Below are 144,179 nucleotides of genomic sequence, written 5' to 3'. Positions count from 1 at the left end.
TATCTTGTATTGTTTAAATATAGATAAAGCCTCAGACTTATGTCGAAGAAGATAGACATGTGTGTACCGTGAGAAATCATCAATGAAAGTTATAAAATATCGATATTGAGACTTTGAGGCAGGAAAAGGACCGCAAATATCGGTATGAACCAAATCCAAGAGAGCACAGGAATGTGACGAAGTAGAAGTGTGGAAAGGCGAACGATGGTGTTTTCCAAGTGCACAGTACTCACATATTCCCATACGTGGATGAGATTTAAGATCCATACCTTGCACAAGACCATGACGATGAAGATCAAGAATTTTGGCAAAATCGGAGTGTGCTAATCGTTGATGCCATAATTTGCAATCTGCATCTCCAGGGGCAGTAACAACATTTGCAACTGTATCATTCAATGATGGCTCAAATAGATTACCATGTCGAGGAGCCACTGCTATAGTATGCCCGTCTTTCTCTATACGACATTGATTATGATCAAATCCAACAAACAAACCAAGATCAACTAGACGAGCAACAGAAAGAAGATTTCTTTGCAAATCTGGAACATGAAGAACTCCTCTTAATATTCTAGTGGATGAAACAGTCCCCAGATATAAATCACCCACTCCTTTGACTTGACAAGTCGTATCATCCGCAAGATAAACAAACTTCTTGACAGGAAGAGAATGATAATTGTGAAGCCACTGTGATTGGTATGTCATGTTTCCAGTGGCACCTGAATCAACGATGAATAGAGAACCATCATGAACATGAAGTACCTTTTCTGGAGAGATATCATAATGGACAAAATTGAGCTCCTGATGAGTATGATCATCATCAGTTGTAGTTTGTTGAACAATATAAGCTCGAGAACGTTCTTCATCATATCTGCGTTTGTAACAACGACGAGATGGATGATCTGTGTGTGCACAATAATCACAAGGAGGAAAACTTTTGGACGAGCGAGGTTGCTTTGTAGTAACTCCATGCTTCTCATCATATTGACGTGCCCAGCAATCAGAAGCCACATGACCTTTCTTATCACAATAAGAACAATGTTTGTTAGGATAAGCAAGACGAGAAGATTTACTACCTGGATTAGGGCGTCCACCCTGCTGAAAACGTGAAGCAGGACGCTTGCGAGCAACAAAAGCAGCATCAAAATCCCTTTGTTCTCGAGTGACCAAAACAGCATCAGATTTTTCCAAATGATGCTCATGACGTTGAGAATATTCAATAAGAGATATACATGCTTTGTCAAAGTGGATATCATCCTTGTTAGACAAAATAGTGATGATATTGTCATATAAAGGATCTTTGATGGTATGAAGAAGTTGAGTAACAATCTGATTTTTAGCAATAGGAGCGCCAGCAGCACCAAGCTGATTGATAATGTCTTTAAAAGCCTCGATATGAGAGTGCATAGAGGTACCAACCTTATATTGAAGATTCTTCAAACAAGTTTGGAGATATAAAATTTCGGTGACCGATTTCTTCTCAAACGTTGAGATAAGATACTCTCAAATAGCATGAGAGGTTTCCAGATGAAAGACATCCAACATAAGTGAGTCAGGAAGTGCAGACAATATATAACGACGAGCCGCTTTGTCACGACGAATCCAATCAGTATGATCAATTTTCCATTGTTCAAATAATGGACCATCAGTAATCAGAGAATTGTTATTCATCACATCAATAGGTTGAACTGGGCAAGACAGGTCGCCCAAAACAATATCAAATAATTCGTCACCTTCAAGAATTAGCATCATCTTTGCTTTCCACCTAGGAAAGCCTTGTCCTTGGAAGAAGGGAACCGAACGTTGACCAGACGGATATCCATTAACAATTACGCAATTGGCCATGCCTGTATGTCGAGAGAAAACAAATAAGATGAGATCACAGAATCTGCAAACCATGATCAAGACGAGCGTAGTTGAGACGCATGACAATCAAAATAGGGATATGCACGTAAGAACGACGAAAAGTATTGAGTGACTAAAAAGAAAGCCCGAAATAGAGAGGCGTAACGTGCAAGACGAAACGACGCATATAAGAAAAGTGCTATTTCGGTCGGGAGCAAAGAACGTGAACGATAATAAAACATCGCTAAAAATAGCAAGATGTTTGCTTGTCGTAATCAACATCATTAACGAAGACGAGCGATTAATAAACTGTAATTGGGGATTAACGAACTGTAATTAGAAATACAGTTTTAAATAAAGAATCGTAGATTTGAGCAGAATTCCTGTCTTGAATCCTGAACTGTCATAACTTTTGATCCAGAACTCCGATTGACAAGCGGTTTTGACAGGATCCAGAACTCCGATTGACAAGCGGTTTTGTTTTTAAAGAAAAATTAACTAATACTTCTAATTTGAACAAGTTCATGTATCAAATCATCACTTGTGCAAAGAATTCAATCAAGTATAAACAATGAAACAACTTATCTTCCTTGTTGTTGCTATGCATCCATAGCTCTGATACCATGTTGAGAGAGAGAGAGAGTACGAGAGAGATACACAAGACATGCTCCCAAAGAATGATTCATATTGATGTAGAGTTAGTATATATATAGGTGAGACCCAAGTCAAGTGAGAGATGATATATATAGTTGTAACACAACATGCAATCTTTTCCTAACTACTACGTACTTAAATGAGATTATAGGTTTTTTTTCCTATGTTAAGAGAAAAATCCTAGATATGTAATATTTTCTATATAAGCTTTTTTTCTATGTGGAGAAATATTTTTAATGTAGATAATTTTATTTTTAAAAAATATTTAAGTAATTTATATGATGCCATAATATGGTGGCACTATATCCTTACTCTAGTTGATTCCTAATGGCTAATGAAATGATAAACAGAGACATTGCATTGTAAATTACTTGGACATAGAATTGAAAATCTCTATCACTTGTGTCGATGCCAATGCTAATGGGTTGCTTGGGAATTGCTGGAAAAGGAGAGCTTGCTCATCATTGTCAAGTAGTTCCATGTAGCTATTGATGGTTATGGCATGTATGTCCCTCTACAATACACAGAGATGTATCGGCACAATGGGAAGCTTAGCTAAATCAATCACAGAATGCAAAAAACTTGAGCAACCCACAACGATAACCTGCCACACTGACACTACAAGGGACTGGGGCAATAGCGACGCCGATTAGCGACGGCGTTTATCGGCGTCGCTATTGGCGTCGCTATTAGCGTCGCTATATGCGTCGCTATTTGCGACGCAAATAGCGACGCATATAGCGACGCCGCAGGGAAAAAAAGCGCGGCCGAAACCAGAGCGCCGTTTTCATTTTGTTTTCTTCGCCTTTTGAGAGCGAGAGCGAGGGAGAGAGCCAAGGCTTTGTAAAAGAAGAGGAGGAAGAGACTTGTTGCCGCCGCCGCCGCCACCGCCACCGCCACCGTCGTTGTTCGCGAAGGAGAGGAGGAGCCCTCGTTGCAAAGAGAAGCCGCCCACGCTCGCCATATCTCATTGGTGAGTCTCCCTCTCTCTTTCTTTTACTTGTTGAAGGTTTAAATCGTTCTCTTTTGTTTATTTAGGAGAGGAAAAGAAAGAGAAGGAGAGGGAGAGGGAGAGAGAGGGAGAGAAAGAGAGGGAGAGGGAGAGAAAGAGAGTGAGAGTGCATTCTCTCTCTCTCTCTCCCTTTTGCTTGTTTAATGTTTAAATTACTTTCTTCTTTGCTTGTTTAGGAGAGGAAACGAGAGAGTAAGAGAGAAAGAGAGGGAGAGGGAGAGGGAAAGGGAAAGAAAGAGAAAGAGAAATAGAGGGAGAGGGAGAGGGAGGGGGAGGAAATAGGAGAGGGAGAGAAAGAGAAAGAGAGGGAGAAGGAGGGAGAGTGCATTCTCTCTCTCCCTCCCTCTCCCTTTTGCTTGTTTAATGTCACTACAAGATATAGACCTTATAGCGACGTTTAAAGCGACGAAAATACAAACAACAAAATTTGCCCCCGTCGTCGCAAAAAGCGTCGTTATTGACGACGCCATGGAATCGTCGCTATTTGCGTCGCTATATGCGTCGCTATATGCGTCGCTATATACGTCGCAAATGCGACGCATATAGCGACGCATTTGCGATGCATATAGCGACGCAAATAGCGACGCATATAGCGACGGTTACAGATAATTTGCGACGCTGATAGCGACGACAATAGCGACGCCTGCAGTAAATTTGCGACGCAAATAGCGACGGTAACAGAGGAAAAAAAATTTTTGTGGCAGGGCAGCTAGCACTGTGTACTGTATGAGAGCCATACAAAATAGTTTCTGCACTGCTGCATACAAAGCGTTTGCAAACAAAAAGAATCTATACTGAAATCATAAAACTGATAGATGAAATAAATACATGATATCGCATAAAATGCGATTGGTACAATCATAAAACAATATCACTAATACATAGAAAATGTCTACATAGATCGGGCGACTAAAAACTAAAGGTATGTGAGCGCTAAGGATCCGAGGGCGAGCTACAAATCGTCGTCCCCCGAAAGCTCGTCCCTCTGCAAAGGAGCATCAAACGGATTCTGCAGAAAAAGAAACAACATATCAATCCACCATACAATAATGCATTCAAATATCTCATGGTAACTACGGACATGAAAGATGAGAGACTTACTGGGCCGCCGCGTCTGTACAATCGGTCGATCAATGACCTGAGACCGTGCCTCTCTGCATATTGAGTCTCAAGGCCTTGCGGATCACGATTTGTAATGGAGTGCTGCAAAGAAAACAAAATGCTAACTGTTAGAAACATGATTGTCAGTACAAATAATATCTCAAAAAAACAAATAAGCAAAACAAAAGAGAAACTTACAAAGTCCTCCAAATATGTCCTGTGGCCGCCACTCCCAAGATGATGTACCGATCCGGCCTCGATTCGTGCCCTCGCCGCCTCCCGCTGCTGACTCCAACGTCCTGGCGAATTTGTAGCCTCCTCCCTCAGTCGGCGCCAGTCCTCTGCATCTAACCACTCGGGCTTTGGAGCCCCACTCTTGATTGCCTTGCGTGCGTCGGATCGTCTATGTGATATGTATGCACGCATGCAATCGATCATCCAGCCCGTAGAGAATCTATCCACTGCGGCTGGCACCGGGAACTCCTCGTGCAAGGATGCTACTATGTACTCCTTGCTCCCCTCCGGTATGTTCCTCCAATGATCCAGGACGTTGTGCCGAAAAACTTGTTGGCACAACTCCCTCATGCGAGCTATCACCCTCCTCCCCTCATCATTCATGATGATAGCTCCTGACCTGCCATCCACTAGGTATCCATAATCCCTAGGAGTGTGCCTCGTATGGGCCCTCTCCCATCTCCGTCCACGCTCCTGGGCATATCCAGGAGACCCCTGAACATCCGGTGTACCGACGGGGGTACCCTCTCCCGGAGTGCCACTGAAAGGGGTGCCACCAGAGGGGGTGCCACCAAAAGGAGTGCCACCAGAGGGGGTGCCACCAAAAGGAGTGCCACCAGAGGGGGTGCCACCAAAAGGAGTGCCACCAGAGGGGGTGCCACCAAAAGGAGTGCCACCAAAAGGCGTGACATCTGCCGACGGCTGCGCAAAAGCCGGAGTAACTGGAGTGGACGTCCCCACAGGTGTGACAAATCCTGGAGGTGACCGAGCTCTAGCTGAACGACGAGACGGAGACACCGCGTCCGTGTCTCCACAGCAGCACCCCCCTGATCCTCCTGCAGTCGCAGTCCCTCCCTCTGGCCCAAGTCGCGAGCGTCGAGATCGTCTGCTCGAAGCTGAAGCATCTGATCGCACTGAAGTTGATCTAGCAGAGCGCCCTGACGAAGAACGAGACAGCTCCTGATCTGCTATCTCTCTGAATCTCGCGAGCTGATCTGGAGACATACGTGCCATCATCTCCTGAAACTCCTCATCGCTCATCCCTCGACTCATCCTGAAAATAAAGATACCTGCAGAGATAAAAAATAATGTTAGAATAATCAATTGAAACTATACAAAGCGCATTAATATAAATCATTTTTGAAAAATCCATCTTAAAATGCATATCTTATCTACCTTTATGGAAGATCTAAACAACGAATTGAGTAATACAATTCTCCAAGAATGAAGTATTCTATGGTCCCATGTTAATCTCCTGACATAACTCTGCATACACTGGAAGGTCGATAGACATGTCACCACAAAAGAACGAGTCTGCCTCGTTCTCAAAAAATTCTACGACTTCTGTATTTCCATCATTGTTAGCCGATGCGGGCTCCAAGCTTGCGGTGGCCTCCACCCCTTGTAATTTCGATCCCTCTATTTGCATATATTCTTCATCTATGCCTGGAACATCGCTTTGATCGTATACTCTCGCACCTCTAGGAGTTGAAGGTATAACATACCACCATCGAGGTTGTCGGGGATTTGGATAGAAGATTACATGTTCACAAACACTTACAAACCGTCTTCAAACCATTGTGACATAAAGCATGTCGTATTACAATTAGCAAGCAAATGACTAGAAGATTACCTGTTCACAATGTGCCGGCAACACAAAGGTGTCGCGCAAATCCATCCATTTTTTTTCGGAATCTATTTTGAGAAATCCAGATGGACCTCGTCGAACCGTTGCGCCAGCTCCTCCAAGTACCACTTTGAACCACTGCACATCGAATATTATCATGGAGAAGCTACGGTAATCCACCGTAATAATACTTTGCAAATTCCCAAAATACTCCATCTCATCCACAACCGTGTTCGGATCCGTTGCTCGTCGCCGGCTCTCTTGCTCAAACCTTGCCATGACACCACAGTCCATTGTGGAGCGCATTTTGTCAATACGCTCCACCCGAAAATGCCGTCCGCGCGACCACGCTGCACTATATATTTTGTACTGCACATTGAAACACTCAAATTAGATGTAGCAAACAAATTCAGATACGACACATTCTAAACCCCTCATTACCTTTGGACTACATCCCCTCGAGAACTCCCACTCCTCCATTGAGACCTCTGCCCCTTCGCTGGATGCTGCGATCAAGGCTCCATGCAACCATCGTGTTGACATAAACCACGGCATCTCCTCCATGCCTTCGGGATATCGAATCGGTCGGTGACGCGTACTGCGTCGGAATTCAGCTCGCGCTTCCTCTCGATCTTGCCTTGCAATCTGGTACTTGGCGAGCCACGTCTCCATGGAGGCATGGTGCAATATACAAAAGCGATTCACTTTCTCTTCCATTGAGGCATCCATTCTTTTTTCTACCCCATTTCCAACCACCACATCTCCAGTCAGCCTGTCATCGTCCTTGAGCGTCCATAGCATTTCATTGTTTGGTTCCACCGTTGGTAGCCATTATGAGATATGCACTAATGCCTCTGACACCAACCAACCCTCCGCCATGCTACCTTCCGGACGAGCTCGTTGTCGCACAAAGCCTTTCAGGGTTTTCATGAAGCGCTCCAGGAAGAACATCCATCGCGTATGGACAGGTCCGGCAATCTCCACTTCGTCCACAAGATGCACAAGAAGGTGAACTTGTATCGTGAGCATGCTAGTGGGCAGGTATTTCTCAAAGAGACAGACCGTCTCAACTGCTCCCCGCCTTGCGGATTCAATAGAGGACGTCTTAATCTCTTTCTGTGAGATCCATTGCACCAAAGTCGACAGCTTGTAAATGGCCCCGCGAATTTCTGGAGTTAGGCATCCCGCGATCGCGATCGGTAGGACAAACTGCCACAAATGAGAAAGCATTAAGAATAATGGTCACTTTTCAAATTTCAAAATGTCCACGCTAATTAAAATCCATTCTGTTCACAAACCTGACATATCTTATGCCAATCATGGGATTTTAGCCCAGACATTTGGTCATCTTTAGAAAATGCGGACCTGAGAGAACGCATCATACCCGTCGGAGTGCGGATAGACTTGATTACTTGCTTCACAATGCGCTCTTCTTTGGTAGACAAAACCCAGGGAGCGCGAGGAAGCTGCACTCCCCCTTCAGCACTCGACTGCGGCCAAAGCGCCTCCATCTTACCTACCTCCTGAGGACTTTTTGAGGGATGGTCTGCCCTTGCAAGTCCTGTCGATACCTGTGAGCACCACACTTTGGACATGTCTCCATAGTCTCGTATTCATCTCGAAACAATATGCAGTCGTTGATACATGCATGGATGTTATTGTAGTCCATGCCAAGCTTCCGTAAAACATGTCGTGCATCATCACGAGACTCAGGCATGGTGTTTGCAGGTGGCAATATATGATATTTCAATAACCTGAAAACATCATAAAACACCTTGAAAAATCCATCCATATTTACAATAATACTGTTTTAAAAAAAAACAATGAAGTCTGTATGCAAGGTACATGAATAACTCAGTCACACTCGTATCGCTCCAACCGTATTTCGCTTGCACACTTAAGAGTGCAAGCAATGTCTTCAACCGAGATACTCGGCACCCATCATATAATGGTATGGATGCTTCCTCTCTAAGCGGGTCAGATGTCTCAACATCCATGGGAATTAATGCATCGATCATTGCCTCCATCTCAGGCTCCAAGATTGTAGGCAAGTCGGGAAGGTTGTCTGTCTCCTCTGGCATTGACGATATAGATGGGCCTTGCGAGTGGTCTATTGGCTCCTACCATCCATCCATCTCACGTCCACGAACTCTTCTAATTGGCCGCAAAGGGTGCACTCCCCCTTGGGTCGAGACATCACCCCCCTGGACACAAAATTTGCCAACAAGACCCAATCTTATTGTGTATGGTTTTCAATTAGCTTGAGAGTACAATGCATGAAAAATGCTAACTTGAAAATACCGTTTGCTGAAAATCTGCAATCGCCTGATCAATAATCTCAGGTTGAAACTCGCCAAATCGTCGTACGTGTTCTATAGACAATCGGCGTTTTCGTCTAATTGCCAACTTGCATTGAGAGCAAGGACATGGGACACGCTGATTAAGATACGACTCGCGGTCTTGAACAATAGGATCTTCTTCGTTTGCCATCTTATCTACATTATAGCAAACGAGGCTTAAATGGATAGCTTTTTGGAGATGTACGTCAACTTGCAAGTTGACCATAAACCTTGCATTGTATATAGTAGTCGAGAGATTTTCCGATGTTATATCTCGGCCTTGTATCATGCTCAACGATTTGTTTGTCCCGGTAGATAATTTTTTGTTATATCTCGGCTTTGAGTATAAGTAATCCATTTTAAAATTAATGCGCGCCATCTATGAAATTTTACAACTATAGTAATAAAATTTATTTCAATCAATTCTACTCATAGTCATAAGACCTGAGAGAAATTATCCTATACTCAATTTAAGGGATCTCCACTTCTATAACAATAATTTTGGGTTAATTTTGATGAAGTACGTGGCCGTATGCAAAGCACATTGCATACCATTATCGATACGTATATTATCTTAAATTTCATTCCCTTCCCTCTCCCTCTCCCTCTCCCTCTCTTCCTCTCTTTCTCTCACCCTCACCCTCACCCTCTCGTTCTCTTTCTCTCCCTCTCTCATTTCCTCCCTCCTCCTCCCTCTCCCTCTCCCTCCCTCTTTCTCTCTCTTCTCCCTCTCCCTCTCCCTCGCTCCCTCGCTCCCTCTCCCTCCCCCTCCCTCTTTCTCTCCCTCTCTCATTTCCTTCCCCTCCCCCTCCCTCTCCCTCTCCCTCTCCCTCTCTTTTCTCCCTCTCCCTCTCTATCTCTCTTTCTCTCTCATTTCCTAAACAAGCAAAAAAAAAGTGATTTAAACATCCTCCAAGCAAAAGGGAGAGGGAGAGATACAATGCACTCTCCCTCTCTTTCTCTTTCTATCCCTCTCTCATTTCCTTCCCCTTCCTATCCCTCTCACTCTCTTTCTCTCTCATTTCCTCTCCTAAACAAGCAAAAAATAAAGTGATTCAAACATTAAACAAGCAAAAGGGAGAGGGAGGGAGAGAAAAATGCACTCTCCCTCCTTCTCCCTCTCTTTTTCTTCCTCTCCCTCTCCCTATTTCCTCCCCCTCCCTCTCCCTCTCCCTCTATTTCTCTTTCTCTTTCTTTCCCTTTCCCTCTCCCTCTCCCTCTCTTTCTCTCTTACTCTCTCGTTTCCTCTCCTAAACAAGCAAAGAAGAAAGTAATTTAAACATTAAACAAGCAAAAGGGAGAGAGAGAGAGAGAGAATGCACTCTCACTCTCTTTCTCTCCCTCTCTCTCCCTCTCCCTCTCCTTCTCTTTCTTTTCCTCTCCTAAATAAACAAAAGAGAACGATTTAAACCTTTAACAAGTAAAAGAAAGAGAGAGGGAGACTCACCAATGAGATATGGCGAGCGTGGGCGGCTTCTCTTTGCAACGAGGGCTCCTCCTCTCCTTCGCGAACAACGACGGTGGCGGTGGCGGTGGCGGCGGCGGCGGCAACAAGTCTCTTCCTCCTCTTCTTTCACAAAGCCTTGGCTCTCTCCCTCGCTCTCGCTCTCAAAAGGCGAAGAAAACAAAATGAAAACGGCGCTCTGGTTTCGGCCGCGCAAATAGCGACGCCAATAGCGACGCCGATAAATGCCGTCGCTAATCGGCGTTCTATTGCCCCAGTCCCTTGTAGTGTGTTTGAATCACTTTATTTTTTGCTTGTTTAGGAGAGGAAATGAGAGAGGGATAGAAAGAGAAAGAGAGGGCATTGTATCTCTCCCTCTCCCTTTTGCTTGGAGGATGTTTAAATCACTTTATTTTTTGCTTGTTTAGGAAATGAGAGAGAGAAAGAGAGATAGAGAGGGAGAGGGAGAGAAAAAGAGAGGGAGAGGGAGAGGGAGAGGGAGAGGGAGAGGGAGGGGGAGGGGAAGGAAATGAGAGAGGGAGAGAAAGAGGGAGGGGGAGGGAGAGGGAGCGAGGGAGCGAGGGAGAGGGAGAGGGAGAAAGAGGGAGAAAGAGGGAGGGAGAGGGAGAGGGAGGAGGGAGGGAGGAAATGAGAGAGGGAGAGAAAGAGAACGAGAGGGTGAGGGTGAGGGTGAGAGGAAGAGAGGGAGAGGGAGAGGGAGAGGAAAGGGAATGAAATTTAAGATAATATACGTATCGATAATGGTATGCAATGTGCTTTGCATACGGCCACGTACTTCATCAAAATTAACCCAAAATTATTGTTATAGAAGTGGAGATCCCTTAAATTGAGTATTGGGATAATTTCTCTCAGGTCTTATGACTATGAGTAGAATTGATTGAAATAAATTTTATTACTATAGTTGTAAAATTTCATAGATGGCGCGCATTAATTTTAAAATGGATTACTTATACTCAAAGCCGAGATATAACAAAAAATTATCTACCGGGACAAACAAATCGTTGAGCATGATACAAGGCCGAGATATAACATCGGAAAATCTCTCGACTACTATATACAATGCAAGGTTTATGGTCAACTTGCAAGTTGACGTACATCTCCAAAAAGCTATCCATTTAAGCCTCGTTTGCTGTAATGTAGATAAGATGGCAAACGAAGAAGATCCTATTGTTCAAGACCGCGAGTCGTATCTTAATCAGCGTGTCCCATGTCCTTGCTCTCAATGCAAGTTGGCAATTAGACGAAAACGCCGATTGTCTATAGAACACGTACGACGATTTGGCGAGTTTCAACCTGAGATTATTGATCAGGCGATTGCAGATTTTCAGCAAACGGTATTTTCAAGTTAGCATTTTTCATGCATTGTACTCTCAAGCTAATTGAAAACCATACACAATAAGATTGGGTCTTGTTGGCAAATTTTGTGTCCAGGGGGGTGATGTCTCGACCCAAGGGGGAGTGCACCCTTTGCGGCCAATTAGAAGAGTTCGTGGACGTGAGATGGATGGATGGCAGGAGCCAATAGACCACTCGCAAGGCCCATCTATATCGTCAATGCCAGAGGAGACAGACAACCTTCCCGACTTGCCTACAATCTTGGAGCCTGAGATGGAGGCAATGATCGATGCATTGATTCCCATGGATGTTGAGACATCTGACCCGCTTAGAGAGGAAGCATCCATACCATTATATGATGGGTGCCGAGTATCTCGTTGAAGACATTGCTTGCACTCTTAAGTGTGCAAGCGAAATACGGTTGGAGCGATACGAGTGTGACTGAGTTATTCAGGTACCTTGCATACAGACTTCATTGTTTTTTTTAAAAACAGTATTATTGTAAATATGGATGGATTTTTCAAGGTGTTTTATGATGTTTTCAGGTTATTGAAATATCATATATTGCCACCTGCAAACACCATGCCTGAGTCTCGTGATGATGCACGACATGTTTTACGGAAGCTTGGCATGGACTACAATAACATCCATGCATGTATCAACGACTGCATATTGTTTCGAGATGAATACGAGACTATGGAGACATGTCCAAAGTGTGGTGCTCACAGGTATCGACAGGACTTGCAAGGGCAGACCATCCCTCAAAAAGTCCTCAGACACTTTCCGCTCATCCCCCGCATAAACCACATGTTTCGCACGTCTGCCATGGCAAGCTTGACAACGTGGCATGTGCAGAATAGGTCTACGGATGGAGTGCAACGAATATCAGCAGATTCGCGCGCATGGAGCCACATTGACTCTACCTTCCCAGGCTTTGCGCGAGAGCCAAGGAATCTTCGGCTCGGTCTCGCCATGGATGGTGTGAACCCATTCGGTCTGCGCTCGACTTCTTACAGTGTGTGGCCTATAGTGCTTGTCAGCTACAACATTCCTCCATGGCTTTCTACGAAGAAAGGACATCTCATCCTTAGCTTGCTCGTCCCGGGCCGCTACAAAGTAAAAAATATGGACGTGTATCTTCGTCCATTAGTCGATGAGCTTAAGATTTTGTGGGAGGAGGGGGTCACGGTGCAAGATATGAGCAGGCGCGATGGTCGGCGGTCAGCAAACATTCGAGCCATTCTCATGTGGACGATGCATGACTTTCCGGGATTGGGAGAGTGCTCAGGTGAGCAGACCTTTGTTCACGCCGGTAATATCTATATTTTATTTCATTCAATCAAGTATTCACTAGGTCGTGGATCGCCTTGCAGGTCTCGTTACCTCAGGTTATCATGCATGTCCATTGTGTGGGCCACAGTTAGACTCCCGAAGGTCACGAACCATGAAGAAGATGGTATATCAAGGACACGCCACTTTCTTGCCGGAGGATCATGAACTCAGGGAAGGTTTTCTTGGACGACCTCCAGCACGTATGAACGCTGCAAGCTGGTACGAGCTGAAAATTGTAAACCCGGAATCACATCCAAATGGAATGCGACGGTTCTCAGTTTTCTACGAGTTGCCATATCGGACCCACTTACAGGTCAACCACTTGTTGGATCCCATGCATATTTTCAAAAATGTGGGCAGCTTGCTATGGGACCACATCACAGGAAAGAGAGACACTATAGGGTCACGAATGGATTTAAAGGAGGTAGGTAAGATGGAGGCGCTTTGGCCGCAGTCGAGTGCTGAAGGGGGAGTGCAGCTTCCTCGCGCTCCCTGGGTTTTGTCTACCAAAGAAGAGCGCATTGTGAAGCAAGTAATCAAGTCTATCCGTACTCCGACGGGTATGATGCGTTCTCTCAGGTCCGCATTTTCTAAAGATGACCAAATGTCTGGGCTAAAATCCCATGATTGGCATAAGATATGTCAGGTTTGTGAACAGAATGGATTTTAATTAGCGTGGACATTTTGAAATTTGAAAAGTGACCATTATTCTTAATGCTTTCTCATTTGTGGCAGTTTGTCCTACCGATCGCGATCGCGGGATGCCTAACTCCAGAAATTCGCGGGGCCATTTACAAGCTGTCGACTTTGGTGCAATGGATCTCACAGAAAGAGATTAAGACGTCCTCTATTGAATCCGCAAGGCGGGGAGCAGTTGAGACGGTCTGTCTCTTTGAGAAATACCTGCCCACTAGCATGCTCACGATACAAGTTCACCTTCTTGTGCATCTTGTGGACGAAGTGGAGATTGCCGGACCTGTCCATACGCGATGGATGTTCTTCCTGGAGCGCTTCATGAAAACCCTGAAAGGCTTTGTGCGACAACGAGCTCGTCCGGAAGGTAGCATGGCGGAGGGTTGGTTGGTGTCAGAGGCATTAGTGCATATCTCACAATGGCTACCAACGGTGGAACCAGACAATGAAATGCTATGGACGCTCAAGGACGATGACAGGCTGACTGGAGATGTGGTGGTTGGAAATGGGGTAGAAAAAAGAATGGATGCCTCAATGGAAGAGAAAGTGAATCGCTTTTGTATGTTGCACCATGCCTCCATGGAGACGTGGCTCGCCAAGTACCAGATTGCAAGGCAAGATCGAGAGGAAGCGCGAGCTGAATTCCGACGCAGTACGCGTCACCGACTGATTCGATATCCCGAAGGCATGGAGGAGATGCCGCGGTTTATGTCAACACGATGGTTGCATGGAGCCTTGATCGCAGCATCCAGCGAAGGGGCAGAGGTCTCAATGGAGGAGTGGGAGTTCTCGAGGGGATGTAGTCCAAAGGTAATGAGGGGTTTAGAATGTGTCGTATCTGAATTTGTTTGCTACATCTAATTTGAGTGTTTCAATGTGCAGTACAAAATATATAGTGCAGCGTGGTCGCGTGGACGGCATTTTCGGGTGGAGCGTATTGACAAAATGCGCTCCACAATGGACTGTGGTGTCATGGCAAGGTTTGAGCAAGAGAGCCGGCGACGAGCAACGGATCCGAACACGGTTGTGGATGAGATGGAGTATTTTGGGAATTTGCAAAGTATTATTACGGTGGATTACCGTAGCTTCTCCATGATAATATTCGATGTGCAGTGGTTCAAAGTGGTACTTGGAGGAGCTGGCGCAACGGTTCGACGAGGTCCATCTGGATTTCTCGAAATAGATTCCGAAAAAAAATGGATGGATTTGCGCGACACCTTTGTGTTGCCGGCACATTGTGAACAGGTAATCTTCTAGTCATTTGCTTGCTAATTGTAATACGACATGCTTTATGTCACAATGGTTTGAAAAGTGTTTGTGAACAGGTAATCTTCTATCCAAATCCCCGACAACCTCGATGGTGGTATGTTATACCTTCAACTCCTAGAGGTGCGAGAGTATACGATCAAAGCGATGTTCCAGGCATAGAAGAAGAATATATGCAAATAGAGGGATCGAAATTACAAGGGGTGGAGGCCACCGCAAGCTTGGAGCCCGCATCGGCTAACAATGATGGAAATACAGAAGTCGTAGAATTTTTTGAGAACGAGGCAGACTCGTTCTTTTGTGGTGACATGTCTATCGACCTTCCAGTGTATGCAGAGTTATGTCAGGAGATTAACATGGGACCATAGAATACTTCATTCTTGGAGAATTGTATTACTCAATTCGTTGTTTAGATCTTCCATAAAGGTAGATAAGATATGCATTTTAAGATGGATTTTTCAAAAATGATTTATATTAATGCGCTTTGTATAGTTTCAATTGATTATTCTAACATTATTTTTTATCTCTGCAGGTATCTTTATTTTCAGGATGAGTCGAGGGATGAGCGATGAGGAGTTTCAGGAGATGATGGCACGTATGTCTCCAGATCAGCTCGCGAGATTCAGAGAGATAGCAGATCAGGAGCTGTCTCGTTCTTCGTCAGGGCGCTCTGCTAGATCAGCTTCAGTGAGATCAGATGCTTCAGCTTCGAGCAGACGATCTCGACGCTTGCGACTTGGGCCAGAGGGAGGGACTGCGACTGCAGGAGGATCAGGGGGGTGCTGCTGTGGAGACACGGACGCGGTGTCTCCGTCTCGTCGTTCAGCTAGAGATCGGTCACCTCCAGGATTTGTCACACCTGTGGGGACGTCCACTCCAGTTACTCCGGCTTTTGCGCAGCCGTCGGCAGATGTCACGCCTTTTGGTGGCACTCCTTTTGGTGGCACCCCCTCTGGTGGCACTCCTTTTGGTGGCACCCCCTCTGGTGGCACCCCTTTCAGTGGCACTCCGGGAGAGGGTACCCCCGTCGGTACACCGGATGTTCAGGGGTCTCCTGGATATGCCCAGGAGCGTGGACGGAGATGGGAGAGGGCCCATACGAGGCACACTCCTAGGGATTATGGATACCTAGTGGATGGCAGGTCAGGAGCTATCATCATGAATGATGAGGGGAGGAGGGTGATAGCTCGCATGAGGGAGTTGTGCCAACAAGTTTTTCGGCACAACGTCCTGGATCATTGGAGGAACATACCGGAGGGGAGCAAGGAGTACATAGTAGCATCCTTGCACGAGGAGTTCCCGGTGCCAGCCGCAGTGGATAGATTCTCTACGGGCTGGATGATGGATTGCATGCGTGCATACATGTCACATAGACGATCCGACGCACGCAAGGCAATCAAGAGTGGGGCTCCAAAGCCCGAGTGGTTAGATGCAGAGGACTGGCGCCGACTGAGGGAGGAGGCTACAAATTCGCCAGGACGTTGGAGTCAGCAGCGGGAGGCGGCGAGGGCACGAATCGAGGCCGGATCGGTACATCATCTTGGGAGTGGCGGCCACAGGACATATTTGGAGGACTTTGTAAGTTTCTCTTTTGTTTTGCTTATTTGTTTTTTTGAGATATTATTTGTACTGACAATCATGTTTCTAACAGTTAGCATTTTGTTTTCTTTGCAGCACTCCATTACAAATCGTGATCCGCAAGGCCTTGAGACTCAATATGCAGAGAGGCACGGTCTCAGATCATTGATCGATCGATTGTACAGACGCGGCGGCCCAGTAAGTCTCTCATCTTTCATGTCCGTAGTTACCATGAGATATTTGAATGCATTATTGTATGGTGGATTGATATGTTGTTTCTTTTTCTGCAGAATCCGTTTGATGCTCCTTTGCAGAGGGACGAGCTTTCGGGGGACGACGATTTGTAGCTCGCCCTCGGATCCTTAGCGCTCACATACCTTTAGTTTTTAGTCGCCCGATCTATGTAGACATTTTCTATGTATTAGTGATATTGTTTTATGATTGTACCAATCGCATTTTATGCGATATCATGTATTTATTTCATCTATCAGTTTTATGATTTCAGTATAGATTCTTTTTGTTTGCAAACGCTTTGTATGCAGCAGTGCAGAAACTATTTTGTATGGCTCTCATACAGCACACAGTGCTATATGTGGCAGGGCAGCTTGCTGCCCTGCCACAAAAATTTTTTTTTCTCTGTTACCGTCGCTATTTGCGTCGCAAATTTACTGCAGGCGTCGCTATTGTCGTCGCTATCGACGCAAATAGCGACGCATATAGCGACGCAAATAGCGACGATTCCATGGCGTCGTCAATAACGACGCTTTTTGCGACGACGGGGGCAAATTTTGTTGTTTGTATTTTCGTCGCTTTAAACGTCGCTATAAGGTCTATATCTTGTAGTGTGAAAGTGAAGAAAGAAATAAAAATAGAACTTGCTCATCAAGAACAAATAAGCAAGCCAAACTCAAAATGGGGACACTATTAACAAAAACCAGAGTCAACAATAGTAGCCAACTCACATAGATATACTGAAAAACCTGTAGCAACCAAAACAAATACGACATGCTGCTAGAAAATGGGCCGCATAGAAGGCTAAAAAAAAATCACATTGCTGTCAACTTCGGCTGCAAAGAAGACTTACAACAAGGTGCATCAAATGTATAGAAATACCTAAAAAGAGACTCAACCAAGTAGGACAATATTGTAGTATCACACTATATGCAATGCACACAACAAGAAGTAGCACTCTCTCAACAACCAAGTTCACATGCTCTAGCAATATCAATCCATAGGAGACAATTGCAGAGGAGACAACCATCAACACACAGGAAGGTCATGTAAGAAAACTCGAACCACTAATCCACATAGGAATTTTTTCCCTCAATAGCTACTTTGAAATAAGAGTCCCTAAAGTAGTGGAAACTATGGGATTGAAGGCAAGTTTTTACTTGAGCATATGCATAGGTTTAGGTTTTGGAATAACCCAGTACCACTTCCATTAGCAATCAAGTAGCACTTGCATCACATTTGCTTCCATAAATGTAGCAGTTTCTGTGAAAACCATGTCATCAAGGAAAGAAAGCAGCTTCTTCTTTGAAGACCATCTCACTCAATGCATTTTAAATTTCTTCAACTTGTACAACTTATTCTCACTATTTCTTCACAAATCTTTCTTGGTGAACGTACAACCACAAAAAACACTGGAGTTGTGTGCCTTTCTTGGTGGAAATCATCCGTAGGTACAAAGCATTTCTTTAGCTCACCCTAGCAATGTTCATCCTACTTGCAGCTTGACACAAGCCAAAATTCTGTATTCTCTTCTCAAATCTGCTCTTACTTTTAGCTTTTAAGGTTCTATGACCTACTTCAATAGTCTCTTCTTCTACTATTATTTCACCCAAGAAAGCAGCCATAGCCAGATATTGCAACTCTTGATTTCTCTCCCTTTGTGTCCATCTTTCTAAATAAGAAGCCATAATCTGCATCTATTTCAAGCCCCAAGGGTCTCCACTTGAAGCAGCAAAGCTTGCAAGATTGTGAAGATCAATCCCACATATCACAACTAGTCAAAGATGGAGCTACAGGTAAGCTATAGCCCAATGCCATCAGCAAAATTGAAAATGGGCTCCAAAAAATGGTCCGCTCACATATTCCTCCTTGAAAAATAGCATGAGGAGAGGGCACAATAGTTTGATAACATTAGTGATGATGATGATTATTGTTAGCTCACAAATAACCTTTCCAACACATAGCGGTTCAGTAAGCCCACTCACAAGCTCGATCGCATGTGAGGTTGCCTTTGTTTAGTATGGCAAGAGCCTTTGGTTCCATAAAACATGAAAAGAGAGGGCAATTATAGCAATGATCTCATGCTCTACAAGCGTAAGATGCATGTGATGCTAAATTTAATGTTGTTATTGTATAGGGTATCCATCAAGCTACAAGCTCCACAAAAGTAGCTCCAAGGACCTAAATCTATCGATGAATTGTTGTAGTGACATCTAGCCTTACAAAATTAAAATATTAAAGAAAATCCATATACATGTCAACTCATCATGTGGTTGACGGAAAAGATAATTGTTCCAACTCCTTTTACTTATGGGGATCAATGTTACTTTTTGTCCTATCGTAACTTGCAAGCCTAGGATGTTGAACATGGAGATGCTTCTTTTTGTATAGCTGATATACAGCTAGTATTAAAACTTCACAGCCAAGTTTGTGATTATTGGCAATAGCCAGCACTGAACAACCACCTACATAAAGACATTTGACATTTGACTGTTGCAAACAATCCTGCAAATAGTCCTCGGGGAAGTTACTATATGTGTATTCTCTACATCACGTGCGTTCAAGGCCTATTTATAGATATCCTTATCTATGAATTTTTCTTGAATAAAACATAACCATTTTCTATTCAATCTGTAAATAACCCCTTTATATTATATCCCTATGTATGTAAAAATAAAATAAAAATGGTATTTTAAAACTACATTATTTTAAACCCACGTGATGCACACATATATTCATGAGTAACTTACTTGAGGCATTTGACTGCAAAAACTTTTAAGAATTAACTTAGATCTACATATTTACAAATCTAATCCACTACTTAAGAAATGATGGTGAGATAGGTCACCATTTTCCATAGTCCATACAATGCTCCATGAATTTTTTTATGAGCAGGTTTAGTGTGGAATCTAGGCTGCAAAATCTCCTTCTCCATGTAGCATTCCATCTTTTTAATCAACAATCCAACCATCATGTCTCATGTAGAAGCTTTCAAGGCTTTATAGATGTCTCCCATTTTTTGTTTGGAATAACAATCCATTCTTCCTATGATTTTGTCGGTCTTCACACTAGTATCTTCCCCACAAAATTAAGTTGACAACAAGATATGAGGAACGTGAAAAATACCTGAGATAAATAAGTATATATACTAGCATACATCACACATGATGTATTAAGTTCTTGTCCTCTCAACTAGGAGGATATGAAGTTGAATTTTTCTGAAAGAGATGTAGGCTTACATATTCAATTTTTCCTAAAACACCTTCATCCAATTTTAAAGCTTATCCATGCCTTGAATCTAGTGACATCTTGGCAAAAATTTATAATAGTTATAAAACCTTATGCATAATCCATCAACATGAGCACAAGGATATAGAATGAATAGACTAATGCATGTTTTCACACATGCATAAAACGAAAGCTACTAGTTGCAAATGCTCCTTATGTTTACACACAGTCTTGTGAAACACACTACACATCACTCTAAAAATACACATGAAATATGGAGGCATAGATGTAATAAGGTATGTATCGTACACACAAGACAATAAACCTTTTCAAATTGTTAATCTTCGTGTTTATTCACTCTTCATGTTTGAGTTATACCACTTTAGAAGAAAATAAAAACACCAATGCTACAAGGATAAAGATTACAAGGATAATTTAGCAAGTAAAAAAAAAGTCTCAATAAAGTCACAAACTATCTGGTAGCTTCCTGAATCTTTTCCATGTATTAATTAGAACCAATTGTATCTTGGAGATTCTCCACAAAACCTTCATTATGAGTACTTGAGATTTAGGCTTCTTCAAAGAGATTTTCTCTACTTCACCTGACATAACATTAATAAGTTACATCTGAATAAAAGCATACAAATGGAGGACATATTGCAAAGAACATCTACATGGCATCTTCCATACATATCATGAATATTTAAGTAAGCTTCAAATGTGAGTAATTGTTTTGACACTCTCCATTGCATTCAATGACCACCAACAAAGGGCATCAATCAAGGCCTTCATCATCACAATAATCTTCATTGTGGTCAAAACCTATTACAAGAGACATATGAAAAAAATTGTGGGTACCTTAATGATCAACTTGACCTTACAACAATTCACACATCCCTCACAAGGCATGGCAATAGGAGATGATGTCTAGTGTTTTATTAGAAAATAAAAGTGCCTACTACTTTCACTATTACTAGTACATAAGATCAAAGATCCACAAAATTCCAGTCCATAAAGCTTAATTCTTGTGTAGCATAAAGATAACTCCAAAGAAAACTGTGCCATGTGTCAAAATATGGAAGATGAAATTTACCACAAAAACACTGAGGTTGCACATTGCACTTGTCAAAATGAAATGTGCATGTGACCTCAGAGACACTAGCACTTTGGGTCAGTTTGTTACTCCAAAATGTGCCTATGCCATAGTCCATTAGCACCCATTTCATAGGTGTCCTGTAAGCTCCATAGTAGTAGCTGACTTAGCACTCAAACCTATAAAGCTCAAAACATTAGAGATACAATCATGGTCTAACTCAGAAGGTCAAGAAGTGGTAAAAGATAATAAAGAAGTACAAAGCTTATAATAGGAGACATAAGAACAAACTTATGGGTATCATAATGATGAGCTTGTCCTTATTACACAATGTCAGAGATATGCAAAATTCCATGATCAGCCTGTCCTTGTTACACAACATCAGAGATATTCTAAATTCCAACCCATGAGTTTTTCTTTTGCATGATAAAGATAAATCTGAGACACCATGATCTTATCAAAATGAGAGATGTGATTTACCATAGAAATAGTGGTTGCACATTCCACTTGTCAACATGAAATGTGCAAATAACCTCAAAATATTGAAACTCTAGGTTAGTGTCCTTCTCAAAAATGTGCCTATGAGAGAGACCCTAAACTAATCTTTATTTCAATTGGGAGGGTAGCATACTTTGATTGCAACTTTGGTATCTCCTTCAATTGGTAAGCAATTTTGGAATGACTGAACATCAGGCCATTAACAGCACTCATAACAATAGTATGATTGGTTGGGCCCAATTACATTCTTCTCTTGCAACTTCATCAAGGCAGATACTGCCATGCAAGTGTCTGGGCAGTAAACACTTCTATCGTATTAGCCAAAGAACCAGCATCCATTATTTCTTCTTTTATAACCTCTTACAATCTCCTCAAAATTTCAAAGGGTAGAAACTGCATGATCAATGGATACTAAATCACTAGTTTGAATAGCAGATGCAAAAAAGGGTTGGCCTTCATAGGTGTATAATTATTCCACCTGGTCTTATAATATAGATGCACTGGATTGGCATTTGTTGTTGCGGATTGTGCACCAACTAGCTTGGGAATTCGATTAGTCAAGCCAAGTTCTTTGCACTTAACAAACCCCTAACAGAATGCATAGATGTTCCCATGATTGCTTTGATGTATAATAACCCAGTGAGGAATGTCCCACTTAAAATCTCTATGGCTATAGTTTTCTGGCCTTCCAAGTGAAGGCTTTATAAAGAATTAGCCAAGTATATGGGCATTGCTTCTATCACCTCTCAAATTAGATGCATGCACCTATCAAAATTGGTGTCCAGGCTCAATAAGACTACCCCATTGGCAATTTGTTGCACCAAGTGGGCAATTTAGATTTTGTTTGCTGGAAAAAACACAATAGGAGGAATGCCAAGTGCATCAAAATAAGTTGAAAGTGTTACAGATATATCAATAGTTGATGCATAGTTGACATCAATGAGAAGATTATTCATTTTCCTTAACCTCTTCTCTTGACTCAACAAGACCATCATTCCAAGATCCTTAAAGCTCCCCGTGTGAGTGATACCACACTACTTCACCCACAAGTCATTCAAATTCAACATCTCATTGTCCAATTGCTATGCATGGAACAAATTCAAATTCCCTTGAAAAGCATTTACAATATCATCTGTCCATCTCAGGAAGTACACAATTTTCCTTACTCCAAGCACTTGATCCAAAATGGCCAAGTAGTTTTACTAACATAGAAATCAAACAAAGTTCAAATACTTCACATGATATTCCTTAGGGCCTCCATATCATGCTCAACATCAAGAACCAAACCATCCTTGATTTTTTAAATGACCTCCTCCAACAAATACCCCTAGTCGAGAGGGTCATATGGGATGAAAGGAACTTACTTGGCAGAGAAGGTAGTAGGCGGCTCAAACAAACCATGGTGGCATGCATTGTCAAAGATGTTGTCAGTTGCCTTCTTTTTCCTAGAGGCCAAAGTGGAAGAGGTGAGCCTCCATGGGTTAGCAGATCTCACGAATAGTGTTGTGTTAAGACTCCACCTCTTTTTACTAGTTTAGCTAAAAAAAATTGTCAAAAAATGCTATTCGCTAACTCTTCTTACTAGTTCTTCTTACTAGCTGAAAAAATTTGTCAAAAAATACTATTTGCTAACTCTTCTTACTAGTTCAGCTTTGAATGGCAAAAAAGTTTCATGCGAACAAAAGCATAATACTTTAGTTGTGATTTACCATTGCACACCCTAGTAAAGAAAGTGAATGACCTTTGAATGGAGTTTGTAGTAGCTACAAACTTGCATTGGAAATTCTTCTGAGCACTTCCAAAGCTATGCTAAATGCAAGTACATCCTACACATGCATTGAAACATGAGCAAGGGAAAATTTTATTTTAGTGGCCCTAATGCATGAAATTATTTCAAGAGTGTATCAACCATCAATGCACCCATCAGAATGGGGAAAAAATAGACCATCCCACATAACTCATTATTGTGATAAAAGAAGCCTTTACACTAAAAACTTGTTGCATTTCTAGCTATTTGTTTTGCTTTACAAGTTTCACATCTCTCGAGTGTTGAGATATCGAGCTCCACTCATGATATGCCAGGGTGACCGTTGTGCATTTATGTCACCGACTTGTTAGCTACAGATGCGGTTGGTACACCGCCCATGAATAATAGCTAGATGACAGCTATCCTTATCTACTCTAGTTCTGGCTCAGTTAATATGCCACCTTAGTTAGTTGAGTTTGGTTTTGATGCCAGGAGGCATATTCCACGGTGGATTCCGTGAGGTTTTACGGTGGATTCCGTAAACTTAGATGATCGGGGCTCATACACAAAGAGGATTCTTTGTGCGAGAAGTTGATGGGGACGCCTGTCCTTTTCGGGCGTTTCATTAATTTAGTGTGTACATGGGTGATTCCATAGCGGGTGATTCCGCAAAATGCATATTAAATTAATAAACGTTTATGAGTTTAGAGTGTGCACTCGTAATAAATTAAGGTTAGGATTTATTTCTAACCAGTTGATTTATTTATGTAGCTGAAGACTGCTAGGTATTCACTTTTGTCGGTTTAATTGTATTATTTTACTAACGATTGTGAATGCTTTAGTTGATGTGTAGAGATAGCAGCAGTGGCGGAGGAAAGCATTGGAGTCTAGCGGGTATTCGACTTTTGGACTATATTTTGATAGGCGCCACGCCTATATTTTGTTATGTCTATTGAGACATCGATTATTTATTATTATTTTGTATACGCTTATGCGCCTGGATATGTTATTTCTATTTGGACATTGAGATTGGGCGTGCCAGACTCTATGGGCACCGTCCATTAGCTTTATTTTCCTATTTTTGGTAGAAAGCAAACTCAAAAGCTTAAAAGCTTGTCATATTTTTGTAATTGGGCTATTATTGAGCATGAAGATTGGAAATATACATTAAATACATGCTTTGTGAAGCGCTCACACAAGGCATGGGGGAGATTGAACCCAATTTGTCTCTTGCCTCTTGTCGTGCATGCTTTTACATGGGTTTTTGTGCTAAAAAGTAGAGTACTTTGTTCTTGGGGACCTTCCGGGATTCACCACGTGAGCTATCTGCGACCGATCTGCGCACCAGTGGTATCAGAGCGGAGCAGAGATCAAGAGCTTCCAATCGCTACCAATATCGGGCGAAGGCGGAGCTCCAGGAACAAACGGCCTCTACAGTCAATCTCGTCGCGAACCGTCGATACAGGCAGACTTCTGGCGATCAAGAATCCCTGTTTCCACTGTCAGATCGCGAAGGACCAGGCTCTGCAGGCGGAGGACCACTCCTACATCCTCACATACAAGTCGTCAAAAACCAGAGCTAAGTTTCATGACTATAAGCCTAAAAGCTTAAAAAAAATCAAAAGTTATAAAGCTTAGTTTTAAGCTTTAATAAGCTTAGCCTCACAAATTCAATTTCGGGCGGCATCAGTATCTTCTCGCCGGATTCAATCGCGACGTCAACATACCGCGATACCTCAAATCCACATTGGGCTTACTAAGCCATAAGTTCCATAATCAAACTAAGTCACAAGCTACACTGGTCACACACATTCAGTCAGATTTGGCAAGTTTATCAAGTTGAAGTACTGCAAGTTCCATAAGTTGGCCCAAGTTCTACAAGTTCCCTAAGTCCAGCAAGTCAACAACTCTGCAAGTCTGTTAAGTCTGCAACTCTGCAAGTCAGACTAAATCAGAACTGACTAGTGCTTAAAACTCATAGAAGACTTGTTCGTATGCAAAAACTCTGAACTGGAAAGTTGTTCGCAGCAAGCTGTTCTACCTATCTACAAGTTCGTTGAAGTACTTTCAGCAAACGGAGACAGAAATATTGCAGAATTTCTGAAAATTGAAGAAGAAATATCCAAAAAAATACATAGCCTTGTAACCCCAAATTTGAGCTACTCTCATCCCGCTAACTGATTTTGAGTGAGAAAGGTTTGTTGAGTTTTACAGGATGACTACCCCACATATGGATGATCCTATGGCTGAAGACGACCTACCCGAGCCTACCATGGAACAAAAGCTAGATCTTATCATGTTACAATTGGAAGAAGAGCGAAGAGCTAGGCAAGCCTTGCAAGCGCAATTGACAAAGCTACAAGGAGCGTCCACTGATAAAGAAGAACCTCAAGCTGAAGAATTGATTCACCGTACCATCGACGCCACTCTTGAAGCACAAACCATTCGCAAGGAATCCAAGATAAGTAAACGAAGTTTCAAGTTTCGCACTTTCAATGGCATAAGAGAAGGAAAGACTGTTTTATCATTCATTAGCCAGTTTGATGACTATTTCCATGAGGAAACTTATCCCGAAAAAGATAAAATCAAGTGTGTTACTAATCATCTGATAGACAGAGCATCACTTTGGTGGACTGTAGTCCGCAAGAGTATAGAATGTCCTGCTACATGGGAAGATTTCAAGAAGAAGTTCATGCAAAATTTCCTACCACCGCAATTTCATGAGAAGGCTATCAAGCAATGGGATTTACTTCAACAGCGCGATCGTGAGCCTATTCCACAGTATACAGAGCGTTTTTGGAATGCACTCTTACAGTTACGCATGCTTGAAGACGTACCAGAGAGGACACATAAGCGGAAGTATATGTCTGGACTTCTTGGACATTACTACACTGAAGTGAACATGTTCAAGCCTGCTACCCTTGAAGACGCCATCTCCTTAGCTCACGACACTGAAGATAAGTTACGCGGAAGAGATCGACGACCACAGCCATTCCAAGCAAACGGTAATTATGGATCTAAACAATTCAATTCCAATTTCAGAAGGTTTAATCCAGGTCGTTTCTCATCACCATCTTTCCGCAAGAATTGGCCTAAACCACCTGCATTACCATCCACTGTCAATCCAAATTCTAAACCTATTCCACAAGCAAATCCAAATATACCCAGACTTCCAGCCATTGCAAATAATGTGACCAAAGCCAAGCCCATCGTATGCTACAAGTGTCACCAGCCAGGGCATCTCGCAGCAAATTGTCATTCAAAGAAGCCATCAGCACATATCAACTACCTTGGAGCTATGGACGAAGACGAGCATGAGGATATGCCAGATTTCACTGAAGATGAGGATGATCCTACTACTACTTTCGACACTTTACCAGGTATGCCTACCTCACATTCATTGTTGACTATAAAATGTATGATGCATGGAAAAGAAAGAACTATATTGCATGATGACGGTAGTACCCATGACTTTATTTCAGCAAAATTGGTAAAGGAATTAAAATTGCATACTGTACCTACGCATTATCGCATAAAAGCTGCATTTTTAGGCACTAGGTACAATGGCACACAAGAAGTTCAAGATTTAGAAATTCAAATTGGTCCATATATTGAAAGAAGAAATTTCTTAGTTGTCCCATTACAGTCAAGCGACATTATTCTAGGAATGCCATGGAGACATCAACATAATCCCAATATAGATTATTCCACACACACAATGAATATAAATTTTCAAGGAAAATCTATTACATTATTTGGTATGCATGCATCTCATATTTTTCCACTGCTTTCGCATACTCAAGCAAAACGTGCACTACGTAAGAATACTAAATCATATCTCATTTGGGTGAATTAATTGCACACAAAGGAAAATCATATGCACCCTAGGCATAAGGAATTTCTCGCATATTTTAAGGACTGTTTTGCAGAAGACCTACCACCAGGTTTACCTCCATCCCGTCCAGAAGACCATAAGATTGACCTAATACCTGGCACACAACCACCTTGCAAAGCCCCATATAGGCACAATCAAATAGAGCAAAAAGAAATCCAGAGTCAAGTTGAAGAATTACTAAATAGAGGCTTAATTCGACCTAGCAGTTCTCCATTCGGTGCACCTGTGCTCTTAGTCAAGAAAAAGAATAATACTTATCGTATGTGTATTGACTACCGAGCATTAAACAAGATCACTGTAAAGAATAGGTATCCTATACCTAGAGTTGATGACCTTATGGACAAACTGCAAGGATCTTCTATATTTAGTAAAATTGACCTTAAGTCTGGATATCATCAGGTGAGACTAGATAGATCCGACATATTTAAGACTGCATTCAGAACACAGTTTGGCCATTACGAATTCTTAGTCATGCCATTCGGATTAACTAATGCACCTGCTACTTTCAGTAGAATGATAAACCGTATTTTTCTAAAATATCAATATTGTGTGATTGTTTTCTTTGATGATATTTTAGTGTTCAGTCAAAGTGAAAAAGAGTATTATGAGCATTTATCATTAGTTTTTCAATTACTGAAAGAAAATCAATTGTTTGCAAATCCTGACAAGAGTGAATTCTTTAAGACAGAAATAGAATATCTAGGTCATAATTGTATCAAAAGAAGGAATTAAAGTTGATCCTAAGAAAATTGATGCAATATTGCATTGGCCTGTTCCTAAAAATGTACATGAATTACGCTCATTCCTTGGTCTTGCTAGTTTCTATAGGAAGTTTGTACGTAATTTCTCATTACTTGCTTTACCATTGACCAAACTTCTTAAGAAAGGAATTGTTTATCAATGGACTGAAAACCAACAGAAATCCTTTGACTTACTCAAACGTGCATTAACCAATGCCCCTGTTCTACAATTGCCTGACTTTAACAGACCATTCTTTTTAGTTGTGACCGATGCTAGCGGATCAGGAATAGGAGCCGTATTAATGCAAGACAACCATCCAATAGCATATTCTAGTTCTAAGCTGAAACCCTCTGAGCTTAAATATTCCACTTATGACAAGGAACTCTTAGCAGTTGTCCAAGCATTAAAACAATGGAAGCATTATTTAATGGGTTCAGAATTCATGATAAAGACCGACCAGCAAAGCATTAGACATCTACTTAGCCAACCCCAAATTTCTGACCGTCATATTAAATGGGCTTCATTCATTCAAAGTTTCCATCCTATCATTCAATACCAACCTGGAAAAGAAAATGTAGTTGCTGATGCATTGAGTAGAAGACCTGCAATTCATAATATATCTATCATATCTTTTGATTCTTTGATTGCCATGAAAGACACATATCACCAGGATATTACTTTTCATTCTGATTGGCAAAAATTAGTTCAAAATAATTTCATTCCTGTTGATTCATTGTCATATAATGATGGATTCATGTTCTTTGAAAAGAGACTGTGTGTTACTATTCCATTCCGATCTTTTGTTTTGAATGAAATTCATTGTCCCCCATATCAAGGTCATAGAGGTATCATTTCTACATTACGCATGTTAACTGAAGATTTTTATTGGCCGCATATGGATGCAGATGTATCTAATTTTGTTTCTGAATGTTTGATTTGTCAAAGATTAAAGAGACATCATGGTAAACAGTATGGATTATTAATGCCTTTGTCTATTCCATCTAAACCTTAGGAACATATATCTATGGATTTCATTACTGGTTTACCAAATACTAAATCTAACCATGACATGATTTGGACAATTGTAGATAGATTTAGTAAGCAAGCATATTTCATTGCATGTAAGAAAACTTTAACAGCATCACAAGCAGCACAGTTATTTTTGAAAACTGTTTTTACTAACCATGGATTGCCGAAAGTGATTATTTCAGATAGAGATTCTAGATTTTGTAATAATTTTTGGATTACACTGTTTGCAAATCTAGGCACAAAGATTGATTTCTCATCTGCATTTCATCCAGAAACGAATGGACAAACAGAAGCCACAAATAGCACCATTTTAGATCTTTTACGTGCATACACTATCTCTAAACCTCAGACATGGGATACTCATTTACATTTATTACAGTTTGCTTACAATAATACACCGCACACATCTACAAAGAAAGCACCTTTTGAAGTTATTTATGGATATAGATTATCTACACCTGTTGCATCTTTGTCTAATAAAATACAAAGTGCCGATGATATTGCTGTTATGCATAATAGTATTTTTGATGAGGTCAAGGATATGATTGCTAAAGCCCAACAATCATATACCAAACAAGCCAACAAGAAAAGACAAGCCATGAATTTCAAAGTTGATGATTATGTTTGGCTTAGAATAGAAAAGCGCAGACTGCAAAGTGTAGATAGACATCCAGTTGTCAAATTAGCTCCTAGATTCTACGGACCATTTAGAATCATTCATAAGATTAATGACAATGCATTCAAGTTAGAACTACCATCTCATTGGAAAATTCATAATACATTTCATATTAGTTTATTGAGACCATTTAGAGGCCAATTACCTATCCACCCTGTCTATGAAAACCTACCTTTACTAGAAGAAGAGACTGAAATACTTGAACCAGAAGCCATTATAGACACTGACTACATGACCACTAGAACTGGCCGAAGGTATTCTAGATATCTAGTAAAATTTAAGAACCATCCTGTAGAGGAAGCACAATGGATGCACGCTAGAGACTTAAATGCTTTCCCCACTCTGTTAGCTCCACATTGAGCTAATAGCAATTGAGGTCAATTGCTATCCCACCCCGGGGGTATGATGCCAGGAGGCATATTCCACGGTGGATTCCGTGAGGTTTTACGGTGGATTCCGTAAACTTAGATGACCGGGGCTCATACACAAAGAGGATTCTTTGTGCGAGAAGTTGATGGGGACGCCTGTCCTTTTCGGGCGTTTCATTAATTTAGTGTGTACATGGGTGATTCCATAGCGGGTGATTCCGCAAAATGCATATTAAATTAATAAACGTTTATGAGTTTAGAGTGCGCACTCGTAATAAATTAAGGTTAGGATTTATTTTTAACCAGTTGATTTATTTATGTAGCTGAAGACTGCTAGGTATTCACTTTTGTCGGTTTAATTATATTATTTTACTAACGATTGTGAATGCTTCAGTTGATGTGTAGAGATAGCAGCAGTGGCGGAGGAAAGCATTGGAGTCTAGCGGGTATTCGACTTTTGGACTATATTTTGATAGGCGCCACGCCTATATTTTGTTATGTCTATTGAGACATCGATTATTTATTATTATTTTGTATGCGCTTATGCGCCTGGATATGTTATTTCTATTTGGACATTGAGATTGGGCGTGCCAGACTCTATGGGCACCGTCCATTAGCTTTATTTTCCTATTTTTGGTAGAAAGCAAACTCAAAAGCTTAAAAGCTTGTCATATTTTTGTAATTGGGCTATTATTGAGCATGAAGATTGGAAATATACATTAAATACATGCTTTGTGAAGCGCTCACACAAGGCATGGGGGAGATTGAACCCAATTTGTCTCTTGCCTCTTGTCGTGCATGCTTTTACATGGGTTTTTGTGCTAAAAAGTAGAGTACTTTGTTCTTGGGGACCTTCCGGGATTCACCACGTGAGCTATCTGCGACCGATCTGCGCACCAGGTTTGAGACCCATATATAGGGTTCTTCTATTTCTTTGTACTAGAGTTCTTTTGGCTTACACAACTAAGAAGAGGAAAACTGTTTTCAGCCTCCACCTTTATGTGTATTCCCCCATTGTGTAAGTGAGAAAGCTACAAGTGAGACTTCTTCCTTCTCTCCCACAATCTTGACATGGTATTAAAGCCTAATTCGTGGTAAGGAGCTCAAGAAAGCAACCAAGTTCGTGGTGTTCTGGTAAGAGGACCAGTGTTGCTTTTATTTTTTGAGTTTGGGAGCAAGTCTCTACAGGTAGCACAGCCGGAGAGTGCAAGAGTGCATTGTCTTAGATTGAGAGACCCTTCGCGGTGTAGCAAGAGGGCAGTATATGCTGCGGGCGGAAGTTTCGGTGCGTGTTTTGGAGGCGGAAGTTATCCACACGCACTCAGGAAAAGGCCCTGTTTTTTGCTGTGCGACCACTGTTCTACAAGTCGGTGAAAAGTTACTGTAGAAATTGCATCGTATACCTATGCGCAAAGACATTGGGAGTTACAGAATCATCCTTGTTGCCTGTTGATGCAAAATCGTCACTAGGAAGTGACTGTGTGGTCAAATACCACTTTCGTCACTTTTGCAGATTTGCCCTTGTGAGGCTAAAGCTGTGTTTTTTGCAATGATAGAATTTTTTGCAGTGTTCTGTAATGGCGTCTGATTCTCTTTCACAGATTGTCACTGAAAAGCTTGACAAGAACAACTTCCAAGCATGGAAGTTTAGAATGACGAATTTTCTTATGGGAAAAGGATATTGGAAATTCGTTGCAAGAAATGAAGAAGAACCAGTTCTTCCTTATGTTCCCAATCAACAGCAAATGCAGGCATTTAAAGGATGGCATGAGAGAGCTAGGAAAGTTATGTACTGGCTATCTATCAGCATTTCAGGCTTTATGATTGTGCATATTCAGGATGCAAGTACGCCAAAGGAGGCATGGGATACTTTGTCAAAAATGTATAGCACAAATACGCAAGCCAGGAAAATGCAGCTCAAGCAAGAGTTGCACAATGTGCAAAGAGAAAGTATGAGCATCAATGACTACCACATGAAGGTGAAGAAGATTGCAGATGCACTTGCTTCCATTGGGTCGCCAGTGAAAGATGATTTAGTTTCTGTGACCTTGAATGGTCTAGGAAAGGATTATGCATGGTTCCGAACATCGATTTCTGTCCGTGAAAGATTTCCTGATTTTGAGGAGTTGATTGCTCTTCTAATTTCTGAGGAGCAGAGAAATGGTGGTGCATCTTCTTCAGGAGGAACTTTAAAAGAAGCTGTTTTCTACTCAAATGCTGGAAGAGGTAGAGGCAGAGGTAGAGGAGGCCGATTTGGAGGCCGTGGTAGAAATCAGAATATGTAACAAACTCAAGAAAACCAGTCCTATGGAGGAGGACGTGGTAACTCTAGAGGCAGGGGGAGCCAAAGAGGTCGTGGTGGATAGCAAAGAGGCCAAAATGCAAACAACAATGTTGAATGCTACTACTGTGGTAAAATGGGTAATATGGCTAAAGACTGCTATAAAAAGCTGAATGGAAAATTGCAACAAGGGAATTATGCATCTTCTAGTAGACAGGGTGATGACAGAAATGAGCATTTGTTTATGGTGCAGCACATGACCAATTCTTTGACAAGTGCAGAAGAAAGAAACGATGTGTGGTATGTTGACTCGGGTGCATCAAACCACATGACAGGTTATGCAGAATGGATGCAGGATGTAAGGAAAATGGAAAAACCAGGATTTGTGGAGACTGATGATGATACTGCACATCCTACTGTGCAGATTGGAAAAATTCCTTTGTCTATGCAGGATGGGAAAAAGAAATACCTGTCGGATGTATTTCATGTCCCGAATATCACCAAGAACCTGGTTTTTGTTGGTCAAATGGTTGAGCAGGGTTTGCAGGTCAGATTTAATTCTTATGGATGCTTTGTTGAGGATATGAAAAATAAAGGTCGCTTGATAGCAAAAGCAAAGAAGAAGGGCAGAATGTTTACGTTGGATGCAGACATGCCTGAATTGAGTGCAGCAATGTTTGCACATGGGATCGGTGTAGTTGCAGATATTGATATCTGGCATAAACACATTGGTCATGTTAATGTACAACGACTTAAATCAATGCAAGCCCAAAATATTGTTGCAGGATTGCCTAAATTCAAGGTTGCAGAAATGCATAAGGTATGTGAAGCCTGTCAATATGGAAAACAGGCAAGGAAACCATTTGCTAGACATGTTCAAGAGAGTAAGAAGCCATTGGAATTAATCCACTCTAATGTGTGGACTACTAAAGCTACATCTATTGGAGGCTGTCATTATTTTGTCACTTTCATTGATGACTATAGCAGAAAAGTTTGGGTGTATTTTATAAAAAAGAAAAGTGAAGTGTTTGGGCATTTCAAAACTCTTAAAGCTATGGTTGAAAAAGAAGCAGGCCTGCAAATAAAATGTCTAAGGTCAGATGGAGAGGGAGAGTACCTCTCAAATGAGTTTGGAAGGTTCCTGCAAGAGCATAGCATAAAGCAGCAATATTCATGCAGTCATACCCCACAACAAAATGGAATTGCAAAAAGGAGAAACATGCATATTGGATAGGTATCTTGTGCCATGCTCAACGAAAAAGACTTGCCAGATTTTTACTGGGTTGAAGCACTTGCTACAGCAGTCTACATAATGAAGAGGACTCCCATTGCAGCAATACATGGGATGACTCCAGAGGAGAGGTATACTGGTAGGAAACCAGATATTTCTCATTTGAATATTTTTGGTTGCATTGCCTATGTTCATGTGCCAGATGAGTTGAGATCCAAAATCTGAGAAGTGCATCTTTATTGGTTACTCTTTGCAGCAAAAGGGTATAGATGCTATAACCCTTCCACTCGAAAGTTTATAGTGAGCAGAGATGTTATTTTTGATGAGATGAGTAGCTGGTATAAACCAGTAAATGTGATTGATGATGTAGATGCACAAAATGGTAATGCTGCATAGAATTCACAGCAGCAGTCACAAAATATTAGTGGACCTAGAGTGTCCTCTAGTAGTGGTTCACATTCTTGCCATGGACAGACAGATTGAGATCAGGATCATCTCCTCAAAACAATGTAGATAGTGGTATGCACGTTTCACGAAAAGGAAAAGAGAAGGTAGATCAGCCCATGCTTGATGTGAATGCAGGTCACTCTTATGTGGATGGTGAATCGAGTGTCTCAAAACACAGCATTGATGATGAGTTGGGTATTCCTTCTATTGTTACACCTAGAGTAAGGAAGACCAGGGATGTTTTGAGAGCACCTGGGAGTGAACGTACTTTGCGCAGGTCTACCAGAGCTAGGTATCCTGTGGATAGGCTGAAATATGATGGATTTACAGCCATTCACTATGCCTATATGGTCAAACTGATACAGGAATCAGAACCCACTTCTTTTGAGCAAGCCATGGGAAAAGAAAAATGGGAAAAAGCCATGGATGAAGAAATGGATGCCTTGGAAGCAAATGCTACATGGAAATTGGTACCTTTGCCTAAAGATAAGAATGCAATTGGTTGTAAGTGGGTTTATAAGGTGAAACACAATGCAGATGGTTCTCTGAATAGATACAAGGCAAGATTAGTAGTCAAGGGGTATGCACAAACATATGGCTTTGATTATGAAGAAACATTCAGTCTGGTTGCAAGGATGGAAATTGTAAGAGCAGTCATTGCTATGGCTGCATTAAAAGGATGGTCTTTACATCAAATGGATGTAAAGAATGCCTTCTTGCATGGTGATTTGCAAGAAGAGGTCTATATGGAGCAGCCACCAGGTAATGTGCATGCTGTTGATCCTGAGTTTGTTTGCAAGTTGAAGAAAGCCTTGTATGGCTTGAAGCAAGTACCTAGAGCATGGTCTGAAAAGATAGGACAGTATCTTGTCACTATTGGCTTTCAAATTTCCAAGGCAGATTTCTCACTTTATGTGAGAAAACAGAGAAAGCTATTATGCTACTTGTCATTTATGTTGATGATTTGATTATGACAGGTGATAGTGATGAAGATATCCTTCATATGAAAATGCTATTGAAGCAGAAGTTTGAGATGAAGGATTTGGGAGAGCTGCATTATTTCTTGGGCATTGAGGTGATTAGATCACCAAGTGGGATACGGCTCTTGCAGAGGCAGTATGGATTGGACATGCTATCCAAATATGGGATGACAGGCTGTAAGCCTATTTCATTTCCTTTGGAGCAGAATGTGAAGCTGAGCACAGATGCAGGTGAGCTTCTGGAAAACCGTACTATGTACAGATGCATAGTAGGAAGTTTGATTTATATGACTATTACCATGCCAGATTTGAGCTATGTTGTTGGATTGGTAAGTCAGTTTATGCAGGCTCCAAGGAAACCGCATTTGGATGCGGCTAGACGCATACTCAGGTATGTGAAGTCCACATTGCAATATGGACTACTTTATGAGACTGGGGTTCAGATACAGTTGCATGGATAGACTGATGCTGATTGGGCTAGTAGTATTCTTAATAGACGATCTATCAGTGGATATGTGTTCTCTTTTGGGAGTGCTGCAGTCACTTGGAGCAGCAAGAAACAGCCTACAGTTGCCTTGTCGAGCACAGAGGCTGAGTATAGGGGTGCAGCAATGGCTGCATGTGAGGTAGCTTGGTTGCATAAGCTACTTTATGATATGCATCAGCCTACACATGGGCAAGTAGTCATTTATCGTGACAACATGAGCAGAACACACTTGGCAAATAACCTGATCTATCATGCTAGAACAAAGCACATTGAGGTGCATTATCACTATGTGCGGGCGACGCTTTTACTAGGTCTTATTGATCTAGTTTATGTCAGCACAGAGGATCAGGTAGCTGACATATTCACAAAGGCATTGGGCGCAGAGAAGATGCGCAAGTTCAGAGACCTGCTTGGTGTGCAGGAATTGGGATTGAGCTCGAGGGGGAGTGTTGAGATATCGAGATCCACTCGTGATATGCCAGGGTGACCGTTGTGCATTTATGTCACCGACTTGTTAGCTCCAGATGCGGTTGGTACACCGCCCATGAATAATAGCTAGATGACAGCTACCCTTATCTACTCTAGTTCGTGGCTCAGTTAGTATGCCACCTTAGTTAGTTGAGTTTTGTTTGAGACCCATGTATAGGGTTCTTCTATTTCTTTGTACTAGAGTTCTTTTTGGCTTATACAACTAAGAAGAGGAAAACTGTTTTCAGCCTCCACCTTTGTGTGTATTCCCCCGTTGTGTAAGTGAGAAAGCTACAATTGAGACTCCTTCCTTCTCTCCAACAATCTTGACATCGAGTCCATCTTACATTCATTTTCTTCCTATTTCAAATCACTACATACAATGATACAACATCTAACAAAAGGCATAGGAATTGACGAGCTAGAATCTCATAGATGTGAGAGAGGCACAAAAAATAACATGATACATGTGTTGCAAAGATTCCTAGTGGCATGCCTAGTACATTTCATGGTAAACCGTAGGTGTAGTCTCAATAAGAACCCCTCTTGATTAGGATGTTCTTATCAATCACAGTGACTGCCACTATCCTCAATGAGAAAAAATCATACATGTGCAATTACTAGGCCAATTAGGACTAAAAAATTTAATTGAATATTTCTTAGAAACATAAAAAAAGTAGTCACCATACTAAGGTGTTTTGGTCCTGCAAAAGGTTATGTGCAAGGACCATCAAGATGGTTGTGTTTATTCTTCACATGTTGAGATTTAGGGTGATGTGGATGTATTCTAATCTTGGGCCCTCTAGATGAAATAGGCCCCACTCTAGAAATCACAGAGGATCTAATTTCTTTTGTTTTATTTCTTTATATATTTTTAGTTTAATCTGTGGTGGCAAATTAATGATGCAACACTATTCATTGGCTTTGGATTTTTGAGAATGAAGGTATTGTAACAAGCTAAATATATTTGATAGCAATAGCCTATGGTCATACTTTCCATGATAATATATATCTAGCTTCACAATTTGTTTGTTTAATAAAAAGGTACCACCAAATATAAAAAATCTTACTATTTATGATGTGAATTGAATGATTCTATGTAGATGGTTGAAATAAACAAAGCCATTGCTAGTCCCTTCCTCGAAACTAGGCAAATAGTGGCTTATCATATGACTATTGATTCTGAAGTTCCTTGGATATAGTCATTATTTTTTCAATATTAATATCTAGAGGTTGGTTATGGACATAAACTTAAGGAAGTGACTTTGACTTCTAGAGAGTGAGTACAGAAAATGTCATGACTGAGGCACTAGTGTTATTCTTTGAAAGTCGATAAAGAAGCCCTTAGCTTGGCTTTAGACACAAGATATACTAGAATATTAAGAAGTAAAGCTATTACAAGAATACAAGGCCTATTTAAGATCATTTTCTAGTTTATCAAATTCTCATCCATTAAGTCACCTAGTTTGGAAGACATCCATTGGAGGATTTGTTTGCTCATCATTAGTTATCTAGTGGAGTGGTTAATGTGACCACTAAAGTGAAGCTTAAGATACAAAATTTCCATATTTCCTAGACTATGAGCACCAAGTATCTTATTTTTTATTCATAAGGAATATCATTTCCTTTATCTCCTCCTCAAATGATGGCCTATTAAGGAAGGCATTCACTCAAGAAAGTGATTGTGAGAGCTCTCGCTTGACGGCCAAGACCCATGGACTACTTATTGTTTAAGCATTCCAAGAAAGCTCTAGTGGCTACTTCTCACCTAGCTGACATGCCTCCAAACCTATGAATGTAGTGAGCTTTCCTTGATGCAAAAATGAGTTGCGTCCTCCTTCACACACACTGGTAGCTCCATGATCCTAGATGCTAGCTCAAGCATCCTCAAGCCTCCTCCTTCAAGCTTCACCCTCTTGATTCCTCACTCCCACATGCTCACTCCCTCACCCTCTCAATCTCCCTCTCTCTATACCTATCTCTATATCACACACACACACACACACAAATAAGAGAAGAGAAGAAGACAAGGAGAGAGGTCTCTTGTTAGCCACACACCAAAGAATGACCTTCCATTCACTTTTTGAATTTTATATACAAGCCCTAAAATCCCATGGGCACCCATTCCTTTTTACATGGCTGGACTTTGTGGCAAGGTCATTTTTCCTATTTCCCTTTTCTTGCCTCATGCCTTAAGCTACACCCGTCTATTCTTTTACAAATGGCACAAAAGGGAGATTGGTGCTCTTTTACAAGAGTTTTTTGAGTTTTTTGAGGCACCTTCTATTTAAAATTGTGTTTTTTCCGTAGCTTAGATTTTATTGGCCACCTCTATACCTTTTCTATTTTTCTTTTCTTTTTGTCATTTTTGCTTCATATTTCTACCATTCGAACTGAGGTTAACATTACCCCCCTTCGAGATGGGTGCAAGTCCCATGGCAGTTTGCGGTCTTTGTTGTGGAAGGGTGGGTTCTGGGCCAGGCTGGGGGGGTGATGGGGCCGCATGTGGACTCATTTGATTGGGATGATTTGGTAATGATTTGGATAGAGAACCCAAGATGTGTCAACTGGATGATAAGGGCCTCCGAAGTTGGTGGTTTGTAGCATCCTGTTGTACCTGGAAGGAGAAAGTGCTCGACCTAAGGGAAGTGTCTACCTTGCCGTGCGGTGCTCTGGGCTCATGTTGGTGGAACAGGGAGTTGGGTCTAACCCTAGGTAAGCCTAGGTGATGTCCCACACTTGAGGACCCATTTTGTACAAAGGGAGGTGCGGTGCATGTAGCTTAGGTTGACAGACCTAACCATAGGCGAGTCTTATCTCCTTAGGTATATCCTTCCCTTGGGGTGCCCTAAGCATGAAGTGGGGAGGCAAAAGGGTTAGGGAGTTAGGACCAGAGCCGACCGATCGAGGCCATCAGATGTGCCAAACTTGAGGATCCTTAGGTGCAGTGACTAGGCGCTATGTGCCGCGACTTGCGTTTGGACATGTCACGGGCTCCTTACATTTTTATTTGTTTACTTTTATTTTTAAAAAAACTTGTTGAGGTATAGGATTCGAGCAGTAGCTAATTGCTACTTCTTGTCATCAGAAGGCGGTGGAGTCACTCTAAAAATTTCAACTCTACATGAAACCCTTAAGATTCAACCGGACCTAGAGAGGGGTGGTGGAGAGGAATGGATGGTTACAGTGAGTGAATTTGCTGTTACTCATATCCTCAAGAATAGGGAGGTAGAAGGAAGGTAGAAGGCTAACTTGCATTATTAGGCGGGTCATCGCGCAGCTATCAATGGCGTTAAGGTCAAAAAAGAGTGGGGGGAGACCATGTTCTACCAGGGTGGGGTCCTGCCTAAGTAAGATTTTTAATATCCTAAGATAGTTGCATGTGGTAAGGAAGGCAAGAACAGGATAGGAGGACAAGTCAGCAATAAATTGGGTCGTGGTAGCATCTAGGCTATCGGAGGTGAAAGTGAGGGCTTGGGCTCAAGTAGTAGTACATGGATTATTATGACGGGAAAGTTGTAACGGCCATGGGTGTTTGCATCAAAGTCTAATCCTACCCTATGAGGATATGCCATGAATGTGGTTTTGTTTCTCTCAAAAGGGAGGGTATTACAAAAAGCCATCCATGGCAGCACATTGTCGTCGCAAATACGTCTCCACCACAATAGTTGGCACTCGTATCTAGACACAGACCAAGGCACTTCAAAAACCTTATTTTTCCAGTACTCGGCATCCTCAGTGCCTTAGAAGGTGGGATTCTTCTCTCTGTCTTCCAACCATTGTTGGCTTAGTTGGCTTCTGATGTCGATCACCTTGTCCACTATTCTAGGAGAAAGGACTCTGCGCAAGGCATTGGGGATGAGGAAGCTGAAGTTGAAAGGATGTTTCTCTTTGTCACATCTCTCCCAGACTATGAGCTCCGCATGAAAATTGGTCGGTAGGTCATTTGGGCATGTGGAAGGGGTACAGATAGTTGTGCCATAGGGTTAGCCCTCAATCTTTGTTTGGCTTCTTCCACCATTTTTCTTCTCTTCTCCCTCAGGGTGGTTTTTCTTTCCACGGATTTATCTGTTGGCTGCCACTGCTCTTCAGCATGGGGTGAAGGGGGTTGTGGGGTAGTTTTAAAATACAATTTTTATTTTATTTTTACATACACAGGGATATAATATAAAGGGGTTATTTATAGATTGAATAGAAAATGGTTATGTTTTATTCAAGAAAAATTCATAGATAAGGATATTTATAAATAGGCCTTGAACGCACTTGATGTAGAGAATATAGATATAGTAACTTCCCCGAGGACTATTTGCAGGATTGTTTGCAGTAGTCAAATGTCAAATGTCTTTATGTAGGTGGTTGTTCAGTGCTGGCTATTGCCAATAATCACAAACTTGGCTATGAAGTTTTAATGCTAGCTGTATATCAGCTATACAAAAAGAAGCATCTCCATGTTCAACATCCTAGGCTTGCAAGTTACGATAGGACAAAAAGTAACATTGATCCCCATAAGCAAAAGGAGTTGGAACAATTATCTTTTCCGTCAACCACATGATGAGTTGACATGTATATGGATTTTCTTTAATATTTTAATTTTGTAAGGCTAGATGTTCTAAACATGTCATCAATAGATTTAGGTCCTTGGAGGTACTTTTGTGGAGCTTGTAGCTTGATGGATACCCTATACAATAACAACATTAATTTTAGCATCATATGCATCTTACATTTGTAGAGCATGAGATCATTGCTATAATTGCCCTCTCTTTTCATGTTTTATGGAACAAAAGGCTCTTTCCATACTAAAAAAAGGCAACCTCACATGCGAGCGAGCTTGTGAGTGGGCTTACTGAACCGCTATGCATTGGAAAGTTTATTTGTGAGCTAACAATAATCATCATCATCACTAATGTTATCAAACTATTGTGCCCTCTCCTCATGCTATTTTTCAAGGAGGAATATGTGAGCGGACCATTGTTTGGAGCCCATTTTCAATTTTGTTGATGGCATTGGGCTATAGCTTACCTGTAGCTACATCTTTGACTAGTTGTGACATGTGGGATTGATCTTCACAATCTTGCAAGCTTTGCTGCTTCAAGTGGAGACCCTTGGGGCTTGAAATAGATGCAGATTATGGCTTCTTATTTAGAAACATGGACACAAAGGGAGAGAAATCAAGAGTTGCAATATCTGGCTATGGCTGCTTTCTTGGGTGAAATAATAGTAGAAGAAGAGACTATTGAAGTAGGTCATAGAACCTTAAAAGCTAAAAGTAAGAGCAGATTTGAGAAGAGAATACAGAATTTTGGCTTCTGTCAAGCTGCAATTAGGATGAACATTGCTAGGGTGAGCTAAAGAAATGCTTTGTACCTACACATGATTTCCACCAAGAAAGGCACACAACTCCAGTGTTTTTTGTGGTTGTACGTTCACCAAGAAAGATTTGTGAAGAAATAGTGAGAATAAGTTGTACAAGTTGAAGAAATTTAAAATGCATTGAGTGAGATGGTCTTCAGAGAAGAAGCTGCTTTCTTTCCTTGATGACATGGTTTTCACAGAAACTGCTACATTTATGGGAGCAAATGTGATGCAAGTGCTACTTGATTGCTAATGGAAGTGGTACTGGGTTATTCCAAAATCTAAATCTATGCATATGCTCAAGTAAGAACTTGCCTTCAATCCCCTAGTTTCCACTACTTTAGGGACTCTTATTTCAAAGTAGCTATATAGATGAATACTTATAGATAAACCCTCTGAGCTACTTCACACTCTAGAACCAACCCTAAGAAAATGGAGATAAGAACACAAGAGTTAAAGAAAGTAAAAGACTTGATTGTGTTCATTGTTGTACAAGGAATGCTTGTATATAAGGATGCCTCTTAAAGAGGTCAATGTGAAAGGTGGATGATTAGTGAAAGATGCCACTTTTGAAGGCTTACACTAAAAGATATTTGAATATTATTCCAACATACCTTCTTAAATCGAGAAAAGACAAATTAAAAATGATTTCAAGAAAATGAGTTACTACTTTCTATCCCCTTATAGAAAGGAATGGGTTGCAAGTACAAAAAATGATGTCAATAGAAATCAGGAGCATTAGAGGTGAGACGAAATTTTTCATGAGTGACAAGTTTTGTGAAAATGTCTATCTAGTAAGAACTAGGCACATGCTCAATGTGAAGATAGCTCTCCTAATATAAATATTTTACAAAATGGAAACATAAACTAATGTGTTTGAGTTTGTCAGAATTGACATCACCTAAAGTGATGAGTGTGATATAAGATTGATTATCAAAATAAGTGGTAAATTCAGCAACTTTGTAGTAGAAGTTTGATTCCTAGATCATAATGTGATATAATTTTACTTGTTGGCACTCCAGATAGAAGAACCACCCATGAGAAGCAGGTAGCCATCGGTAGTCAATCTATGAGTGAAAATATCACCTCCCCAATCAGCATTACAACAGGCGCAGAGGGTATCTTGGGATCAAAGGTGATACTTGAGGCTCAAGCATAAGGAACTTTTAATCATTTCCTACATAGGAAAAACTAGGGAATCCCCTATCAAATCTATAGATAAAAATGCACATAAATAGGGAAAGTATTTAGGGAAAATGGAATATTTCCTAATTAGAGAAACTAGGAAATCACATAGGAAGTTTCCTACATAGAAAGGGAAAATTCCCTTCAAAGAAAACTTTTCTATATAGGGAAAATTTTCTATATAGCGAAATGTTCCATTTTTTTAATATTTACTTTTCCTACCTACATTTATTTTTGATCAGAGAAATGATAAGAAAAACCCTTTTCTTCTTTCATATGTAGGAAAAATTTCCTATGTGCAGAAATTTTCATACATAGGGAATTTTCCTATGTTTCCCCACATAGGGAAATTTCCCTACATTTGATAGTTTTCCTACATAATAAATTTTTTATGTTACTCTAGTTTCTCTCTAATTGGAAATGTTACATTTTTCCTAGTTTGCACATTCCTACTTCTATGAATTTATAAGTAGAAATTATACACTAAATTTAAAACTAGGATATACATAGATTGTTTAGTTAATTTCAAACAGGCCATAATGTACATCTAATAGTTTAGATAGTTTTTCCCTAAATACAACTCTTGATGCATGAAATTCTTGCGTACGACGAATGTGCAACATGCAACCTTTTCCTAACTACTACGTACTTAAATGAGATTATAGGTTTTTTTTCCTATGTTGAGAGAAAAATCCTAGATATGTAATATTTTCTATATAAGCTTTTTTTCTATGTGGAGAAATTTTTTTAATGTAGATAATTTTATTTTTAAAAAATATTTAAGTAATTTATATGATGCCATAATATGGTGGTACTATATCCTTACTCTAGTTGATTCCTAATGGCTAATGAAATGATAAATAGAGACATTGCATTGTAAATGACTTGGACATAGAATTGAAAATCTCTATCACTTGTGTCGATGCCAATGCTAATGGGTTGCTTGGGAATTGCTGGAAAAGGAGAGCTTGCTCATCATTGTCAAGTAGTTCCATGTAGCTATCGATGGTTATGGCATGTATGTCCCTCTACAATACATAGAGATGTATCGGCACAATGGGAAGCTTAGCTAAATCAATCACAGAATGCAAAAAACTTGAGCAACCCACAAATAGAAGAACCCTATATCCACCTTTGTGTGTATTCCCCCATTGTGTAAGTGAGAAAGCTACAAGTGAGACTCCTTCCTTCTCTCCCACAATCTTGACATGGTATCAGAGCCTGGTTCGTGGTAAGGAGCTCAAGAAAGCAAACCAAGTTCGTGGTGTTCTGGTAAAAGGACCAGTATTGCTTTCATTTTTTGAGTTTGGGAGCAAGTCTCTGCAGGTAGCATAGCCGGAAAGTGCAAGAGTGCATTGCCTCAAATTGAGAGACCCTTTGCGGTGTAGCAAGAGGGCAGTATATGCTACGGCCCTTGGTTGCCCTGTTTTTTTGATTTGAGGCCATTTCGGTGCCTGTTTTGGAGGGGGAAGTTTTCCGCACGCACTCAAGAAAAGGCCCTGTTTTTTATTGTGCGACCACTATTCTACAGATCGGTGAAAAGTTATTGTAGAAATTACATCGTATGCATGTGCGCAGAGACATTGGGAGTTACAGAATCATCCTTGTTGCCTATTGATGCAAAATCGTCACTAGGAAGTGACTGTGTGGTCAAATACCACTTTCGTCAATTTTGCAGATTTGCCCTTGTGAGGCTGAAGCTGTGTTTTTTGCAGTGACAGGATTTTTTGCAGTGTTCTGTAATAGAGTCTGATTCTCTTTCATAGATTGTCACTGAAAAGCTTGACAAGAACAACTTCCAAGCATGGAAGTTTAGAATGAAGAATTTCCTTATGGGAAAAGGATATTGGAAATTCGTTGCAGGAAATGAAGAAGAACCAGCTCTTCCCAATGTTCCCAATCAACAGCAAATGCAGGCATTTAAAGGATGGCATGAGAGAGCCAAGAATGTTATGTACTGGCTGTCTATCAGCATTTCAGGCTCTATGATTGTGCATATTCAAGATGAAAGTACGCCAAAGGAGGCATGGGATACTTTGTCAAAAATGTATAGCATAAATACGCAAGCCAGGAAAATGCAGCTCAAGCAAGAGTTACACAATGTGCAAAGAGAAAGTATGAGCATCAATGACTATCACATGAAGGTGAAGAAGATTGCGGATGCACTTGCTTCCATTGGGTCGCCAGTAAAAGATGATGATTTAGTTTCTATGACCTTGAATGGTCTAGAAAAGGATTATGCATAGTTCCGAACATCAATTTTCGTCCATGAAAGATTTCCTGATTTTGAGGAGTTGATTGCTCTTCTAATTTTTGAGGATCAGAGAAATGGTGGTGCATCTTCTTTAGGAGGAACTTCAAAAGAAGCTGTCTTCTACTCAAATGTTGAAAGAGGTAGAGGCAGAGGTAGAGGAGGCCAATCTGGAGGCCATGGTAGAAATCAAATTATGTAGCAGACTCAAGAAAACCAGTCCTATGAAGGAGGACGTGGTAACTCTAGAGGCACGGGGAGCCAAAGACGTCGTGGTGGATGGCAAAGAGGCCAAAATGCAAACAACAATGTTGAATGCCACTACTGTGGTAAAATGGGTCATATGGCTAAAGAATGCTATAAAAAACAGAATGACATCATGAATGAAAAATTGCAACAAGGGAATTATGCATCTTCTAGTAGACAGGGTGATGACAGAAATGAGCATTTGTTTATGGTGCAGCACATGACCAATTCTGTGATAAGTGCAGAAGAAAGAAACGATGTGTGGTATGTTGACTCAGGTGCATCAAACCACATGACAGGTCATGCAGAATGGATGCAGGATGCAAGGAAAATGGAAAAACCAGGATTTGTGGAGACTGGTGATGATACTGCACATCCTATTGTGCAGATTGAAAAATTTCCTTTGTCTATGAAGGATGGGAAAAAGAAATACCTGTCGGATGTATTTCATGTCCCAAATATCACCAAGAACCTGGTTTTTGTTGGTCAAATGGTTGAGCAAGGTTTGTAGGTCAGATTTAATTCTCATGGATGCTTTGTTGAGGATATGAAAAATAAAGATCGCTTGATAGCAAAAGGAAAGAAGAAGAGTATAATTTTTGTGTTGCATACAGACATGCCTGAATTGAGTGCAACAATGTTTGCACATGGGACCAGTGTAGTTGCAGATATTGATATCTGGCATAAACGCATTGGTCATGTTAATGTACAGGGACTTAAATCAATGCAAGCCCAAAATATTGTTGCAGGATTTCCTAAATTCAAGGTTGCAGAAATGCATAAGGTATGTGAAGCCTGTCAATTTGGAAAACAGGCAAGGAAACCGTTTCCTAGACATGTTCAAGAGAGTAAGAAGCCATTGGAATTAATCCACTTTGATGTGTGGACTACTAAAGCTGCATCTATTGGAGGCTGTCATTATTTTGTCACTTTTATTGATGACTCTTAAAGCTATGGTTGAAAAAGAAGCAGGCCTACAAATAAAATGCCTAGGTCAGATGGAGGTGGAGAGTACCTCTCAAATGAGTTTGCAAGGTTCTTGCAAGAGCATGGCATAAAGCAGAAATATTCATGCAGTCATACCCCATAACAAAATGGAATTGCAGAAAGGAAAAACAGGCATATTGGAGAGGTATCTCGTGCCATGCTCAATGAAAAAGACTTGCCAGATTTTTACTGGGCTGAAGCAGTTGCTACAACAGTCTACATAATGAACAGTACTCCCACTGCAACAATACATGGGATGACTCCAGAGGAGAGGTATACTGGCAGGAAACCAGATATTTCTCATTTAAAGATTTTTGGTTGCATTGCCTATGTTCATGTGCCAGATGAGTTGAGATCCAAAAGCTGAGAAGTGCATCTTTATTGGTTACTCTTTGCAGCAGAAAGAGTATAGATGCTATAACCCTTCCACTCGAAAGTTTATAGTGAGCAGAGATGTTATTTTTGATGAGATGAGTAGCTGGTATAAACCAATAAATGTGATTGATGATGTAGATGCACAAAATGGTAATGCTGCACAGAATTCACAGCAGCAGTCACAAAATATTAGTGGACCTAGAGTGTCCTCTAGTAGTGGTTCACATTCTTTGCTATGGATAGGCAGATTGAGATCAGGAGAATCTCCTCAAAACAATGCAGATAGTGGTATGCAGGTTTCACGAAAAGGAGAAGAGAAGGTAGATCAGCCCGTGCTTGATGTGAATGCATGTCACTCTTATGTGGATGGTGAATCCAGTGGCTCAGAACAGAGCATTGCTGATGAGTTGGGTATTCCTTCTATTGTTACACCTGGAGTAAGGAAGACCAGGGATGTTTTGAGAGCACCTGGGAGTGAACGTACTTTGCGCAGGTCTACCAGAGCTAGGTATCCTGTGGATAGGCTGAAATATGATGGATTTACAGCCATTCACTATGCCTATATGGTCAAAGTGATACAGAAACCAGAACCCACTTCTTTTGAGCAAGCCATGGGAAAAGAAAAATGGGAGAAAGCCATGGATGAAGAAATGGATGCCTTGGAAGAAAATGCTACATGGAAATTGGTACCTTTGCCTAAAGATAAGAATGCAATTGGTTGTAAGTGGGTTTATAAGGTGAAACACAATGCAGATGGTTCTCTGAATAGATACAAGGCAAGATTAGTAGTCAAGGGGTATGCACAAACATATGGCATTGATTATGAAGAAACATTCAGTCTGGTTGCAAGGATGGAAACCGTAAGAGTAGTCATTGCTATGGCTGCATCAAAGGGATGGTCTTTACATCAGATGGATGTAAAGAATGCCTTCTTGCATCGTGATTTGCAAGAAGAGGTCTATATGAAGCAGCCACCAAGTTATGTGCATGTTGTTCATCCTGAGTTTGTTTGCAGGTTGAAGAAAGCCTTGTATGGCTTGAAGGAAGCACCTAGAGCATGGTTTGACAAGATAGGACAGTATCTTGTCACTATTGGCTTTCGGATTTCCAGGGCAGATTTCTCACTTTTTGTGAGAAAAACAAAGAAAGGTATTATGCTACTTGTCATTTATGTTGATGGTTTGATTATGACAGGTGATAGTGATGAAGATATCCTTCATGTGAAAATGCTATTGAAGCAGAAGTTTGAGATGAAGGATTTGGGAGAGCTGCGTTATTTCTTGGGCATTGAGGTGATTAGATCACCAAGTGGGATACGGCTCTTGTAGAGACAATATGGATTGGATATGCTTTCCAAATATGGGATGATAGGCTCTAAGCCTATTTTAGTTCCTTTGGAGCAGAATGTGAAGCTAAGTGCAGATGCAGGTGAGCTTCTGGAAGACCCTACTATGTACAGATGCATAGTAGGAAGTTTGATCTATATGACTATTACCAAGCCAGATTTGAGCTATGTTGTTGGATTGGTAAGTCAGTTTATGCAGGCTCCAAGGAAACCGCATTTGGATGCCGCTAGACGCATATTCAGGTATGTGAAGTCCACATTGCAGTATGGACTACTTTATGAGACTGGGATTCAGATACAGTTGCATGGATACACTGATGCTGATTGGGCTAGTAGTATTTCTGATAGACGATCTACCAGTGGATATGTGTTCTCTTTTGGGAGTGCTGCAGTCACTTGGAGCAGCAAGAAACAGCCTACAGTTACCTTGTCGAGCACGGAGGCTGAGTACAGGGGTGCAACAATGGCTACATTTGAGGTAGCTTAGTTGCATAAGCTACTTTATGATATGCATCAGCCTAGAGATGGGCAAGTTGTCATTTATTGTGACAACATGAGCAGAACACACTTGGCAAATAACCCGATCTATCATGCTAGAACAAAGCATATTGAGGTGCATTATCACTATGTGCGGGAGAGGGTTTTACTAGGTCTTATTGATCTAGTTTATGTCAGCACAGAGGATCAGGTAGCTGACATATTCACGAAGGCATTGGGTGCAAAGAAGCTGCGCCAGTTTAGAGACGTGCTTGGTGTGCAGGAATTGGGATTGAGCTCAAGGGGGAGTGTTGAGATATCGAGCTCCACTTGTGATATGCCAGGGTGACCGTTGTGCATTTATGTCACCGACTTGTTAGCTGCAGATGCAGTTGGTACACCACCCATGAATAATAGCTAGATGAAAGCTATCCTTATCTACTCTAGTTCGTGGCTCAGTTAGTATGCCACCTTAGTTAGTTGAGTTTGGTTTGAGACCCATATATAGGGTTCTTCTATTTCTTTGTACTAGAGTTCTTTTTGGCTTTCACAACTAAGAAGAGAAAAACTGTTTTCAGCCTCCACCTTTGTGTGTATTCCCCCATGTGTAAGTGAGAAAGCTACGAGTGAGACTCCTTCCTTCTCTCCCACAATCTTGACATCGAGTCCATCTTACATTCATTTTCTTCTTATTTCAAATCACTATATACAATGATACAACATCTAACAAAAGGCATAGGAATTGACGAGCTAGAATCTCATAGATGTGAGAGAGGCACAAAAAATAACATGATACATGTGTTGCAAAGATTCCTAGTGGCATGCCTAGTACATTTCATGGTAAACCGTAGGTGTAGTCTCAATAAGAACCCCTCTTGATTAGGATGTTCTTATCAATCACAGTGACTGCCACTATCCTCAATGAGAAAAAATCATACATGTGCAATTACTAGGCCAATTAGGACTAAAAAATTTAATTGAATATTTCTTACAAACATAAAAAAAGTAGTCACCATACTAAGGTGTTTTGGTCCTGCAAAAGGTTATGTGCAAGGACCATCGAGGTGGTTGTGTTTATTCTTCACATGTTGAGATTTAGGGTGATGTGGATGTATTCTAATCTTGGGCCCTTTAGATGAAATAGGCCCCACTCTAGCAATCACAGAGGATATAATTTCTTTTGTTTTATTTCTTTATATATTTTTAGTTTAATCTATGGTGGCAAGTTAATGATGCAACACTATTCATTGGCTTTGGATTTTTGAGAATGAAGGTATTGTAACAAGCTAAATATATTTGATAGCAATAGCCTATGGTCATACTTTCCATGATAATATATATCTAGCTTCACAATTTATTTGTTTAATAAATAGGTACCATCAAATATGAAAAAGCTTACTATTTATGATGTGAATTGAACGATTCTATGTAGGTGGTTGAAATAAACAAAGCCATTGCTAGTCCCTTCCTTGAAACTAGGCAAATAGTGGCTTATCGTATGACTTTTGATTCTAAAGTTCCTTGGATATAGTCATTATTTTTTCAATATTAATATCTAGAGATTGGTTATGGACATAAACTTAAGGAAGCGACTTTGACTTCTAGAGAGTGAGTACAGAAAATGTCATGACTGAGGCACTAGTGTTATTCTTTGAATGTCGATAAAGAAACCCTTCGCTTGGCTTTAGACATCAGATATACTAGAATATTAAGAAGTAAAGCTATTACAAGAATAAAATGCATATTTAAGATCATTTTCTAGTTTATCAAATTCTCATCCATTAAGTCACCTAGTTTGGAAGACATCCATTAGAGGATTTGTTTGCTCATCATTAGTTATCTAGTGGAGTGGTTAATGTGACCACTAAAGTGAAGCTTAAGATACAAAATTTCCATATTTCCTAGACTATGAGCACCAAGTATCTTATTTTTTATTCATAAGGAATACCATTTCCATTATCTCCTCCTCAAATGATGGCCTATTAAGGAAGGCATTCAATCAAGAAAGTGATTGTGAGAGCTCTCGCTTGACCGTCAAGACCCACGGACTACTTATTGTTTAAGAATTCCAAGCAAGCTCTAGTGGTTACCTCTCACCTAGCTGACATGCCTCCAAACCTATGAATGTAGTGAGCTTTCCTTGATGCAAAAATGAGTTGCCTCCTCCTTCACACACACCGGTAGCTCCATGATCCTAGATGCTAGCTCAAGCATCCTCAAGCCTCCTCCTTCAAGCTCCATCAACCATAGCCGTGCGCGAGCAAGAAAAGAGAAGAGAAGAGAAGAAGAGAAGGGGGAATGGTGAAGAGCTTCAACCTCTTGATTCCTCACTCCCACATGCTCACTCCCTCACCCTCTCAATCTGCCTCTCTCTATACCTATCTCTATATCACACACACACACACACACACACAAATAAGAGAGAAGAAGATAAGGAGAGAGGTCTCTTGTTAGCCACACACCAAAGAATGACCTTCCATTCACTTTTTGAATTTTATATACAAGCCCTAAAATCCCATGGGCACCCATTCCTTTTTACATGGCTGGACTTTGTGGCAAGGTCATTTTTCCTATCTCCCTTTTCTTGCCTCATGCCTTAAGCTACACCCGTCTATTCTTTTACAAATGGCACAAAAGGGAGCTTGGTGCTCTTTTACAAGAGTTTTTTGAGTTTTTTGAGGCACCTTCTATTTAAAATTGTGCTTTTCCCTTAGCTTAGATTTTATTGGCCGCCTCTGTACCTTTTCTATTTTCCTTTTCTTTTTGTCCTTTTTGCTTCATATTTCTACCATTCGAACTGAGGTTAACATTACCCCCCTTCCAGATGGGTGCAAGTCCCATGGCAGTTCACGGTCTTTGTTGTGGAAGGGTGGGGTCTGGGCCAGTGGCTCGGGAGGTGATGGAGCCGCATGTGGACTCATTTGATTGGATGATTTGGTGATGATTTGGATAGAGAACCCAAGGTGTGTCAACTGGATGATAAGGGCCTCCGAAGTTGGTGGTTTGTAGCATCCTGTTGTACCTGGAAGGAGAAAGTGCTTGACCTAAGGGAAGTGTCTACCTTGCCCTGCGGTGCTCTGTGCTCATGTTGGTGGAACAGGGAGTTGGGTCTAACCCTAGGTAAGCCTAGGTGATGTCCCACACTTGAGGACCCATTTTGTGCAAAGGAAGGTGCGGTGTATGTAGGTTAGGTTGACAGGCCTAACCATAGGCGACGAGTCTTATCTCCTTAGGTATGTCCTACCCTTGGGGTGCCCTAAGCATGAAGTGGGGAGGCAAAAGGGTTAGGGGGTTAGGACCAGAGCCGATCGATCGAGGCCATCGGACGTGCCAAACTTGAGGATCCTTAGGTGCAGTGATTGGGAGCTATGTGCCGCGACTTGCGTTTGGACATGTCACGGGCTCCTTTCATTTTTATTTGTTTACTTTTATTTTTTAAAAAAACTTGTTGAGGTATAGGATTCGGGCAGTCGCTAATTGCTAGTTCTTATCATCAGAAGGTGCAACCGTGATGCTCGCCTCAAGAACCACACAGGAGCCGGTGTTCTGCCCTACGAGCTTCTCCGGCCGACTTCTGCTCCAGGCGTGACTGGACATGGGGTGTAATAGCATCTCCATTTGAAGATGTATGGATCGGTGGAGTGACTCTAAAAATTTCAACTCTGCATGAAACCCTTAAGATTCAACAGGACCTAGAGAGGGGTGCTGGAGAGGAATGGATGGTTACAGTGAGTGAATTGGCTATCACTCATATCCTCAAGAATAGCGAGGCAGAAGGAAGGTAGAAGGCTGACTTGCATTATTAGGCGGGTCATCGCACAGCTATCAGTGGCGTTAGGGTCAAAAAAGAGTGGGGGGAGACCATGTTCTACCAGGGTGGGGTCCTGCCTAAGTAAGATTTTTAATAGCCTAAGATAGTTGCATGTGGTAAGGAAGGCAAGATCAGGATAGGATGACAAGTCAGCAATAAATTGGGTCATTGTGGCATCTAGGCTATCGGAGGTGAAAGTGAGGGCTTGGGCTAAGGTGGTAGTACATGGGTTATTATGACGTGAAAGTTGTAACGGCCATGGGTGTTTGCATCAAATTCTAATCCTACCCTACGAGGATATGCCATGAATGTGGGTTTGTTTCTCTCAAAAGGGAGGGTATTACAAAAATCCATCCATGGCAGCACATAGTCATTGCAAATATGTCTCCACCACAGTAGTTGGCACTCGTATCCAGACATGGACCAAGGCACTTCAAAAGCCTTATTTTTCCAGTACTCGGCATCCTCGGTGCCTTAGAGGGTGGGATTATTCTCTCTGTCTTCCAACCATTGTTGGCTTAGTTGGCTTCCGATGTCAATCACCTCGTCCACTATTTTAGGGGAAGGGACTCTGCGCAAGGCATTGAGGATGAGAAAGCTGAAGTTGAAAGGATGTTTCTCTTTGTCACATCTCTCCCAGACTATGAGCTCCGCATGAAAATTGGTCGGCAGGTCATTTGGGCATGTGGAAGGGGTACAAACAGTTGTGCCATAGGGTTAGCCCTCAATCTTTGTTTGGCTTCTTCCACCATTTTTCTTCTCTTCTCCCTCAGGGTGGTTTTTCTTTCCACAGATTTGTCTGTTGGCTGCCACTGCTCTTCAGAATGGGGTGAAGGGGGTTGTGGGATCACTTCTTCTTCGAATCTGCCCATGTCAAATTGCAATTCAGCTTCACTTCCTGGGCAATCTTCATGTTTTACCTCCTCTACAAACCCTAGAGCATCAATCTCCTGGGTGGTTAGGCCCGCCAATAACAAGTACCTATGTTGTTCATCAAGGCTTAGCCCTCCAACAAGTTAGGGCGGCATGTGTAGCCCTACTTGAAGAACTCTGCGTGCTACGCTCAGCTTCTTCTTTACCACCTCCAAGGACTCCCCTTCCTCCGTGTGAGTGACATTCATCACGGTATTCAGAAAAACTTAGTGTTAAGTATTGAAACCCACTTGGGCTGCCTCTACTCTACTTTCTACTAGGAATTTATCTTTTTCCACGAGAGCTAGGCGATGCACCAAGGTCTTCACTCTTTGTTCATTTTTCCCTGCCCACTCTTTGGCTCTCCTTTTCATTTCCTCCATACCTTCTACTTGTCTTTGTACCAGGGCCATGAGTCTTTGCTCGTGATCTTCCAACTCCCTGCTCATTCTCTCATGCTTCTCTCTTTCAAGACTCAGCTTTTCAATCATGGTTTCCATTTCTCTGTGGTATTGTTCCTCTTCTTGCTTCCTTCCTTCTTTCCTTGCGGAAAACTCTTTCATGCCTCATTCGATCTAACCTATTTTTGCTACCAGATCATCATGTTGTATGATTCAAAGCTTATAATCTCTTTGCATTTTCACTAGCTCTTGATTTTCATCTACAAGCTGTTGCCGCTAGCTTTGCTCCTTTTCATCTTTGGCCTTTAGTTCCCATTTCAAATCAAGGATTTCCTTTTGTTGCATAACCATTTGCCTTGTCTTTTGGAGCTGGAAGGCTGCCACCAACTCCTTTTTCGCTTTCAACTTAGCCACCGCTATCTTTCTTTCCTCCCTTGCCTTCTCTAACTGAGAGAGCAATTCAGCAACATATTCATCATAATTTGCTAGTGGCGTCATAGTAGTAGGGATTGGGATGGTCAAAGCTTCCATCTTTTAGCATTTTGGATCTTTCCTAGACTCGATATCTCTGGCCGGCCTTTTCTTCCCAGTGGCCATAGTCTCCATCCTTGCCTTTGATGACCACAGGCGGCATGACTTCAGGTACGTGAGCACTTGAGCTGGGTATGTTAGCGCTTGAGGAGGAAGTCATCCGTGGGCGGACTTAAACCCCCTGCGCCATCGAGTCAGCTTTGTTGTTCTATGGACCGGCGAGTTGCTTCGGCCATGTCACCCTCCTCCTTTATCCTCAGTTCCGCCTCCGTTTCCACAGCTCTTCCTTCTCTCTGTTTCTCTTTTTTCCTTGATTCTTTTGGCAGCTTTTCAGCTTCTTCCTTCTCCTTCTTCTTCCTCTCCGCAGCCTCTCTTAGGGATTTCCTTTTGGATCTCTCTAGATCTTATTTTTTTTCTTCTTGCCCTCATTCTGTTACTTCTTTTGAGCTGCCTTTTTACTAGGCTTCTTTGTTTTTTCCCTTCTGGATTGAGCCTCCTAATCCTCCTTCTCTGTCTCAGTTTTTGTCCTGTCGCTCGATGGCTCTTTTCCTTGGTGGGTCGGCCATCTATCTGGAGTCTCATCTGCTCCTTCATTTTCTTGTTGGGCTTCTTTTACAACCTCTTGGATGATGGCCGTCAGCACACTTCCATACTCGATGAAGGAGGATTCTGAGGAAGGTTTCTTCCTCTCCATATTTTTAGAGGTTGGGGATTCTCCACCTGCCTGTCTATTGCCCAGGGCTAGTGCTTTGGCTACTTGGTCTATAGTCTTGCGCATGTAGCTGTTCCAATCCACCTCATCCAAGGTGTGGGCTACCACATTCTCTAGCATAGGCACACTGATTTGGTGCATGATGGAGTTATAGTGCTGACTGGAGAAAAGTAAGTGCATCAATTTGCTGAAAAGAAAGGCTTCGTGTTTGTTGAATTAAATTATTTAAGCTCCAACATAAAATTTTCTTTCAAACTTTTGATCCTTTATTTCAAGATTTTTGTGATATTTTTTCTCAATTGCAAATTAACGTGTTTCTTTCCTTCTTGCAATTAAATGTTGACTAAGGTTTTCACAACAGTGTGTGTTTTTTTTAATGTGTTTATGCGTTTGCTTGATTTTGATTACTTTCGATTTGACTCACTCACCTTATCCCCTCCCCTTTCGGATTTGGGTAAAATCCTTCCTAGGATTGAAGGCTAGCGGGCCCAGGGCATTGAGTGTACGGGTTGAGTGTTTACTTTTGCATGAGCCAAGCATAGAAGTCTGGATTGTACAACTGAGCGTCATGGTCCAAATCGAAGGGTCGGCTACCTACGTGTGTGATGTAAGTAAGGACACCTGTCAAGACGTCACCGAAATCGATACGGCTAGCAATATGTAACTCTTTCTCTATCTGGAGGCAATCAAGGTAAGGGTGTCCTTTGATGTGCTCTTCTAGGGGGTTGGTCACGAATACTTGTTAACACCCTATACAAATTTGGGGCGACATAAGTTGGGTCATATTCTGATGTCTTGATCATGTGTCGCTGCTCAGCATTGGTCATTATTTGGCATCCTTTGAGTTCCCATCGCAATCGAAGAGCATACCAGTTTTGTAAGAATGGGGATTCGGTTTTAGCAAGCTCTTTAAACTCCTCGACTTCTCGATCAGTGAGAGCGGAAGAGGCTCGCTTATCGTATGATGTAATGAGACGTTTAATGGTTGGCTCTGTAGATATCTCAATGTAGAGTAACTCTGCAGCAGTTGAGTGGGGTGCTTTGATGAATGAAAATCTGAGTGTGTCCCATGAACAAGGCATTGTACGAACTTCTCTCGCAAAGGGCTCTTGCAACAGGTCCAAGTCCAAGCGGTCATAGCTCAGAGCTAGTGATATGAATGTGGCATCTAAGAGTCTGAGGCAAGCAATGACGTCATCCCTTGTATCTTCCGCTAGATCTGCAGTGAGTGTCAAGAATGATTTTTGCTCATAGGAGGGTCTAAGGCCTGCAGGGTGGTTGAGGTTTGACAGAACTAGAGAGTTTGACAGCAAATAGTTGCAGGCTCGGTTGTTCCTGAGATTGCAGTTGGGTTCCTTGCCTAGTGGGATGGGACAACTAGATTGCGAATGGGGCACCACTACTTGCGGATGTGGCCTCTTGAGTCTTGCTTGAGTTGCATGGGACTAGTTTCGGAGTAGCAAGCTGAGATTTGGGATGGTTGACTTGGTCAGTCTTCATGGGCATAATCAGTTGTGAGTCAATGGGCTTGGTGTCTCGAGGCTTCTGCGGTGTTAGGCCTTGACACATTATATGGTTGGGTACGGTTACACGTGAGGTGGAATTTGATTACTGCTCTTGGCTGTTTTAGACTTAGGGATCTACATCTAGGCATTACCCTCATAATAACCTTGCGCCTGCAATAGGGTCTTAGGAACCCATCACCGCTTGACCACACATCACTGTTTGTAGCTCTTTTTTGGCCTCCTAGGTTTTGAGGTTGTGTTGTTAGCCTTATGAAAGCAAGGTTGATTGCATTTCAGTGGCACGCTCTGACATTTAGGTACCCACCTTAACTGGGGTTGATGGGCATTGACCTTGGCTTCAGCAGAATGCTGGCAAAGAGGCTTGAGAGGGTGTAACAAATTAGAACCCTCCTCCTCGGACTTGACTGAATGCGTGTCTATTGTGGCATTGCAGGTCGTCTAGTGGGAGTCACGTAGCCCTTACTGAAAGCCGCCACTATGCGGACATTGCAAATGGCTAAGTGGATATGCTACAACTCTTAATCGACATTGTAGTGAGCTTTCTTTTTAAAGGTTTGATGACCCAATATCAATTTGGTGCCTGCATTTTCAGCATTCGTCAACACATAAAATGTCTATGGTATGCTCTCACACTTGATAGAAACTGTGGCCCTGCTTTTTCCTAGGAGTGTGTATGATCGACCCCCATATGGGTCTAGTTTGGTGGTAGTGGGCTGTAGTTGTGGTTTGCCAATATGGGTTCAATGATCATGGGTTAAGACATTGAAGTCTGCTCCCTCATCAATCAAGGCATTGACAGTGCGTGCTTGCTTGGTAATGATCGTGATGCGGAGGTAGGCAGGTTCTAATATGGTTTCCTCATCTTCATCATCAATCTTCGTGATTGTGGCTAATGGTACTTTGACCGGCGGTTCTAACATTGGTTATTAATGCAAAGGATGTGTAGAGGATAATACTTCTTGATGTGACTACCATTGAAAAAGCCTACGCCCTCACCTTCGAAAGTCTTGAGTTCAACATTACCGATTCGGCTGATGGCATGAACCTTGAAGGGCCCTAAACCTTTAGACTTCATTTTGTGCCATAGGACTAATATGTCCTACAAAGTCAATTTCCCACTTGTCTAAGGGTTGTCGTGCAATTATCAGGGTTAGTTCCATTTGATCCTTGCGAATTACGACCTTTTTCCATTGGTACTTGTCACAGTGCTTAACAAACCGTGCCACATTGTGAAAAAGCATGGGCCACCACAGTTGAGACTGTAGCACCTTGTGGGCTGTTGTTTCTCCACTAAAGCGTCCTCCAGTGATTCCACTGTATGCTTCTAAGATCACCTCATTCATCTTGTACTCGCATATGCATCTGCGCAACAACCTCTCTTGTCATAGCCTATACAACTGACTTGCCATCAACTGATAGGGTTGGATCTTGAGGATGAGCCATCTAAGTCCACGGCTTTCTCTATTGGGTGTTTAGGTAGTCCATGCTCAAGCACTTGGACTATGTCGTCTGCCCAATATGGTGTCAAGTCCGTTCAAAATAGATCTCTCTCGCTGGACACGCTAAACAACTGTGCGTTTGGCAAACCATCTATGATGCCTCCTCCAGTGGCCTCTCCTATGGGGATGTGTGATATGTGGTCGGCCATGTGGTGATGTTTCCCTTTTTGTACAACCATGGAGAAGTCAAATTCTAAAAGCAGAAGGAGCCATCAAGCTATTCGGCCTTTAGCACAAGGTTTTTTTACTAAATATAGCAAGGATTGATGATCCACAAAGAAGGTGAAAGGAGTGGCTAACAAATAATGTCGAAATTTCTTCACAGAAAATACAATGGCTAGACCTTCTCTTTCTATTGTCAAGTGTTTTATCTTGGTCTCGGTGAGTTGTTTGCTAGCAAAGCTCACTAGGTAGTCGAGATTGTGTTTTCGAGGTTGGCACAACACTACCCCCATAGCATATTTTGAAGCATCAATATGCATGTGGAAGGTAATGGTCCAATCTGGGGCTCCTAAAATTAGTGATGTGGTTAGAGATTTTTCTAGTTTCTCATATGCGTGTTGGCATTCTTCAATTCATTCAAATATAATCAATAGTTTGTAAAAAAGTTCTAGCCGTCGATAATACCCCATATGGCCTAAGAATCATTGCACTCCCTTATAGTTGGTTGTTTGGGGGTGGAAGGTCAACAATGACCCTAACTTTTGAAAAGTCTATGGCAATGCCGTTTTTCAACTCCACATGCCCTAGGATGCATCCGTGCTTTACCCAGAACCAACACATTAAGGGATATAGGGAGAGGTGATATAGGCGACACCGTTCAAAGACTTCTTAGAGTCTATCTAAGTGTTCTCTCCAGGTCAAGTGAACACACAAGTCATCTACGAATACTTCTAACTCTTTCTTAAGCATGTCTTTAAATATAGTGCACATAAGGTGCTGAAAGGTGGCTAAAGCGTTGGTCAACCTGAAGGGCATGACTATGTAGGCAAAGACACCTCACTCAGTGGTGGCGAATAAAGTCTTATGTCTATCGTCACAATGCACCTCCACCTCATTTTATCCAGAGAAGCCATCCAAAAAATTGTAGGTCTCTTTGCCCGCCACTCTCTCGAGCATGTGTTGGATGTACGGCAATGGGTAGTTGTCCCTCTTAGTGGCAGCATTCACCTTCTTGTAATTGACGCACACCCTAATCTTTTCATTTTTCTTCATTACAATGACTATGGGTGATATCCATTCTGTGTGCTCAATTTTGTAGATGAATCCTGCTCTCATTAGCTTGTCGATGTCTTCCTTGACCGCATGCATGTGTTTTGGATTCATAGGGTACGGTCGCTACTTGGTCGGTGTTGCATCTGGTATCCAGCATGATCACTACCCTATCACCCTTCTTAAACTTTGTAAATCTCTTAGGGAGGTCATGTGGTTTTCGTTGTTTGTTTGCTCTTGTGTCCTTAGCCTGTTCTGTCCTTTCTTCTTTCAAGCGTCTGCATCTTAGGTGGACAGGTAGGTCCCCCTTGGTAGGTCTAGTCTTCTTCGAATGCCTTGGTATTTCTAGGTCACTCTATGAACTCACTTCCAACTCGGAATTGAACTCCTCCTCTTCGTTGGGACAAGATAGTCTCCCCCGGTGGTCGCGGCTTAGAGGCTAACTCTTTTCTAAGAACTAGCGTGCTACTTGGTTGGGTTAGGCCTACTTGCTACTTGGTTGGGTTAGGCCTACTTGCTCAAGATCTATGGCTCTTATACATTCCAACCAAGCGTGGTCACAATCCACACGCATGACCCTTTGCTCTATCCTAAAGGTGTTCTCTCTTTGTGTCCTGGAGTCTACCCGTATAGGTTTGATCACTCGTCCTTCAGTGTCGTATTCTACGGTATCTATCTCATCCTCACTGTCGTCTCACTGAAGAAGCTACAGTCCTTGTATTCGTCATCGGAAGCATCTTCATCTGATCGTTCCTCGTCTCCTAGGTCTTTGTATGTCTCGTGTGTTTGATCGGGGACTAGGGCCCAATTATACCTAAGGTTTAGGTCATGCACCCTTGTCCATTGCCAGGTTGGTTTATTTAAGAGATATTGGAGTGGCTTGAAGTTTGCGATTGGATTGTCTGCTAGCTTGCCAGTCAAATACTCTAAAACCCCCTAGAGCTCTCTCCTGTTGGTTGGCACTTGGATAGTGGCAGGGTTGGTTCTTCTGCTGCGATGGTTTCTTACCATCATGCAGATTGGTACTGAGGGTGTACCCTTGGGCTCATCAATCAATTTAATGCCCTATTCCTACTCCTCGTTTTCTGAGAATGGAAAGTCAATGGTAGCAAGGATATGCATCCAGTCTCACTTGTCTTCATGACATGGGATATACTTAGTTAGGGGCCCATAGGATTCCTTAATTTGGGTATCACCCTTGAGCATAGCAGAGATGGCGTCAAGGTCGATTGGTGCGATTTTCTAGGAGTCCATTTCTACCCTTATGACTGCTTTTCTATTGCCTAGGAAGATGAGATCATTCCCCCAATCTTTGATCTCTTTGGCATTGCGCATCCAAGGTCGGCCCAATAGGATATCATAGTCCACTATCTTCAAGACTATAAAGTCAATTGAGAATTTGACTTCGGAGATTTTCACAAGCTAGTTTCTTAGCACCTCAATGGCTTCACTCTCATTCCATTAGCTAATGTGACATTGAACCTAATAGTCTCGACAGGTGGGTCTCCCCAAGTTTGGAGCATTGCATGGCTCAGTACACTAACTCCCGCCCCTGTGTCTACAATCCCTTTCCTTGTTGTGTCGCCTAGGGCTAAGATTGGTAAGACTGCATGCATCTCTATGCCTTCCCAAAAAGCATTAATGTGCAAGGATTTAGACATGAAGTGCAACATCAAACTCAGTATCTATGTCTGTGTATCATGTTCTTGTAGGCATGTAGCAGCTTGCTCTTGTGACCCTTCAACCCACTGCTTCAAGTCCCGCCATAGGATGGATGCTGCCTAAGAAAATCTCCCACATTTAACGTCACCAAGCCCGTCACTAGAGTGGTAAGGAGGTCGTTGGCTGCTCATCTTTCTCCTGTTCCGGATTATCTCGGCCAATGGCCCTGATTGGGTTGCTGGCCCATAGAGTTAAGGCTTTGCCTAAGTGGTACTGCTTGTGGCATAGTTTCCTCTCTTGATTTCCGTGGAGGGGGTGAGAGTGACATACTGATGCTGAAGAGGTCCTCGATCTTGTTCTCCAAGATCGGGTCCACATCTTTCAGGTGTTCTTGAGTCTCCTTTACCCACTCCTTCACCTTCTCAATGGCCTCTAGTTGTACTTTAGGTTGGGGTACTCCCCTATCTTAGCACTTCCCTTTTCAACAGTCTTTGAGGCTGAGTGCAACTTTAGCTTCGAGTCTCTTCTTCCTTCGCCTATGGCTCTTCTTCCCTTTTGAGGCTGCATCAAGATTGCTAGGACCTGGCAGTGAAATATTGGCCTGCTTCGTTTATGCATGGGTCATGACATGCGATAGGATAAATGTAGCCTCCCCATCAACATTCTCGACACCAAACATCCCCAATGGGATGAATGGTACGTTAGCTGAATTTAAGGATGGCTTTTGCTTTGGACAACCAATGAAGAGATAAGTGATAACACCTTCATGACACCTTATGTCAACCTTGTCTCTATTTTTTTGCTCCCTTTTAGAACAATGTGATGAGATATGTCCCAGGTGACCGCAAGTCCAACACATGATTGGATCTTGGGTCTGCCCTCCTAGGCCTCTACCTTGTCCCCTACCTAACGCCATCACCGATACTAGTTGATAGTCCATAAGGACTCTCTTGCCCTCATTGTCGTGCGAGATGTAAGGGTATATGTAAGGCTCTTCCTCATTTGGCTCTTCCACATAATGGATTGGATCGTCGCTCGGTGGATGTGTCACATAGGGGCCAGGTAGTCTAGGTATTCCAATCAGATTTATATCCATTCTAGGAACAATTGGCTTAACATCGTTTGACATGGGAAGGACCAATGGTGCTCCCCTTCCGAAGAATTGTTGTGGCCTATTCGCTAGGTAAGGATGACCGTATGGTTGTGAGTAGGAAAGCCGTCTAGGAAATCTATAATGTGCACTATCGTGATCAAACCTACCGCAATTAGCACAAGGTCGTACACGCATTATAGATTCGCTAGGTAAGGGTACACGCATTGGACATGTGGGTCACATTGGTCATCTTAGCATTTCCTACATCTTGGCTATTTCCATTTTCATGTCAGCTAATTCCTAGTTGATATCCACAGCCTTTCCCTTATCTTGGGTACTTGCACCTAAGTGCTCGCTAGATGTTGAAGCTCTCTCTGAGCTTCTAGAGTTGGTCTCTTCTTGGTTTGAGTTTCTAGAGATCCTCTCCTTCAATTGGTCGTTTCCTAGTTGATATCCACAGCCTTTCCCTTATCTTGGGTACTTACACCTAAGTGCTCGCTAGATGTTGAAGCTCTCTCTGAGCTTCTAGAGTTGGTCTCTTCTTGGTTTGAGTTTCTAGAGATCCTCTCCTTCAATTGATCGTCTACCCGAATGGCCTCTTTGAACACCCTTGTTAGCACATCTCAATGCAAGCTCAAGTTACCTAGCAAGGCTTTATAAAGCTCCTCATTTTGTCTTCCATTGATGAATACCGTCGACACCAATGCAAGCTCGAGTTACCTGGCAAGGCTTTATAAAGCTCCTCATTTTGTATTCCATTGATGAATACCGTCAACACTGCTCTTTTGGTCGGTCATTCACCCATTGGGATCCTCTTCAAGAGACTCCTTACATGGGACACATAGTCACGGATATCCTCTTTTTCCTTCTTCTTGGTGTTCATAAGTTATACTAGCAAGTTGTTCGAGTATCCAGGATCGAAAACCTCTTAATAAAGAGGTTTTTGAGTCCATTGAAGTTTGCTCGCTCTGCGACATCTAGACTTGTGTACCAAGTCTGACCCTTGTTGCCTAAGCAAAGCTCGAATGCTTGAGAGCATTGAGTCAAGTCGATGAGACCGTTGGTCTCGCATACCTGCTCAAACTGCTCTATAAACTTGTATGGATCGTCTTGGGGCTGGTACTTATTGAGCTGCTTTGTGACAACTAGTATCTTGGGCTAGCTCTTGGAGCCTTGGTTCACCCCTAACCCTGCTAGTAGTGATGTGGCTAATGCTGCAACTCTCTGCTCTGCTGCTATGTTGTCTAGCCATCGCTTCATGAGAAGCTCACTTAGCATCAAGTCTCCTTCTAGCACTCTCTCATGGTTATTTCAATTCCTACTTGCTAGGTTTAGCTCACTGTATCTCTCTCATCTTTGCGTTCTACCTCAAGCTTCTAATCTGCTGGTCTTGGTTGTATTCCACTATGCCTTGCACTGCTTTGTGGGCTAGTTTCCTTTCCTCCTCTAGGTCAGTTATGATGGCGTCTACCATTCTACTGCGGTGCTCATATCAAGTGTGAGAATCATAGCTACTCACCAACTGTTGGATCACTTTTGGAAAAATCCCTAAGTCAAATTCCTTGTTATGCGTGCAGTTTGAGCTTTCTTCTGACATGATATTGTTCTCGTGCTCCACCAAGCTATCGATAAGGTTAAGTATGTCAGGTAGATCCAAGTCTCTGTTGTTATTCGCTTAGTCCAACGCTGGGCTGTGATTGCCCATCTATGTCTTGGGATATTCTCTTATTGGTGGATTCCTTCACGTTCTTTTATCTGAATGAGTTCCTTAATTGTTACACACAATCCTCAAGTTAGCTCCACTTTTAGCGAGCGCATTCTTTTCTGTGCACTTGTGCGCTCAATCAGGCTTTCGGCTGGCTTTCGGCTATTCTTAGGTATACTTCAAGTGTTGGAAGTCAAGGTGACTGGGGAGACCAAGTGTCTAAGTGGCCTGCGCACTCTCGTCTTGTCTTAGGCCTGATAGAATCGTTCGATCAATTTCTGGTCGTCTTGGTAGGTTTAGGGTTTGTTTTGTGCCATCTTACTCAGTTTAGGTTCGTTTGGGATCTATGCCTCCAGTAGCTGCCATCAAGGTGTTGACTTTCTCAACAACCTACTCAAGTTGCTAAGCAGTCGCATCTTGCAAATTTTCATATTTCTTGCACTAGAATCGAGCTATGGGCATTGGGATGGCTCATAAAGGTTGGCACCGTTGAGATCTAGCTAGTTCTTGTGCAACCTTCCACAAAGTTTGCAAAAATCTGACTCGACCCCACTCGTCCAAATTGTAGGGGCCGAGTGGTGAATTCGGACAGGGGCTCAGGGCCGAATAGGAACACTAGCAGAACTTGCAACTCGGATGGCCGAATAGATTTGGCCGAGGACTAAGTGGTCCAAGGGCCGAGTCACATTAGTGGATCAAGTCAATTGTTTGGATGGGCCAAGTCAAGTAGGCCGAGAGCCGAATATCAGTTTTGTCCAAATGGTTGACTGGGACAAAGTGAGCGATATGTGTCCCGAATCGAGTGGGCCGAGTGATCCAACTGGTCGGAGGGCCGAATGGTCCAATTCTGCGACTTAGCCCAAATCCAAGCCACTCGGACGGGCCGAGTCATGCACGACGATGGCCACGCTAAGAATGATCCCATTGAATACGATGATACATGCGATCACCATGCACACCGACTTCGAGATCACAAAAAATACCTAGCAGGAAGGTTTTGATATACCTGAATCGTGCGAAGAACTCCTCGATGGTAAGATCAAACCGAATCACTGATGAAAAATCTCTCCCTCTCTCACTCCCTCTCTCTCACTGCTAGGGTGAAAGATGATGTCTTCTATGGTCTCTTGGTCCTTAAAACCCTTCCCGAGCAAGGTCTTGCTATCCCCAATCACTCCCTTTCCGGCATTAATTATTCCAACTACTCTTTTTTTCCATTTATCTCGATTTCACTACAACAAAAAGGCTCCATAGACGCGCTTGTAGACGCAATATTTGAATTGTGTTTAAAAATGTCGGGCGCATTTATTACCGCGTCTACTAGCACATCTAAAATTTCGCATCTACAAGCACGCTTATAGTGAAAACTACACATGCATATAGACACGCATATACACCCAAACATAGATGCTCCTATAGACGCACTTATAGATGCGCATATACATGCGCACATATACGCGCATATACACGTGCATATACATGCGCATATACATGCGCACATAGATGCGATTTCACTTGCAAATTAGACGCAAATATAGACGCGGAAAATAGTGTATGAAAAAAAACCTCAAAGGAGATGTGGTTGTTTAATGCGAGCGCGTCTATAGGCGTGTCTACTCTGTGGATCAGACGTGCTCTTACACGCGCGAGGTCCACAAAACTAAAAAAAACCTAGAAGGTTTTATGGATCTTCAACACTTACGCGTCTACGAGAGCGTCTACTCTGTATATCAGACGTGCTTGTAGACGCGAATTAGTAGTGAAGCACAAAATAAAACTAGGAAAAGCAAGCAACAACTAACATATCCAAAGCTAAGAAGGAACCAAAATACAACTCAGAGTAAACAGAGAGAGAGAGAGAGAGGGAGAGAGAGAGAGAGAGAAGAGAAGAAGGACTCACCTTGAATATTTGTTGTGATGGGCAGCGACACAACTACAAACTCCTTCTTCTCCTCCATCTCCTTGCTCTTTGGCTGTTCTCCTCGTCTCACAACAAACATACCAAAAGCTAAGAAGGTAGCAAATTACAACTCAAAGCAAACATTGAGAGAGAAAGAGAGAGAGAGGGAGGGGGGAGGGAGGGAGGGAGGGAGGGAGGGAGGGAGAGGGAGAGAGAGAGAGAGAGAGAGAGAGAGTGAGTGAGTAAGAGAGACAAGAAGAAGGACTCACCTTGAATCGGTGTTGTGATGGGCGGCGACAGGGATACAAACTCCTTCTCCTCTCTCTCCTTTCTCTTTGCCTTTTGCTTCCTCCTCTCTTTACCCTTTCTTCTTTGCCTCTTCCTTTCTCCTCTCTTTGTGTCGTGCGCCTGTCAAAAAACCCAAAAGAAACGCAAGACAGGACTACTTTGAAAAGAATGACACACCGGCAATATTTTTTACTTTTTTTTAAACTTTTAGTGCGTGTCTGTGTGCGCATCTATAAGCGCGTGTATATAGAGCACAAATTTCTTATAGACATGCTTATATACGCATAGTTAAACGCACTTATAGATGCACATATACACGCGCTTATAGATGCGCATATACATGCACACATAGATGCGATTTCACCTGCAAATTAGATGCAAATATGGATGCGCAATTACATCTATATTTTTCAATTTTTAAAAAAATTTTAGTGCACGTCTGTGTGCGCATCTATAACTGCTGCTTGTTGTAGTGACGCATCTGAAAACGCGTCTATATTCGCGTCTATTTGCGCAGATATATAGACGTAAAATTCGCGTCTATTTACATGCTCTTTTACATGCACATACAAACGTGATGATAGACGCGCCTGACTTTGCACGTCTATGTCTCGTTTGTGTTGTAGTGTTTGTGCTTGTTTTACCCTATTTTATAGCAGTAAATCCTATGCCTCTTCAATCTGATTTCTTAATCCTAACCTACGCTGATTGCAACAAGAATCAAAAGCAAATAACTGAAATGATCTCCCCTTATTTCCCAATAATTAAACAACCAAAATAACCAAAATACTTATATCAAAGATCAAAAGCCCCAACTTCCTACCCATTCCTTTTTACATGGCCGACCTTTGTGGCAAGTCCTTTTTCCTATTTCCCTTTTCTTGCCTCATGCCTTAAGCCTACACCCATCTATTCTTTTACAAATGGCAAAGGAGAGGGCCTGGCGCTCTTTTACAAGAGTTTTTAGAGTTTTTTGAGGTGCCTTCTATTTAAAATTGTGCTTTTGCCTCAACTTAGCTTTTAGGGGCCGCCTCTATGCTTTTGCTCTTTTTGTGTTCTTTTTCCACTTTTTGCTTCATATTTCTCCCATCTCGAACTGAGATTAATAGTAATATAACATCATAGTTACGACTTTCTTCTTATTGTGTTGCAACCTATGTATATGAGATTGAACTCTAGCACACTATATGAGATTAAACTCTAGCATGTGAACTTCTATCATCTTTTTCTTTTGTAAGAAATTTTCAATGTATTACAATCACTTGCTTTCAATGCTCTCATTTAGGAACAATTACAAATACCACATGCTCTCTCATTGAAATAAATGTGATCAAGCCTAGTTTTCCCTCCATGACTAATTAGAGTGTAGGTTTTTCCATGTGAGTTTTGCCAAATAATATTACTTGTGTCCACATCTCATGCGTTAGTTCAAACACTACAAGATATAAGCCTTATACCGACGTTAAAAGAAACGAAAATGTAAATAAAGAAATTTGTCCTCGTCCTCGTTAAAAGCGTCATTATTGGCGATGCCATAGAATAGTCGATATTAGCGTCGGTAAATGCGATGCTGATACCGACACAAATAGTGACGCTAATAACGACACCACTAACGATGCGTGTATGTAAATTTGTGACGCTAATACAAAATAGTTTCTACATTGTGTACAATGCTAGTGTAAATAAAGACAAAGTGTACTTAAGTCATAATACTGATACATAAAATAAATACACGATCGTATAATGAAAGCGACCGGTACAATCATGGCAAGATATCACTACTACATAGAAAATGTCTACACAGATCACGTGACCAAAAAGGAAGGGTGTGTGAGCTCCAGGGATCGAAGGGCGAGCTATAGATCATCGCCATCTGAAAGCTCATCCCGCCGCAAAGGAGCATCGAACGGACTCTGAAAAAAAAAAACTACACATTAGTCCGCCATATAATAATGCATTCTAATTAAAAATGGTAACTACGTACAAGAAAGATGAGTGACTTATAGGGCCGCCGCATCCATACAATCGATCGATCAATGCAGTGAGACCGTGCCTCTCTACATATCAAGTCTCACGGCTGGTCGGATCGTAATTTGTAATGGAGTGTTGCAAAGGAAACAAAATACTAACTGTTAGAAACACGATTGTCAGTACAATGGATATTGCAAAAAAATAAGCAAGCAAAACAAAAGAAAAACTTACAAAGTCCTCTAGATATGTCATGTGGCCGCTACTCCCAAGATAATGGACCACTCCAGCCTCTAGTCATGCCTTCGCGGCCTTGCGCTATTGTCTCCAACATCATGGAGAATCTATAGCCTCCTCCCTCAGTCGGGGCCATTCGTCCGCGTCTAGCCACTCGGGCTTTGCAGCCCCACTCTTGAGTGCCTTGCGTGCGTTGAATCATCTGTGTGACATATATGTATGCATGCACTCCATCATCCAGCCCGTAGAAAACCTATCTGCTACGGTTGGTACCGAAAACTCCTCATGCAAGGATGCTACTATGTAGTTCTTGCTCCCCTCTGATATGTTTTTCCAATGATCCAAGACGTTGTGCCGAAAAACTTTTTGGCATAACTCTCTCATGCAAGCCATCACCCTTCTCCCCTCATCATTCATGATGATGTCTCCTGATCTATCATCTACAAGGTAGGTATATCCCTTTGGGATATGCCTAAGATGGGTCCTCTCCCACCTGCGACCACGCTCCTGGGCATATCCAGGAGACCCTTGTACATCTGGTGTACTGACCGGGGTAGTATCTATCAGAGTAGCACCCATAAGGATGCCACTTGCGAACGGTTGAGCAAAAGTCAGAGTGATTGGAGTAGACATCCCCACACGTGTGACAAATCCCAGACGTGATGCAACTCCAGTAGAACGATGAGACAAAGACACCGCGTCCGTGCCTCCACAGCAATCACCTGAGCCACGCTCTCTGAAACCGCCACGAGAACAAGGAGTAGCACCTGTATCTCGAGCCAACAATGGGCTCACTGCATCCGTATCTCTGCAACATCCCCCTAACCCTGAAGCACTCCCTTCGTCTAGCCCAAGTCTAGAGCGTTGACCTTGTCTGCTCGAAACTGCAGCATTTGATCACACCGAAGTAGATCTAATAGAGCGGCCCAACGATATCCAAGACAGCTCCTGGTCCGCCATGTCTCTGAATCTCACCATCTAATCTGAAGACATGCGTGTGAGGATATCATTTGAAGCTTCAAGATTGGTCTCAACCATCAGATAAGCAAGCCTTATGGATTATTTTGCTAACATTGGACAACCGGGAGCCCTATCAAGCATTTGGCAAGTTATTTTCAGCCATGTCAAGGTATTTCTCTTCAATTTTTAATCTCTCTCATTAATCCAATTGCTGAGCTTAAGCCATTTGACTGAGAGATTAAAAAATTGAATATTTTCATCAAATTCTCAGCCAACCTTTGCTTGAATTCATCTATTCATGAATGCAATGCTTGCCTAATGCATATTAGCTTCAATCAGTGAATTAAAGGCCTCAATCTGAGATTTCAGCATAACACTTGAATCTTATTGACTGAATATATTGATTGCTGCCTTTGTTTACTCTAATCCAATTGATTGGTTGATTCTCTTTTGCCTAAATTGGAAAATTGTAAAAGGGTAAGTACTAGCAATCAGTGAGTCACTGAATTGCATAGGTAAAACCCTCCTCCCATCTCAAGTTTTCTTATCTCAATCAATTGCATCTCATGAAAGGCTGAATGGATATTTTTGAATTGCATATCATGCTGATTGCTTAGCACACTAGCCTCTGCCATGTTGATATTCCCACCGAGGAAAAAGGTGGATGCCGGGGGAGATAGTGGGACAGAAGAGAGGTGACCCTCCCTCACTATCGAAGATCCCGAAGGGGTGCAACCAACCGACCCGGGGGGAACTTTGCCCACCTCCCGGTGATTCGGAGCCCGTGTAGGGAGCCTGTCCTGCCGTTTTATCCCTCACACAGGTACAACGAGTGGAGGATTGAAGATTGAAGACTTTCCAATGACTCAAGTACCTACTGGACTAAAACAGGGTAAAACAGGGAATTTACAGGTCACCCACAGGGTATTTACAGGTGGATACAGGTACATCCTTCATTGCTGAAGTACAGGTGCAGGTACTACAGGGTACCCACAAGTCCTATATACCCCTTTGCAGGGTTTGGTAGCCATTTGAGGTTACTCTCTTGCATTACAGGGTCAAAACAGGGCACTTACAGGTCTAAACAGGGTGCAAGACTGGACAGTTTAGACTCTAAAATTCAGTTACAGAATTTTCTATCCTAAACTTGTTATAGCGTGCTATAGCTCATCTCGAAGAGGGCATTGTTAGCTTCGATTCGCATAAAAAAGTTCTGCAATCGGAGTTTTCTAGCCAAAGTTATAGCCGTTTTACTGACAGGGGGTACTGCAGGACTGCACTAGTATAGCAGGACATAAAGGCAAAAATAAGGTCCAGGAGGATTATGCACAGCAAATCAGGGATTCCATGATGGAAAGTACACTTCAAGAGAACCCTAAAGAGTTTCAACAACAAGGAGAAATTAGTATACTCAATGATACTTTGTGTGCTCATGAACTAAGGCATAGAGAGCGACATGAGGCCATGTTGTCAAGAATGGATCAGATGGTTCAATCTACTGATCAAACCAAGGCTCTTATGGAAAATTTAGTATTATCCAATGACCAACTTTCGGCACAAATCTCTAAACTCATACAATTGCAAGTGGCATCAAAAGAAGTTAATGAGAAGGCTTGTTCAAACAGTGATCCTTCAGTCCCACTTCAGCCATCCAACCAAAATGGTCATGGAGATGGGATCATTGGAAGAGGAGGCATACCAAATAGTCAGTATGAAGTAGGAGAAGCTTCACAAAGGTATGATGACTATTTGGGCAATTTGAATGGAGCCAATACTCAAACTTTTGGACTGCATACTCAGAATTCCAGGGGTGCCTTACCAATAGGAAGATTACATGGTAATTCTCAGCCACCTGTTGGAAGATTTCAGTCTCAATTTGGGGGTTCTGTACTTAGAAATCCCGATCAGCCAGTTTTGGGACAGCAACCCTTTCATGATAGAGAATTCAAGGACAAAATTGTTTTATCCAAATTCAATGGCCAGTCATCTTCACCATCAGAATTAGAGGAATGGACCTCTAAGATGGAGTCCTATTTTGACATATTTCCTAAAACTGATGATATGAAGATACATTTTGCCTCCTTGCACTTAGAAGGATTTTCCCACGCTTGGTGGAGGTATATCAAAAAAGAGAATGTACTTATTGAGAATTGGGAAGCTTTCAAGGCACTTATGGCTAAAGTCTTTGTTTCACCTCTTGAAAAAGAGAAGTTAGAACGAAGATGGTATGGTTTGGAACAAAGGGGCCTAAGTGTAAGAGAATATACAAACCAATTCCTCAACTTGACCATGTATGTGGAAAACATCAGTGATGAGGCCAAGTTACACAAGTTTATGTATGGTTTAGAACCATTCTTGTCAGCTGATGTTATGGCGCAGAATCCTACTTCACTTTTCAAGGCTATTGAGCTTGCAGAGCGTTATGGAAGGAAGTATAGGAAAGAGTCTTCATTTCAGCCAAGTTATGGACAGCCAAGGACTGTTTTAAAGCAAGGGCAAGTTGGTAACAATTATGGCAGCAATCATATGCCTAGTGGGAGCTTACGGATACCAACTTATCCTCCATTTAATGCTTCTAGGCTTCAAAGCAATTTCAGGACAGCAAACAGTCCAAAGGTTGAATTTAGGCAAGGTGACAATAAGCCTAAGTCCACTTCAGCCAATACAAATTCCAAAAATATTCCCATGGATCTTTACAAGGAAAGAAAGGACAAAGGCTTATGCTTCAAGTGTGGAGAAAAGTATACTCCTGACCATGCTTCAAAGTTTGTATACAAAAATGCCAAGCCAAAGTTTCAGAGTATGCTAGTTCTTGAGGACTTTGAAAATGATATAGATGAAGTTAATGCAGTCACAATCAATGCTGAAAATGAAGATTTCGAGGATGATGGTGGACAGGAGTACTTTTATGATCCATCAGACTCTTTTCCTTTTGATCTACGCGGTGATATTCCATTTGATCCTGGTGAATTTTGTAATGAGTTGCTTGCTGCCACTAATTGTTCTATCTCTATGGATGCTTGGACGGGATCTAAGAGCCCTAATACACTTCGTATGAAGGGAAGCATATGTGGAAAGCCAGTGTTCATCTTGATAGATAGTGGCAGTACTCACAGTTTTGTCAATAAATCTATTATGTACAAGTTGAATTGTGTTCCCACCGACTTACAGCAGCCCATTCGAGTACAAGTGGCTAATGGTGAAGAGGAAACCAGCACACAGATTTGCCCACAGGTTTCTTTGCAGATGGCTGAAAATTTTGAAGTCAAAGTAAACCTGATCACTTTGGAAATGGGGCCCATAGATATTATACTTGGTTGTGATTGGTTGATGACCTTAGGCAGGATTACTATGGATTTCTCACAGTTATATATGGAGTTTTTCTCCAATGGACAGCTCATCCGTTTACAGGGAATCCCTAGTAGATCTGATTTTCAGCTTATCACCATTCAACAACTCAAGAAAGAGTACAAGAAGCGCTCACAGATATTTGTATTGCATTTGAACAAAGAAACACATGATCAGCCCAATAATTCAGTAAAGCATCCAGCCTTGACAGCTCTTCTTGAGGAGTATAGTGATTTATTTGAAGTATCTACTTCATTGCCTCCTAAGAGAGCGGTGGATCACCCCATTGATTTGGAACCCAACTCAAAGACAATCAATAAGCCACCTTACAGACTATCAAAATGTGAACGAGAGGAAGTAGCCAAGAAAATCAAAGAGCTTCTTGAAATGGGATTCATTGAGCCAAGTTCTTCACCTTATGCATCTCCAGTCCTGTTAGTCAAAAAGAAAGATGGATCTTTTAGAATGTGCATTGACTACAGGGATCTCAATAAGATAACAGTGAAGAACAGGTATCCTATACCCAGGATAGATGATTTGCTTGATGAGCTTAAGGGGGCTCGATTCTTCACGAAGATTGATTTGAGATCAAGGTATCATCAGATTCGCATGAGAGAGGGTGATGAGGTCAAGACTGCTTTTAGGACTGATCGTGGGCTCTACCATTTCTTGGTGATGCCATTCGGCCTTACAAACGCTCCAGCTACCTTTCAAAGCCTGATGAATAAGATTCTGCAACCTTTCCTCTTTCAGTTTGTCCTGGTGTTCTTTGACGACATTTTGATCTACAGCAAGACTTTACAGGATCATTTGTCGCATATGAGGAGGGTTTTTGCTGTGTTGAGACATCATAGGCTTTTTGCTAAGGAGAAGAAGTGTTCTTTCATGTAGACTGAAGTGGAATACTTGGGACATATAGTTAGTGAAAAAGGAATACAGGCTGATCCCAAGAAGGTGCAATGCATAAAAGATTGGCCAATGCCTACTACTACTACCTCTCTTAGAGGATTTCTTGGTCTATCTTCATTCTATCGCAGATTTATAAAGCATTATGCGGCAATTGCAGCCCCTTTAACTAACAGGTTGAAGAAAGAGGATTTCTTTTGGGATGCTCTTGCAGATAGCAACTTCAACTAGTTAAAGGAATTACTTACCTCTGCTCCTATTCTTGTATGCCCAGATTTCTCTAAAGAGTTTACTATACAGTGTGATGCTAGTGGCCGTGGCATTGGGGCTGTTTTGCTTCAGGAGCATGGAGTAATTGCATTTGAAAGCCGTAAGCTTACTGATAAGGAGATGGCCATGAATGTTTATGACCAGGAAATGTTGGCTATTCTGCATGCAATCAAGAAATGGCACCATTACTTATATGGCAGCCGATTCAAAGTACATAGTGATCATCGGGTACTCAAGTATTTCCTTACTCAGTCAAATCTCACTCCAAAGCAACGACGATGGGTAGCAACATTACAAAATTATGACTTTGACATCACTCATACAAGGGGCAAAGATAACATAGTGGCTGATTCTCTCTCTCGTATGTGGGCCTGCAAAGTATCAGCCATGACAGAATTACATAGTGATTGGATTGAAGAGCTACAAGAGGCATATCTCTTAGATGAGGAATTCAGCCAAATCTTTCAGAAATTACAGCAAGGTCTTATGGAAGAAAACTCGCATTACCAGCTTAAAAATGGTCTTATTTGGTGGAAGGGCAAGATTGTTATTCCCTCTACTTCTTCTTTCAAGCGGAAAATTATGGAGGAGTTACATTCTTCCCCTTTAGCTAGACATTTGGGAGTTTTCAAGACTTATGACAGGATCAGCAAGAGCTTCTATTGGAAATGACTGTGGAAAGATGTCAAGGACTTCGTTATGAAGTGTATGCCTTGTCAGCAAAATAAGGATAGCACCCATAAGCCAGGAGGTTTGTTGCAGCCATTGCCTATTCATATGGGTAAATGGACTCATATTACTATGGACTTTATCACTGGCTTACCTACTACCAAGAAGGGGTGGAATAGTATTTATGTGGTGGTTGACAGACTCACCAAAGCAGCTCATTTTATCCCAACAAAAATTCAGTTTACTGCTTCTCAAGTGGTCAACTAGTTTATGGAGCATATTTTCAGATTACATGGATTACCGCAGGTGATTGTCCATGATAGGGACTCAAAGTTTATGAGTAATTTTTGGCAAGAGGTATTTACATCTATGGGTACTAAGTTGGCTCCATCTATGGCTTATCATCCCCAAACTGATGGACAGACAGAGAGAGTTAATAAATGGTTGGAGACTTATCTTCGCCATTTTTGCTATGATGTCCAAACTTCATGGGATTCTTGGTTACACTTGGCTGAGTTTGCTTATAACAATTCCACTCATGCGAGCATAGGAGTTTCACCCTTTGAGGCTTCGTATGGTTACAAGGTGCCCTTACCCACAATCATTTTTAATGAAAAGATCAACCCTCATGGGAAGGAAGAGTTGGAAAGAATGCAGACTCTTCTTCAGCAATGCAAGGTGAATCTAAGGAAGGCTCAAGATCAGATGAAGATGTATGCTGATGAGAAGAGGAGGCCTTTAGAGTTCCAGGAAGGAGAGCTGGTTTTGTTGAAGGTGCCCAAATCTAAGTACTCTACATTGAAAGATGGATCCAGTAATAAGCTTGCTCACAGATTTTATGGCCCTTACAGGATCCTTAAGCGGATTGGAGATTTGGCATACAGACTAGAGTTTCCCTCTTCTACAAAGATTCATAACGTCTTCCATGTTAGTCAGCTCAAGCCTTATTATGGTGATCCAGTGGATATAGTTGATGAGCTGCCACCTATTGATGAAGATGGTCTTGTTCAGAACATCCCAGAGGCTGTTATAGGTCAGCGTGAAAAGAAGCTTCGATCACATTCTATTGTGGAATATTTGATTAAATGGAGAGGTTTACCCTCTGAAGAGGCTTCTTGGAGACCTGATTCAATATTGGATGAGTATCCATACTTGAGGGATACATTGGTGGCTGAAGCCTATTGCTTATGGAGCTAGTATTGATGCAGACTGGTTCAGGACAGCACGCTGTTTTAGAATAGTTTTTGTCGTACTTAATTTTCAGAATTGAGCTACTACATGAGCTTAAAGTACTCTTCAAGAACTTCGTTTTGATATGTGGTACATCTCATTTGGACACTTCTATCAAAAGTTATGGCAGATTTGGTCCAGCAGGGACTGTTATTTTAGCAAGCTGTCTAATTTCTTCTGGAACTATTTGTTGAAGATTCTATGGCTCCATTTTCTTTTTAAGTTCTTCAAATCATGTATATAGTTGGGTCCTCTTTCCGTTCTTCAAATTCAGCCCTTGTAATGATAATTCTTCATTCATTTCCCATTTGTAAAGCTGTAAAACAGAGTAGTACTCTGTTCTATCCATCTCTTCTTTAGTTCTTTCTAGGTTTGTTTTTGAGGACAAAAACTTTTGGGAAGGGATGGATTGTAAGAAGCTGGGAATAGTTAGAATGCTGATAATATGCCATGTCACATAGACACTGGTATATAAGGAGAGAAGTTGTAATTTTTCATATCTTTTGACAAATCAATACATTTACAATCTTTCTCTCCCATCTTGCTCTAAGCTTCCATGGCTTCCCCATCTTTCCTGTCTTTCTCTCTCCAATTCTAGTCTTTCTCTCTCCTTGTCACTCTTATTCTTTCTCTCCCTGCAGTCTTTCTCTCTCCTCTGCAATCTTTCTCTCTCCTCTTTCTCTCTCCCTGGTTCAATGCTAATAATATGCCATGTCATATAGACACTGGTATATAAGGAGAGAAGTTGTAATTTTTCATATCTTCTGACAAATCAATACATTTACAATCTTTCTCTCCCATCTTGCTCTAAGCTTCCATGGCTTTCCCATCTTTCCTGTCTTTCTCTCTCCAATTCTAGTCTTTCTCTCTCCTCGTCACTCTTATTCTCTCTCTCCCTGCACTCTTTCTCTCTCCTCTGCAGTCTTTCTCTCTCCTCTTTCTCTCTCCCTGGTTCTCTCTCTGACAAGAGGTAGGAGGTCCCACAGTGTTTCTACATTCCCCAAGAGGAGATCTCACTCTCCATCTCCTAACCATCGAAGAGAGAGAAACGATTCTCCAAAGCAGGAAAGGGATCAAAATAAAAGGCATATGGCAATCAGACGATCAGCATCCAGAGAGGGAGCAAGAAGTCCTTCACAAAGTAGTGCAAGTATTAGTCTTGGGAAAATGGAAAGTGGTAGTCCTGGCATTACAAAAGCACGGCAGAGCAACGATTATATTGATAATTTCTCAGATTTGTAAGGCAGAGCAATGATTATATTGATAATTTCTCAGAAGAGGGAAAAATAAGACCATCTATGGAGCACAGTAATCAGGGTAGGAATCATAGCAATCCATCAAAAGGAGGTAAAAGATTGTCTGAAGGAACTCCGCAAGAATAATAGCAGTCCATCAAAAGGAGGTAAAAGATTGTCTGAAGGAGCTCCTGCAAAGGTTAATTCTCCCACCACATCTCTCTTTGTATCACTAGATAAAGATTCTGAATTACAAATGAAAAATTCAATCAAAGAACCGGTTTCAAAGCCCACTAAAGTATGCGATGGCCAGAAGAAGAATGATTACCCCATGTTCAAACGCGAAATACGGTTTTCTCTCAAGCAAAAAAAGGCTAGAAAGCCGGTTGTTCTTCTAATGCCTTTTTGGATGAGGAATGTGAAACTAATACAGTTTTGGATGACTGGCGAAATGATTTGAGACGTAGTCCAAGGGAAAAAGGAGTCTCTGCCCATAGAAGCAGTGAGCTTGACAAGAAAGAAGACAAGCTTGATAGGAAAGGAGACAAAGTGGAAGATTCAGTGATTAATGTACATATGACTGATTTGCAAGGTACCGATTACAACTTAGGTGATTCTGCTACAAGGCACAATTTGAAACAGGGAATTACAATTGTGGTATCAAATTCCAACATGTAGCACCAGGTTACATGAACTCAATCAGTTTCGATACTAAGAAGGCCATTCTGTATTTGCCCAAAATATGAGTGGGAGATGATACAGAGAGGTTGTTTAGAAACATGGTAGCTTACGAGAGCCACTTAGCAGATAAGCTTCCTGTCAATAAGCTTTCTCTCTCTCTCTCTCTCTCTCTCTCTTTACATTTTAACATCAACATTACTTTTGGATGTTGATATTGCCATGCTTCATGATGATCGTCCTCCTTTGTTATTCCATTGATGAGCATCTATATTCTAGCTGATGAGTATCATTAATTTGTTTATATTCTTTCCAGCTCAGGAGCATCTATATTCCAGCTGATGACAAATTGTTTTATTTATATTCTGTTCATGGGGCCCCACATGTGTTATGTTGTCTATAGAGCGGCATCGCGAACCGTCTCTATAGACCTTGTGTTGTTCTAATGTCACTGTAACGTTTTTCTTTAAGTTTTGATGTGACAGATATACTGCTTACATCTCAAGTTCAGTTGAAGGAATTTCTTGGAGATTTTATCTTTTGCAGTGATGTCACTTATTGAAGGAATTTCTTGGAGATTTTATCTTTTGCAGTGATGTCACTTATTGAAGGAATTTCTTGGAGATTTTATCTTTTGATGTGATGTCGCTTATTGAAGGAATTTCTTGGAGATTTTATCTTTTGTAGTGATGTCGCTTATCCTTATTTTACATGTTGTATATTTAGGAGTGATAAAGCTCTTTTGATGCCTCTAAGTAGGTTGTTGTAATTCAAGAGTGATGTACCTCCTTCTCCGTTGATGTTGTAATTCACGAGTGATGTAGCTCCTTTGATGCCTATGAATAGGCTCTTGTAAGTTCAACTTTGTAATTTTATATTTTGAATATTAATATAACGATAGGCCTATATAGAGCTGTGGGTTTTTCCCTTGAGCCTCCAAGGGTTTTTTCATCCATAGTAAGGGACTTTTATTTGAGCGAGGGTGTTAGCTATATATAGTCTGTCTATATATAGCGCCCCAAGTCCCCTCTATATATTCCTATCACGTGTGCTCAGTAGACACACTTCTGGGGTTCCACTTCCAGTGTCTCATATCTCTCTTCTCTCCTCTCTTCCTTTCGTCTCTCTCGTCTTTCTCGCAGTTTCCAACAACAACAACAACTGCTACTGCTACTGCTACAATAACAAATAAGAAAAGAAAAGAAAAACTACTATTACTACCACTACTACAACAATAATAACAAATAAGAAAACTAGACAACAATAAACAAGAAAACAAAAAAAACTATTACTACTACTACTACAACAACAACAAACAAGAAAACCACTACTACTACTACAACCACGACTATGACTACGACTACAACCACGACCATGACCACGACTACAACTACGACTCTGACTACGACTACAACTACGACTACGACCACGACCATGACCACGATCACGACCATTGCCACTGCCATTGCCACTATAATAAATAAGAAAAGAAGAAAAAACTACTACTACTACCACTACTACAACAACAAAACCAAATAAGAAAACTAGACAACAATAAACAAGAAAACAAAAAAAACTATTACTACTACTACTACAACAACAACAACAAACAAGAAAAACACCACTACTACTACAACCAAGACTATGACGACTACGACTATGACCATGACTATGACTACGACTACGACCAGGTCCATGACTATGACTACGACTACGACCAGGTCCATGACTATGACTACGACCACGACTACCACTACCACTACCACTATCACTATAATAAACAAGAAAAGAAAAAACAACAACAACAATAACTACTACTACTACTACTACAATAAACAAGAAAATAAGAAAAAACTACCACTACTACTACTACAAAAAAAAAACAAGAAAAGAAAAAAACTACTACTACTACTATAAACAAGAAAACAACAACCTCTCCCTCCTTCTCTCTCTCCCTCCCTCTCCCTCTCCCTCTCTTTCTCTCTTTCCCTATTATGTGTTCTCTCTTTCCCTATTATGTTTTCTCCCTCTCTCTCTCGTTCTTTCTTTCCTTTTCTCTCTTCCTCTCCCTCTCTCATCTCCTTTCTCTCCCTCTCTTTCTCTCTTTCCCTATTATGTTTAATGTTTTTTCTCTTGTCTCCTCTCCTTCTCGCATTTCTTTTTCTCTCTTCCTCTCCCTCTCTCATTTCCTCTCCCTCCCTCTCCCTCTTCCTCTCTTTCTCTCTTTCCCTATTATGTTTAATGCTTTTTCCCTCTTTCTCTCGTTCCTTCTTTCTTTTTCTCTCTTCCTCTCCCTCTCTCATTTCCTTTTCTCTCTTCCTCTCCCCCCCTCATTTCCTCTTCCTCCCTCTCCCTCTCCCTATTTTTCTTCCTTTCCCTATTATGTTTAATGTTTTTTCCCTCTTTCTCTTCCTCTCTCATTTCCTCTTCCTCCCTCTCCCTCTCTTTCTCTCTTTCCCTATTATGTTTAATGTTTCCCTCTCTTTCCTCACCCTCCCTCTCTCTCTCCCTCCCTCTCCCTCTCTTTCTCTCTTTCCCTATTATGTTTAATGTTTCCCTCTCTTCCTCTCTCTCTCCCTCTCTTTCCTCTCCCTCCCTCCCTCTCCCTCCTCCTCTCCCTCTCTTATTTCCTCTCCCTCCCTCTCCCTCTCTTTCTCTCTCATTTCCTCTCCCTCTCTCAATACACATGAATTTTAACAAAAACAAGTGAAAGAGAAAGAGAAAACACAAAAACAAAGTAAGAAGGAACAATGCACTCACTGTAAAGGCTCGAAGAAGGGTTCGGTGGCTCCTCTTTGCCCTCCGTATGCTTCCTTCTCTTCTTTGCGATAGCGGCTTCTCTTCGCCCTCCATATGCTTCCTCCTCTTCTTCACGAACGGCGGCGGCAGTGGTGAAAATATTTCCTTCTCCCTCTTTCTCTCTTTCTCTCCCTCTCCCTCTCAAATGCAAGATGTTCACTCTCTCTTTCGCTCTCCCTCTCGCTCTCTTTTTCGTGTATGCGCGCAAAATAACATGCTCGGGTTTTGGCTCGCGTTTTTTTCCTTTGAGTACCGTCGCTATTTGCATCGCATTTGCGACGCTAATAGTGACGCAAATAGCGACTCCACTATTTTTTGTCACAAAATGGCATCGCTATACCTCCATATCCTTGTAGTAAAAATGTCAAGCAAAGTTACCATATTGAAATCACCTTTACAAATATGACTTCCATATCAAGTTTGAACTAAAACATCTTAAGCCAATACCAATCCTAATATAAGTTGGCTAAAAGTAAGCAAAAGCCCAATATAATCCAATATAGCCAAATGAGAGTGTCTAAAGAGGAAACATGATTTCTTGGGAACCAGTTAAGCCAAAACACAAAGACCATGAATATGCATGGACCACGATGGGATGTATAATGCTAACACTGCCTCTCAAATTAGGGGTGGAAAGTACAAAACTGTATGCAATGAAATGGAAAATATTCTTAGATGTCCACCATCTCCCATCTGCCCTAACACCCTGGAAGAACCTCAAGATGACCACAATGTACCCTTGCCACCATAGCCACCCAATAAACTTTATCATCACCATATTACCAACATCTTAGAAGAGCCTCTAGAAAGCTACTTGAGATAGCTACTTCCACTCTAGACACCATCTTCAAAGAAGCATTAATGTCAATGTAGCTCATAGGCATACCTTAGAGGTCCACCATTCGCTAGCAACCCTAGAATAACCTCAAGATGACCACAATGTGACCTTAGCACCATAGCCACCAAAGAATCTTTATCATTACCATATTGCCAACATCTCAAAAGAACCTCTAGAAATCTAGTTGGGATAGCCACTTTCACTCTAGATACCATCTCCAAAGAAGCACAAATGTCAATGTATCTCATAGACATACCTTGATCGTAGAAAAGGAACATAGAATCATCTCTATCTCACATGCAATTTGCTCTAATCGAAGCACATCATGCCATGGAATCCTTGGTAGTGGAAGCTTGCTTTCGTGGCTATTTACCCACAATTGGATTGACATATACAACTATCTTTATTTCAACATTACTATAATCACAGTTCTCAACATTGACTTGGAGAGTAAACATTGTACTTTGAAAGTCTATTGCTTGTAGTCTGTCAATAGCTCTACACTTTAGTATTCCCTCCTATTTTGCCCTTGTTTTGGTTGAGTTTTTGGGGACTGATTTCACTACAACAAAAGGCCTCATAGACGCACTTTTAGACGCGATTTTTGAATATAGAGAAAATCTTACGGGCGCGTCTATCCGCCCGTCTATTTGCACGTCTACCGTTTTGCGTCTATAATCGCATGTATGAACGAATTTACACGCAAAAATAGACGCGCAATAGATGCACATATATACACATGAATACATGCGCATAATAAACCAAAATTGCTATTTATTTAATTCATTTTATGCGTCTATTAGCGCGTCTATTTGGCAGTTAGACGGGCATATAGACATGCTTATAGACGCGCTTTTACAAGCACCGGTAGACGCGAAGGGAAAACAAAAAATCTCCTTTTTTTAAAAAAGATATTTAATTTCTTGTTTAAATTTGAATTATGGAGCGCGTGTATAAGCGTGTGTACTCTACACTGTAGACGCGCATATAAACGCGCATTTTCTGCAATTTAGACGTGTGGATAGACATGCAAAACAGAACCGAAAAAAAAAACCAGAGAGCACGTGGTTCCAACCACATGCTCTCTGGTTTTTTTTCCCCCTCCCATACATCAGATTGAGCATTTGGGAAAAAGACAATGTATCTTACGGGCACGAGAATTGAAAATAAAAGTCCATGTATTCATTATAGATCAAAAGCATTTACATGGAAAGTTTAAGCGCTTGCGACCTAAAGCGTGGCCGCAAGCAGTAGGCTCAAAGATGGATCATACATATACAAGAAAACAAGGCCTCATGAGGAGGTATGGTGCTCCTCTACGAATCTGAAGAAGAAACATCTTCGCTAGTACCACCATGGCTACTACCGTCGCTATCCCCCTCCTCGCTATGCTCCACATCTGGGTTCGCCTACACACACAAAAGATCAAGGTTGCTTACATAGACATGGTGGAGAAAAAGTTATAATTAGCTATACTTTTAATAGGAAAGTAAGAAAAACATACCTCCTATGGCTGTCGAATCCTCATGGCCCGGTTGTATTGGTCCTCAGTGATGAGACTCTCCTCATAGAAGTGAAGCCATGTGGCTACGTGGTTATGGCCTCGATGGTAACCTACCTCTCTAGGAGTAGGTATCCTACCAACGATAGTAGTCTGCAAAACAATAATGATATATACAAATAATTATGAGTCACAATATATTAGAATAAATTATATAAAGAATTGAAAGAAATATAAATGTTAAAAAACTAGAAATCAAAATATACTTACAAACTCTGCCTCCCACGACTCTCTTCCGTCTGATCCGTAATGCGACAATCCCATGGTTTCCATTTGGATCCGTCACGCCTCTGCGTGCTGGCGACTCTTCACTTTCTCTGCTACTTTCTTCTTGGCTTTTTTCCACTCTATGCGATGGCACATAGGTGGTTGGCTATAGGCTCCACGCCCCTCCTCCTGCCTCTGCAGTGAGTCCCTGGTGCGTGTCATGAGGTGGGATCTTTTGTTGTGAAGCATATCCCTCACTTTTGTGCGTCCCCAATCATCCGAGAATCGCTGACCCTCAGGATTTGGGTACCTCCTATGGACTACCCTCAACACCTCCTGCCACAAGCCACTTTTCTGATTTTTGAAGGCAATGAAACAATCTTTATACGTCGCATGTATGACACTCCTCATGTATGCCATTACATCCCTTCCTTCATCATCATGGAAGATGCCACCAGCATCTGTAACTCTATAGTACTGCCATACAAGCTCCTCTACGTGATCTACTGGTGAGGGTGATCGCTCGCCACCTCCTAGGCAACCCCCACACAAGCCTCGTCCTCCCCCTCAACTCTCCCTCCTCCCTCTCTGTTGACTACCCTCTGCCTCGCTGGATGCACGTGCTTTTGCAGATGCTTGTGCTTCAGATGATGCACGTACAGGTGATGCACGTGGAGTACCTGCATATGGAGTACCTGCATGTGGAGTACCTGCATGTGGAGTTTTGAAAGTAGTGCCAGGCAAAGACGTCAGAGGCGTTCCAAACATGACACTGAACACCTCCTCCGCTGTGGGAGAGCTGCCAAGGTGTCTGGTTATCTCTCCCATGAAGTCTTTCCTATTAGGAAAACCTCCAAAAAATGCATTGACCCCTTGCCAAACGAGGCCAATGTATCATTCATGCGATCCAAATCCGGGTCATTGCTAGATAAACTAGGATATGGCATCTGCAAAAAAAACACAGAAAAAAGACAAATTTGTTTGCATATAAAAAATCATATATTACCTACATTTTCAAAGAGGCTTTTTTAGACATTAAGCATAAAACTTAAGTGCTAATGCTTCTCATAAACAAGAAAACTAATAAACACAAACATGGGATTGGTCACATTCATCATTGCAAAAATATATTGTTTTTTATCAGAGCTGGGAGAGCTGACGCATGTATAACCGCGTCTATATTGCAGGTTAGATGCACTCTCAGATGCGCTCCCAAAGTCAACCTTCTGTTCAGCGCGTCTATATTCGCATCTGAGATGCAGTACAGACGCGCTGTCAGATGCAAATTCTAGATCAATCTGCGTACGCGTGTATCATCGTGTGTAGATTGACCTGCACACGCACCAGCACACGCGCTCTAAGACGCGCCCTCAGATGCAATGAGAGGAAAATTTTTTTGCGTCTATACCTGTGTCTACACTGAAAATGTAGACGCGCTATCAGACGCGCTCAGTCGGCTCATTTTAGGCCGACAACCGCCATTGATGATTTACAAAATGCAATACATAATGGAATCAAAAATCCTAAATACACAGACAGAGCAGAGAGAGAAAGAGAGAAACAAAGAGAGAGAGAGAGAGAGAGAGAGAGAGAGAGAGAGAGAGTCACCTTGGGTGTTTGGTGTGGCGGGTGGTGGCGCTTCTTCCTTCTCCTTCTTCCTCTCCTTGGTAAGTTACCCTCCCTTGATGCTTGCTAGCTTGCTTGCTGCTTCTTCTTGTTCTCCTCTCTCGTTCTCTCTTTCTTCCTCTCCTTGGCTTTCCTTTTTCCCTTCTTGTGTATTTGAAATGAAAGAAGAGGTGAGTCATGAGGAGGTGAGGCATGAAGAGACTACATGTCGGCTAAAATCAAGCTTCAGAACCACAAAAAAACGCCAGGAAAGGAAAGGCGCAGTTTGAAAAGAAATGATTTAAGTATGGTTTGAATTTTGACATGTGCGTCTATTTTTGCATGTATATGCGCATCTATTGTTCATGTAGACGCGACTATAGACGCGAACATAGACGCGCAAGTAGACGCTAATATAGACACGTACGTAAACGCGGATATAGATGTGCATTTAGGCTTTATCATAATTTTTTGTCTTTAAGATAACTTTTGATAGTGAATTCTTATCATAAGTTTTAATGTATTTATGATGATTTTTGTGTATTTAAAATTGAGATCTTAGAATAATTAATACGCTAGCTTTAAGTTTTTATGTAAACATATGAATGTCAAATATTTTGATATTGTCATGAATTAGGTTTAATCATGTCGTTGTCATTACCTAGTGCGGTGTATGCTGATGAGTCAATGAGCACATCCTCAAGTGAGGATGAAACATTGCGTCTTCATAATCGAGATGCATGGCTACGATGAAATATTAAATGCATGTGTGATCGTTGTCGAGGGTGTATTTTTCAAGCACGTCGAATTGCAATGTCACACCTCAGCTTGTATGGAGAATGGGACTGAGAAAAATCACCGGTATTCATTGTTTTTTTTTACCACTAAGATTGCTAGTCTATGTTATGGGAATTATCTATCAAAATACATGAAACTCCCTTTTGTGGTTGAGCAGGATGCGGTCCACATCCTCAGAGGCTCCCTCCCAGGCGTCGAGAGGCTGCAAAACGTCGACGCGAGGAGTCAGAGTCTTCAAGAAGAGTAGAGACTGATGACCATGATAGTAGCCCTCATGAAATGCCCCATCAAGTCGTAGAGGATGAGATTTTGGACAACATGGTACACCATGTATTTTTGCAACCGGTTCAGGGAGAAGGTCACCTTACAAAGCCAGAGGATCCACTATATGTAGCATCATCTAGTCTGTTGTATGAAGGTTGTACGTACTCCGTTCTTCGTGCGTCCCTCGAGATACTTAACTTGCAAACAATTTATGGATGGAGTAATGTCAGTTTGGATGCGTTATTGAAGTAGGTATCAATTCAGTTTGGCTTATGAATCATAATATTAATTGTTCTATTTTAAAATCAGAGAGAAATATATGTTGGTGGTTTTTTAACTCACTTTTAAAAATATATGTAGGTTATTATCACAAATGCTTCCAAAAGGAAAGAAATTGCCAACTAAGAGAGAGCAAGCAAGACATTACTTGACATCTCTGGGAGGCCTCGATTATGTCAAGATCCATGCATGTGTCAATGATTGTGTCTTATTTCGTGGGATTCATGAGTTCGCACGAGAGTGTCCTGTTTGTGGCGAATCAAGATACGAAGTGGAGATGAAGTCAATGGATGTGCCTCGTAAGGTTTTGCGACATTTTCCGATTGTTCCACGTATAAAACTTATGTTCAAGTGTAAGTCTATTGGAAAGCTCATGTCATGGCATGCTAGTCATCGTTCAAGTGATGGAAAATGGAGGATCCCTATAGACACATCGACATGGCAACATATAGATAATTTGTTGCTCGTTTTCAAAGAAAAGCCAAGAAATTTGAGATTTGGTTTAGGTATGGATGGAATCAATCCATTTGGCATCAAAAGCACATCATACAGTGTATGGCCAGTGGTATTGGTGAACTATAATATTCCTCCATCCATGGCAATTAAAAAGGGACATGTAATGTTGTCCCTTCTAATTCTTGGAAAGCACAAGGTAAAAAACATGGACATTTACTTAGAGCCTTTGATTGAAGAGTTAGAAATGTTATGGGAAGGTATTGAGGTACAAGATACAAGTGCATCTGCACCCTTTAGAGATTTCACATTGAAGGCCATGTTGTTGTGGACCATGCATGACTTTCCAGGATATGAAGAGTGTTCAGGTACATGTATATAACTCTATATTTGAAATTCAAGACTTGAATCAATTGCATTTTATTAATTCACTTGTTTTTTCAGGTTTAACCACGTCAGGATATCATGCATGTCCTATTTGTAGTCCCTCTCTAGTTTCCTCTAGGCCGGCACGTTTAAAGAAGGTTATCTACGACAATCATCATCGATTTCTTCCTATTGACCATCCCAAATATGTTCTCCCTAATAATGGAATGACTCCACAATCTCTAACCATTCGAGATTGGAAGGAGAGATGGATTAATGCCGACAGCCACCCTCCACTCAACATGAGTCGGTAATAAGTGCATTTCTCTCGATTGACTTTAAAGTATTTAGCATGATGAATTGGTTACATAATATATTGTTTGTTTGTTAGGTTCTCTATATTTTATCGTCTTCCGTACAGATGTAAACTCAAGATCAATCACCTGTTGGATCCCATGCACATATTCAAAAATGTTGTATCTACATTATGGGATCACTTGATAGGGGCTTGTGATTCAGTTAATGTAAGGGAGGATTTACGTAACATTGGTCGCATGGAATGAGCCTGGCCACGCATTGGACCCAGAGGAAAGATTGAGCTACCCCATACACCTTGGATATTGTCAAAGAACAAGGAAAAAATAGTGAAGGAGCAAATATATAGCTTTCGACCACCCACAGGATGTATGAGATGTCTCAAGGGAGCCTTCATAAAGAAAAAGAAAAGAGGTGTGGAGCAACTATCTGGTTTGAAGTCCCACGATTGGCACAAAATGATTCAAGTAAGGGTATCTCTAACCATGAATATAGTAATTAGTGGAGTAACTATGTGTAAACTTTGGGGTATGATGACTTTTTCCTCAACTAATCATTTGATCTATGAATATTTTTTACATTCAGTTCGTACTTCCTACTAGCATATCCCATTGTGTATCCAAAGATGTACGTGATATCATTTACAAGATGGGAGAGCTTGTGAGGTGTGTATACATTGTATTTTTTCATTATATATCTTTGAATTTCTACACAAAAATAAACAATTCTCAAATACATCTTGACATATACATGAGCTCGAAGGAAATTGATCCAAACACATTGCAAGATGCTCGAGTATTATCTGTTGAGGTGGTTTGTTTGGTGGAGGAAATTTTTCCTCGATCCATTTTGACTACTCAATTACATTTACTCATACTTTTGATTGATGAGATCGCACTTTGTGGGACAGTTCATGTAAGGTGGATGTTTTTTCTTGAGCGCTTCATGAAAACCTTGAAAGATTTTGTGAGGCAAAAAGCACAGCCTGAGAGAAGCATGGCTGAGGGTTGGTTAGTGCAATCATCCCTTGTTTATATCTCTGAATATCTTGCTGAAGTGGATCCCTCTCAACCACGACTATGGAAAGATGATGAAGACTTGAGGATGACCTCTATAGTATCTCAAGGAAAAGGAATGAGTAAAGTGCTAACAAAAGAAGAACTTCGTAAGTTAAATAGTTTTTGTGTGCTCAATAGTGATGTAATGAGCAAATGGGTGACACTATATAATGAAGCAAGGGCAAGAAGAAAAAGCGAAAGACAAGAATTTCGCACTAGATATGGACGTAATGTCTCATTTCCAGATCATCTAAATGCGCTCCCACATCATATTGATATAGATTGGTTACATGAGGAAATGGAGAGAATGGAAAAAGACGAGGAAATTAATATATCTCAAGAAGAGTGGGAATACGCACGAGGTTGCTTATCAAAGGTGAGACATACTATCAATTAATTTGTTTCTATAAGTTATATTTTATATAAATAATTGACATGTTTGATCTTTTATCTTTTACTACTAGTGCACATTATTCAATGCACTTTGGTGTGACGGTAAACATCTTCGAACTCAACGTATAGATGAAAAGAGAAATACCCAAGATTGTGGTGTCCTTGCTCACTTCGAGGATGCCAATGGTACCATGAAAGGTTATTGTGGATTGATCCAAGATATTCTGAAGCTTGACTTCAGACGATTCTTTATATATGTACTGGATGTGAAGTGGTTTAAAGAAGTGGTAACAAATGGTGAGCATTGCACAATCAGATGTCATCCAAGTGGTTTTGTAATCATTGACTCTACCAAATTTCACCAAAACAAGAATGACACATTAGTACTACCTCAACAATGCGAGCAGGTATATATGCAAAGGCTAATTTTTAAATATGTATACATGTGATACATATACACAATATAATAAAGTATTTAAGTTTCTTGCTTTTGTTTTTCAAATACAAGTTGTGTATCATCCAATGGTAAACAATAACCGATGGTGGTATGTCATCCCTATATCTAATCGTTCAAAACCAATATATGGTAATATTACCGACATGGAGATAGCAGATGCCAATCCAACAATTAATGATGATGTGCATGATGACACCATAATGGATGATATGCGTGATATAGTACAAGATGAACCTCGCGAGGATGTTCAAGGAAACACAGAAGAAGACAATAATGTGATTGTCGATGATATTAATGAAGTTATTGAGCAATATAGCAACACATCTGATAGTGGGATAGACTTATTTGTTTCGTTACCTCTTGATAACATAGACCTAGAAGTAGATAGTTTAGCAAGGGCTGGTCTCATTGAAGATGAGATGGATCATTCACTGTAACATACTTAATTTACTTAATGATTCAATGTGTATTCCTAATTCTATGGTTTTTATCATGCGCACACGTGTATACTCAAGAATCAATAGTCAAGTTTAAAGCTAAATTGAATTTTTCATAATAAAAAGGAAGTATTTTTTATCATCTTCAAGTAGAGAAATTATGAGATACATATTGCAATGCTTGCTACTAATTGTAAAGTTTCTGTCGCTTGCTGCTAATTACTTATATCAGGCTTGTCAACTGGAGGAACTGCCATTCATTAGAGAGTAATGAAAAAGTAATTATTAACTCTATTTTTTTAATTCAATGATTCAATGTGTATTCTTAATTCTATGGTTTTTATCATGCGCACACGTGCATGCTCAAGAATCAATTTTAGGTGGTTAAATAATGATTAACTTTGGTTTTTTAATTATGTGAATTCCAATTTTAGGTGGTTAAATAATTGTGCGTCTGATGGCACGTCTATATTAGCATCTATTTGCACGGATATATAGACACAAAATTCGCATCTATTTACACGCACTTTTATACGCACTTATAGACGAAACGATAGACGCGCCCGACTTTGCGCGTCTAATATGCGCGTCTATGGCTCGTTTCTATTGTAGTGTTTGTGATCATTTACATCAGTCCATTCAATTGGATTTTACATTGGTATACTGTCATTATAGCTGGTTCTTCGAATGATAGTACTACTTTTAATCTTGAAAATATTGATGGCACAAAATTTCACCGATTGAAAGACGTAAATATAGCATGTATTGGTTCAAAAGATGTAGGTTAGGCCTTTCAAAACTGAGTGTAAAGCTTGAAGGCATTAATTAGGAAACTTGGGATGATTTGGATGAGGTATGTAAATCCACTCTTATATTGTTATTGTCTAAAGAGTTGTACTTCAATGTTGTGGCACCTAAGGATAATGCTTGGCAATTATGGACGCACTTATATGAAGGAACGGACTAGTGTATCTACACATTTGAATGAGTTTTATTCAATTTTCAAACATTTGACTTCACGGGTATTGAATTTAATGATAATCTCCCTCCCTTGTTTTTGTATGTGACACTTCATGAGTCATTGGACACTTTCTGTAGTGCCATGTGTACTAATATGCCTAAGGATGATTTGAAACTTCAAGATGTTAAGGGTGCCTTACTCATAGAGGAGATAAAAAATAATAATGTAGATGGAACCCGTACTTCTCATGCATTGATCGTTAGGGACTGACATGATGATAAGAATAGTAATGAATATTGTGGTAGTGATTCACAAAGGTCTCGGTCTCATAGGCATGCCGGAGTAAGTCATGTGGTTGTAAGGCCTCTCTTACATATCACTAGTACTATGGAAAGTAGGTTCATATTCGGCCATAGTGCCATAAGATGTGCGATGATACGTGCAAAAACAAAGGCAAGGGAAAAGTGTAGAAAAAGTGTGATGATCATAACATTGTCCCTACCAAGTGCACTGTAAAGATTGAAGAGAGAAATGTATTGCAGAGCCTAAGTTAGATGATGATTACATCTTGGCAACTTCTTCTCTTAATGCTAGTTAGTGGGTTGATGCCTCATCCACTTTTTCTCAGTGTTGGCTACTTGATTCAAGGGCCTTTTTCCATGTTATGTATATAGGGATTAATTTCATTCATAACGAAACATGACAAGCTCTATGAGACTAGGAAATGACTAGCATAGGATATTATTAGCATTGGTGATGTTAGACAGCAATTTGAGATTGCACTTTGCTTCATGTAGCACTTTTGTTTTGCATGATGTATGCCATGTTCCAACTTTGACCAAAATCCTACTCTTTGTTGGACATTGGATGATATATGATATCATATATCTTTTCGTGATACTACATGGAAGATTACTTATGGAAATCTTGTCTTTGCTTGAGGTGCCAAGGTAGCAACCTATATCCCTTTCTTATTTATATTAGGTATATTGACCATGTTTTGGTTGTGGTTGACATACCACATCTATCTTTATAGCATCATTTCCTTGGGCACATGTCCTTAAAAGGAATGAAAATGCTATCTTGTTTGTAGTATCTTTTGCCCCTTGACTACAAATATCTTGATCCTTGTGACCATTGTCTTTATGACAATTTAGACATGTAGTACTCATACAAAGTCTGGCATTATGCACATGGATGAGCATTTGGCTCTTATTCATTATGATGTATGTGGTCTTATGCCCTATCAATCTAAGTGGAGTAAAATATTTTGTGACTTTCATTGATGATGATTCATATAAGGTTTGGGCATATCCCATAAATAAAAAATCAAATGTATTGGCTATCTTTTAGCTTTTGCTTGATTCTGGGTATAGGCTGAAATGACTAAGTTTAGATTAGGGGGGTGAAAATGTCTCTAAAGAATTTGCGAAGTTTTGTGATGGGTAGGGTATTAAGCGTTAGTTGACCACACATTACACACCCACCCCAAAATGGTATTGTTGAGGATATGAATAGGACGATTCAAGAGAGAGTTTGTAGTATGCTTAGCCATATACACTTACCACAACATTTTTTAGTAGAGGAAATTACTACTATTGTACACTTGATAAAAAGATTCCCATGCACTGCTATTGGCATCATATGCTTATTTGTGTGTCTTTGGATGTGAAGCCTTTTGCCATGTTTTCAAGGAAAATTTCAATAAGTTGGATCCTAAATCAATGAAATATATCTTTGTTGGTTATGGGGATGTAGTTGAGATAGGTTATCGCCTAAGGGATATGCAAGCTAGGAAGGTCATTGATAGCCATATGTTGTTTTCCATAAGGAGAATATGCATAAGTAGCCTAAGTAGACAGTTGAGGTATGCAAGGTGATATTTTAGGAGAATTCTCTTACTCCTATACAACTAGCTAGATAGCCTACAGCAGAGGCTCTAGTGGATCATGATAATGATCTTGGACAGGATGTACATGCCCCCTACCCTCTGTTTATTAGAGATAAAACAGTAGCCTAATCGGTTTGTACTCTCCATGGACTTCTCTAACATCTCCAATGAGTACTGCCTCTTCACTAACCAAACTCTATCTAGATTGTCAATCACCTCCATGCCAAGAAAGTACCTTGATAAACCAAGGTCCTTGATGTCAAATTCCTTGTGCAGCCCATGCTTTACTTGAACAATCTCTCTCTCAAGACTATGTTTTATGATAAGATCATCAACATAGATGTTCATGACAAACATTCCATCCTCTATATGTCTTACATAAAGTGAATAATTAGCCATGCTTTGTTGAAATCCCATGCTACATACAAACTTGTTGATCTTCTTACACTAAGCTCTAAATGCTTGATTCAATGCATACAATTCCTTCCTTCACTTACACACATAATGCAAATATTTAGTGTGTATATACCCTTCTTGCTAGTCCACATATACTTCCTCTTTCAATGTATCATTTAAGAAAGCATTCTTCACATCCATTTGGTATAATTCTAGTCATAAATAGAAGCTAGTGTAATTGTAGATCTCATTGTAATCATCTTAGCCACTAGACTAAATGTCTCCTCATAGTCCAAACCATATGTTTGTGCATAACCATTCGCAACCAACCTTGCTTTATATCTTTTGTAGTTGACTTTATACACCCACTTACAACTAATTGCCTTCTTGCCATAATCTAACTCAACTAGATGCCATGTCTTATTCTTTATCAATACATCCATTGCCTCATCCATAGCATTCTTCCAATATTTTCTTCCAACTACCTCTTCAAAGCAAGTAGACTCTACATGCTAAATACTAGATACCCTACTTTATCTAATCTCCACAAATGAGGTGCATTAGGTGGTGTCTCAATCATTCTTACATGTGCTGGAACATACTTTCCTAAACTCTTTATCTTTGGAGTTCTAACATGTGGTATGCCAAACTCATCATCCATAGACTCATCCTTAGAACTTTCACCCAGAGTCTTCTTTCCTTGTGCAATTTCTGCCCTGTTTTGTGCACTCCTCAACCTGCATTGCATGGACCATAACTACCACTACTTTCTTCATGATCTTGAGGTCCAGACATATAGTTAGTATATTGATTTCTTTGACCATTATTTGTTGTAATTTTCTTTCCATAAACATATTTATCATTACTCTCATATGAATCTATCTCAACTATAGCTTTCCATCTACAACAAGACTCATATTTACTTAATCTCATATCCTTGCTTATGTAGACCCCTTTATTGATAGGATCATAGTAGTTGTAACCCTTCTTCTCATTTGGATACCCTAGAAAAATGCATTTAATAGCCTTTAGTTCAATCTTTTTCCTCAAACCATCAAGGACATGAACATAACATACACAACCAAACACCCTAAGATATGCAACTATAGGTGACCTTCTATACATCTTCTCATATGGAGACATGTGATGAGTCAAAGCTATAGGTGTCTTGTTCATGATATAGATTGCAGTATGTACTACCTCGGCCTAATAAGTCAAGGACATATGCATCTAATTCATCATTTCCCTTGTTACTTATGCAATAATCCTATTCTTGCTTTCACCCACACTATGTTGTTGTGGTGTACATTGGCATGTAACATGTCTTTTGATTCCATGGTCTTTCAAATAGTAAGAGAACTCATTTATGGGTTTAAACTTTAATAACTTTTTGGATGCTTCATACTTATGTTGCAAAAAGTACACCCATATTATCATGTTGAAATTATCAACGAAAGTGATATAGAACTTGAATTTTCCACTCAAGGAAACATTCTGACATGGACCCCAAATGTGCGAGTGTACCATTTCCAAATGATAATTACTCACTCTCACTCTCTTCAAAAATAGGAGTTTGGACTACTTGCCAAATTGATAAGCCTAGCATACATGATCATAATTTACATAACCAAACTGTGGAAGCCCATGGCAGTCTATTTGTATTGCATCTATTTAAGACTTTGCAAATTCACATTTTTTATTCTTCTATGCAATAGTTGACATCTTTATCTTGTCCATGCCCAACCTCAACATACATAGAACTATGTATGATGGGGGTTCTCGCATTCAAAGCAAATAAGCTATCTTTCTTTTGACCCCAAGCTATGAGTTTGCTAGCCTTTCCATTCTTGAATTTCTCAATGAAGCAACAATACTTGTTAAACCTTATTTGCAACCCTTAGTAAACCATTTGACCAATTGAAGCTAAATTTTTAGTAATATTAGGTACATATAAAACATCCCCAACTGTATTTTATGTCCCATCCCTAGTCACCAAGGGAACATTGCCAATATGCATTATCTTATATAATGTGTCATCTCTTGTAGACACACACTCTTCAAATTTTTGCATTTTGTGAAGGGAGAGCAATGAAGTGGAAGCAAGAGCTATGATGGAAGGAGAGACAGAGAGAGAGAGAGAGAGAGAAGATATGGGAACTCCAATAGTCAGAATGTGTGACCGTGGCCTTCCCTTTATTCAAATGTCACTGACACAATCAACTCCTGCAATTTGTGAGAAACCTTTCGCAACCAATCTTGCTTTGAATTTTTTAAATGTTAAATTTTCTTTTGTTTTAGTCTTATAAACCCACTTTCATTTAATAGTAGTATGTCCAAGTGGTAACTCACTTAGAACCCATGTACCTCTAGAGACAAGAGATTCATACTCAACTTCCATGGCCTCCTACCATTGTTCCTTTTGTGGGGATGACATGGAATCACTATAAGAGATAGGGTCTTCACAAATATTGAGAGCATTATCAAGAATATTAGTATCATAAACATGATAAGTACCATGCTCATTATCAATTGGAGGATGAATGCGAAGGTCATCATTAGCAATAATAGATGCAGGTTATTTAAGAGTTTCTATATTGTACTCTTTTGTGTGTGTGAGTGTGTATGTGTGTGTTGTTAAAATGAAGCAAAAGAGAACACATGAATTCTTGCAAGAAATTTATAGTACAAATGAGAATCATGCTCATAGTATTACTTTGTAGATTACATTGCAAATACATGATGTCATGAATGTGAAACCTTTTGATTGCCTAGTTGCTAATAGATCATGGTATACAATAATATATGAATGGGTTGCACATGGTGCCTCTAAACTAGTGAGGAAGGTGATTAATAAGCATTAATGCAAACAAACCTATGATGCAAGTGTCAGGACCACAAGTTAGTTGCCATTCCATTCACCATATCCTATAATATACCTTGTATATGTCCAAGAGGTTAAACCTGTCTACCCCCACAACCTTGTATCCTGATCCACAATAAAAAGCTAAGTCTTACCAAGCTAATTTTCAAATACTACACCATGGAGGAGGAGAAATAGAACCGTAGATAAGACACCTTGCTACTAGGATACAATGTGGAAAAGTGGGGTATATTTAAGCCTTATAGAGCTTGATTTCCATAAAGAATAAGTCATGGTAGTCAATAGCAAAGCACATCTCACATTCATGGAAGGCTAGGAGTACCACTGGGGGATCTTAATATCCCATGTTTTAAACAAGTAGCTTATTGCAACTTTGATCAAGCTAATCCCTTTCATATAGTTTACCTTGGACCATATATCCATACACAATGTAGATCCGTACTTGTATTGTATCACCATGAAGGCTACTATGGATGAAATTGAATTGCAAGGTGAGAGGGAGATAGGATTGGGGAAGATAGGAAGCAATGATAATAGGAGTTATCATACATTACTTGGGCAGAGAAGGAAACAATTACATGCACTTTGATGTGACAAAAACATACTGAAAGGCTATTGGCCTATAGCGCTTGTTAATTTTATGGCCTAGCAAAATTAATTCTACCTCTAATAAGTATGATAAATTAGCTATAGGAAAAGGTAAAGATGCAACTAAATAGTCCATAAAGGCACATGATATAATGGGACTCAAATAATTCATTAGTCATCCTACTAGTAGCAAGTTGAGAAAAGGAAAGGCCAACCATGTTGAGTGAAAAAGCGGCTAGCTCACAAAGGCCAACATGGGCAATATGGTACACTAATTAGCCTTAGTAATCATCTGATGCCAGGAGGCATATTCCACGGTGGATTCTGTGAGGTTTTTATTCCACAGTAGATTCCGTGAGGTTTTGCGGTGGATTTCCTAAAACTATATTTGCTAAGGCTTGTACACAAGGTGGATTCCTTGTGCGAGAAGTTGATGGGGACACATGTTCTTTTGGGGTGTCAAATTAATTTAATGTGCACGTGGGTGATTCCGCAAAATACATGTTTAAGTTAATGGACATTTATGAGTTTAGAGTGCACTCGTATTAAATTAAGGTTGGGACAAAGTTCCAACCTATTTATTTATTTTGTAGCTAAAGACAGCTAGATATTCACTTTTGTCGATTTAAAATTATTAAGTTTTAACAATTGTGAATACTTTAGTTGATGTGTAGAGCACGCAACGTAGCATTGGGAAGCACTGGATGATGGCATTTATTCAAATTACCTAGCAAAATTTATCAATTTTTAAAGGCCTGCACCTTATCATTAAAGGCATGGTGCTAATATTTATTTAGGCACGCTTATTTATTGAAGCACCTGACAAACATTTATTATTTTTTTTGGTATCACACGAGAGACCGCGCAGAGTTCGTGAAGTCGCTTGCCACAAGGACACTTTGTGAGATAGAAGCAAAGAATAATGAAGAACACTCAATTCATGGAAAATTCATGGAGCAAAAAGAATGTTTGGGTTTCTTATTCATTTGATGGCATAAAAAAGTAGGAATTCAAGACTTTCAATCTTCCCAATACATCATAGCTCAAGTTCTTATACTTTGAAATCTTGATGCATGCAAAGAATAGATTAGAAGAAGTACAATGAGTCTCTTCACAAGAGAACTTCTAACTTTTGTCACGAGAGTATAAAATGACATGGATAAGTGAATTGGTAATGTTTTTGTCAAAGTTGATATGGCACTTCCAAGTAAAAAAGTTCCAAGGTAGAGAAAGGCCTATTCTTAAAAGACATCATCTTCAAAGACAAAGCTGACATTGTCACCTCCTTACAATGACACATGAACAACTAATCTTCCTCACAACCATACAAATGACCAGTTGAGAACATACCATGATTGCTCCGAGTTTTGTCTGAGATGGTTCCGCAAATAATAATTTTCAGAAGAATACGTTTATGGGTTCAAAAGACTTTGAGCCTTTAAGAAGTTCATGAGGAAAAATAGAGAAGAAGAACACAGTCCAGGTGAAAAGTAGTAGGCTGTTCAATAACATGGCCACCTTAATTTGATACTTGAATTTGTGCTCCCATACCTAGAAACCTTGGCTTCTCCAAAGCACATAATCAAAACATTCCAGAAAATGTGCTTATAGCTGTCATCCTGGAAACACGCAAGCCCAACAATTTGATGCAATTTCTTTTCCAGGAAATACAATCAGCAGGCCTGTCCTTAATGCGCTTCATGGATATGAATCCAAATATGTTTAAAGCTGCCTTTTTAAGAGTAGTATTCACTGGCGAGTGGGTAATTATACTTTTGAAAAAGATTACTGCGAGATGAAGGGAGGAGTTGAAAAGATTTTCTGAAAAGCCTCTGACAACGGCCAAGAAAATTACATCAGCAAGCAAAGACATGGTGTCAGCTTATTTAACAGAAGAGATAGAATCACAAGATGCTGACTCTGACGTTAAGTGTGCAAAAATTCCTCCATACGTTGTTGAAGATGGTATTTTCAGTAGTTATAGATGTATCGCGCTTCATGAATGATATTTCTTGATAAGCGAGTTTGTGGCGTGAGGCTATTAAGTGGCATGTGTCAACGTGGCTCCGATAGAGACACATTCAATCGTAGCTAGAAAGGTGACTTCGAGCTCCATCATCTTGATCTTCTTTGTTTGCCTCTTGGTTGCAGTCATCCTCTCATGCCAATTGCTTGCCGTCCTCCTAACTGTTGAGTTCTTTGTAGATAGTCACCTTCGACTTCGTCTTCTTCAGATGTCAGTCTTCTTCATTGCCTTCATCAATTCCAGACATCCTCTGATGTTGCAGTCACGATCTCAGAGCTCTCTCATCTGTCGGTTTGTTGATCTTTGTCATCCTCCTTATTTCCTTCTTTGTTCTCGTGCTTCGTTTTCTCCGTCGTCGCAATGGGTAGGTTGTTTCTTCTTTGTCAGCAGATCTCGATCTCCCCCCCCTTTTACTCCACCATCTTCTTGCCTTCCGTTCTTGATACACCTCTGTCGCTTCTCGTCATCTTCTTTTTTTTCCGTCTCCCCTCTGTCGTGGCCTTTTATAATTGTCTGTCCTTCAAAATAGCTACTTCAAAAAAAAAACACACTATCTTATCATTTATTAAATCAGACATGCTGAAGAGATAGATGATGCCAAGCTTGCTTTTGAGATCATCGTGGACAAAGCAAAGCTAAGTTGATGGCGACCATCTTTGTGGGCCCCGTTTGTTGAAGCCGTCCTTTTCTTAATCCACCCAGAATCCTACATGCATTATTAATGACGTTTTGCGGTGTTCGAAGATGTCAATGATAATGTCATCGTATTAATAATGTCTTGCAGCCATCATATTTTGTTCTTTTCACAAGCCAAGATCCTTGAATTTTTTGTCATGACAAGTACTTGAAATGTCATCATGTTCAAGTAACTACTTTTCTGTAAGCCTTCAAATGAGAGAGAGAATAAAGTCTCAATGCTTCTTCATCCATCGTACCACATAGCACGGAAGTTAATTGTTTGGTTTCACTCAAATTGATTGCTTCCTGAGTATTGGAGAGCTAGAGCCCTTCAAGACCAACAATCTTTGCCCCATCATCTCAACCATTTATTCCAAGCTATTAATGATTTGTATTACTCCTTCAGAACTATGAGAAAAGTTGTCAATTTGATGGGTAGTAATGAGTGGCTCAAAACATATCTCATAAATGGATGAAGATCTTTCATGATTCATATTTTCAACTATAAAAAGTGACTTTGTTTCCATTACCATGGATGATGATTTCCTGGAGTAGAGAATCACTTCAAGTATAGTCTTCCCATGCATTATGCCCTATCGAAAATATGCTTTGGAAAGGAACTTTGTGCCCAATTACTCATGTAGTTTGAAAATTAAGTTCCATGTAATGCAATCAATGAGGTGATGCTTTCACGCAAAATTTATGAATATATTGAAAAAATTGTGCCTAGCCTAACTATATGTGCTTGTGCATCATGCAGATGCAAACACAAAAGAAACACACAACGGAAAATAAACTCATCATGACACTGACTTAAGAGTTCAAAATCCTGGCAGAAAATTCCACCCTCAAGTTTGCAGTAGTAGACGCGTAGCGTTATGACATCCGCCCCCTCCCAACCTGCACATCCTCCAGATGGGCCACAACTACCCATCCTCATCACCGCCAAGATCGACGGTCAATGTAATATCACCATCTTCTGTAAAAGCATCTTCAATGTCCACATCTTCATCTTCATCATCTGTTGGCTCAAGCCCATCATAAATCGCATCATCCATCTCCTCGAATGCATAGGATACATGATCTCTTCTCTGGAATAGTTTGATTCTCTTTCGTGCAATCAAAATCCACAAGGCCGTACCATCAAACTCTGCTAAAGAATATGTAGCATTGTCATGGACATGCTGCACTAAATAGGGGCCAAACCATCGTCTGGAAACCTTGCTGATAGCACTATGCTGGTTGTCTAGACTATTATGATAGAGCAACACACAATCTCCCTCTTTTATCTCTTTAGGCCTCAATCTATGTCTGCTATCAAAGTGGTCTTTATTGCGATTTTTGGCCTCTTTGAGATTTTGAATTGCTTTTTCAATATCTTTAGGTCTTCTTTCCAACTGATGAATATGAAGAGCTAAAAGATCTTCCCTAGTCATCTCTTCTTGTTGCCACGGTAAAGCACTCCAAGTAAGTGTGCAAGTTTTTGCAGGCATGACTAGCTTCTGTCCATACATTATCTCAGCTAGCATATATCCTATAGTCACACTGTGAGTAGTGCGATCAGCCCATAAGGCATAAGGCAACAATCTAGGCCACTCTCGAACCCACCCATTACATGCTTTAGCCAAGGCTTTCAAAATTGGCAGATGGCCTCTTTCGCTCTTCCTGTTGCCTCTAGATTATATGTCGAAGTCAAAGCAAGTTTAATGCCAGGGCGGGAGAAAAACTCTCTAGCCTCAACAGTATTCAACTCACCTCTATCTGTAGTAACTTTCCCAATACATCCATACTTGCAAAAAACATCCTCCAATAGGAACTTACAAACCACTGAAGTAGACTTTGTTTGTAATGCTCTTCCTTCCACTTGATTTGTGAGATCTTCTCATGCCAAAACAATATAGCGCATCTGCCATAAACCAACAGGCATAGTAATCAAATCAAGAACCCACTTGTAATGAATACATAGCGGGTAGGTAGGATGAAGCTCATCTTTATGCCTCACTGAAGAGAACAATTGACAATTAGGGCATGTCTCAACAAATTCTGAGATATCTTTATACATTCCTTTCCACCAATAACGCTCCTTGATTTTCTCATAAGTCACCCAAACAGCTCGATGCCCAGCTCAAGACTTTCGTGGAATCTTTCATGATACGCACTTGTGAAGCTCTATCACAAACAACTCTCAATGACTGTCCTCCTCGCTTTCCTGGATGCTTCCAAAGTAGTCCACTTCGCAAGAAGAAACCATAAGCTTTTCTTCAAATTTTCTTGAAATCTACATCAATCCATCCATCCTCTTTAGTCATTGTGCTAAAATAACAACCAATCTGCAAATACTCTCCTGTATACAAAGACTCATCAAAGCTTTCTAAAGCAAACACATGAAAAATATGATCAATATGTATGGTTGAAAGATCAGCCCCATCATCATCATCATCATCAATGTAAGAAACATCCATATCATCATACCTTGCTTGTGAAACCATATCCGATACTAGGTGGTCTTTACCTGCTATGTGCCTGAACTCACGGTTCATGGATTTCATGTACCCAATCCACCTAAGCATGGCAATATCTGGAGTAGAACAACTCATGATCATACTTAGAAGAGGCAAACAATTAGTCTCAACCACCAGAGCAGCTCCAATGAAATACTTTCTGTCATTCTTGAGAGCCGTGACAACTCCCAAGAGCTCTCTCTTAATTTGTGGATACCTTCGTTTTCACTCGTTTAGGACTTTTGCCCCAAACCGAATAGCATATTTATTTCCCTCTGCATCATCCTGGCCAACAGCCCATCCAATGCATATAGGACTAGTATCAACAGTAAGCACAGTAGGTCTTCCACACTCATAATCTACCTTTCGAAGAGTCGGAGCGGCTTTAAATCATTTCTTCAATTTCTGCATGGCTTTAGTATGTTTCATCTCCCAAGAAAAATGTTGCCATTTTCTCAAGAGCTGATAAAGATCATCTGCAACATGAGCAAAGTGAGGAATCCAAATAAGATAAAACGCACAAGCTCCTAGAGACCTACAAACCTCTGAAGTAGAGAAACAAGTTTCCACAATATTTTCTATGGCATCAACCTTTGTAGGAAAAGGCTTTCTGCAATAATATCCACACATGACCAATAATCAAAACTTCTCTCGCACCAAAAATAGACTTCAACCCTGACAAGGTCAAATTCACTTCTTCTAATCTGCAAAGAATCTTCTCAACATCTCTAATATGTGAAGTCACAAAGAATATGCATCCATGATCATCTAAAGAATCATCTTTATCTTCCAAACAACCCTTGATAGGTAAGTCATCAATAAAAGGCATAGTAAGCTTAGGGATAAAATCTTGTAGAACCTTGTTTATTCCATTCATCATATGAGCAACCAAATTAGTAGCTCCTTGTGGAAGCGTACACATTCGGACAAGGCCTAGAGGTGTCTTCATCGCAATCAAATCTCTACTTTCAAGGGCAAGCTGGAACTGATGATATCGAGAATAAAGATTGCCAAGTGAATAGATAGCACGTCTAGCAAAAGTTTTAGGGAATTCATCTACAATAGGTCCAACACCAACATTTCAAATAATGACCTTCTTTACTGTGGCTGTAGGTCCTGTATGAATGTGAGTGCCCCATTCTTCTTAGGAACTATGAACCAACTGTTGGAATATGGAGCCAAAGATGGTTCTAGAATTTCCATCTTGATCTGCTCATTCAAGAGCTCTACCAGTTTAGGCAAGTGAGCCCTTGGCGCAAGAATAGGCCATAGATTCCAAGGGACATGCGGAATGGTAAAAATAACCATAGGTGTCACAACCCCAAGATCAACGCATCCAATCTCATGTGGAAAATAAAAGCCATAGCATCTCTTGAAAACATCTTACCTCTTCAAGAAGTAGAAAACCTTCGATCCTAATCTTCATCTCTTTCAATGGCTCAGCTAAAAACTTATGTCCAATACCTGTAGGATCTCGCAAAGGAGGTTGCATAGCAGCTCTTCTAATCATCTCATCACTGTCCAAAGGTAGCGGTCCTGCAATTGGTGAAACCTTCTTGTCAAATGTCTTATATTTTTCCTGAACTCTGGCTTCATTGCTACAACCTGCAGATTTTACCTCATGATGAGAAAACCCTGGTGAGCAAAAATTTTTCTATGTTTAAACAGCAACACCCAAATCTTTTTGTTAAAATATGTCAGTAAGGAATTCTTTTTGCTGAGAATCCTTAGCACCCAAATTCTTTTGAAGCATAAAATCGACAATCTCACAATACATCGCTAGAGAATGAACCTGTAAGACATAGGACATCTCTTGATTGTTAGCATTAAGCAAAACCAAAAGTTCTTGCATGGTATCTAAGCATGAAAGGCCATCATAGAGACTGTCTATTTGATCTTCATTCTGCAAAACACTTGCAATCATTAATTCTTTTTCTTTTCTTTTTACATACTGCATGGCAGCTCTATGCATATCAGAAATATGCTGAAAACACAAAGCACTTTCAATGGATACACCATAAACACGAGGAAAAACTGCCACTGCCAAGAGGTGAGAGCTTTCCTGACTCGTACCACCATCGTCTCGCAAGACACTGGTACGTAGCAAAAATCCACCTCTCTTGCTGGAAGAGGGGAATCCCTCAAGGAATCTTTATTATGTTGATGATTAATATAAATAGTCATGAACTAAACAGCTCTCTTTCCATCCTTGCTTCGGATCCTTGCATAAGCAGATCCATCATCTAGAACTTTAGTCTCCATCCAAGACTCAGCAATAAATGGCTGCCCCAAAATAATAGGATAAGAACAAGAGTTTTGCACAAAGAAATGATAGGACTCACCCACATCTCCAATAGAAATCTTCAGATTCAGGCAAGCGGCATATAAATCCCCTGTAGTGTTGTTGGCCGCACACATGCGCCAACCATGATCAATATCAACTAGCCATCTACCAGTATCATATAATCCTCGCACAATTACATTAATATCGAAACCATGATCCAAAAATGCAATGCAAAGACTTTCAATCTCACCAAGCTTGACGACAATTTTCATAGTCCCACGAGCCTAGTGACTTCAAGAAAAATGGCTACGAGGCACTAATCTAGGCGCATCTTCGCTTTCATCATACTGCATGGTCTAAAGTAAAGGATGAAGAAACTTTTTAGACTTCATACATAGAGATCCTTCTGTAGATTCCTCATTCATCCCTTCTTTAGAATCAACCTCCTCAAATTGTAATCCATAGAGAATAGCCTCTGCAATAGCTAAAACCTCTCGATGGATCATATCTTGCGATGGTTCTTCAATAATTTGGCACTTCTTTTTATGATGTCTATAATCACATCATGGAACTCTCTCTTGGAAATCCCCAAAACTTATACAAGTGTAAATTCAATCTTGCAATTAAGAATTCTATCTTCAAGTGCCTTTTTCAAATATGTGGAATACTCGATGTCGGATAGAAGCTTGAATCCAAATTGCTTCTTCGGCTTTGAATCCTTTGACTTTGAGGCTTTTTTGTCTTCTTGCATCTTTGGCTTTTGCTCATCAACCATGCTCTGCTCTGGTCCTAAAGAAGAAGGCCGAAGAATTGGCTCACTTCTCCTAGTTGATTTCTTTGATCCTTCTGGTTGATCATTATCTTTTTTGCGCTTTTCTTCAACAAGTGCTTCAAATCCTTGAGATTTTGCAATATAAGCATAGATAGAGAAGACATCTACACGATCATTCCATCTGTTTCCTTTTCTAATTGCATGTCCTATGAATGAAAGTTCAGATGAAGAAGCTTTATCTTTCTTTTCTTCATGCAGTGCATAGGACCATAAAGGAGACTTATCTTTCGGTAACTGCTCCAATTGAAGACCATAGGCTGCAGCTTCTCTTGCCGCCTCTTACTTTACATAAGAAAAACACAAAAGAGTTTCTTCCAATAATTTCTTCATATCTCCTTTTCCAAAATTTGTTTTGAGAGGTTGCTCTGAGTCTCTGAAACATATCATCCTGTCCTTCCATACCACCAACTTCAATGTTTTCGCATCTTCCGAGTCTTGAAAGTCTTTGCACTCATGATCTGGACTGTTGCACCATATGCAACGGCGAACACGATCATTTCTGAAAGATTTTATAGGAGTAGAAGAAGAAGGAATAGAAATTGGAGTTGGGTTAAGTGGATGTTGATCTCTTTTGGCCATCTTTACTGAAGATCCTTCAGGTTCTTTGAAATTTCTTCCACCATGTCTTCGACAAATGGTTTGGTAGATAGCCTGACAACTGCCGTAGAAATAGACATAGGCATAGGCATAGAAGTAGGCATAGACAAGGGATGGGAGGTAGAAGAAGTGGAAGGAGTAGTAGGAGAAGTGGAGGTAGGAGTAGACATCGTTAGGGGAGTTTGCATACCGTTTTGTAGGCGATCCTTCCACGTTCGCCTCTTCGTTAATGTGAAGACCACATCAACAGCATCTTGCCAATCCGTCTTCAATCCCATAAGCTGAGTTCAATCTTCAAGAAACTCTCCCAACTCGTCCTAAAGTGCAGGATCAGCCGCCTACCAAAATAACTACACTTTCTCCAAGTTTAGGGCTCTTTGTTCAAGTGTATCCAACTAATTGTAGCGTTCTTCAAACTCACGCAATAACTCAAAAGCAAGAAGTCCTTTATTGGGCTGATAGACCCACTCCTTGAACGTATTCTGGGTAGCAATACCATAATCTTCTAGAAAATATTCATCTTTAAGCGCAATCTTGAAGACATTCCAGTTTCAATCTTGCACAAATAAATTAGTCACTCTAACCCGCAAAGCAGGCGTGACAAGCCATAAGAAATAATTGCTCCAGTTGGTAGCACCACAACAAAAAGGATCCATAGACGCGCTTGTAGACGCAATATTTGAATTATGTTTAAAAATGTCGGGCGCGTTTATTACCGCGTCTACTAGCGCATCTAAAATTTCGCGTCTATAAGCACGCTTATAGTGAAAACTACACGCGCATATACACGCGCATATACACGTGTACATAGATGCAATTATAGACGCGGATATACATGCGCATATACACGCGGATATACATGCGCATATACATGCACATATACATGCGCACATAGATGCGATTATAGATGCGGAAAATAGTGTATGAAAAAAAAAAACCTCAAAGGAGATGTGGTTGTTTAATGCGAGCGCATCTACAGGCGCGTCTACTCTGTGGATCAGACGCGCTCTTACATGCGCCAAGTCTACAAAACTCAAAAAAACCTAGGAGGTTTTATGGATCTTCAACGCTTGCACGTCTACGAGAGCGTCTACTCTGTATATCAGACGCGCTTGTAGACGCGAATTAGCAGTGAAGCACAAAATAAAACTAGGAAAAGCAAGCAACAACTAACATACCCAAAGCTAAGAAGGAACCAAAATACAACTCTGAGTAACCAGAGAGAGAGAGAGAGAGAGAGAGAGAGAGAGAGAGAGAGAGAAGAGAAGAAGGACTCACCTTGAATATTTGTTGTGATGGGCAACGGCACAACTATAAACTCCTTCTTCTCCTCCATCTCCTTGCTCTTTGGCTGTTCTCCTTGTCGCAACAAACATACCAAAAGCTAAGAAGGTAGCAAAATACAACTCAAAGCAAAGATAGAGAGAGAAAGAGAGAGAGAGAGAGGGAGGGAGGGAGGGAGGGAGAGGGAGAGAGAGAGAGAGAGAGAGAGTGAGTGAGTGAGTGAGAGAGACAAGAAGGACTCACCTTGAATCGGTGTTATGATGGGTGGCGATAGGGCTACAAACTCCTTCTCCTCCCTCTCCTTTCTCTTTGCCTCTTGCTTCCTTCTCTCTTGACCCTTTCTTCTTTGCCTCTTCCTTTCTCCTATCTTTGTGTCGTGCGCCTGTCAAAAAAACCCAAAAGAAACGCACGACGGGACTACTTTGAAAAGAATGACACACAAGCAATATTTTTCAATTTTTTTTAAAATTTTAGTGCGCGTCTATGCGCGCGTCTATAAGCATGTATATAGAGCAGGAATTGCTTATAGACACGCTTATATATGCACAATTAAACGCACTTATAGATGCGCATATACACACACTTATACATGCACTTATACATGCGCAAAGACATGCGCATATACATGCACACATAGATGCGATTTCACCTGCAAATTAGACGCAAATATAGACGCGCAATTGCGTCTATGTTTTCAAATTTTTTTAAAATTTTAGTGCATGTCTGTGCGCGCGTCTACAACTGCTGCTTGTTGTTTACGCATCTGAAAACGCATCTATATTCGCGTCTATTTGCGCGGATATATAGATATAAAATTCGCATCTATTTACATGCTCTTTTACACGCACATATCGATGCGATGATAGACGCGTCCGACGTTGCGCGTCTAATATGCACATCTATGCCTCGTTTCTGTTGTAGTGTAGGAACACCAAAAAAGTGCATCTGGCTTTCAAAAGATTTAAGATAAGTTGAGACATTCCGGCCATCAAATAATTTACGTTTACTTACCACGGCCTCGATTGCTTTGGTTGCTCCATGTATATGCTCTTATTATTGATGTAGCATCTGTTGTTGATCCAATTACTGTTGATGTAACTGTTGTTGCTACATAGATAATTGCATTTGTTGGTTCTGCATCATAATAGCCAAAGATAGAGTCTGCAATAGATTCTTCATCTCATCGGTTAAAAAGAATGAAGCACTCAATGATGAAGTGAGTGGAGTATTTGAAGAATCTCCCATCTCGCTAATCAAAAGTGACACTTTCACGTCACGTTCACCAGGTGTCGCACGAGGGACCGCGCAGGGTTCGTGAAGTCACTCGCCGCAAGGACACTTTACGAGATGAAAGCAAAAAATGATGAAGAACACTCAATTCATGGAAAATTCATGGAGAAAAAATAATGTTTGGGTTTCTTATTCCTTTGATGGCATAAAAAAGTAGAAATTCAAGACTTTCAATCTTCCCAATACATCATAGCTCAAGTTCTCATACTTTGAATTCTTGATGCATGCAAAGAATAGATTAGAAGAAGTATAATGAATCTCTTCACAAGAGAACTTCTAAGTTTTGTCACAAGAGAGCATAAAATGACATGGATAAGTGAATTGGTAATGTATTTGTCAAAGTTGATATGGCACTTCCAAGTAAAAGGTTCCAAGGTAGAGAAAGGCCTCTTCTTAAAAGACATCATCTTCAAAGACAAAGCTGATGTTGTCACCTCCTTGCAATGACACATGAACATCTAATCTTCCTCAGGGCCATACAAATGACCACTTGAGAACATACCATGATTGCTCTGAGTTTTGTCCGAGATGATTCCGCAAATAATAATTGTCAGAAGAATACGTGTAAAGGTTCAAAAGACATTGAGACTGGGTGAAGTTCATGAGGAAAAGGAGGAGAGAAGAAGAACAGAGTCCAAGTGGAAAGTAGTAGGCTATTCGATAACATGGCTACCTTAATTTGATACTTGAATTTGTGCTCCCATACGTAGAAACCTTGGCTTCTCCAAAGCACATAACCAGAACATTCCAGAAAATGTGCTCAGAGCCGTCATCCTAGAAACACGCAGGCCCAACAATTTGATGCAATTTCTTTTCCAGGAAATACAATCAGTAGGCCAATCCTTAATGCGCTTCACCCAGATGAATCCAAATATGTTTGGAATTTCATTTTTAAGAGTATTATTCACTGGATCGTTGTCGAGTGGGTATTTATACTTTTGGAAAAGATTACTGTGAGATGAAGGGAGGAGTTGAAGAGATTTTCTGAAATGCCTCTGATGACGAACAGGAAAATTACATCAACAAGCAAAGACATGGTGGCAGCTTATTTAACAGAAGAGATAGAATCACAAGATGGCGAGTGTGATGTTAAGCGTGCAGAAATTCCTCCATACGTTGTTGAAGATGGTATTTTCAATAGTTACAGATGTATCGCGCTTCATGAATTTTGTTTCTTGATAAGCGAGTTTGTGGCGTGAGGCTGTTAAGTGGCATGTGTCAACATGGCTTCAATAGAGACGCATTCAATCATAGCCAGAAAGGTGACTTCAAGCTCCATCATCTTGATCTTCTTGTGCCAATTGCTTGCTCTTCTTCGTTCGCCTCCTGGTTGCAGTCGTCCTCTTGTGCCAATTGCTTGCTGTCCTCCTGACTATTGAGTTTGTTCTAGATAGTCACCTTCGACTTCGTCTTCTTCAGTTGTCAGTCTTCTTCATCGCCTTCATCAATTCCAGACGACCTTTGATATGACAATCACGATCACCGAGCTCTGTCATCTGTCAGTTTGTCGATCTTCGTCATCCTCCTTGTCTCCTTCTTTGTTCTTGTGCGTCGTTCCCTTCGTCGTCGCAATGGGTAGGTTGTTTCTTCTTCATAAGGAGAGCTCGATCTTCCCCCCCCCCCACCTTTACTCCGCCGTCTTCTTGCCTTCCATTCTCGATACACCTTTGTCGCTTCCCGTCATCTTTTTTTTTTCCCGTCTCCCCTCCGTCGTGGCCTTTTATAATTGTCTATCCTTCAAAAAAGCGACTCCAAAAAAAAACACACTATCTCATCATTGATTAAATCAAACATGCTAAAGAGATCGATGATGCCAAGCTTGGTTTTGAGATCATTGTGGAGAAAGCAAAGCTAAGTTGATGGCGACCATCTTTGTGGGCCCCGTTTGTTGAAGCCGTCCTTTTCTTGATCCACCCAGAATCCTACATGCATTATTAATGACGTTTTGCGGTGTTCGAAGATGTCAATGATAATGTCATCGTATTAATAATGTCCTGCAACCATCATATTTTGTTCTTTTCACAAGCCAAGATCCTCGAATTTTTTGTCATGACAAGTACTTGAAATGTCATCATGTTCAAGTACCTATACTCCATTTTGATTCCAAGGATAAGATTGTTAATCAGCTTTTTTGTAAGCCTTCAAATGAGAGAGATATTAAAGTTTTAATGCTTCTTCATCCTTCATACCACATAGCACCGAAGTTAATTGTTTGGTTTCACTCAATTTGATTGCTTCGTGAGCTTACAGCAACCAGTATTGTTGGAGAGCTAGAGCCCTTCAGGAGCAGCAATCTTTGCCCCATCATCTCAACCATTTATTCCAAGGGACTCCTTTATTAATGATTTGTATTACTCCTTCGGAATTATGAGAAAAGTTGTCAATTTGATGGGTAGTAATGAGTGGCTCAAAACATATCTCATAAATGGATGAATATATTTCATGATTCATATTTTCAATTATCAAAAGTGACTTTGTTTCCATTACCATGGATGATGATTTCCTGGAGTAGAGAATCACTTTAAGTATAGTCTTCACATGCATTGTGCCCTATCGAAAATATGCTTTGGAAAAGAACTTCGTGCCCAATCACTCGTGTAGTTTGCAAATTAGGTTCCATGCAATGCAATCAATCAAGCGACGCTTTTATGCAAAACTTATGACTGTATTGAAAAAAATTGTGCCTAGCCTAACTATATATGCTTGTGCGTCATGCAGATGCAAACACAAAAGAAACACACAACGGAAAATAAACTCATAATGACATTGGCTTAAGAGTTTAAAATCTTGGCATAAAATTTCACCCTCAAGTTTCCAGTGGTAGACGCACAGCGTCACGACAATGCATATAGGCGCTCGGTTTAAATATTTCATTATTGCACATTGTATTTGGGCACAGCCCGACTTTAGGGATGCCCTACCACTTTATTCTTTATTTGAAAAAAAGCAAACACAAAAGCCAAAGCATGGTACTGTAAATGGGGCTATTTTTTAGCTTGGAGATTAATAAATTTATTAGTACATGCCTTGTAGAGCGCTCACACAAGGCATGGGGGGAGATTGTACCTAATTTATCTTTTTGCTTTATGTCGTGCAAAACCTTCTTCTTACTTTATGAGTTTTAGTGCATTTCTTTGTTCTTGGGGACCTTCTAGCATTCACTACGCTCGCATACAACATCTGATTTGCGTACCAATGGTATCAAAGAAAAACTGAGATCAAGGGCTTCCAATCGCTTACCATCTGGCATGAAGGTGAAGCTCCTAGAACGAACCAATTGCACAGGCAATCTTGCGACGAACAGTCAATACGAGCTTGTTTCTGGCGGTGAAGAACCCCCTGTTGTGCTATGAGATCGCGAAGGACCACTCTCAAGAGATGGAGGACCACTCGGGAAGCTCCTTCATAAAGATGTTTGTTCTCAAAGAAGGCAAATAAGAAACTTCCAATAAGATTAAGTTTATAAATCTTAATAAGATTTATAAAAATCTTAAGCCCTCCAAAGTTTGACTATTGGCGACAGCAGCATGTACTGATCATCGTCATCACCATGAAAACGATGTCCATGTCCTCAGGCTGATGAAACGATTAAGTTAAGCTTTCTTTTATCTAAAGCTTAAAGCTTTTAAGCCTTACTAAGGCTCAAAACTCAAACTTTTCCATAGTGGAAGTTCACACACAACCAATCTGAAACCTGCTTTGCAACTTCAACAAGCCTCTGCTCACACCTGCATCTTGACAGAGTCAATTTTCAGCAAGCACACTGCTACACATAGTTTATTTCCCACTTGGAAGAAGACTGTTATCAATTACCATACCCACAAAAGAAGCAAGATCGCAAAAAGCCATATTTAGAAAAAGGTAGGCCTTATAAACTCAAAACTTGAGCTACGCTCATCCCTCTAATAAGATTTCGAGTGTGTGAGGTTGTTTGAGATTTTGCAAGATGTCCGATCAGAATATGGAAGATTTTATGGTTGAATGTGATTTACCGGAACCAACCATGGAGCAAAAATTGGACCTAGTTATGATACAACTTCAAGAGGAATGAAGAGCAAAGTCTATAGTTATGAAGATATGCCATATTTCACGGAAGATAATGATAATATCGACAATGCTTCAAATACTTTACTAGGTATTGCAAATCCTCATTCATTATTAACGATGAAATGTGCATGGTCACGAAAAGTTTATTTTGCATGATGATGGAAGCAAACATGACTTTATTTTTGCAAAGTTGGTTAAAGAATTGAATTTACATACTGTTCCAACTCATTATCACATAAAAGCTATATTCTTAGGCTCTAGACACAATGGTACACAAGAAGTTCATGATTTAGAACTTAAAATTGGTGATTGTGCTGAGCGCAGAAATTTCTTGGTTGTGCCTCTACAAGCTAGTGACATTATTTTAGAAATGCCTTGGCATTAGAAATATAATCAATGAAAATTCATTCTAACGGAAAACCAATCACATTACATGGTAGACAAACCTTTGATAATTTTCCATTGCTTAGTCACACACAGGCTAAATGTGCATTGAGAAAACGTAGCAAATCATACTTAGTATGGGTGAATGAAATTGAAGCTAAGGAAAATAAGATGCATCCTAGGCACTGACAATTTCTTTCATAATTTGAAGATTGTTTTACTGCTGATTTACCCCTTGGTTTACCACTTACATGTTATCGGGACGCTGCACATCAACCACTACAAACTTGAAGGTGGAATTTTTTGCCAAGATTTTGGACTCTTAAGTTAGCGTCATTATCAGAGATTCGTGCGACAACGTCCCAAAGATCATAAAATAGATTTAATCCCTGGTTCTCAACCACCATGTAAAGCACCTTATAGAAACAAGTAGATTGAACATAAATAAATCCAAGCACAAGTTGAAGAACTGTTAACCCGATGACTTATTAGGCCCAGCAGTTTTCCTTTTGGTGCACATGTCCGATTAGTTAAGAAAAAAAAAAACCTAGGATGTGCATTGATTATCGTGTCCCTAAACAAGATCACTCTTAAGAACAGATATCCGATCCCTAGGGTTGATGATCTCATGTATAAACTATGAGAAGCCACTATTTTTAGCGAAATAGATCTCAAATCTGGATATCATCAAGTACGATTGGATTCACCTAACATTTTCAAGAGGGCATTTAGAACTCAATTTGGTCATTATGAATTCCTTGTTATGCATTTTGGTTTTACTAATGCACCAGCCATATTCACTCGTATGGCAAATCGAATATTTTTAAAGTATCATCATTGTGTAATTGTTTTCTTTGATAATATATTGGTTTTCAATAAGAATGATAATGAGCATCATGAACATCTATATTTGGTTTTAAAATTGTTGGAAAAAAATCAATTATATGCTAACCCTAAAAAGAGTGAATTTTTCCAAACCCAAATTGAATACTTAGGTTACATTGTTTCTTCTGATGGCATTCAAGCAAATCCTAAAAAGATAGAAGCTATTTTGAATTGGCCAATCCCTAGAAATGTGCATGAGTTACGTTCTTTCTTAGGTCTTGCTAGTTTTGATAGAAAATTTGTGAGAACTTTTTCATTGCTTGCATTGCCTTTTACGAAATTATTAAAGAAATGTATTGTATATAATTGGTCTGATAATTAGCAAAAGTCTTTTGATTTATTGAAATATGCTTTAACACATGCACTTGTTTTGTAGTTACCTGATTTTAATCGACCATTCTTTCTAGTGGTCTCTAATGCTAGCGGATCAGGAATAAGAGTTGTCCTTATGTAAGATTCACATCCCATAGTCTATTCTAGTTGCAAACTTAAACCCTCCGAGCTAAAGCATTCTACCTATGATAAGGAATTATTAGCTATAGTATAAGCTTTATGTCAATGGAACACTATCTAATGGGATCTGAATTCATGATCAAAATTGATCAATAAAGTATGAAATATCTTCTTAGTCAGCCACAAATTTCTGACCGTTATACCAAATGGGCTGCTTTCATTCAAAGTTTTTATCCACTTATCCAATATAAACCTGGAAGAGAGAAAGTTGTTGCTAATGCATTGAGTAGAAGACCAAGTATCCATAATATTTCTGTTATATCTTTTGATTCTCTTATTCCTATGAAGGATACCTATGACCAAGACCCCACTTTGCAAGCTAATTGGAATAAATTAGTTGGGATTCCAGTTGATTCTTTGTCTTATTCTCATGGATTTATGTTTTATAAGAAAAGATTATGTGTCACTATTTCATTTAGATCATTTGTGTTACACAAAATTCATTGCTCCCCATATAAAGGCCATAGAGGTATTATTTCTACTTTATGAACATTGGTTCAAGATTTTTACTAGCCACAAATGGAATCTGATCTTTCTAACTTTGTTTCTGAATGTTTAATTTGTCAACGAGTCAAGCGACACCATGGTAAGCAATATGGTTTGTTAATGCCTTTACTAATTCTTGAACGACCATGAAAATATATTTCAATGGATTTTATAATTGGTTTGCCTAACACACAAGCTAATCATGATACAATTTGAACTATTGTAGATTGATTTAGCAAACAATGCATATTTCCTTCCATGCAAGAAAACATTAATTGCATCTCAAGCTGCACAATTATTTTTTAAGACTGTTTTCACTAATCATGGTTTGTCAAAAGTTATTATTTTAGATCGTGAATCTAGATTCTTAACAAATTTTGGACTACTTTGTTTGCTAATTTAGGTACTAAGATTGATTTCTCATCTGTATTTCATTGAAAAGCCAATGGGCAAACAAAAGCTACTAACATTACAATTCTAGATCTTTTACGTGCATACATAATTTCAAAACCACAAACATGGGATATAAATTTGCATCTACTTCAAATTGCATACAATAATACCCACACACAATTACACAAAAATCACATTTTGAAATTATTTATGGACATAGATTGCCTACACCTGTTACATCATTGTCAAACAAAGTTAAAGTTGTTGATGATATTGCTAATGCATATGCTACTATATTTACTGAAGTTAAAGACATGATTGTGAAAGCCCAGCGATCATACACTAAACAAGTTAATAAGAAAAGAAAAGCCATGAGTTTCAAAGTTGATGAATTTTTTTGGTTATGTATTGATAAGAGAAGATTGTAAAGTGTTAAAAAACATCCTATTGTTAAATTAGCACCTAGATTTTATGGACCTTTCAAAATCATTCACAAAATCAATGACAAGACATTTAAATTAGAACTATCCCCACATTAGAAAATCCATAATACTTTTCATATCAGTTTACTACAACCTTTAGAGGCCAATTACATGTCCACCTTGTCTATGAAAACCCTCCTTTATTAGAAGAAGAAAATGAAATTATTGAACCTGAAACTATTCTAGACTCTAATTTTATGACTATTAGAAGTAGCAGTAGATATTCTAGATATTTGGTTAGGTTTAAAAATCATTTTGTTGAAGAGGCCCAATAAATGCACACCTGCGACCTAAGTTCTTACCCCTCACTACTCGCTCCACATTGAGCTAATAGCAATTGAGGACAATTACTATCCCATCCCAAGGGTCTGATGCTAGGAGCCATATTCCATGGTGGATTCTGTGAGGTTCTTATTCCACGGTGAATTCCGTGAGATTTTGCGGTGGATTCCATAAAACTGTATTTTCCGGGGCTCGTACACAAGGTGGATTCCTTGTACAAAAAGTTGACAGGGTTGCTCATCCTTTTCAGGCATCAAATTAATTTAATGTGTACGTGGGTGATTTCACATCAGGTGATTTTGCAAAATACATATTTAAATTAATGGACATTTATGAGTTTAGAGTGCACTCGTATTGAATTAAGGTTAGGAAAAAGTTCCAACCTATTTATTTATTTTGTAGCTGAAGAGTGCTAGGTATTCACTTTTGTTGGTTTAATTTTATTATTTTCTAACAATAGTGAATGCTCCAGCTGATGTGTAGAGCGAGCAGCAGTGGCGTTGGGAAACACTAGGCGATGGTGTGTATTCAATTTACCTAGAAGAAATTATCATTTTTTATGGATGCAAACCTTAGCATTAAAGGCGTGGCAGTAATATGTATTTAGGCGCACTTATTTATTGAATCGCTTGACAAATATTGATTATTTTGTATGCTCATAGACGCTCAGTTTACATATTTCATTATTGGACATTGTATTTGGACACAGCCCGACTTTTGGAATACCTAACCACTTCATTCTTTATTAGGACAAAAGCCAAAGCATGCTAATTGTAAATTGGGTTATTTTTTAATTTATAAATACATTGATTCCATGAGGCATATTTCACGGTGGATTCTGTAAACTTTGTTGACCGGGGCTCATACACAAAGTGGATTCTTTGTGCGAGAAGTTGATGGGGACGCCTATCCTTTTCGGGTGTTTCATTAATTTAGTGTGTACATGGGTGATTCCATAGCGGGTGATTCCACAAAATACATATTAAATTAATAAACGTTTATGAGTTTAGAGTGCGCACTTGTGATAAATTAAGGTTAGGATTGATTTCTAACCAGTTGATTTATTTATGTAGTTGAAGACTGCTACGTATTCACTTTTATCGGTTTAATTGTATTATTTTACTAACGATTGTGAATGCTTCAGTTGATGTATATAGATAGCAGCAATGGCGGAGGAAAGCATTGGAGGATAGCGTGTATTCGAGTTATCAATTATATTTTGATGGGCACATACCTTACGCATGGCACCTATATTTTATCATGCCTATTTATTAAGGCGCTGGATATTTATTTATTATTTTGTATGCGCATGGGCACATGATTATGATATTTATATTTGGACATTCTATTGGATATGCCTGACTCTTTGGACGTCCGCCCATTAGCTTTATTTCTATTTTGTGCTAAGCAAACTCAAAAGCCAAAAGCGTGCTATTTTATAATTTGGACTATTATTTGAGCTTGAAGATGATTAATACATAGAAATACATGCTTTGTGGAGTGCTCACACAAGGCATGGGGGAAGATTGCACCCAATTGATCTCTTGTTCATGTCGTGCATGCTTTCTACCTTGAGTTTTGTGCAAAAAGTAGAGTTCTTTTGTTCTTGGGAACCTTCCGACGCTCACTACACGAGCATACAGAATTCGATCTGTGCACTAGTAGTATTAGAGCGAAGCTGAGATTGAGAGCTTCCAATCGCTACACATCTTGCGCGAAGGCGGAGCTCTTGGAGCAATCGAGCTCTACAATCAGTCTCATCGTGAACGGCCAATACTGATGGATTCCTGACAGTCAAGAACCTCTATCTACAGCCTCTGATCGCGAAGGACTGGCCTTGGGAAGTGGAGGACCACATCAATATCTCCCTACTCAAGTCGTTTTTTTCTCAGAGACAACAGATAAGTTTCATCTTCTTCATAAAGCTTAAAAGCTTCAAAACTAAGCTTTTTAAAAGCTTAGCAATCCAAATTTCAAAATCAGCGGCATCAGTATCTTCACGCCGTGATTTTCGGCGCTGAAAAACGGCCCCTTCCCCCCTAAAAATTCGTCGTGATCACAGACTAAGCTCTAAGCTTAGTCAACCAAGTCTCAAGTCACAAAAATCTTCAAGTTGGACAAGTTCATTAAGTTCTATAACTCTGCAAGTTCTGCAAGTCAACAGAGGTCAAAACTGACTTATGCCAAAAACTCCCATAAGGAGTGTTCCTGCACAGAAGCACTGAACTACAAAGTTGTTCCTTGGAAGACTCTGTTTGCATACACAGACTTGCTGAACGAGTTTCAGCACATGCAGAAGGTCATACGCAGATTTTATGAAGACTTTAAATCCCACAACTGCAAAAGTCGAAGACCGTGAAAGCCAAACACAAAAATCTATAAGCCTTGTACACCTGACTTTGAGCTATGCTCATCCCGCTAATTGGATTTTGAGAGTGTCAGGTCTTTTGAATTTTTATGGGATGATGGAACAAAATATGGATGATTTAATGGCTGAAGGCGATCTTCCTGAACCTACGATGGAACAAAAGTTGGATTTAATTATGATGCAGCTAGATGAAGAACGAAGAGCCCGGCAAGCCTTGCAAGTTCATTTGGCCAATTTACAACGATCGTACCAACAAAGATGGACCACAACCCGAAGATCTTATCCGACGAACCATTGATGTGACTCTCGAAGCTCAATCCTTGTGCAAAGAAACAAAGATAAGTAAAAGAAATTTCAAATTCCGTACTTTCAATGGAACTCAAGATGAAAAGACTGTTCTTGCATTCATCAATCAGCTTGATGATTATTTTCATGAAGAGACATACGCTGAAAAAGATAAAATTAAGTGTGTCACTAATCATTTAGTGGATCGAGCATCTCTTTGGTGGACCGTGGTTCGTAAGAGCACAGATTGTCCCACTACCTGGGAGAGTTTCAAAAAGAAGTTTTTGCAAAATTTCCTTCCTTCACAATTCCATGAAAAAGCCATAAAGCAATGGGACCTTCTTCACCAAAGAGATCGTGAGCCTATTTTTTAGTATATCGAACGCTTTTGGAATGCTTTACTCCAACTACGCATGCTTGAAGACGTACCTGAAGCGACTCACAAGCACAAGTTTATGTCTGGATTACTTGGGCATTACTATGCTGAAGTCAATATGTTCAAGCCTGCAACTCTTGAAGATGCAATTTCTTTAGCTCATGATACTGAAGACAAGCTTCGAGGAAGAGACAAGCGTCCACAACAATTTCAAGCAAATGGTAACTATGGTTCAAAGCAATTCAATTCAAATTTTAGAAGATTCAATCAAAGTCAATTTCCTTCATCATCTTTCCATAAGTCTTGGACAAAACCACCTTCTTTGCCATCAAATACCAATCAAAACCCTAAGCCATCTTCACAGTCAAATCCTAATATTCCTAGACTTCCTGCCATTGCAAACAATGTATCTAAAGCCAAACCTATAGTGTGTTACAAATGCCATCAACCTGGACATATAGCAACCAATTACCAATCGAAGAAGCCACCTGTCCATATCAACTATCTTGGAGCAATGGAAGATGAAGAACATGAGGAAATGCCTGACTTTACGGAAGATGAGGACGACATTAATACTCCTTCGGATACTTTACCAGGTATGCCAACTTCACATTCTTTGTTGACAATGAAATGTTTAGTGCATGGAAAAGAAAAGATTATTTTGCATGATGATGGTAGTACACATGATTTTATTTCTGCAAAGTTAGTGAAAGAATTGAAATTACAAACTGTTCCTATGCATTATCGCATTAACGCAGCATTTTTAGACACAAGATATAATGGAACACAAGAGGTGCATGATTTAGAAATTCAAATTGGTGAATACACTGAAAGAAAGGTATTGTTTATCAGTGGCCTGATAATCAACATAAATCTTTTGATTTATTGAAACATGCATTAGCCCATGCTCCTGTATTACAACTACCTGATTTCAATAGACTATTCTTTTTAGTAGTTACTGATGCTAGCGGATCTCGAATAGGAGCCGTACTTATGCAAGATAATCATCCCATAGCCTATTCTAGCTGTAAACTGAAACCATCCGAGCTTAAATATTCCACATATGATAAAGAATTGTTAGTTGTGGTACAAGCTTTAAGACAATGAAAACATTACTTAATGGGTTCTGAGTTTATGATTAAGACAGACCAACAAAGTATTAGACATCTCCTTAGTCAACCCCAAATATCTGACCAACATATCAAATGGGCAGCTTTTATTTAGAGTTTTCATACCCTTATCCAATATCAACCAGGTAAAGAAAATGTAGTAGCTGATGCTTTAAGTAGAAGACTGACTATTCATAATATCTCTGTCATATCATTTGATTCACTAACCCCTATGAAAGATACTTATCATCAGGACATTACTTTTCATGTGGATTGGAATAAATTAGTTGAAAATAACTGGATTCCTATTGATTCATTGTCTTACAATGATAGATTCATGTTTTATGAAAAGAGATTATGTGTTACAGTTCCATTTAGATCTTTTGTTTTGAATGAGATGCATTGTCCTCCATATCAAGGTCATAGAGGTATTATATCTACTTTGCGTACATTGACTGAAGATTTTTATTGGCCACATATGGACAGTGATGTATGTAACTTTGTTTCTGAATGTTTGATTTGTCAAAGAGTTAAGAGACATCATGGTAAACAGTATGGTTTACTTATGCCTTTATCTATTCCATCAAGACCATGGGAATAGATTTCTATGGACTTTATTACTAGTTTACCTAACACTAAAGCTAACCATGATATGATTTGGACTGTTGTAGACAGGTTTAGTAAACAAGCATATTTCATTCTATGCAAGAAAACTTTAACAACATCTTGGGCAGCACAATTGTTTTTGAAAACTGTTTTCACTAATCATGGATTACCAAAAGTTATTATTTCTGACCGTGATTCTAGATTTTGTAATAACTTTTGGATTACTTTGTTTGCTAACCTAGGAACAAAGATTGATTTCTCATCTGCATTTCATCCTGAAACTAATGGACAAATAGAAGCCACTAACAATACTATTTTAAATCTTTTACGTGCTTACACTATTTCTAAACCACAGACATGGGATACACATTTGCATTTACTGCAGTTTGCATATAACAATACACCACACACTGCTACAAAGAAAGCGCCATTTGAAGTGATTTATGGTTATAGATTGTCTACACCTGTTGAATCTTTATCAAATAGAATTCAGAGTGCTGATGATATTGCTAACATGCACGCTACTATTTTTGATGAGGTTAAAGACATGATTGCCAAAGCCCAACAATCATATAAAAAACAAGCCAATAAGAAAAGACAAGCCATGAATTTCAAAGTTGATGACTATGTTTGGTTAAGAATAGAAAAACGTAGATTACAAAGTGTAGATAAACACCCAGTTGTGAAATTAGCACCTAGATTATATGGACCATTTAAGATCATTTATAAAATCAACGACAATGCATTTAAGTTAGAACTACCACCACACTCGAAAATTCACAACACCCTCCACATTAGTTTATTACGACCCTTTAGAGGCCAATTACCTATACACCCTGTTTATGAAAACCCACCTTTGTTAGATGAAGAGATTGAAATCCTTGAGCCTGAAGCTATCATAGATACTGACTTTATGACCACTAGAACTGGCCGTAGATATTCTAGATATTTGGTCAAGTTTAAAAACCACCCTGTTGAAGAGGCCCAATGGATGCACGCTAGAGATTTAAATGCTTTCCCCACTCTGTTAGATCCACATTGAGCTAATAGCAATTGAGGGCAATTGCTATCCCACCCCGGGGTATGATACCAGGAGGCATATTTCACGGTGGATTCCATGCCATGGTGGATTCTGTGAGGTTTTATGGTGGATTCCGTAAACTTTGTTGACTGGGGCTCATACACAAAGTGGATTCTTTGTGCGAGAAGTTGATGGGGATGCCTATCCTTTTCGGGCGTTTCATTAATTTAGTGTATACATGGGTGATTTCATAGCGGGTAATTCTGCAAAATACATATTAAATTAATAAATGTTTATGAGTTTAGAGTGCACACTCGTGATAAATTAAGGTTAGGATTGATTTCTAACCAGTTGATTTATTTATGTAGTTGAAGACTGCTAGGTATTCACTTTTGTCGATTTAATTGTATTATTTTACTAACGATTGTGAATGCTTCAATTGATGTGTAGAGATAGCAGTAGTGGCGGAGGAAAGCATTGGAGGATAGTGTATATTCGAGTTATCAATTATATTTTGATGGGCACATACCTTAGGGATGGCGCATATATTTTGACGCGCCTATTTATCAAGGCGTTGGATATTTATTTATTATTTTGTATGCGCATGGGCTCACGATTATGATATTTGTATTTGGACATTGTATTGGGTATGCCTGACTCTTTGGGCGCCCGCCCATTAGCTTTATTTCTATTTTGTGCTAAGCAAACTCAAAAGCCAAAAGCGTGCTATTTTGTAATTCGGGCTATTATATGAGCTTGAAGATGATTAATACATAGAAATACATGCTTTGTGGAGCGCTCACACAAGGCATGGGGGGAGATTACACCCAATTGGTCTCTTGTTCATGTCGTGCATGCTTTCTACCTTGAGTTTTGTGCAAAAAGTAGAGTTCTTTTGTTCTTGGGAACCTTCCGGTGCTCACTACGCGAGCATATAGAATCCGATCTGTGCACCATACATACCTTGTGGAGCGCTCACACAAGGCATAGGGAGAGATTGTATCTAATTTGTCTTTTTACTTCATGTTGTCCAAAACCTTCTTCTTACTTTATGAATTTTAGTAGAGTTCTTTATTCTTGGGAACCTTCCGACGTTCACTACGCGCACATACAATATCCGATTTGTGCACTATCATCTAAGTGCGACTTCATTCTTTGTGGATACAAAGATTTTTTGACAAAGGATGCTTATCTCCATAGCAGAACATATAGATTATCATAGTAGTCTACATTGATGGGGCTTTGTCCATCTAGCTAAACATGCAAGTGTCGTAACTACTAGGACCATGAGTTGCATAGTGGTATTTGTTGATACAAGGAGCCCAACAACTATATGTGATGTTAAAACATCCAAAGGGGGCTACCATTGTTGGTCTTATCTACAAATTCTTCTAGAAAATCCAACCAATGACGCAGAAGCCACATACAAGCGGTAAAAATACTTCCATTAGTGTATGGGTATTAAGCTTTTAGTTCTTGCATTCAAGCTAGGAAGTGAAACCCCACTAACAAGAGAAACACACAAGGACAACTAAGACATCTCTTAAAGGATCTCATTAGTATATGCTGATGTGGTGCTACTTTTCTTGTTCACTCATAAAGATGAGATTATAAAGAAAATTTCATCATTACCATCATTCTATCACATCATCTTCAAAGTAAAAGATGCCTAATTGCTCTACACCATAAAGGTCTCTATGTAATGAGTTCATTAAGCTTATTTCACTTTCCCATATGCACATATGGTTGATGTTCACAAAAGATAAATGCCTACTCATTTGTTTTCAAATAACCTTGTGTGTGCAGTGTAATAGAGTTGCATTATAACCGATAACTACTCCACTATTTTAGAAAATGCTTGCTTGTCAGTGTTAAAACTTAGCTATAGAAATATTTTGAGCTTTTGTTAAACATCCTTGATCACTATTTTGTTAGTACACATGCATGAGTACATATCCCTATATGGAGAGGTATTTGGAAAGGTTATATCTTTAACATGCATACATAGGCATGTCTACACACAAATATAAATACGTATCCATGTGTAACTTGCACGGGTATTGCTCATCCCCTCGAGGCAAATACTCTTGAATATATGTGTGTATCACATGGGTTCAAAATAAGCGATTTTAAAAATACTATTTTTACAGATTTTTTACATAAAGAAGGGTATCACGTAAAGGAGTTACTTATAGATTGAATAAATAAGGGTTGTGTTTTATTCCGAGGGGGTGCAACTATAAAAAATCATCTATATAACGTGTGTTGAAATTTTCCCATGTGCAGAAATTTTCATACATAGGGAATTTTCCTATGTTTCCCTACATAGGGAAATTTCCCTACATCTGATAGTTTTCCTACATAGTAAATTTTTAATATTACTCTAGTTTCTCTATAATTGGAAATGTTACATTTTTCCTAGTTTTCACAGTCCTAATTATGTGAATTTATAAGTAGAAATTATATAATAAATTTTAAACTAGGATATATAGAGATTGTTTAATTAATTTCAAATAGGCCATAATGTACATCTAATAGTTTAGATAGGAAAATTTTCACTATATAGGCTTTTTTTCCTATGTTACGAGAAAAATCCTAGATATGTAATATTTTCTATATAATCTTTTTTTCTATGTGGAGATTTTTTTAAATGTAAGTAATTTGATTTAAATAAAATATTTAAGTAATTTATATGATGCCATAATATGGCGGTACTATATCCTTACTCTAGTTGATTCCTAACGGAAGGTAAACAGAGACATCGCATTGTAAATTACTTAGACATAGAATTGGAAATCTCTATCACATCGATGCCAATGCTAGTGGGTTGCTTGGGAATTGCTGAAAAAGGAGGGCTTGCTCATCGTTGTCAAGTAGTTCCATGTAGCTATCTATGGTTATGGCATGTATGTCCCTCTGTAACACATAGAGATGTATCCGCACAATGAGAAGCTTAGCTGAATCAATCACAGAATGCTAAAAACTTGAGCAACCCACAACCAAAACCTGCCACACTGACAATGAAGAAAGAAAGAAAAATAGAACTTGCTCACCAAGAACAAACAAACAAGCGAAACTTAGAGTGCGGACACTATTAACAAACAACAAGAGTCAACAGTAGTAGCCAACTCACAAAGATATACCGAAAAACCTGTAGCAACCAGAACAAATAAGACACGTTGCTAGAAAATGGGCCGCAGAGAAGGTTAAAAAAAAACATCACATTGCTATCAATTTGGGCTGCAAAGAAGACAAACAACAAGGTGCATCAAATGTATAGAAATACCTAAGAAGAAACTCAACCAAGCATGACAATGTTGTAGTATCACACTATATACAAGGCACATAGCAAGAAGTAGCACTCTCTCGACAACCAAGCTCACACACTCTAGCAATATCAATCCATAGGAGACAACTGCAGAGGAGACAACCATCAACACATAGGAAGGTCATGTAAGAAAACTCGAACCACTAAACCACATAGGGATTTTTTCCCTCAGTAGCTACTTTGAAATAAGAGTCCCTAAAGTAGTGGAAACTATGGGATTGAAAGCAAGTTTTTACTTAAGCATATGCATAGATTTAGGTTTTGGAATAACCCAGTACCACTTCCATTAGCAATCAAGTAGCACTTGCATCACATTTGCATCCATAAATGTAGCGGTTTCTGTGAGAACCATGTCATCAAGGAAAGAAAGCATCTTCTTCTCTAAAGACCATTTCACTCAATGCACTTTAAATTTCTTCAGCTTGTACAACTGATTCTCACTATTTCTTCACAAATATTTATTGGTGAATGTACAACCACCAAAAACACTCAAGAGTTGTGTGCCTTTCTTGGTGGAAATCATGTGTAGGTGCAAAGCATTTCTTTAGCTCACCCTAGCAATGTTCATCCTACTTGCAGCTTGACACAAGCCAAAAGTCTGTATTCTCTTCTCAAATCTGCTCTTACTTTTAGCGTTAAAGGTTCTATGACCTACTTGAGTAGTCCCTTCTCCTACTATTATTTCACCCAAGAAAGAAGCCATAGCCAGATATTGCAACTCTTGATTTCTCTCCCTTTGTGTCCATCTTTCTAAATAAGAAGCCATAACCTGCATCTATTTCAAGCCCCAAGGATCTCCACTTGAAGCACCAAAATTTGCAAGATTGTGAAGATCAATCCCACATGTATTTCAAGCCACAAGGATCTCCACTTGAAGCAGCAAAGATTGCAAGATTGTGAAGATCAATCCCACATGTCACAACTAGCCAAAGATGGAGCTACATGTAAGCTATAGTCCAATGCCATCAGAAAAATTGCAAATGGGCTCCAAACAATGGTCCTCGCACATATTCCTTCTTGAAAAATAGCATGAGGAGAGGGCACAATAGTTTGATAACAATGCTGATGATGATGATGATTGTGAGCTCACAAATGACCTTTCCACTGCATAGAGGTTTAGTAAGCCCACTCACATGCTCGCATGTGAGGTTGCCTTTGTTTAGTATGGCAAGAGCCTTTGGTTCCATACAACATGAAAAGAGAGGGAAATTATAGAAATGATCTCATGCTCTACAAATGTAACGTAAGATGCATGTGATGCTAAAATTAATGTTGTTATTGTATAGGGTATCCATCAAGCTGCAAGCTCCACTAAAGTAGCTCCAAGGACCGAAATATATCCATGACATGTTAAGAACATCTAGCATTACAAAATTGAAATATTAAGGAAAATCCATATACATGTTGACTCATCATGTGGTTTGACTAAAAAGATAATTGTCCCAACTCCTTTTGCTTATCGGGATAAATGTTACTTCTTGTCCTATCACAATTTGCAGGCCCATGATGTTGAACATGGAGATGCATCTTTTTGTACAGCTGATATATAGCTAGTATCAAAACTTCAAAACCAAGTTTGTGATTATTGGCAACCACTAGCATTGAACAACCACCTACATTAAGACATTTGACATTTGAGTGCTGCAAAGAATCCTGCAAATAGTCCTCGGGGAAGTTGGTATATGCATATTCTCTACATCACGTGCGTTTAAGGCCTACTTATAAATATCCTTATCTATGAAATTTTCTTGAGTAAAACATAACCTTTTTCTATTCAATCTATAAATAACCCCTTTATATTATATCCCTATGTATGTAAAAAATATATTAAAATGGTATTTTAAAACTACCTTATTTTGAACCCATGTGATGCACACATATATTCATGAGTAACTTACTCGAGAAATAGTCAGACATTTGACTGCAAAAACTTTTAAGAATTAACTTAGATCTACATCTTTACAAATCTAATCCACTACTTAAGAATTTATGGTGAGATAGGTCACCATTTTGCATAGTCCATACAATGCCCCATGAATTTTTGTCTAAGCAAGCTTAGTGTGGAATCCAAGCTGCAAAATCTCCTTCTCCATGTAGCATTATATCTTTTTAATCAACAATCCAAGCATCATGTCTCCTGTAGAAGCTCTCAAGACTTTACAAATGTCTCCCATTTTTTGTTTGCAATAACAGTCCATTCTTCCTATGATTTGTCGGTCTTCACACTAGTATCTTCCCCACAAAATTAAGTTGACAACAAGATATGAGGAACATGAAAAAGACCTGAGATAAATAAGTATATACACTAGCATACATCACACATGTTGTATTAAGTTCTTGTCCTCTCAGCTAGGAAGATATAAAATTGAAGTTTTCTAAAAGAGATGTAGGCTTAGATATTCAGTTTTTCCTAAAACAGCTTCATCCAGTTTTAAAGCTTATCCATGCCTTGAATCTAGTGACATCCTGGAAAAAATTTATAATAGTTATAAAACCTTATGCATAATCCATCAACATGAGCATCATGATATAGAATGAATAGACTAATGCATGTTTGCACACATGCATAAAATGAAAGCTACTAGCTGCAAATGCTCCTTATGTTTACACAGTCTTGTGAAACACACTACACATCAGTCTACAAACACACATGAGATATGGAGGCATAGATGTAATAAGGTATGTACCCTACACAGAAGACAATGAACCTTTTCAAATTGTTAATCTCCATGTTTATTCACTCTTCATATTTGTGTTATACCACTTTATAAGAAAAGAAAAACACCAATGCTACAAGGATAAAGATTTCAAGGATAATTTAGCAAGTAAAATAAAAGTCTCAACAAATGTAAGGGAGAGGACAGGAGAGAGAGGAAGAAGAGAGAGAGAGACTACAGAAGAGAGAGAAGAGGTGCATGAAGAGAGAGAAAGACTGTAGAGAGGAGAGAAGGAGAGAAAGAGGGTGATGAGGAGAGAGAAAGACTAGGAGTAGAGAGAGAAACAAGGGAAGAGGAGAGGAGAGAAGGTGAAGAAGGTGAAAGGACAGATGTATATTCATAAATTGGTACCATGCCAATGTCCTTCACACCTTTTATACCTAGGTCAATAAGACACTAGGTATTTCCCTCCATTACAATCCATCCTTGATTGGATGTTTTTGTCCCCAAAAACAAAGAAATGAGGAACTTATAACATGGGTTAGAAAATTGTAATGGAGAGGATATGAGACTCTATGTATGTGTAAAAATATATTACAATCTCCAAATCTTCATATGGGAGGTTATGTATATGGCTGCAAGCATACTATCGGATGCATACATCAATGTGGAACCATTCAACCACAACCAAAACATGGTCAATGGACCTACATATAAACAAGTAAGGGATATAGGGTGCTACCTTGGCACCTCAAGCAAAGACAAGATTTCCATTAGTAATATTCCATGCAAAATCACGAAAAGATACATGATATCATATATCATCCAATGCCCAACAAAGAGTAGGCTTTTGGTCAAATTTGGAACATGGTATACATCATGCAAAACAAAAGTGCTACATGAAGCAAAGTGTAGTCTCAAATTACAGTCTAACATCATCAATGCTAATAATATCCTATGCTAGTCATTTCCTAGTCTCATAGAGCTTGTCGTGTTTCATTATGAATGAAATTAATCCCTTTATGACATAACATGGAAAAAAGCCCTTGAATCAAGTAGGAAACATTGAGAAAAAGTGGATGAGGCATCAACCCACTAACTAGCATTAAGAGAAGAAGTTGCCAAGATGGAATCATCATTTAACTTAGGCTCTGCACTACATTTCTCTCTTCAATATTTACATTGCACTTGGTAGGGACAATGTTGTGACCATTAGAATTTTTCTACACTTTGCCCTTTCCTTTGTTTTTGCACGTATCATCGCACATTTTATGGCACTACGGATGAATATGACCCTACTTTCCATAGTACTACTGATATGTAGAGAGAGGGCTTACAACCACATGACTTACTATGGCATGCCTATGAGACCGAGACCTTTGTGAATCACTACCACAATAGTCATTACTATTCTTACTATTATGTCTGTCCCTACCACAATAGTCATTACTATTCTTACCATCATGTCAGTCCTTAACAATCAATGCATGAGAAGTACGGGTTCCATCTACATTATTCTTGTTTATCTCCACTGTGAGTAAGGCACCCTTAACATCCTGAAGTTTCAAATCATCCTTAGGCATATTAGTACACATGACCCTATGGAAAGTGTCCCATGACTCACGAAGTGTCACATACAAGAACAAGGAAGGGAGATTATCATTAAATTCAATGCCCTGTGAAGCCAAATGTTTGAAAATTGAATAAAACTCATTCAAATGTGTAGATACACTAGTCCCTTCCTTCATATAAGTGGGTCCATAATTGCCAAGCATTATCCTTAGGTGCCACAACATTGAAGTACAACTCTTTAGACAATAACAATATAATAGTGGATTTACATACCACATTTAAATCATCCCAAGTATCCTAATTAATGCCTTCAAGATTTACACTGTTGGTTTTCAAAGGCCTAACCTGCATCTTTTGAACCAATACCTGCTATATTTGCATCTTTCAATCAGTGAAATTTTGTGCCATCAAGATTTTCAAGATTAAGAATAGTACTATCATTTGAAGAACCAGCTATACTGACAGTATACCAATGTAAAATCCAATCGAATGGACTGTTGTAAATGATTACAAATCAGCCCCCAAATACTCAGCCAAAACAAGGGAAAAATAGGAGGGAATACTAAAGTATAGAGCTGTTAGATATGATCAATGCCCCACCCTCATTAGGTGCTACCAATGATCCATGGTGCTCAAAGTTGTAAGGCCCCCATTATGAGGAGAAGCCAAATGTGAGCCCGGACATTGGTTGAGTCCTGACTTCTATATCAGATGAGGTCTATGTAACTGGATGGCAAAAAGGTGACTGTTGTGGGTCTAATCTTTGGGTTAGACAGAGTGGTTAAGCTGGTAGCAACTCGAGGTGCATTGCATCGAGTTGCGGTGTAAGGGAGTTAAAAGGGGCCCCTATTGTGGGGTCCGGGGGCCGCGGAAGCGGCCCCTGGCTGGGGGGTTCCCAGGAAGGCCAGCCGCCCCCCTGGCGGGGGTCCGGGGGCAGCGTCCCCGGCCCGATCGTAAAGGGAATATTCCCTGGAATATTCCCTAGCCGACTAGTGGAGGCTCATATGGTAGGTCGGTCAGCAGGCCAACCTAACGACCTTCGCGGGATATAAAAGCTAAACCCCTTCACAACCATCTCTCACTTATCTTTCACCCAGTCAGAGTTGTTGTTCCAGCTAGCCTTAAGCTCTTCACCTATCTTCTGTCTAGATTGCCATCTAAGCTTCACACAGTGGAAGTGCACGGGTGGACAGAGCCATCTTTGTATCAGTTGTTTGAAGTTAAAGAATTTACTGATTCTCCTCTTATCTGTTGTATACTCTCTATCTCTTTCTCAGATTCTGTTCACTGCGCCGTGTAATATTTTACATGGTATTAGAGCCCAGGGGGCTCTAGAGATCGGAGAGCATGCAAGAGGCAAAGGCTTCAACAGCAAAGAGAAACTATGTCGACTTCCGGAAGTGGTGCAGGAGGTGGTGTTGCTGTACCCGCTATTCAAACACTGAGGATTCGTCCAGCAACCTTCAGCGAAGGCAAGTTAGATGGTACAAACTACACCTTGTGGAAGTTCAAAATTACAACTATCCTTGATTCTTATGAGCTTCTACGAGCCAGCTCCCATTATCTTCACACTAGTATCTTCCCCACAAAATTAAGTTGACAACAAGATATGAGGAACATGAAAAAGACCTGAGATAAATAAGTATATACACTAGCATACATCACACATGTTGTATTAAGTTCTTGTCCTCTCAGCTAGGAAGATATAAAATTGAAGTTTTCTAAAAGAGATGTAGGCTTAGATATTCAGTTTTTCCTAAAACAGCTTCATCCAGTTTTAAAGCTTATCCATGCCTTGAATCTAGTGACATCCTGGAAAAAATTTATAATAGTTATAAAACCTTATGCATAATCCATCAACATGAGCATCATGATATAGAATGAATAGACTAATGCATGTTTGCACACATGCATAAAATGAAAGCTACTAGCTGCAAATGCTCCTTATGTTTACACAGTCTTGTGAAACACACTACACATCAGTCTACAAACACACATGAGATATGGAGGCATAGATGTAATAAGGTATGTACCCTACACAGAAGACAATGAACCTTTTCAAATTGTTAATCTCCATGTTTATTCACTCTTCATATTTGTGTTATACCACTTTATAAGAAAAGAAAAACACCAATGCTACAAGGATAAAGATTTCAAGGATAATTTAGCAAGTAAAATAAAAGTCTCAACAAATGTAAGGGAGAGGACAGGAGAGAGAGGAAGAAGAGAGAGAGAGACTACAGAAGAGAGAGAAGAGGTGCATGAAGAGAGAGAAAGACTGTAGAGAGGAGAGAAGGAGAGAAAGAGGGTGATGAGGAGAGAGAAAGACTAGGAGTAGAGAGAGAAACAAGGGAAGAGGAGAGGAGAGAAGGTGAAGAAGGTGAAAGGACAGATGTATATTCATAAATTGGTACCATGCCAATGTCCTTCACACCTTTTATACCTAGGTCAATAAGACACTAGGTATTTCCCTCCATTACAATCCATCCTTGATTGGATGTTTTTGTCCCCAAAAACAAAGAAATGAGGAACTTATAACATGGGTTAGAAAATTGTAATGGAGAGGATATGAGACTCTATGTATGTGTAAAAATATATTACAATCTCCAAATCTTCATATGGGAGGTTATGTATATGGCTGCAAGCATACTATCGGATGCATACATCAATGTGGAACCATTCAACCACAACCAAAACATGGTCAATGGACCTACATATAAACAAGTAAGGGATATAGGGTGCTACCTTGGCACCTCAAGCAAAGACAAGATTTCCATTAGTAATATTCCATGCAAAATCACGAAAAGATACATGATATCATATATCATCCAATGCCCAACAAAGAGTAGGCTTTTGGTCAAATTTGGAACATGGTATACATCATGCAAAACAAAAGTGCTACATGAAGCAAAGTGTAGTCTCAAATTACAGTCTAACATCATCAATGCTAATAATATCCTATGCTAGTCATTTCCTAGTCTCATAGAGCTTGTCGTGTTTCATTATGAATGAAATTAATCCCTTTATGACATAACATGGAAAAAAGCCCTTGAATCAAGTAGGAAACATTGAGAAAAAGTGGATGAGGCATCAACCCACTAACTAGCATTAAGAGAAGAAGTTGCCAAGATGGAATCATCATTTAACTTAGGCTCTGCACTACATTTCTCTCTTCAATATTTACATTGCACTTGGTAGGGACAATGTTGTGACCATTAGAATTTTTCTACACTTTGCCCTTTCCTTTGTTTTTGCACGTATCATCGCACATTTTATGGCACTACGGATGAATATGACCCTACTTTCCATAGTACTACTGATATGTAGAGAGAGGGCTTACAACCACATGACTTACTATGGCATGCCTATGAGACCGAGACCTTTGTGAATCACTACCACAATAGTCATTACTATTCTTACTATTATGTCTGTCCCTACCACAATAGTCATTACTATTCTTACCATCATGTCAGTCCTTAACAATCAATGCATGAGAAGTACGGGTTCCATCTACATTATTCTTGTTTATCTCCACTGTGAGTAAGGCACCCTTAACATCCTGAAGTTTCAAATCATCCTTAGGCATATTAGTACACATGACCCTATGGAAAGTGTCCCATGACTCACGAAGTGTCACATACAAGAACAAGGAAGGGAGATTATCATTAAATTCAATGCCCTGTGAAGCCAAATGTTTGAAAATTGAATAAAACTCATTCAAATGTGTAGATACACTAGTCCCTTCCTTCATATAAGTGGGTCCATAATTGCCAAGCATTATCCTTAGGTGCCACAACATTGAAGTACAACTCTTTAGACAATAACAATATAATAGTGGATTTACATACCACATTTAAATCATCCCAAGTATCCTAATTAATGCCTTCAAGATTTACACTGTTGGTTTTCAAAGGCCTAACCTGCATCTTTTGAACCAATACCTGCTATATTTGCATCTTTCAATCAGTGAAATTTTGTGCCATCAAGATTTTCAAGATTAAGAATAGTACTATCATTTGAAGAACCAGCTATACTGACAGTATACCAATGTAAAATCCAATCGAATGGACTGTTGTAAATGATTACAAATCAGCCCCCAAATACTCAGCCAAAACAAGGGAAAAATAGGAGGGAATACTAAAGTATAGAGCTGTTAGATATGATCAATGCCCCACCCTCATTAGGTGCTACCAATGATCCATGGTGCTCAAAGTTGTAAGGCCCCCATTATGAGGAGAAGCCAAATGTGAGCCCGGACATTGGTTGAGTCCTGACTTCTATATCAGATGAGGTCTATGTAACTGGATGGCAAAAAGGTGACTGTTGTGGGTCTAATCTTTGGGTTAGACAGAGTGGTTAAGCTGGTAGCAACTCGAGGTGCATTGCATCGAGTTGCGGTGTAAGGGAGTTAAAAGGGGCCCCTATTGTGGGGTCCGGGGGCCGCGGAAGCGGCCCCTGGCTGGGGGGTTCCCAGGAAGGCCAGCCGCCCCCCTGGCGGGGGTCCGGGGGCAGCGTCCCCGGCCCGATCGTAAAGGGAATATTCCCTGGAATATTCCCTAGCCGACTAGTGGAGGCTCATATGGTAGGTCGGTCAGCAGGCCAACCTAACGACCTTCGCGGGATATAAAAGCTAAACCCCTTCACAACCATCTCTCACTTATCTTTCACCCAGTCAGAGTTGTTGTTCCAGCTAGCCTTAAGCTCTTCACCTATCTTCTGTCTAGATTGCCATCTAAGCTTCACACAGTGGAAGTGCACGGGTGGACAGAGCCATCTTTGTATCAGTTGTTTGAAGTTAAAGAATTTACTGATTCTCCTCTTATCTGTTGTATACTCTCTATCTCTTTCTCAGATTCTGTTCACTGCGCCGTGTAATATTTTACATGGTATTAGAGCCCAGGGGGCTCTAGAGATCGGAGAGCATGCAAGAGGCAAAGGCTTCAACAGCAAAGAGAAACTATGTCGACTTCCGGAAGTGGTGCAGGAGGTGGTGTTGCTGTACCCGCTATTCAAACACTGAGGATTCGTCCAGCAACCTTCAGCGAAGGCAAGTTAGATGGTACAAACTACACCTTGTGGAAGTTCAAAATTACAACTATCCTTGATTCTTATGAGCTTCTACGAGCCAGCTCCCATTATCTTCACACTAGTATCTTCCCCACAAAATTAAGTTGACAACAAGATATGAGGAACATGAAAAAGACCTGAGATAAATAAGTATATACACTAGCATACATCACACATGTTGTATTAAGTTCTTGTCCTCTCAGCTAGGAAGATATAAAATTGAAGTTTTCTAAAAGAGATGTAGGCTTAGATATTCAGTTTTTCCTAAAACAGCTTCATCCAGTTTTAAAGCTTATCCATGCCTTGAATCTAGTGACATCCTGGAAAAAATTTATAATAGTTATAAAACCTTATGCATAATCCATCAACATGAGCATCATGATATAGAATGAATAGACTAATGCATGTTTGCACACATGCATAAAATGAAAGCTACTAGCTGCAAATGCTCCTTATGTTTACACAGTCTTGTGAAACACACTACACATCAGTCTACAAACACACATGAGATATGGAGGCATAGATGTAATAAGGTATGTACCCTACACAGAAGACAATGAACCTTTTCAAATTGTTAATCTCCATGTTTATTCACTCTTCATATTTGTGTTATACCACTTTATAAGAAAAGAAAAACACCAATGCTACAAGGATAAAGATTTCAAGGATAATTTAGCAAGTAAAATAAAAGTCTCAACAAATGTAAGGGAGAGGACAGGAGAGAGAGGAAGAAGAGAGAGAGAGACTACAGAAGAGAGAGAAGAGGTGCATGAAGAGAGAGAAAGACTGTAGAGAGGAGAGAAGGAGAGAAAGAGGGTGATGAGGAGAGAGAAAGACTAGGAGTAGAGAGAGAAACAAGGGAAGAGGAGAGGAGAGAAGGTGAAGAAGGTGAAAGGACAGATGTATATTCATAAATTGGTACCATGCCAATGTCCTTCACACCTTTTATACCTAGGTCAATAAGACACTAGGTATTTCCCTCCATTACAATCCATCCTTGATTGGATGTTTTTGTCCCCAAAAACAAAGAAATGAGGAACTTATAACATGGGTTAGAAAATTGTAATGGAGAGGATATGAGACTCTATGTATGTGTAAAAATATATTACAATCTCCAAATCTTCATATGGGAGGTTATGTATATGGCTGCAAGCATACTATCGGATGCATACATCAATGTGGAACCATTCAACCACAACCAAAACATGGTCAATGGACCTACATATAAACAAGTAAGGGATATAGGGTGCTACCTTGGCACCTCAAGCAAAGACAAGATTTCCATTAGTAATATTCCATGCAAAATCACGAAAAGATACATGATATCATATATCATCCAATGCCCAACAAAGAGTAGGCTTTTGGTCAAATTTGGAACATGGTATACATCATGCAAAACAAAAGTGCTACATGAAGCAAAGTGTAGTCTCAAATTACAGTCTAACATCATCAATGCTAATAATATCCTATGCTAGTCATTTCCTAGTCTCATAGAGCTTGTCGTGTTTCATTATGAATGAAATTAATCCCTTTATGACATAACATGGAAAAAAGCCCTTGAATCAAGTAGGAAACATTGAGAAAAAGTGGATGAGGCATCAACCCACTAACTAGCATTAAGAGAAGAAGTTGCCAAGATGGAATCATCATTTAACTTAGGCTCTGCACTACATTTCTCTCTTCAATATTTACATTGCACTTGGTAGGGACAATGTTGTGACCATTAGAATTTTTCTACACTTTGCCCTTTCCTTTGTTTTTGCACGTATCATCGCACATTTTATGGCACTACGGATGAATATGACCCTACTTTCCATAGTACTACTGATATGTAGAGAGAGGGCTTACAACCACATGACTTACTATGGCATGCCTATGAGACCGAGACCTTTGTGAATCACTACCACAATAGTCATTACTATTCTTACTATTATGTCTGTCCCTACCACAATAGTCATTACTATTCTTACCATCATGTCAGTCCTTAACAATCAATGCATGAGAAGTACGGGTTCCATCTACATTATTCTTGTTTATCTCCACTGTGAGTAAGGCACCCTTAACATCCTGAAGTTTCAAATCATCCTTAGGCATATTAGTACACATGACCCTATGGAAAGTGTCCCATGACTCACGAAGTGTCACATACAAGAACAAGGAAGGGAGATTATCATTAAATTCAATGCCCTGTGAAGCCAAATGTTTGAAAATTGAATAAAACTCATTCAAATGTGTAGATACACTAGTCCCTTCCTTCATATAAGTGGGTCCATAATTGCCAAGCATTATCCTTAGGTGCCACAACATTGAAGTACAACTCTTTAGACAATAACAATATAATAGTGGATTTACATACCACATTTAAATCATCCCAAGTATCCTAATTAATGCCTTCAAGATTTACACTGTTGGTTTTCAAAGGCCTAACCTGCATCTTTTGAACCAATACCTGCTATATTTGCATCTTTCAATCAGTGAAATTTTGTGCCATCAAGATTTTCAAGATTAAGAATAGTACTATCATTTGAAGAACCAGCTATACTGACAGTATACCAATGTAAAATCCAATCGAATGGACTGTTGTAAATGATTACAAATCAGCCCCCAAATACTCAGCCAAAACAAGGGAAAAATAGGAGGGAATACTAAAGTATAGAGCTGTTAGATATGATCAATGCCCCACCCTCATTAGGTGCTACCAATGATCCATGGTGCTCAAAGTTGTAAGGCCCCCATTATGAGGAGAAGCCAAATGTGAGCCCGGACATTGGTTGAGTCCTGACTTCTATATCAGATGAGGTCTATGTAACTGGATGGCAAAAAGGTGACTGTTGTGGGTCTAATCTTTGCGTTAGACAGAGTGGTTAAGCTGGTAGCAACTCGAGGTGCATTGCATCGAGTTGCGGTGTAAGGGAGTTAAAAGGGGCCCCTATTGTGGGGTCCGGGGGCCGCGGAAGCGGCCCCTGGCTGGGGGGTTCCCAGGAAGGCCAGCCGCCCCCCTGGCGGGGGTCCGGGGGCAGCGTCCCCGGCCCGATCGTAAAGGGAATATTCCCTGGAATATTCCCTAGCCGACTAGTGGAGGCTCATATGGTAGGTCGGTCAGCAGGCCAACCTAACGACCTTCGCGGGATATAAAAGCTAAACCCCTTCACAACCATCTCTCACTTATCTTTCACCCAGTCAGAGTTGTTGTTCCAGCTAGCCTTAAGCTCTTCACCTATCTTCTGTCTAGATTGCCATCTAAGCTTCACACAGTGGAAGTGCACGGGTGGACAGAGCCATCTTTGTATCAGTTGTTTGAAGTTAAAGAATTTACTGATTCTCCTCTTATCTGTTGTATACTCTCTATCTCTTTCTCAGATTCTGTTCACTGCGCCGTGTAATATTTTACATGGTATTAGAGCCCAGGGGGCTCTAGAGATCGGAGAGCATGCAAGAGGCAAAGGCTTCAACAGCAAAGAGAAACTATGTCGACTTCCGGAAGTGGTGCAGGAGGTGGTGTTGCTGTACCCGCTATTCAAACACTGAGGATTCGTCCAGCAACCTTCAGCGAAGGCAAGTTAGATGGTACAAACTACACCTTGTGGAAGTTCAAAATTACAACTATCCTTGATTCTTATGAGCTTCTACGAGCCAGCTCCCATTATCTTCACACTAGTATCTTCCCCACAAAATTAAGTTGACAACAAGATATGAGGAACATGAAAAAGACCTGAGATAAATAAGTATATACACTAGCATACATCACACATGTTGTATTAAGTTCTTGTCCTCTCAGCTAGGAAGATATAAAATTGAAGTTTTCTAAAAGAGATGTAGGCTTAGATATTCAGTTTTTCCTAAAACAGCTTCATCCAGTTTTAAAGCTTATCCATGCCTTGAATCTAGTGACATCCTGGAAAAAATTTATAATAGTTATAAAACCTTATGCATAATCCATCAACATGAGCATCATGATATAGAATGAATAGACTAATGCATGTTTGCACACATGAGTTTGATTTGGAGATTCACCAAATGGATGTGAGAACTAATTTTTTTAATATTGATTTAAAGGAAGAGATATACATGAAGCAACTAGAGAAATTTGTAGTCAAACATAAGGAAAATATTGCCTGTAGACTTCATCGGGCACTCTATATTCTCAAACAATCTTCATGAGCTTGCTGTCAAAAGATTGATCTCTTCCTTACAAAACAAGTTTTTATCTCTTGTTCTTCAGATCGTAACTTATATGTCAAGCACTGCAATGATAGTTTTGTTATTATTGCTCTATACGTGGATGATACCATACTTGTTTCTAACAATCTCAACTTCCTTCCAACAAGTAAAGAAGGTTTTATCTTCCACATTTGACATGGTCGATCTTGGAGAAATACACTCATGATTTGGTATTTTGATTCAACATTATCAAGAAAAGGGTGTCTTATTACTGTGTGAAACAAAGTTCATTGAAGATATTATTCAGAAGTTTGGTTTTGGTTCTACACATCCTACTAGTACTCCTTGTCTTGTGAGCTCTACCAAAAACTCTCACTTTGTACAGAATGATGGACAATCAGCATTGCATCAACCTTATGCTAATCTTATTGGATGTCTTCAATGTTTTGGCTTTATTTCTTGTCGTGCCATTCTTTTTTATGCAAATTTTCTTGGACAACATCTTAGCTCTCCATGTCTTAAACATTGGACTATAGCTAAATGAGTTTTGAAGTATTGGAAGGAACTAAAGATTTTGGGTTAGTTTATTGGCACCAACAAATCTTTGATTCTCTACATTTACTTCAAATTTTAGTTATATAGATGCTCATTGGGTAAGATCTCACTTATCTATGCATTCTACATGTGGAAATTGTTTCTTCATCTCAATGATTGTCTTGTTTCTTGGACTGGCAAGAAACAAGGTTGTGTTGCTATTTCCACTACACAGAGGATGAATATGTAGCTGCATCTTTAGCGGCTTGAGAATTAGTATGGCTTTGGAATATTGGCCATCCTCTTCTCTCCAACACATCACTTTGATGTGATAATCGGAGTGTTATTAGTCTTGCTAAAGACTATGTTCAACATAACAAGTCTAAACATATTGCAGTGCATTATCATTATGTTCGATATGAAGTAACGTAAAGCACGATCATGATATTGAACATTGTCCAAGTAATCAAGTGATTGCAGTAATAATCACCAAAGGACTCAATGAAGCATGCATCACTTTGCCACACTACTCGGAACTTGGAGTTGTCTCAACTTCAATTTTTGAGAATTAATCTACTATGACATTGTACTTCCATTGTACATACTCCTTGTAGGCACCATACACTTCACATATGCACATACACTCTCACACTTCGGTCATCTTTGTATATACATATTTAGTTTCACGTTACATGCATGCATTCACTTTACATGCACACAATAATAATCATTTTTTATCATGTTTGTACATTTGTATATAGGAGCTCAACAAATGTAAGGGAGAGGACAGGAGAGAGAGGAAGAAGAGAGAGAGAGACTACAAAAGAGAGAGAAGAGGTGCATGAAGAGAGAGAAAGACTGTAGAGAGGAGAGAAGGAGAGAAAGAGGGTGATGAGGAGAGAGAAAGACTAGGAGTAGAGAGAGAAACAAGGGAAGAGGAGAGGAGAGAAGGTGAAGAAGGTGAAAGGACAGATGTATATTCATAAATTGGTACATGCCAATGTCCTTCACACCTTTTATACCTAGGTCAATAAGACACTAGGTATTTCCCTCCATTACAATCCATCCTTGATTGGATGTTTTTGTCCCCAAAAACAAAGAAATGAGGAACTTATAACATGGGTTAGAAAATTGTAATGGAGAGGATATGAGACTCTATGTATGTGTAAAAATATATTACAATCTCCAAATCTTCATATGGGAGGTTATGTATATGGCTGCAAGCATACTATCGGATGCATACATCAATGTGGAACCATTCAACCACAACCAAAACATGGTCAATGGACCTACATATAAACAAGTAAGGGATATAGGGTGCTACCTTGGCACCTCAAGCAAAGACAAGATTTCCATTAGTAATATTCCATGCAAAATCACGAAAAGATACATGATATCATATATCATCCAATGCCCAACAAAGAGTAGGCTTTTGGTCAAATTTGGAACATGGTATACATCATGCAAAACAAAAGTGCTACATGAAGCAAAGTGTAGTCTCAAATTACAGTCTAACATCATCAATGCTAATAATATCCTATGCTAGTCATTTCCTAGTCTCATAGAGCTTGTCGTGTTTCATTATGAATGAAATTAATCCCTTTATGACATAACATGGAAAAAAGCCCTTGAATCAAGTAGGAAACACTGAGAAAAAGTGGATGAGGCATCAACCCACTAACTAGCATTAAGAGAAGAAGTTGCCAAGATGGAATCATCATTTAACTTAGGCTCTGCACTACATTTCTCTCTTCAATATTTACATTGCACTTGGTAGGGACAATGTTGTGACCATTAGAATTTTTCTACACTTTGCCCTTTCCTTTGTTTTTGCACGTATCATCGCACATTTTATGACACTACGGATGAATATGACCCTACTTTCCATAGTACTACTGATATGTAGAGAGAGGGCTTACAACCACATGACTTACTATGGCATGCCTATGAGACCGAGACCTTTGTGAATCACTACCACAATAGTCATTACTATTCTTACTATTATGTCTGTCCCTACCACAATAGTCATTACTATTCTTACTATTATGTCTGTCCCTACCACAATAGTCATTACTATTCTTACCATCATGTCAGTCCTTAACAATCAATGCATGAGAAGTACGGGTTCCATCTACATTATTCTTGTTTATCTCCACTGTGAGTAAGGCACCCTTAACATCCTGAAGTTTCAAATCATCCTTAGGCATATTAGTACACATGACCCTATGGAAAGTGTCCCATGACTCACGAAGTGTCACATACAAGAACAAGGAAGGGAGATTATCATTAAATTCAATGCCCTGTGAAGCCAAATGTTTGAAAATTGAATAAAACTCATTCAAATGTGTAGATACACTAGTCCCTTCCTTCATATAAGTGGGTCCATAATTGCCAAGCATTATCCTTAGGTGCCACAACATTGAAGTACAACTCTTTAGACAATAACAATATAATAGTGGATTTACATACCACATTCAAATCATCCCAAGTATCCTAATTAATGCCTTCAAGATTTACACTGTTGGTTTTCAAAGGCCTAACCTGCATCTTTTGAACCAATACCTTCTATATTTGCATCTTTCAATCAGTGAAATTTTGTGCCATTAAGATTTTCAAGATTAAGAATAGTACTATCATTTGAAGAACCAGCTATACTGACAGTATACCAATGTAAAATCCAATCGAATGGACTGTTGTAAATGATTACAAATCAGCCCCCAAATACTCAGCCAAAACAAGGGAAAAATAGGAGGGAATACTAAAGTATAGAGCTGTTAGATATGATCAATGCCCCACCCTCATTAGGTGCTACCAATGATCCATGGTGCTCAAAGTTGTAAGGCCCCCATTATGAGGAGAAGCCAAATGTGAGCCCGGACATTGGTTGAGTCCTGACTTCTATATCAGATGAGGTCTATGTAACTGGATGGCAAAAAGGTGACTGTTGTGGGTCTAATCTTTGGGTTAGACAGAGTGGTTAAGCTGGTAGCAACTCGAGGTGCATTGCATCGAGTTGCGGTGTAAGGGAGTTAAAAGGGGCCCCTATTGTGGGGTCCGGGAGCCGCGGAAGCGGCCCCTGGCTGGGGGGTCCCAGGAAGGCCAGCCGCCCCCCTGGCGGGGGTCCGGGGGTAGCGTCCCCGTCCCGATCGTAAAGGGAATATTCCCTAGCCGACTAGTGGAGGCTCATATGGTAGGTCGGTCAGCAGGCCAACCTAACGACCTTCGCGGGCTATAAAAGCTAAACCCCTTCACAACCATCTCTCACTTATCTTTCACCCAATCAGAGTTGTTGTTCCAGCTAGCCTTAAGCTCTTCACCTATCTTCTGTCTAGATTGCCATCTAAGCTTCACACAGTGGAAGTGCACGGGTGGACAGAGCCATCTTTGTATCAGTTGTTTGAAGTTAAAGAATTTACTGATTCTCCTCTTATCTGTTGTATACTCTCTATCTCTTTCTCAGATTCTGTTCACTGCGCCGTGTAATATTTTACATGGTATTAGAGCCCAGGGGGCTCTAGAGATCGGAGAGCATGCAAGAGGCAAAGGCTTCAACAGCAAAGAGAAACTATGTCGACTTCCGAAAGTGGTGTAGGAGGTGGTGTTGCTGTACTCGCTATTCAAACACTGAGGATTCGTCCAGCAACCTTCAGCGAAGGCAAGTTAGATGGTACAAACTACACCTTGTGGAAGTTCAAAATTACAACTATCCTTGATTCAAAATTACAAACCACAGCCTACCCCCACCCATCAAATCCTAGTGTGATGATTCCTCCAAATGCAGATCTTCTACGAGCTTGGAAACGAAGGAATGCAGATGCATTGTGTGCCTTAGTTATAAGCTGTTCTGACAGTTTTTTGACTTTGATTTAGCATACAACCAAAGCGTCAGAGGCTTGGAATGTACTAAGGAGTCAGTATGAAACACGAAACCAAACAAGGATTCAAAACTTGGAGAATCAACTAGCAGCGGAGAAGTTTGCTGAAGGAGAGATGGTTGAAGCATTCATCACTTGGATTAAGAATCTACGCGACTAGATTGCTGGCGCTGGGAAAAAGACTAGCGAAGAGCTAGCTCGGAGGTGTCTTTGGATTTGTCCACAAAAGTTTGATGGACTAGTAACTGCCCTTAATACTCAGGTGAGACCTCAAGCTTTGACTTTTGAGGAGTTTTGTGCATTATTAATGGAGGAGGAGTTGAGGCTGAAAGCCCGAGAAGGAAGCAACAATGGAGATGTTGCATTTTCTGCCAATGCAAAAGGCAAAGGTGTTTCCTCCACCAAAAATGATGGTGATAAAAAGAAGAAGGGCAACAAGAAGAAGTTTCAAGGAGAGTGCTTCTACTGCAAGAAGAAAGGACATGCAATTGCAGATTGTCGTGTCAAGAAGGCAGATGAAAAGAATGGTACCCTTAAAAGTAAAGGGAAAGAGACAGCCAATACGACTGAATCAGAGTTGGAATTATTCATGGCGACCATTGAGGAAGTGTGCTCCTCGGCGCAAGAAGAATCTACCACTGACTCATGGGTGTTGGATAGTGGGGCCTCCCATCACATGACCAACAAGAAAGGTCTATACAGTTCTATGCAGCCTCTACAAGAATCCATCACGGTGACGGTTGGAAATGATGCTAAATGCCCTACTATGGGCACAGGTACTATTTCTTTTGTTGCTGCAAATGGTGAAGTCAAAAAGCTTTCAAATGTGTTGTATGTTCCCGAAATCAGGAGAAATCTCTTATCAGTTGCTGCCATAACTGATCTTGTTGCTGCAAATGGTGAAGTCAAAAAGCTTTCAAATGTGTTGTATGTTCCCGAAATCAGGAGAAATCTCTTACCAGTTGCTGCCATAACTGATCTTGTTGCTGCAAATGGTGAAGTCAAAAAGCTTTCAAATGTGTTGTATGTTCCCGAAATCAGGAGAAATCTCTTATCAATTGCTGCCATAACTGATCTTGGTCATGAAGTGAGGTTCAAGAAGACAGGTGCAAAAATTATTGATAGTGCTGGCACAATTGTTGGCAAAGGAGAAAGAAGAAACAACCTGTATGAGCTAAGTGCTCTTACAGCCACCGCTTGAGTGGGCACAAGTAAGCTTTGGCATGAAAGGTTTGGACACATCGGATTTGCAGTATTGAAGGAGATGCAAAAGCAAGGTATGGTTGCTCACCTACCTACAATAACTGAATTGAAGGAACCATGTGAAGCTTGTATGATGGACAAGCAACAGAGAAATGCATTTCCACAAGAAAGCAAGAATAGAGCACAGGCTCCTCTAGAGTTTGTGCATGCTGATTTGTGTGGTAAGATGCCTACACAGGCCTTAGGGGGATCTTCTTATTTTATGTTGATTGTCGACGACTACAGTAGGAAGATGTGGGTGTACTTCCTTCGTGATAAGGCTCAAGCTTTTGGTAAGTTTAAAGAATGGCTAATGCTTGTTGAGAATGAAACAGGGAAAAGTGTGAAGAAATTTAGAACAGATGGCGGTGGTGAGTTCAACTCAAAGGAGTTTGAAGGCTTTTGCAAGAGCAAAGGGATCAAGTGTCAATTGACGACGCCTGACACACCTCAGCAGAACGGTGTTGTGGAATGCAGGAATCGCACCATTGTGGAGATGGCAAGATGCATGCTAAAGGGCAAGGGATTGCCTAACCATTTTTGGGCTGAAGCTATTAATACTGCAGTCTACATTCTAAATCGGAGCTATACAAAGGCTCTCAAGGGAAAAACACCTCATGAGGCTTACACTGGTAAGAAACCATCTGTCTCACATTTCAAAATTTTTGGATGTGAATGTTATGCACATGTTCCAGATGAGAAGAGAAACAAGTTACAACCAAAAAGCAGACAATGTATCTTCTTGGGTTATAGTGATGAGCTGAAGGCTTACAAATTATATGACCAAGAGGCAAAGAAGATCATCGCGAGCCGTGATGTGGTGTTCAAGGAGGAGCCGCATACAGTGGAGGAGGAGAAGGCAAGTTCTTCCACTTTATCATCAAGCGAAGAAGTAGTCCACTATGAACCTGTCCCGAGAGATATCCCTATCCTTAAGGAGGAGGAAGCATCATCTTCAGATGATGAGAAAAAAGTTCACCAACCTGACATCACCCCACCGGAAAAGCCATTGCCGCACTGGGTGAAGCAGCTCTATGACCACAATAATCCTATGCCTGCATTTGTTGAGGAGAAGGCAAACAAACCAAGGAGGTCTCAGAGAATAGAGGAGCAAAGGAGGGCTTCTGCTCACATAGTCAATATGGCCTTGATGGTTGAGATTATGAAAGTAAAGGAGCCAACTGACTTAGAAGAAGCACTTGCAGATCCATCATGGAAGGCTGCTATGCAGGCGGAGTATGACAGCATAATGAAGAATGACACTTGGGAGCTAGTGGATCGACCAGCAAAGCAGAAGGTTATTGGCACCAAGTGGATCTGGAAGGTAAAGTACAAGGCTGATGGTACTTTAGAAAAGTATAAAGCTAGACTGGTTGCCCAAGGATTTTCACAAGTTGAAGGGTTTGATTTTCAAGAGTCATTTGCCCCAACTGCCAGAATGACCACTATTCGCACGGTACTTGCAGTGGCTGCCCACAAGAACATTTGTAAAATAATAGATGGGTGTAGGCTTAAGGCATGAGGCAAGTAAAGGAAAATAGGAAAAATGACCTTGCCACAAAGGCCGACCATGTAAAAAGGGACGGGTGCCCATGGGATTTTAGGGCTTTTATATAAA

At 40.2% G+C, this 144,179-nt stretch overlaps 1 pseudogene; it reads right to left on the bottom strand.

The window, feature by feature from the left end:
- Window positions 1-21,609: 21,609 nt before the first annotated feature.
- LOC148034842 (threonine synthase, chloroplastic-like) lies at window positions 21,610-23,202 on the bottom strand (annotated as a pseudogene).
- Between the last annotated feature and the right edge of the window lie 120,977 nt (window positions 23,203-144,179).

Source organism: Lygodium microphyllum, chromosome 6 (assembly GCF_053477565.2).
Source record: "Lygodium microphyllum isolate KBCC chromosome 6, Lygodium_microphyllum_v1.1.10, whole genome shotgun sequence".
In the NCBI taxonomy this organism is placed as follows: domain Eukaryota; kingdom Viridiplantae; phylum Streptophyta; class Polypodiopsida; order Schizaeales; family Lygodiaceae; genus Lygodium; species Lygodium microphyllum.
Note: the sequence above shows the minus strand (reverse complement) of the source record. Positions and strands in the feature narration are given on the sequence as shown.